We start from the raw sequence: 144,179 nt of genomic DNA, 5'->3' as shown, positions 1-144,179 counted from the left end.
ATTTCCTAATTTCAAAATCACATGGCCCTACTGCAGCCACATGACATCATATGTTATTCATAACTAGCAATAGAACACAAATTGTCTACTGTTGCCTTTTCAGCAGACCTGAGTGTTGGGGTAAAATTTCAAATAATAATGGTTGGTCTGGTGTCGAAATGTTGAATGTGATCAAAGTAGAGAGAGAGAGAGTAATGTGGAAATCATCTGCCCCACAGGTAGGGGGAGGGTGTGGGATGGGGGCATACTGGGGTTGTTGGTGGTGGAGGATGGGCACTGGTGAAGGTACGCGTGTTTCATTGTATGACCGAGACTTAGACCTGAAAGCTTTATAACTGCTCTCATGGTGATTCAATAAATAAAATTATAAAAAAAAAGAATGAAAAAAAGAATACCCTGCTCTTTTGCAAGTACTTAATAAATAATAGCTATTTTTATTGTTGAGAACTCAATACCTAATAGTTACTTGTTTTCGAGCCACTATTCATTTCATGTCTCAATCGCATATTAAACCTGAGTGAGGCATTGCAAATCATAATAATATTAAATTGACCATGAACAGATTAATTTTTTTTTAAAAAACAGATTTTTGTCATGAGTAATCTTTTTTCATCTTATTTTATTGGGATTTATGATTTTCTTACACAAATAATAAAAGCATGCACAGTTATCTGAAATGGGAATAAGACATATGTGAGGAATTAAATTCCCATTGGCTACAGAATACAGAGACTATTTCAGAAACTCCTCACAGGTCAGTGTTTTGACTCTGTCAAGAACCACTTATCGATTTCAGGTTCCAAATATTAAAGTCTCAGGTATGGCGATTTCATATCATGCAAAAAGAATATTGAATCTACAATTCACTCTTGGCCATATTAGAAACACATATATGAGCAAAATCAAGAAACTAGTTTCCTCTCCTGAGGTTTCTACTTGTCTAAGATATATTGTATGCCCATGGAAAGTCAAGTGAGCATAAAAAACAATCTGCCCATAACATGTTTTGTCCTGGTCAACTTCTCTAGCTTTGCCACCTGTTTAGATCAGTCCTATTCTCAACTACACCTGCACATATTATATACCATGGGGTACTTCTCATTCCTGTGAATTCAACCCCCCCATCACTCATATAGTTTTAATAATATGCATATTGTCTGGGCTCTGTGCTCTATATTACCACCCAAATACACTAGAAAAGTCACTGTCCTGGGGAAAAGTCCTTTGAGGAAATTCTAGCACAGAATTTTTAGTGGGTCACAGATTTTTAAAAAATGACAGAACTTTTTACTGGGTCACAGTTTTTAAAAAGAATAACAGAACTGAGTCCCATGGTAGGAAACAAGAGGGCAAGCCTGGAAACAAAGAGAACTCAGGAAGGAAACACAGTTGGAGGGAACCACAGCTTGTAGGGGGAAGGTTGAGAAACACTAAATAGTGCATTCAGAGACATCTAAAATTTCCACCCTTTTGGTGTTTGGAGGACTTGCTCGGGATGCAAGATGCACGCTGAAAGTAGACTATAGACCGAACACAGTGGTCACTCAATACCTTTATTGCAAGCCACAACACCCTAAAGGAAAGAGAGAGCAAAAGGGAATGCTCTGCCATAGAGGTGGGGGGGGGGGGGTAATGGGGGGGGTAGGGCAACTGGGTTCATTAGTGGTGGATAATGGGCACTGGTGGAGGGATGGGTACTTGATCACTGTATAACTGGAATCCCAAACACAAAAATATGTAAGTCTACAACTGTACCTCATGGTGTTTCAGTAATAAAAAGAAATTCCACCCTTTGAAGGGGAGGTGGGGGGGAACAAGTGCAATCATCATGATTTGAACTTGCTTCTTCCATGTCCCGTGCTCCAGCCATATTGAATTTCTTTTGCTTCCTGTGGACCTATAGGTCTTACTCTTGACTTCATGCCCCATACATCTATCCCTTCATCTCTGTGTATGTAGAGCACATTTGTTTTTCAAGACTCAGGTCAAATGTCTTCCCCTAGACCTTCTGTATGAGAAATATCATATAACTCTTTTGATTCTGCTTAGTTAGGAATGCATGATAGTATTCATCACTCTGGGTTTTTTTTAAAAAAACAAAAGTTATTGAATCACCATGAGATAAACAGTTACAAAGTTGTTTATGATTGGGTTTCAATCATACAATATTCTAACACCTGGTACCTTCACCAGTGTCCCCAGTTCCCTGCCACCATCAGCCCCCTTGATTGCCTCTATGGCAGGCACTTTTCTCTCTCTCTTATTCTCTCTCTTTCTTTCTCTCTCTCTCACCCCCTTTCTTTCCTTCTGGGCATTATGGTTTTCAATACAGATACAGAAAGATTATCATCTGTATCTCTTTACCTACTTTCAGCGCTCATTTCTTGTTCAAAGGAATCATTTTCCAACTATTATTGTCATAATTCTTCTCTAAGTTAACTGCCCTCACCCACTTCAACCATTACTTGTGGCAAGCTTCCAACCATGGACCAGTCATTCTGGCCCTTGTTTCTATTGTCCTTAGGTATTTGTCTCATACTATTTTTTTAATATTCCACAAATGAGTGGAATCATTCTGTCTGTTTCTCTCCTGTTGACTCATTTCATTAGCATGTTAAACTCCATGTCCATCCATTTATAAGCAAATTTCAGAACTTCATTTTTCCTGGTGGCTGCATAGTATTCCGTTGTATAGATGTACCATAGTTTCTTTATCCAGTCATCTATTCTCAGGAACTAAGGATTTTTCCAGATTCTGACTATTCTGAGCTGATATATAGATCACCACATCTTAGGGTTAGTGTTACTAATAAATAAAACTGCCTATTTCCTCCACTTAATGAAAGAAGATGATTGAAATTATTCCATGACTGTGTCTTCATTATTTAAATTGACACCCCAATGGCATAAATTCTTAGACTCTTTTTCTAATATGATTTAACTGAATCTTATCTTTCTATTTTTATTAGTTTTGGCCTTTGATCCATGAAGCATTTAAAATACTCATTCCCCTAGCTCTCAGCCATTCATAAATATGTACTTTTAAATTTAGAGTTTTCCAAAGAAAAAACAAATTCTTGCTGGACTTTCTCTTACAAAGATGTGCAGCAATGATTATAACTTTTAAAAATATTACCCTTCTTCCCACTTCCATGCATATAAACATGAGAGTGCTTGGGAATAATTTAGCCCATCCCATCTTTTTTGCAAGATCTTGATAGATTTTCCATGTAATACGTGCAAGGGTGAGCTCTTCACATGTTTCTGAGGAAGGCGCTCTGGAATCTGTCATTTAGGCTGGGTGCCCCTCTGGGGGATATCTACATTTGTCAGAGTTTCTCAGCAATATGAAGAATGGAATGTTCATAGTGGTATCCCATCATCAACTTCCAGAAAACAGTCTGGGCCATGGGCTAGTAGAGATGGAATGGAAGGCAGTTTTTCCACCAAGGCTGCAAATTTGGGGAAGCACAGAGGAAGAGTGATACACATCCATAGGATCTAATTAAAATCAAATTCAAAGTGTAAAAATGTGGGAACCATAGTATGAGTTTATGTATGTTACTCCTGACATGTTCAAGAAGGCTATGATTAAGTGTCCTTGGACTCAGAAGATGACATTCTCTCTTTGGACCTTGGATCCAGTGTATTCTATGAATGTGTTAACTTTAGTGGGAATATCCCTAACTGGGTTGGAACCAGCACCTTCCATGCACTGCTTTTCTGATTTATCATTGTGAATCTATCCATTTCCGATTTTTTCCATTCCATTTCCATTCCCATGCCTCAAGATGATCATTAACAAACCACCCCCCTGGTTGATGATCACCGGTTCTTTGTATCATATATATTGTTGTTTTGTTTTTGCATCCCCAGTGGTAATGGGATAAACTGGTATTACTCACACAATGCCAAGAACCAAACACGGAGCCTCTTGCATGCCAGGCATATATTCTAGCCATTTTCATTATCTCTCCAGCTTCATTTGTGTGTTTATTTAACTGTTCTCTTGTCCTCAAACTCAAAATCTTTTGTAGGCTGTATAACAGATCCAATAATAAATTCAATTAAACTTTTCCTTTGTAATTCATTTTCTCTCCCTCCATCCAGGAGCATGACTCAGGTTTCATTCTTTATTTGACCAACTGCCAAATAGGGTGACTTCAGATTTAAATATCATCATATCAACTCAATAATCAGAGGATAAAAAAGAAGTTTCAAATCCTGATGCCTTCAAAACGTTTTTGTTGTTTTGGTTTGGGGACCACCCCCGGCAATCCTCAGGCTTACTTTTGTCTCTGCACTTAAGAATTACCCCTGGTAAGGCTCAGGGCGGGGGCATAAGGAATGCAAGGGATCAAACCTGGGTTGGCTGCATCAAGGCATGTACGCTACTGTCTGTAGTATCACTCTAGTCTTGCCTTCAAAGCTTTGAAATGCAGAAGAGAAGCCATGTAGGAAACAACATTTTAAGGGCAGGGAGTTATTGTGGCTCATGTTGACTGCAATGAAAGAATGATTAATAATTCCAAATAGTATTAAATGAGGCTTCAAGGAATCTTAAATTTAATGCATTCAAAACTGTTTTTTGATTTCCCTTCCAAACAATCTTCCCAAGATGGCCTGGTCTCTGTTTCCTAACTGGTTGTGTGAGACAGACAATGAGAAGATCTCATTATCACCACTGACTCCCTGTTTTTCCTTGATTGCTGAGACCTCTGAGTCCATGCACTTTTTTTGCTTCCTTCACCAAAGATACTGTGATCTGTGCAAACATATTCTTAGTCAAGTGGGTAGTACAGTGGGTAGGGCATTTGCCTTTGCCTTGCATGCAGTCAACCCAAGGTTCAATTCCCAGCATGCCACATGGTCTCCCAAGCACTGTAAGGAGTAATTCCTAAGTGGAGAGCCAGGAGTAATGCCTGAGCATTGCCTGGTGTGACCCCAAAAGACAAAAGATTTCCTTACTCTACCTACCTCAAATTTTCCCATGGCACATCCATTTTCCACCAAGCAAACATAATTTTATGTACTCATACTTAAGTTATTTTTTCATTCAGGTAACATTGGCTTATAAGCTTGCAAACTTGTGGGTTTGGGGCAAGATATTTCCTACCAGACACACCACCACAATATCCCACCACCACAGTCCATGGGATGCCCCCTACCAGTCTTCAACCTATAAGCGAAATCACTCAAGATTTTGTTCTTTGCTTTCTGGCTTATTCCTTTCTGTATGATCCCCTCCAAGACATCAATACCATTTTAAATGTAAGGCATTTCAAATGCAATAATAAAATTTTAACATAAGGCATTTTAAAATACATTTAAAAATACAGAGTTGCTCATTTAGAAAGGCTTCAAGAGCTTTGTCCAATAAAGATTGAATTCCTTTAACATCTAATACCCAGTGAAATGCTCCTCCGTCCCTGTTTCTTCTTCTGCATTGACTAATTCTCCCATTTACACTGCAGTTCTTTCAAGCCTGCATTCCCTGCCCCAGGCCTTTTGCACCTGCTGAATGCTGTAGTCATATCCATTCTTACTTTAGTTTAGGAAGTTTCTTTCTTCCTTGAGTTTTATATTAATCATCACTTTTCTTCTTGCAACCTTCTCTAATCGCCCAGACCTGTCAAAGTTAGTATAGTCTCTCCCTGTATACTGCTTATGCCTCTGGTCTCTCCACGAAGTTAAAACTTGCTATTTATTTTACTTCATTAAATGTCTACTTCCATGACTGAATTAAAACACTATTTTATTCCTCCGCCCCGACAAGACCCTGAGACGTCGCTTCCTACAGATGGCCCCTCCGCCTGCTTCCTAAGCTCCTTAACGGTCATGATCCCAGAGACACACAAACGAATCTTGAAACCCAGAGGCTTTTGGCAGAAATCTCTCCAGACTTAATTATTAAAATTTCAGAATTCCAAGATTGATAGCAGCTGTGTGACATCATATGCTATTCATAATCAGCAATAGAAAACTAATTGTCTAATCTTGCCTTTTTGGCAGGTCTAATTATTGGGGAGAAATTCCAAATAATAATGGTGGGACTAGTGTCAAAATATTGAATGTAATAAAAGGAGAGAGAGAGTAATATGGAAATTATCTGCCACACAGGTAGGGGGAGGGGGGAGGATGGGGGTATACTGGGGTTTTTGGTGGTGGAAAAAGTGCACTGGTGAACGGATGGGTGTTTGATCATTGTATGACCGAAACTTAAACCTGAAACCTTTGTAACTGTTCTCACGGTGATTCAAAAAACTCAGGAGTGACCCCTGAGTTCAGAGCCTGGTGTTAGCCCTGATCACTGCTGGGTGTGGTCCAAAACAACAGGTTTTTAATGGAATCCCTGAACTCATGATAGTGCAGACTAAGTTATGGCACCAGGAGATCCTAACATGCATTGACTTAAAGGAAAGGGAAGCTACTTTTACTGTTCTTGAATTGTCCCTTCTGTCAGCTGTTCAAGGCACAAAGGGGCCGCCCTGCTTCAGAAGGCCAGATCACTTCTCTTCCTGATTCCCAACAGAGGGGTCCTCGTAGTTATGATTAGAACACAGACTCAATCATATTCACTCCAAAGTGTGCAATTGATGCGTTTTCTAAGAGATGATGCAGAGTCTTGAACCCCTACAGTCACTCCCCACTCATGACCCAGAGCCATTTCCAATTTCAAACAATACTTTAGGTGAGAGACTTTGTGTCCTGATAAAGTGGAGAATTTCTCATTAAAGAAAAAAAATAACTTTCTTAGAGCAGATGCTTCTCACGTTAATGAAGTCCAGCTTGTCCATCCTTCCTTTCATCCATTCCTTCTTCTTCCTCAATTTTATTCCTATGAAATTCTATTATGTGGATAGATTTGTGTAACCACCATTCATTCTGGATGCAGAATTGTTTTTTTGTTTGTTTGGCTTTTGGTTTTTGTAGGCTTTCTTCCTTCCTTTCTTCCTTCCTTCCTTCCTTCCTTCCTTCCTTCCTTCCTTCCTTCCTTCCTTCCTTCCTTCCTTCTCTCTCTCTCTCTTTCTTTCTTTCTTTCTTTCTTTCTTTCTTTCTTTCTTTCTTTCTTTTGCTTTTTGGGTCACACCCAGTGATGCTCAGGGGTTACTCCTGGCTCTGCACTCATGAATTTCTCCTGGCGGTGCTCAGGGGACCATATGGGATACTGGTAATCAAACCCAGGTTGGCCAGTGGAAGGCAAACACCCTACTCACTGTACTATTGCTCCAGCCCCTGAATGCAGAATTGTTTATCACTTCCTCCTAAAGTAAAAGTTCCTCATACACAGATTTTATCCTCAAACTCAAATAATAGTTCTGGCAGAACTACACTCCCAGTGATCTGAAGTGGAATGTTGGTTTCCAATTCCAGTATCTTCTGCCTGTGGGCATCATTGCTGTGTGTTGAGTAAGTTCATCTCCCCCTCATTTCCTTCTTTGAGTCCAATTTGCTTCTAGTTAATTCTACAGACACAGTGCGATTGCAGTTAAGACCCACCTGGGTAATCCAGGCTAAGCTTCCCTTTTAAGAACCTTAATCACTCATTTGCAGACCCACTATTTGCAAATCATAAAACATGTACCAATTCCAAGCATCAGTCACTGATTCCATTCTGGGGTCTGATGCTGTGTCTGGTGAGAGACATTTGGGTAGCTTCCGGTTTGGTTTATTACAAAAAGAGCTGCTTGAAGAATAAACATGCAGATTTTCTATACACACAACAATTTTTATTGATCAGGGGTAAGAACCTAGGTCATTGCTGTATCGTATGTTGAAGATCTGGCATGCTTGATTTAAAAAAGACTACTTTTCCACAGTTGCTATCCCATTTCACCTTCTCACTAGCTCTTGGATCAGAGAGAACCCTCATTACTCGGTGCTCACCAGCATGAGGAATAGGCAGTTGCTATTTTAGCCCTTCCTGAAGGTCCAGAGAATTCCAACCTTAGTTTTAATTGGGATTTCCCTATTGGTGAATGACCCAGAGCTCTTTTTTCCTGTGTTCATTTACCACCCTTTTATCTTCTTTGATGAAATGTGTCTGCAATTTTACTGCTCACTTTCTGAAGAAACTGAGTTTCTACTATCGTGCTTAGACATTTATTCTGGAAACAAGCCATTTGTTGATATTGCCAATAGTGTTTCTCAGAAAGTGGATTATCATCTAATTCTCTTAAGAATGTCTTTCTTACAGTAAAATTTTTTGTGCGTTTTTAAAAAAATATGCTTCTAAAGACAATTTTTTGTTATACCTAAAAATCGATTACCCCCCCCCCCAATGTCACAAGTATTTCCCTTATGTTTTCTTCTTAAAATTTTTACCTTTAAGCTTTAAATTTTGACCTATGATGCACTCCACATAAATTTGTTGTGTTTGGTGTAAGGTTTGAATCAAAGCTACTGTTTTGGTCAAGGGCTTTTCATGTTCTTAAAAAATCATATGAGGGGCTGGAGCAATAGCACAGCGGGTAGGGCATTTGCCTTGCATGCGTCAATCGAACTCAGATTCGATTCTCAGCATCCCATATGGTCCCCTGAGCACCACCAGGGGTAATTCCTGAGTGCAGAACCAGGAGTAACCCCTGTTTGTTGCCAGATGTGACCGAAAAAGACCAAAAAATCATATGAAAAGATTACCTTTTCTACATTAATTATTATTTTGCAATTTTATAAATAAAATCAGAAGGTTGTTATTATGTAGATGAATTTCTAGCTCTATCAGTTTTTGCTCATTAATCTCCTTCTACTAATATTACTCCTACAAATACTACACTCTTGATTGCTGTAGATAACAGAAATTCTTAAAGATAGCAACTTGTTTTTAATCATTTTATAAATTATAATTTTTTATCTTTTTTTTTCTTTTTGGGTCATACCTGGAAATGCTCAGGTGTTACTCCTGCCACTGCACTCAGGAATTACTCCTGGCAATGCTCAGGGGACCAAATGGGATGCTGAGGATTGAACCTGAGTCACGTAAGTGTTCACCCTACCTGCTGTATTATTGCTCTGTAATATAATTCTTTTGTCTTTCTACTCCAACTTGAATGCCAGTAGACTCTGGGAAAGAGAAAGAAACTCAGAACATGAAAAGTAAAATCTTAAAAAATGTGAAGAAAAAAAACAAAAATTACTGATTCAAGAAGCCAAGTGAACTCCAAATAGTATAAATCCAGACGAATATATGTCCCAACATATTATAATCAAATTTAAGAAACCTGAAAACAAAGAAATGAACTTAAAGGCACATGGAGACAAACAAACATTACTGATAAAGGAAAACAAATTCAAACAACTGCTGACTTGTCATTAGAAAATAAGTTGATATCGTGAACTGAATTAAGACATCTAATGAGAGTACAAAGAGACAATTACTAAGAATAATATTTGTGGAGAAATTTTATGTTCATCCCAAAATGTAACCTCACAACCCCTCTACTAGAAAAGACAAGGAAACTAGAAAAAAACAAATTCAAGTCTCCTTGCCTAGGAGACTCTAAAAGTCAATACCAAGGAAATTCCTTTGGAAGAAGCCATAGCCCATGCTTTTCCTTGCTACTAAAATGTCTTCTTGAATGAGTTTTTAAGCCTAACAAAAAATAAAAAGGGATTCAGAAAAGAAAAAATCTGTGAATGGTAAAATGACCAAAAGGGTCATCTTGAAAAGCCAGCCAAGAACCTTAGAAACCAGGAGAGAAACAGAAACATTTCTATGAGGGATTCCTTGTGATGTGCAGAACTAGGGAGCATAATATTTATATGAAGAATTTGTGTGCACTTTAAATAGTTTGGTTTTCCCCTTCCCTGTTAAATATCACACATTGGCAGGAGACACAGACAAAAAAAAAAAACAAATAAAACACACACACACAATCATTGAATTTCTAGACATATATTTCATAGTATGGGCATTACCATATGTGTTTAATGAACTTCCTCCAGATATGCTGGGTTCAGCAGTAACCAAAACTCAAGTTTATGTTGGAGATATTGAGTGCAACAAAGACCACCATCTCAATCATCAGAGAGACAGAGAAAGAGAGGGAGAGAGTTTCATGGAGGACCCATTCATTGGAAAAGAATGCACCCAATAATGGAGCTGTGTAATACTCTAAGCTTCATAGGATTTTATAGTATATATGTTTAGTCATTTGAGAAGTATGCCCAGGGCTGATAAAACACACTTATCTCTCTCTCCTCCAATATCATCTTTTTGCAAATTAATCAGTAAGCAGAAAAGAAAATTACCAGCGTGCCTGAGTTAAAGATGAGAGCATTTTCTTGGTACGGGGTTAGTGGTCCTTGGAGTGGGTAGGCTGTTCTGGGTGACTGTGGGCTATCGATCTCTGTATTGTGCAATGCATCCCAGTGGAACGTGCCCCAGCCAGCCACACGGTGTTTTTTGTGTTGGCAGACCGCCTTTCTCTGTTCATGAGGAAACTGTTTAATTCATAAAGCTTTGATGCTTCAACTGCTTCTGACCTTCTGTGAGCACTTCAAAGAGGAAAATTAGCTGCCTGGAAAAATATAATGACCTAAATCCAGCAATTTGGAACACACATGCTAGAGTCTGTTGAACTCCTGTTGACTATTTATATAGTTTCTTTGGGAGAACAGGCTGTATTGGAGGCCTATAATTGGAGCAAGGTGCTAATTTGAAGAGTTTGGAAATGACTAGGTATTGATCCCTGATCTGTGCTGTTCCTCTGAGAGTCTTAGTTCCACAGTGAGTTGGCTGGAGTCACATTTAAAGATTGCTTCTTTCTCTTTGGACTGGGTTATTGGCATTTGTGTAGAGAAAGCAGTAAGTTAGACAAGCACTGGCGATTTTTTTTCTTGTTTTCCTCTTCTTTTTGAAGTTAACAAACTGTCTTTCATATCAGTTGGAGGTGCATGGTAAAATTAAGAAGATCAAGTTCCCATATGTCCCCTGTCCTCAAGTCATCTGCAACAGTCCCTGTTTAATGCTGCCGGAGAATATCTGCTCTTTCTATTAACACATCATCATTCAATGTGTCCATATACCCAGACTCTATAGTAGACAATGGAGCTTCTTCTAGGTGCTGTACAGTTGGAACGAATATACAATGATATGTGTTCATTATTATATCCCGATATCATACAGAGAGTTGTCCCTCTCCTAAATACTGTTGGTTCTTTCTATCCATTTCATTTCTAAACCTGGACAATCACTGAACTTCTATTGCTGCCACAGTTTTTTCCTAAGAATTCCCAGTATCTGGAAATCATGTAGTATGTGGCCTTTGCAGGTTTGCCCATTTCTCTTAGTAATTTGAGATTTCTCTGCATACTTTATGCTTTGAAAGTCATTTCATTTTAGTACTAAATAAAAGTGCATAGTATTTTTAAAATTTTTTTATTGAATCACTGTGAGATAGACCATTACAAAGCTATTAATGCTTGGGTTTCAGTCATACAGTGTCCGAACAACCATCCCTCCACCAGTGTACATCGCCCAGAACCAGTGTCTCCAGTTTCTCTCCGACCATCCCGTAACCCCCACCCTCTAGCCCTCACTCTGCAGTCTGCCTCTATGGCAGGCACTTTTGTGGCCTGGTCAGCCCAGCTTGCCTGAAGCATCCCATTCTCTGACCTTTGCATCAAACCACCTCCTGATTGGTGGAAAATATTCAGTAGGGCCCCTAGGCCTGGGTACTACTCTGGAGACATGCCCCTTTCCCATTTCCGCAACACACACACACATACAAGTATAAGGGGACAGAGTGATATTACAATGGGGAGGTCATTTATCTTGCACACAGCCAACCTGGCTTGGATCCCTAGCAAACCATATGGCCCCTGAGCCCGGCAGGAGTCAGGAGTGATCTCTGAATACAGAGCCATACAGAGCCAGGAGTAAGCCCTGAGCACAGCTGGATGTCTCCCCAAAACACATATGTAGCAAATGTGTGTGGGTGTGTTTGTGTGTGTGTGTGTATTATTGCAACAGTTACATAGATAAACCTTGAGAGCATTGTGCTAAATGAGATAAGTCAGACAGAGAAAAACAAGCACTGTATAATAACACTTCAAGTCTGAGAAATAAATGAACTCTGTGGACAAAGTTGGACAGTGGTTAGCATGGATTGGGGTATTTTGCTTAAGAGAGGTATGAAAAGTTGTAGAGAATAGCACTGAGATTGTAGCAAGAGAAATTTTTGTGCTTCAAAGATGCTGAGAGACTAGAGCTCAGAAAAAGAAATGTCCATCGTGTGCAATGATACAGGGGTTAAAGTTTCATGGTAATCATAATGCGAGATGTAAATTCATATTTTAAATTTAAAAATGAAGCAATAAATCCAGATTCTTGCTCATCCTTAAAATGGGGGGAAAGGGAACAGATTGTGGTCAGTAGTATCTCCAGAACATGAAATTCTCTCACTCCCTGGAAGCTAAGAACAATTCTTAAAAACTGGAATGTCAGCTAACTCCTTGATTGTCACCAGCTACAATTTTCACTTGCTTCTGTTAGGTAACAGATGCAACTTATTAAAAATTTAATGTGAGAGCACAGAACTACTGAAAAACACAGCAATCACACACCCCCTTAAGGTACATTCGACAGTGGGTATATATTTAGCTCAGTCTCCTGTCCCTAATCACAGAATCCTTAATATTTCTAACCAGAAAAGGGGCATATTCCTTTGCAAATGTCCATCTCTTGACCACTGCAGAAGGTGAGCTGGACAGAAAGGCATTACTCACTGGAAATGGACATGAGATGAGGCACCAGCTAGAAATTACTTAGAGACCGTCCTTTAGTGGTGATGATGAATAAAGAACTCATCTTCTACCCATCCCTCCTTTCCTCTGCTTTGCATTATTTCCTTCACAATGGAAAGGGCAGCTTTTTGAGATAGAAAACAATTGAGATAGAAAACAATTGGTCAGTGAAAATGCTTTGCTCTTTTGCCTACGATGCTTATGGTGATAAAGCAGAGAAGGCAGTTTGGAACCACAGGTGGTTAAAACAAGATGGCATTTTGGACGACTCTTCCTGAAACTGAAGATTCAATTAAACGAACTTACTTTGACTGATTGAGTTTTTACAGTAAGAACAGTGATAATAGAGTCCTGGCCTTGAATTTCCATAGCTCCTTTTCTTTTCAGAATAAAAAATGCTGTTGCCAGTATAATCCTGCTTGCTTCTGATGACTTGAGAGATCTTTCTTTCTTTTTTTAAAAAGAACGACTTTTTTTTTTATAGTTGGTTCGGATCTCTACTGACTCTTAAAATTAAGATAACTGATAGAAATGCATTGAGAACCATTCAGGCTTATGTTTAGCAGCAACCTTCATCTTAATGCATTTAATTTATTGGGTATTCTAAATATAGCATTGCTTTACCAGATATTTTTTAGAAAGGAATTACATAAACCCCACAATAAGCATCATTTCCATCACCGTGGTTTAAATATCAAAAACTGCCTCGATGCAAAAGTTAGTTCTAAATTCTTTAGGTAGAACACAATATTTAGAGATCAAAATGTTGTATTTATTCAGAGTAACCATGTTTATTGCGATAAAGATGGAGATAGGTTTTTTTTTAAACCCTTGCTAATTCTTCAGCCCCACTTTTTCTGACTAGGGAAGAATATTTAATTACTTTAATTCATCATAATTTTATGCTTATGAATAAATAATAAATCTACTTTTCTCCAGAGAATGTAACTTATCTTTCAAGTCTTTCCAAGAAGAAGGTTCATATCCTCTCCCATAGCTGAAGACATGAACCCATTGACGAAGATAGAAGATCTTGGTGTAACAAGCCCATTGTGTTCCAGGATTTGCTCAGTCAGTTGAACAATTCTTCACATTCATCAAGCAGAAACAAATGCACTACAAATTTGGCCCATCACAGGATCTGGACACCAGCAAACCTGACTTCAGTGATGCCTTTTAAGGGTGTTACAGCATTTCTGCTTTACTCCAATTTAATTATACTACTGTAGTTTGAAGGTCAAATCCTAAGTCAATTAAATTACTTTCGCAAAGTCACAGAAAGTGTAAGAATTTTTTCTCAAGATTCAAAAGAGTGTTGGCTATTGAGTAGCTAGATGAAAAACAAATTACATTGACAATTTTTTTAAAAGTAGAGTTGGATTCAGCAACTTAGATCTGAAAGCGAATAAATCAGACATTCAAGCAGTGGTTGAAAATAAAACAGGATGGCTATTTTACATTCTCATTCTATTTTATTGCTATCATTAAATATTTTTATTACATTGAAATAAGTGCCACATAAAAAGCAAGTATATGAATGTAAGCATATGACATGTTTGGAATAAAATTGAATGAGTTCCCAGCAGATATTTTCTTATATCAAATGCTAAGGCTTTATAAGTGTATCTAAATGGAGAAGAGTTTTTGTTTAAACTCTTCAAGTTGTAATTTCAGAATTCTTTGATGAAGTGTCTGCTAAAATGTTGAATCTGAGCTCACTCTTGGCAGATCAGCTGGAATATGACTTGGAAATGTCCTTGAGGGTAAAAATTGTGAATGATCTTATAGTTTCTGGGAGTTGGAGATCTATTTTCTAAGAGTTATTGTCTCTAATGACAGTATTTCAGAATATGGCAAGCCCATGACTATTCTAGCTTTGGGAAATAAAAAGACCTGGAAGTTGTCAAAAAATACTGGTCAAGATCAATTTCAGGGTCAACTAGTTCAAATTACCACTTGTGTTAATCATGTAAAAAGAAAGAGGAGGAGAGAGAAGAAAAGGAAACAGAAGAATAAAGCTAAAAACACTAAGATAGATATAACTGCTCATAAATGCACTTTATTTCTCAGAGTCACATTGCTGATTTCCTGAAACATTGAACACTAATAATGAATAAAGATAATTCATCTCTTTGCGGTATTGTTTCACAGCCCAAATTTATAGCCCCAATTTAAGTTTATTTTTATTCCTTAAACCAAAGGATTTATGTATAGTTTGAAGGTTGAAAAATATCTCTTTGCTGACTTTACCCTCCCCATTCGACTCCCCTTCCTCTCACACCTCCTCTTCATCTTTCTTTTCCTCCTCATCATTATAGTCATTTTGAAATGATGAGGTAAGGCTTTATACATAAAGGGATCTCTTGATACTTTCTGCTCCACCTAAATAGCTATTGCTCATGAATAACACAGATCTTAGCTACACAGATCCATTTACACGTTGACTTTTTTGTTGTTGTTCATTTACAAATTCTGCGAACCATGATTCATTCCAAATTGGTTGAATCCATAGATGGGATATGGAAATCAAGTATGTAAGGAAGCCAACTCTAAGTTATATGGAATTTTTTTAACTGCACTGAAGTTCTGACATTGGCCCCTCCTAGACCCTGTGTTGTACTGTATTTAATAAATGTGATATATGTATGAATTGTTACTGTGTCTGGCATATCGAATACTCTCGGTAGCTTGCCGGGCTCATAGGAGTTAATATTCTTCTGAAGACATCCAACATTGCTCAGTAGTCCATTACAAACAAGTGCTATATAAAGCAGCATAATGTCATCAGACTTGATCATAGTTTGGATTGGTCCCTGCTCTCAACTAGCACATTAGAAAATCCTAATATCTTGGTTATCAATGTCTCAAAAATATCTCTCTTCTTTATCCTCAACTTTAAAACAATAATTATATATATTATATTTTTATGATTTTATGTTTGTATTTACTTATATATAGGAACACAGATGTATGTCAGTATCATGAGAAATAGAATATATTTGAAGGTTTGTATATCCACAATGAATAATGTATAAAAGATGAAAAGGTGTATTTGCTGGAATCAAGTCTTTGTTACCTAAGCACCTGATCATTGTCAGTGATTCAGATTCAAGCACTGTAAAAACTTTATTTCTAGTTTTTCAAGAAGATTTTGAAGCATTTTCAAGTAGAAATTGTATGTGGGTTTCTGTGTATATGTATACATTTTTAATGCTAGGGAAGATTGAAGTTTTAAATATGTCCCTTGTATTTGTTTGTTTGTTTTTTTTTTAGATTTTCTTTCTTTTTTTTAAATTTTTATTAGTGGAACACCATGAGGCACAGTTGTAGACTTACAAATTTTTGTGCTTGGGTTTCAGTTATACAATGATCCATCGCTCCACCAGTGCTCATTCCCCATCATTTACATTTGTTTTTTTTTAAATTTTTGTTAGTGAAACACCATGAGGTACAGTTGTAGATTTACAAATTTTTGTGCTTGGGTTTCAATTGTACAATGATCAAACACCCATCCCCCCACCAGTGTATTTGTTTAACCACACAAATGTTGTTTTGTAGATTGTCTTATAAGACAATTTGTCTTGGTGTATCCAAATTTGGCAAGGCATTTTATGACCATTTCAAGTTGGTCTTTTTGTTTTCAAGTACTACTCTTGCCCTGTTTTCAAGCGTTCATGGTCACAGTCACGGTCCTCCCATTGTTCATCGATTTGCTCTAGCGGGCCCAGTAATGTCTGCATCGTGAGACTTGTTGTTACTGTGTTTGGCATATCGAATATGCCACAGGTAGCTTGCCTCGCTTTGCCATGCAGGTGAAATACTCTTGGAAGCTTGTCGGGCTCTCCAAAAGGAGCAGAGGAATCGAACTCGGGTCGGCCATGTTGGCTGTGTGCAAGGCAAAGGCCCTAGCGCTGTGCTATCGCTCTAGTCCTTCAAGCATTCATAAATTAATATTATATTTATTTTACCTGTTCTTTCATTTTTACAAGACATCACAACAAAATAATTATCAGATTGTACTCTTAACTCCATTTTACTGAGTTATGGTGCTCAGTTTGTTGAACATATTGTTATCTACCAATGAACATCCTTTCTTCTTCCTTTTTTTTTTTTGGTTTGTTTGGTTTTTTTTTTTTTTTTTTTTGGCTCTTTGGGTAACACCCAGCGATGTGCGTGGGTTACTTCTCGCTCTGCACTCAGGAATTACTCCTGGCGGTGCTCAGGGTACTATATGGGATGCCAGGGATTAAACCCAGACCAGATACATATAAGGCAGACACCCTGCCCACTGAAATATCACTCCAACCCCTTTCTTATGTGTCAATGTTTTATGATATACGTGGAAAATTCTAGTTACCTACACCAGGCAAAGGTATTTGTTTTATAGCCAGTACCAGGAAGTGAGTGAGTGTGAGTTTTATGCAGGATTTTCTTGAAGAAAGAAGGTGTGCTATGTATGGGGGCATGAATAGGGACCTGTTGGTCTTCTTCTTTTGGAACATGAGTGGAGCATGAGGAGGAAGTACTAGGTGCTACCCTGAGTGCTTGGTGTGATAAGATTATGGACAAAAAGTCTAGGGTAGATTTGAAACAAGTGGAAAATCACGTATATCACAGTCCCACATAAAATCCATTTATCTTTGAATTTCTTGCTATATATGAAAAATCGTCTTTACCTTGACATCACTTTCAGTTAAGTAATTTACCATTAGTTGTCAAGGACATTCAGAGACTTCAATATATTGGTAGTCACTGGGCATACAAGAGAAAGCCAGTTTGTCTCCATAGAAGACAGTTGCCCTATCTTTCTGTATCTATTATCAAGTTCTTTTGTTATTAACTAACCCACATTGTTACTGTAATTTGTGCCAAAAATTATTCAATTTTGTCCTACTGGCAAGCAGAAGTCATTTGTAGACTGTGATAAAGTAGAAATCATAGCCATTAGCAGTACTATAAATGACTGTTTAATAATGGATTTGAAGATTGCAAGTATGTTTCCGGATGGGAATAAACTGTATGTACCAAAAGTTTAATTTTTATTTAATCTTCAGTTCTTGGCCATAAAAATGATTTCATTCATAAAATAAAGGTAATAAAAAGAGGTTGTCATAGAATTTTAATTGTTCTGTGGAATTAATGTATTCATAAATGCCATTTGGACATATGTATGGATTTTTCCTAATTGTTAAGAGAAACATTCATGGGAGGTCATAACATCAGAATGAATATATACTGCGTGATTGTTTTGGTTAGAAAGAGAATAAAAGGTAAAGGTAAAGGCCCTCCCGTTGATCGTCGATTTGCTCGAGCGGGCCCAGTAACGTCTCCATTGGAGACTTTTGTTGTTACTGTGTCTGGCATATCGAATACTCTCGGTAACTTGCCGGGCTCTCCAAGAGGGGCGGAGGAATCGAACTCGGGTCGGCCATGTTGGCCGCGTGTAAGGCAAACGCCCTACCCGTGGAGTGATAGCACAGCGGGTAGGGCGTTCGTCTTACAAGCGGCCAATATGGCCGACCCGAGTTCGATTCCTCCGCCCCTCTCAGAGAGCCCAGCAAGCTACCGAGAGTATTCCATATGCCAGACACAGTAACAACAAAGTCTCCAATGGAGATGTTACTGGGCCCGCTCAAGCAAATCGACGATCAACGGGAGGGCCTTTACCTTTACCTTAGAAAGAGAATGAGGTAACAAAATAGTTATTGTTGTAAATGTTTGTCTAAGTCCCATCTTGTAGACAACGAGAGGTTATGGGTGGCATACCTGGAAGCAATCTCTGGAATATATCTCTTACTATAGAGTTATAGAGCAGAAGATAGGACAACAAGTTCTAACCTGGTACTGTCCAGCAAAAAATATAAAGCAAGAGGAGCTGACCAAGGAAATCCTAACAAAGTGTTTGTGAGGGAGAAGGAAACAAGACTTAGCCCCAGAAATCAGCAAAGAACACAAATCCCAGGTGTTTTCTGAATTTCTCCAAGGGAAAGCAGCCAGCATGAAGCATGATTGAAAGGGATACAGGTCAACAATGAGAGCGGGTTTGCAGGGAGAGCCTGGTACTGACTGTAAATGATTTTTATCCCTATCTTCAAATAAATGACAAATTAATGCACAAAACAACTGTGCTACCACTTCAGAGTATGAGCAGAGAGGAATTCTGCACTCAGAAATTGCCACAAGAAAATGAAAGACATTTTATTTATAATTCTTCAGACCATGATTTTAGTCTCTCCAGTGGTTCAACTACTTAATGAAATAACATTAACTCAAGCAGAAAGACTTGGTACCACATCATATAACCGAAGGGAAACTGAATAGAGTTTTATCCAAACCATTCCATTTAAGGGAAAAGTTGGGGTTAGAGGGATGGGGAAGGGGATACATAAATTAGAAGAGTTGTTGGATTAAAGTGTCACTGAAAATTTTCTAAAAGAAATTTGATAGTCATAAAGCTACAAAGTCCATCAGGAGGGAGAAAATGAGTTATTATGGGGCAGTACAATTAAAATAACTGTAAAGTTTCAGAATGGTAAATAGCTTGACTGCTAGAATCAGTAGTGCAAAAAACAAACGGTTTCTTTTCTTCCCTGGAATTCTTCAAAGTCAATCTGCATAATTTTGTTTCATAACGCATCCCTAATGGTATCCTCACCACTCTTCTACTATACAAATCGAGCGAGATCCTTTTTTCCTTCTTTCATTCGCAGTACATTTTTCTGGTGGTGGCTGGATACATGTTTTCATGGAGGATAATTTGGTTGCCCTCCAGCCCTCAAACGTCTGAGATGGCACAATCAGGGGATCAGTGTCACATTAAGTCAATTCTTATAATATAATCAAAGTTCTCGTGTTGTACTCTCCTCCAGATGAAACAAACTAATGAAATGTATTGACCTCCTCACGCACTTCTGAAGCAAAATGACTAAGCAGTATTGAGACGACATGAAATACATTGATTCTGAAGTCAGTGCTTCCCAGTCACATTGGTGGCTGATTAAAGTGTCACATTGACAATATAGCCCCTTTTGAACAGGAAATTAATACCAGCTTGGTGGCAAAGAGAACCTTCTTCCACAAGGAAACACGCATCATCTTTAATCCTTCTTAGAAAAATGAGGTTACATCTTTTGAACTAGAGCAGCCTGGAATTTGTCACTATGAAAGAATTATCAGAAGTGTCATCACTGTAATTATTTTAAAAAAATAGGACATCTATGGCATTTCATGCTTATTTGGGTTCTTAATAACTCAAAAACAAAGAGACCATAAATAAAGAGCAGAAAATTTTTGAACCTTTCATAAGCCATTTGAACGGACATTTTAAACTGTTTAAACACTCAGCAATGAAAATATTACTAATTCTAAATCAATGTTTAACATTGCTATTTTCCCATATAGGAAGAAAGAGAAATGATATAATTCTGAGATTTTAACTGTTATATGGTATACCCAAACACTTGATTGCATTGTAAGTGGTCAGTGGTAGAAGTTATTTTTCTGTGCCACTTGGTAGAAGTTATCCTGTGCCAGTTGGTAGAAGTTACCCATGACACTCTTCTTGGATGCAAACATGGAAAATAATCTATAAACAAAAGGATCAGAAAGCAGACACGGTTGATTTGCCAATCTCCTTGGCTTCCTATCCTACATTTGTCATGCACAAATGAAATTGTTACTTTGGGTTTCAGATTTTTCATTGCTTCATTAATTTCCCTTTTAATCTCACTGAATAATTCACTCAATGGATAATCCAAAGTTGGCATTCCTTCGTTAATTCCGGAATAATTACTGCTTCTGTAGGAAGTTATTATATAGTTTTATTCCAACAGAAGAGATGGTAGAAAAGAGCTAGATATAAAGAGGTAGGATAAGAGAATCCAGCCTTCTAAAAGTCCAACCTTAGTAGGATGAAGAGATACAGACCCGAACGTTCCTTGCTGAATGAAAATCCCAAATTTAGTCTTGTTCTAACTTACATTGCCACTTGCCTTGCCATCCCCCAAAGTCAAACAGTATTTTATTTGCAGCTGTTCTCCTTGTTTCTGCTCTCCTGCTTTGGGTGACAAGTTGATGATTTTCAGTCATCCCATGTCGTCATGAAAAGAACACGTGTTCAGAAATTTCATCCTCATATACACACACCAGTTTAAATGGCTCAGTGTCCAAAGTAGCTTTTGCTTTGTCCTGTTTGCATGTCTTCAACTTCTACTCACAAAAGTTCACTAGCTAATGGCCATGCCTGCTCTATTTCTAAACGTGCTCATAAAAGCACAGAGAGCTGCTTCCCTCATCTGCTCATTTTAACACAAGAAAAGAAATCCACGAAGAAAAAAAAACAATTCACACAAAGGACATGAAGTTTCTTCCTCAGATCACGTCATCCATACTTTTTGTCTTCAAAGTTCAAAGTCCCTGAATTTTCACACAGGGGTTCAGGCTTCCTAGCAGACATTGGTGAAAAGGGGTGTTTCTAAAATGTCTGAGGGGTTTCAATGTATAGGACTGTAGGTGTAATTGATCATTTACAGAGGTAAAGCATTTTGATGGAGGCAATTCTCTCGGGGGATTAACTCAAGGAGACACTCTGTCTCTCAGGGATATCTATATCGCTTTTCTCCTTCCCTAGACACCAGTAAATATTAAACAATTAAGTTTACTTCTTATTAATACTTTCAGGTATTTGGATAAACACAGTAAGAGATATGGATTCCAAAAGTTAGTTCTCAGGACTCTGAGGGCAAGCCCACTGAGGTTTACCATAAATCCCAGCTAAGTCCTCAGGCTGGTTCATCCTGTCCTTTCCAATGGAGATCCTGTCTATTAAGTCATAAAGGTTTGCATCAAGACCATGCTTTATGCTTTCTAGACTGTCCCATTTCAATGTCAAGGTACCTTCGCCACTTGCCCCAGGTCTATAAGTCCCACGATGAGGTCCTCCCTTTTGGGGGCGTTAGGAACTACATAAACCAAAACCTGAGTGAACTAATGGATGCCCAGTAGATATATTTCAAACTCAATCAACTTCCAAGTATTAGGAGCACATGTATTTAAGCAAAGAACATTACTATATTCATATGGTAAAAAATATGAAAAGGTTATGAGAGAAATAGGAAAACAAGTAATTTACTACAAAAACAAAGGTCATAGTTACTAGAAAGTTTGACTTGTAAGTAACCATGACTGATTCGGGGAATAGTGATAATGAGAGATAAAGCACAAAAGTAAGGTTAAAGATAAAATCAGGGGATTAGAGGTAATTGTAAGAGCACTGTGAGCTTCTCTGGTGGGGGGGAGAATGGGGAAATACACTGATGAAGCCTAAAACACTTAGGGTTAATATCCAACAAAAATGTAAGCATTAATATTCATGTTTTGGGTGAAGAGTTAAGGCCCATCCAAAGAGCTTAAGGCGCTCCACCACTGCCCTAATATCACCTGTGCCCTCCTCTTCCTGTTCTGCTAGGTTCATCCTAATTCTGCTTGGTAACCCCAGTGCTTTGGTCCAAGTCTGAAGGTTTATTATCATTGGACACTACCCCTTGTCAATTTGTTTCACTACAGACAACATATGAGAGAGATCCTCTGGAACTTGCCTTCTCCCTCTAACTTATTTTCTGTAACATAATGTCCTCAGACCCCATCTATATTCGAGAAGAAAAGGGAAGATTTCTCTCTTCAGAAGGAGGATTTTTTTTTCATTGTTTTATATGCACTGTCCTTCCATTGTTCATTGATTTGCTCAAGCGGGCACCAGTAACATCTCACAACAAATTGTCAGACTTTTTGTTACTGTTTTTGGCATATCAAATACACCACGGGGAGCTCGCCAGGCTTTGCCATGAGGGTGAGATACTCTAGGTAGCTTGCCGGGCTCTCTGAGAGGGGCGGAGGAATCGAACTCAGGTCAGCCATGTTGGCTGCGTGCAAGGCAGACGCCCTACCTGCTGTGCTATCGCTCCAGCCCAATTTATCTTTTTAACACTGTCCAGAACACTGTCCTCCTGTTGTTCATCGATTTGCTCGAGCGGGCCCAGTAACATCTCCATTTTTTGAGACTTGTTGTTACTGTGTTTGGATATCAAATACGTCACGGGTAGCTTGCCAGGCTTTGCCATGCAGGCGAGATACTCCCAGTAGCTTTCCAGGCTCTCCGAGAGGGGCTAAGAAATCGAACTTGGGTCAGCCATGTTGGCTGCGTGCAAGGCAAATGCCCTGCCACTGTGCTATCACTCCAGCCCATCATTTTCTATAAAATAGTATAATAGGCTTAAAGGACACTGAGAATACAACAAGTGTGTAAGGAACTGCAGAAATGGTGCCCGTTTGTCCTCTGCTAGTGAGAGTGAAGTCAAAGAATTATTCTTAACAGTATCACGGTATCACAGTCCTCCCATTGTTCATCGATTTGCTCGGGCGGGCCCAGTAACATCTCCGTCATGAGACTTGTTGTTACTGTGTTTTGCATATCAAATACGTCACGGGTAGCTTTCCAGGCTCTGCCGTGCAGGCAAGATACTCTCGGTAGCTTGCCGGGCTCTCCGAGAGGGGCGGAGGAATCGAACTCCGGTTGGCCATGTTGGCCGCTTGTAAGGCAAATGCCCTACCGCTGTGCTATCGCTCCAGCCCCATTCTTTTTTTTTTTTTTAGTCCAAAGAGAAGATTTTATTCTTAAAAGTCAAATATTAACCTTTACAAAAAATAAAAGAAGTAATTCCCTTTTTCTAAAAGAGGATGGGCACTTGACCAGCCCCATTCTTAACAACTGTTTTTATAATTAAATCTTCAGGAACTTCATGAAGTGTCTTTTTTTTTATTTTTGGGTCACACCCAGCGATGCTCAGGGTTACTCCTGGCTCTGCACTCAGGAATTACTCCTGGCAGTGCTCAGGGGACCATATTGGATGCTGGGAATCAAACCCGGGTTGGCTGTGTGTAAGGCAAATGCCCTACCCTCTGTGCTATTGTTCCAGCCTCCAGGAAGTATTTTTTACTGGAAGGGGTTATGGATAGGAGACTCATAGTTTCCTAGATGAATTTTTTTATTGGGCAATTAAAAATTAGTTTAAACAAGTAGTGACTGCCCTCCCCAAAGAGTCAGATAATAAAATGTTCAAATGCAGTATTTATTTATTTATTTATTTATTTGGGCTGGAGCAATAGCACAGCAGGTAAGGCGTCTGCCTTGCACACGGCTGACATGGCCGACCCAGGTTCGATTCCTCCGCCCCTCCGGAGAGCCCATCAAGATACCTAGAGTATCTCACCCACATGGCAAAGCCTTGCAAGCTACCTATGTCATATTCAATATGCCAAAAACAGAAACAAGTCTCACAATTTGTTGTGAGATGTTACTGGTGCCCGCTCGAGCAAATCCATGAACAATGGGAGGACAGTGCTACAGTGCTATTTATTTATTTATCTATTTATTTATTTATTTATTTTGAAACATCATGAGATACAAAGTGGTAAGATTGGGTTTCAGTCATGTAATATTCCAACACCCTTTCCTTCACCACTGCGTATTTTTACTACCAATATCCCCAGTTCTCACCCCACATCACCCCAGTCTGCCCCTATGACAGGCAGTGAGGCAGTATTGTCTTCTCTCTCTCTCTCTCTCTCTCCCCCCACCCCCTTTTGGAGCATTATGGTTTGTAGTACAGTTACTTATCATGCTTATCCCTTTATCCCTTTACCTACTTCCAGCACTGTTCTTGTCCAGAGCGATCATTTCCAGCTATCACTGTCATAGTGGACTTCTATATCCTAACTGCACTCCTCCCTCCACCACTTGTAACAAGTTCCTAACTGTGGGTCAGGCCTCTTGGTCCTTGTTTCTACTGCCCTTGGGTATTAGTCTCCTATTATATGTTTTTTTTATATTCCACAAATGAGAACAATCATTCTATGTCTCTCCCTTTCCTTCTGATTTATTTCACTCAACATGACACTCTCCATATTCATCCATTTATAAGCAAAAGGCCATGTTTTTAAAATATTCTCTTTAGTACATAATGTCAAACCCTACAACTGGTGGTCCAGTTCTAGATATAGGTAACTGAATGTGGCCACGTGGCTTCTTGCTATTTATAACATCCCCCCAAAGGAGGCTATTTCATCCAAATGAGTCTTCAATTATTACAGTATCCAAGTTTTGTGGAAGGGGCCTGCTAACATTACCTGAGAGCTCTTGTAAGCAAAGCTCCAATGCACGGGTCTTTTGTAGTCTCGTTAATGGAGTCTGGATGATGAATTTACATCTATATATCAGAAACATTGTCTTCTGGCCTACATTACTAATGTCAGAAAATTGCTTCTATATAATTCATCAAAGTACTTCTATAGACTCGCTGCTTTATTATCTTTTCTCTTGCAAACCGTATAATTCCCCCTTTATTCCACGTCAGGGGAGACCTTTAATCTTGTCTCCCTGCTTTCTGTGGGGCTTTTTACATTAAAGGGCTTGAGCAGGTGCCACTGCAGGCAATAAGAATGATCACAAACAGCCCAGGAGAACCATCCGAGGCAGGGACTTTAAAATGGCTACACAGAAATCCCCCCAAAGATCACAGCCTTAGAAATGTGGCTTTAAATGACTGCAGACAACAATTAAGATACTTCACCTATTGACATGGCCCTTTATTTTTCCTTCAGAAAGCTCATGCTATCTGCCTGGCCTCAGCCCTGGTACACTGATATTCATTCTTTGTCCCCTATTACAACAGGAGTGAAAACAGGATTGATGGTCCCCCCAGCAGAGTCAGAGTGTCTCTCTCCCAGTGTTAGGATGGGCCACTTGGAAATGACTGTTAACTTCTAAGTGTACAGTTCTAAGCCATTGATGTCTGGAGGATCATTCCATTCTTTTCTTCAAGTGTTTTTCAGAGCTGGATGGTGGGGAGGTAGAACTGAAATCAATTCTTCCCTCAAGGGTCAGAATGACTTAGACATATGCATGGAGAACTACAACATGGCCGAGAACCATGTTGCAAGGATAAAAATCAATGATTGTTTTAGATAAAACAGAAGCTAATATTTTAAAGACGAGTTTAAATTCTCTTGCTGAGCCCCCCACTCATGGGTTAGCCACACCCCAGGAAGTGTCACTCCTTGGTCTGTTCAAGGCACCGTGCATGAGAAGGAAAGGTCATTAGGTTATTTATGTCCTCAAACCAGAAGCATGAGCCACCGCGGGAATAAAGATTTTCTGACAATGGCCCAGCAAATCTGCCTTCAGCGTTGAAGAAAATTAAAATAAATTGCCCAAAGAATAATTGAGAAAAATACAGGAACTGCAACTGAGATGAACGCGCCCTGGCCTTTGCTTTCCCGAGTGCTCATCAAAGCACCTACCGCAGGAGCTGTTCAATATATGGTTGGCGCAGAAAGAGCAGGCATGTGTGAGTCCTTGGCTTTCTCTGATTTTTTAAGTGTCTCATCTATAAACTGTGAGGAATGCTCTTAACTACCCTTGTCTTTAAAATGCAAGCAAATTGGTCTTGGAGAATGGATGGAGCTTAGATAGCTTAGTACATGTTTGCGTGCACCCAGTCCATGTTCAATCTCCGGGTAACTACTATTCCCTGAGAACTAGTCAGAAATGACTTTGGAGACCTCAGCATCATTGCTTAGATGCCTGGTGATTCCTAGTAACCTGGGCCCCGATTATTACTGTCTTCTCAAGCCCTAGCACTGAACTACTGGCTGGATTGATGAAGTATTGCTGGAGTGACTCTCAGGTTCCCTGCACACCCAGTGAGAGATCTTCAAAAAAAATAGAATAGAATAGAATAGAATAGAATAGAATAGAATAGAATAGAATAGAATAGAACAGAGTAGAATAATAATGGCAGGAGAAGAGCTTTGTTGGTATGAACTTGGGTTAGAGAGATTTCTGGACAAGATTTAGAAAGTAGATGTGAAGGACCAGCTAATGTACCAGCTAATTCTGGTTCTCAGGGTCTGAAACTGGATGTCACATTTTCCTGAAGTTTCCAGTGGCATCAAGTCTACAACTAGATGCAAAGATGAACATCTTTTTTTACTGCTGGAGTAATACTACAGCAGGGAGAGCCTTACACACAGTCAGTTGGGTTTGATCCACAGCATCCCATATGGTTCACTAAGCACCGCCTGGAGTAACTTCATAGTGCAGAGCCAGGAGCAACCCCTAAACATTACCAAGTATGACCCAAAAAGCCAAAAAAGTCTTCTTTAGTTCCCTTTACCAGCCCATTCTCATGGTTTTTGTAAGTTATTTTTTATTCTCTTTCCCTCCATCTTCTTTCAGTATTTAAATTCCCCATAGTTGTATGCCAGAGTCTCGTTCGTTATCGGAATTAACCAGACAAATCGCTCCACCAACTAAGAATGGCCATGCACCACCACCCACGGAATCGAGAAAGAGCTATCAATCTGTCAATCCTGTCTGTGTCCAGGCCGGGTGAGGTTTCCCGTGTTGAGTCAAATTAAGCCGCAGGCTCCACTCCTGGAGTGATGGGCTAGAGCGATAGCACAGAGGTAGGGCGTTTGCCTTGCACGCAGCCAACATTGCCGACCCGAGTTTGATTACTCCACCCCTCTCAGAGAGCCCAGCAAGCTACCAAGAGTATCTTGCCTGCAGGGCAGAACCTTGGCAAGCCGTCCGTGATGTATTCGATATGCCAAACACAGTAACAACAAAATCTCCAATGGAGACGTTACTGGGCCCGCTCAAGCAAATCGGTGAACAACGAGAGGGCCTTTACCTTTACCTTTATAATTGTATAAATACTAATCTCTATTAAAAATATGATTCTCCAAACAACTCATTGTGATTCCTTGGTACACCCTAACTGATATGGGTTTTGGTACCCTCAAAAAGTTGCTGTGTACGTTCTCTAAATTGGTTCTGCAACTTGGAATTAGACCTCTGATTTTGGTTGAATGTGAGGAATTAATGCCCATCTTTCAAATGGTGAAAGAGATACTTATTTTCAAGTGAACCAGTAGCAAGTATCTTAAATATTTGTTTGAAGGACACGTCTGCTTCTGGTCAGACTTACTTCGGTCTCTACACTCAGGGATTACTTCTGGCGGGGCTCAGGGAACATATGGAATGCTATAGATTCAACCCTGGTTTGCTGTGTGCAAGACAAGTGTCTTTCCTGTTGTACTATCACTTCAGGCCCAGTTTTTTTTTCTTTTTAAATTTTTATTTATTTTTTGTATTTTTAATTGAATCACAGTGAAATATACAGTTACAAGGATGTTCAGTATCAGTCATATAATGCTCCTACACCTGTCCCTTCACCAGTGTACATTTCCTACCACTAATGTCCCAGCTTCCCTCCCCCCCAACTGTGTGGCAAACACTTTTCTTCTTCCTCTTCCTCTTCCTCTTCCTCTTCCTCTTCCTCTTCCTCTTCCTCTTCTCTTCCTCTTCTCTTCCTCTTCTTCTTCTTCTTCTTCTTCTTCTTCTTCTTCTTCTTCTTCTTCTTCTTCTTCTTCTTCTATTACTCTTTCTCCTCCTCCTCCTCCATTTTCTCCTCCTTCTCCTCCTCCTTCTCATGGTGTACAGTACAGATACTGAAAGATACATATATCCTTTTACCTACTTTCTACACTCAGTTCTTATTTCTTAAATAACTTTGCACACCTAAAAATCAAATAACCCTGGAATTTTCTAACTAAGGTATTAAGTAACGTTGCCAATGTACATTTCTCTTTAAATAAGGAAATGAAACTATAATGGAGCCATCTCTCCCTTAGAAGAACATTCAAAGATCCACTTGGCCAGCATGATTGAAAAAATAACCCAAAGGGTCTTTCTACAGATTCCTGAATTACCTTTCAGATAGAACTAGACCTATATTGACTGGTGGGCACAAGGTAAAAAATAAATTTTCCCTGGGCCCCACTTTCAGTGTGACTGCAAATAAAGATTTCTGATTAAGTTTTCTGTCCTCTTACCTTAAGAAAAAGTTAAGTGAGACACTGTTGACATTTCAGCCATCTCTAACCAGAAAGGTTTCCAGGGTTCTAATATTGATTGCAGGTCCTAATTTCTTTGGGTTGGTTTCAACCCCACAGAGATTATAGGCCTGAGTTCATTGATCAGTGCTTTGTAAATTAACTAGATGTGCATTTACTTCTTGTCTTAAGTGGAAAATCTCTAGGTCTGGTGAAAAATATAAATGATTCATTTTCCTGGAGAGACAGAAGCTCCAGACAAAACCCAGAAGGAGCTAGTACTAGTCCCAAAGTCCTTCTGTAATACTTGACTTGTGTGACTCAATACTTAGACACAGCAGTACTTGGGGGTTAATGGTGGTGAGGACAGAGGCATTGTAGAAAGGTCATATTTGCAAAAGTAAAGGTCTGGGAAGAGAAGAGCTAGTCCGTTACCAAAACTGTATTATAATTCTTTTTCCTTTCCCAAGTTGATTTGCATCTACTTATTATAAGCCAGTTCAGAACTTGGGATTTCTTGGTCAACATTTGTTGCTGGGGACTTACCAAGGAAGGACAGATGGAGGTCTTCATTTAGTATTATTCGGCCTTTTTTCCCTTAATGGGTTTCTTGGTGGTTTCTGGCCTTAGCATCTGTCCTGGTTTGCCGACACCCAGTGTTGGGGGTAGAGGCAAAAACTCCTTTTCAGACCAGAACGGATGTTGTAATCTTTGTTTTTAATTGAGTCACCATGAGATACAGAGTTCCAAAGCTGTTCATATTATAGTTTGAATCATACAATGCTCTATCACCCATCCTTCCACCAGTGTGCATTTCCCACCATCCATCAATCTATCAATGACCCCAATTTTCCTTCTACCACCCCCACCTCAACTCTCTCTTGCTCGCTCGCTCGCTCTCGTTCTCTCTCCCCCTCCCCCACTTTTGGGCATTATGGTTTGCAGTACAGGTACTGAAAGATTATCCTGCATGATAACCTTTAAGTGTTTGTATCGCAAGAATGATGCCCAAAAGGGGTGAGAGCGAGTGAGAGAGAGAAAAGTGCTGCAGAAGCAGGAGGTTGGGGATGGGGGTGGGGGACAGATCGGGTAGCTGGGGACATCTATAGTGGGAAATGTGCACTGATGAAGGGATGGGTGGTGAATATTGTAAGATTGAAACCCAATCATGAGCAACTTTGTAACTGTGTATCTCACAGTGGTTCAATTAAAAAATTAATTAACTGCAGCACTGTAGCTCTGTCCTCCCATTGTTCATCGAGTTGCTGGAGTGGGCACCAGTAACATCTCCATTGTGAGACTTGTTGTTACTGTTTTTGGCAAATCGGATATGCCACAGGGAGCTTGCCAAGACTCTGCCATGCGGGTGAGATACTCTTGGTAGCTTGCCGGGCTCTCCGAGAAGGACGGAGGAATCGAACCCAGGTGGGCCACTTGCAAGGCAAATGCCCTACCTGCTGTGCTATTGCTCCAGCCAAAAAAAATTAATTAACAAAAAAAGAAAAGAAAAGAAAAAAAGATAGAGAACAAAAACTGGAAAACAAATCACTATAGATGCAAATGCTTAACACCGTTAAAGGTGACAGGAATTATCTTCAGTGGGATACTTGGACTTGTGGTCTATGACATTTTGACATTGGTTGTACCGTTCAGTTTACAATAAAGGCCCAGTTCTCTGTTCAAATGCCCTGCCCTCCAGTGCTTTAGTGTGAGGGAATGCTATATCTTCATTTTGCCTTTAGGAAAATAAGATTTTTCTTCTTGCAACAAACTTTATAGACTTTATTCTCTTTTATTATTTGCTTGACTTACTCAACATTCATATTTCTGAGCCACGGAGCTAGTTGGCCATTTAAAAAAAAACAGCTGGTAAGAAAACATGGGCTCCCAGCTCATGCACAGAAGAGTCTAAAGTGAAAAATAAAATTAAAAAGGATAAGAGCTTTTCAATCAATTTGATATAAAAAAATTAAGTTAATTAAAAGAAGACTCTTTTTTTCCCTAGAAGGCAACACTGATCTTTATGATTAATGCATAGCTGTGTTCCATCGCTGTGCATAATGATGGCTTGTAATATTCGGAGCAGTTTCATTCAGTGTCTAGTTTGTTACTAAGTCTTTTCTGGTATTCTTAAAATGTGATCTCTTGCTCCTTCTTCCTCCTGTTGGGCTAGCCCTGAACTTTGAGAGAATACCTCTCTTGTACTCTCAGGTGAATTAGTTCTCAGGTGAATTAATTTGCCAGACTGTGTTTCACTTTCAAGTAGGTTCCCAACCTCCTCCCGAATTATTTATGGGATTTTCACTTTGCTTTCTTTTGATTCCTTTTTGTGCTAATAATAGAAACTATTGCCAAAACATCATTCACGTGCAATCTCCCCTCAACTAGAGCAGCCTCATGGATAAAGCAGAGAGACCCGTAGTTAAATGGTGTTATATTTTTATTCAAATATTGGCGGTGTTGAAGAAGATTAAAATTGTCTCCAAATTGAGTGACACATTTAACTGAGCTTTGCATTTCTGCATTTATTCATTTGACTAAACATATACTGAATACTTTCTCCATGCTGTGCACCGTGTTCAATAAAGAGAAGATAAAGATGTTTAAGGTAAGTTTCTGCTGGAGCAATAGCACAGCGGGTAGGGCGTTCGCCTTACAAGCGGCCAACATGGCCGACCCGAGTTTGATTCCTCCGCCCCTCTCGGAGAGCCCGGCAAGCTACCGAGAGTATTCGATATGCCAGACACAGTAACAACAAAGTCTCCAATGGAGACGTTACTGGGCCCGCTCGAGCAAATCGACGATCAACGGGAGGGCCTTTACCTTTACCTTTAAGGTAAGTTTCTGCATGGCAAGGGACTATAAATATGTTTAAAAACATAGTTGGGGCCAGAGCGATAGTACAGTGAGGAGGGTATTTGAATTGCAATACAGCTGACCTGGGTTCATCCCCAGTATTCCATCATGGTTCCCAGAGCCAGGAGTAACCCCTGAGCATTGCCAGGTTTGTGGCCCCAAAATAAAACAAAACTAATAAAATTTTAAAAACATAGTAATCCTGCTCTGGATACTACAGGATAAAAGGAAAATTAAGCTTCAGTCTCTAGTTTCAAAAGATTATTATTGTATCACGCAAACTTCCAATATATAGTACTGTGTGGGATATTGCCCTGGCACATGTAGGTGCCCAAAAAAAAGTGAAATATGAAAGATCACATAGCTACAGGATTTGAGTAAATCTCTGTAAGAGATGTACTATTTTGGCATTTATATACATATATCTATATATGTATATATGTGTGTGTGTGTGTGTATATATATATGGGTGGTGGATTCCAAGCATCACTCAAGCAAATGTAGGTCCCACTCCCTGTAATACTTGCCTTGTATGACTCAATGCTTAGACCCAGCAGTACTAGAGCTGGCACCAGTAGAGTTAGAGGGCTGGAGGTCATGAGCATATGATACTGAACGGGGTGCGGGTGGGGGCAAATCTGATCCCCTAAGCTACTAACCAGGTTCCTAGAGTACTTGAAAGGAATTAAGAAGACTGGACTGAAATAATGGTAACATCAGTACCACAAAATATTGTGCAGTTAGTTAAAACAATGTTTTCTTGTTTGGGGCAAAGGTCACAGCCAGTGATGCTGGAGATCAAACCTAGATGAAGCTCATCTCTGTTTTAATTCTCTCAGCTAAGCTCTTCTGTCGTTTCCACCAGTTTAATACTGCTTATCCTCACATGCTGTGAACAGCCTGGCTTCTCAGTGGATCACAATCTTATCACAGATGGTGGGGGGGGGGGGGGTCAGGAAAAGCAACTTTTCCTGACCCCCCCCCCCGCCAAGGTTGCCAAGCACACAGCATGACCCAAAAATTAATTCAAAAGCAAATAACTTCAGGAATCCAAGATGTTTCTGGCAGTGATCACCTGTGTTGTATTTCTCAGGTGAAAGGGCTTGTGAGTGGAAAAATTTTAAGAAGACCCATGAGATCATCCTCCATGGTAATCTTATTTATGACTTCTTTTTTTTCCCCTCCTCTTGAGAGAACTACAGAAACTATGCTGGAAGTTAATGCATTTCCTTTGTCTTGTGGTATCCAGCCCACTGCTTGAATGCCTACATGCTTAGTAATTTAATGCTCTTAACTTCCTTTTACCTGATTCATCATTCATCATAGCATTTATTGAACTTATCAGTTACTTATTGCCGAAGCAACTGATCACGTTTAAAGCCAGACATGTTTAAAGTCTATCCCCAGGGGGAAACTAGGCCTTAGAATAACTTATAAAGCAGTTGGTGTTTTCATGTGTTGAAATAGTTCTTTTGCCACCTTCTCAGGCTAATCTGAATCATCAGCTTTTAAGGACAAATCATCAGAATTCCGTGATGATGCGTCATTGTTAACTAGTTTATTTAGTCCCCTGTATCATGAAGGTTTTGAAATGCTTTCATGGTAGCTTTCATGTTCTTTCTACTCCAGAGTAAATCAGGAGAATCTGAAGGTCATACTTGTGATTTTTGCCCATTTGCATTCATCAATTTATCTACTCTCCCATCTGCCAGACAAAAATGGCTTCAGCAGTTAGTGGTGTAATGGGAGCTATTCATGTCAAATAAACTGGTTCAAATCCAAGAGAGACCTAGCAAACAGTTTTTGATACTTGAAACCATAAGTCTTTGCTTAGAATTTACTGCATATGCATTAGTGTCCTTCTCTTAAGCATGTACACACGTGCGTGCGCGCACATACGTAGTTGTTAGATAAAAGCTAGGTAGTCACTGTGACCCATCCTGTGGGATTCTATCTCCTGAACCATAAATTAAAGTGCTGGAAAAGGTTTCTTTGCCACTGCTGTGTGTAAAAGGGTGTATGGGAAGCCTTGATTACATAACTAAATGTCAGAGTTGCAGAAGAGCATGGTGACTAATAGAACTAAGTGATAACAAGAATCAGAACTGACCTAAAAAAAAAAAAAACTCAAAAGAGACCCTGGAGATGAATAATTACAAAGTTGAGATGGTGAGCTCTATGATGTGCACCATTAGACTTTGAATTTCTTGATAGGAATATCTGTTTCTTATTTTGAGTACAGCATTGCACATTGCACCTTCCCAGAAGCACACGGGCAAGGAATGACATTCAGCAGTCTGTTCTGGTATGGCCAAAACAATGGTCTGGGTGGTCTACCTGTCATCTGTTTTGTTTGTCAGTATCCATGCCATATAAGTTCCTCAATATTTTAAGGATATTCTGTGTGTGTGTGTGTGTGTGTGTATCTTACACACACAGACACGCACAGGTGAGTAATTTAGAGCACTAATTTTCCACTTCAGATAATGCAAAGCACTGAAAAAGTGACCTCAGACCACACATATGAGCTCCAAAGCTCACCATATTTTGCAATAATGTAGCATATAATGTGCATATGTATGCATGTATTAATGTCACATATGTGCACGCATATATTCTACAGCAGTATTTCTCAGCTGAAGGTCACATTCCTGGGGGAATAAAGAAATTCCTAGGAAGGAAATAAGGTTAGAAGGAAGTGAGCCATGGATGGGAAAAGATTGAAAAATACTCTAGAACATATATGTACAGCATATGTGGCATATAGGTACAGTATTTTCACACTAATGTGTGTATATTAGTATACATCATATGTAATTTCCACATACTACATAGTAAATTTATACTGAAATTATTTACAAAAATATATGCTCTTACCTCTCTTCTATAGCATCTACTATTCCTGCTAGGGAAAATCTGTTCTCTTAACATGAAAGGCTTATCTTTGTTGTATGAATATGTGCATCTATGGCAACCACATAAAACTGGAAGCCCATCAGCCTTGAAAATATAGTTATATACAATTTGTATATCTTGTGCCAATTAGCACAATTGTGACTCAGTGCAGCAGGAGTCCATGGCACTTTTCCAGGAGAGTGGATGGCATACTGAGAAGAGGGAAGGGACAAAAAGGATGGGCCCTCAGTAGTGAATGGCAGGAGATGGATGTCAAAGGAAACAAGAGCAGCTTTCAAATGCCAGCGTCCCTGCCCTTGAGAGAACCATCAGGTGCAGGAAGAGAAGCAGGCATCAGCATTAGAATCAGAGTTGCATTCAGACAGTTTTTTCCCCCTAGTAAGCTTACTTTTCTCCTCTTGGCTAGAGAGGGATGGTATAAAAAAGTTTCCCATTCATGCCTAGCTCTCAGTGCTGTATTCTATACTTATAGTTGCATTCTATACATTGAAAAAAAATTCAAATGCTTAGTGATAGGTCTGAAATCTAGCCCGGCACAGAGAGAGGGACAAAGATAAGTAAAGGGAAGAAATAGGAGTTTGGGAGGTTGTGTGCCAGGGAGAACTCCACCAACTTCTGATGAGGCTTTAAGTTGTCTTCAGTGGGAAAGGAGTGGTATGATTGCTAAGCATGGAATTTTGGGATGGGCTATATGTCCAGTCTTCTGTGTCATGGGGGGCAGGGTGATCTTTGATTTCTAGAATCTCATCAGCTAACTGCCAGTAGTGTCTTGAGTGTCCTTGTTCTGAAGCCTTCTTGTTTGGGCAGATCTCGTTGTTACCATCCAGTGGGAGCAGGGGTCCCCTGGTGTGTTCAGGATTGATGACCATCCTCCAAGCTGATAGACAAAGGAACAGGGTCATGGGCTGGTTGGTAATCAGTGGATGGTATTCAGTGGCCATTTATTCAAAATTTTCAGCATTATTATAGACAAATTGCCAAGGGTTGGGGGACAGCAATTACTCATAATTGTGGCTGAACACTAACATAAACAATGAACAGGTAAAGTCCCTCCTTCAAAGGAAATTGTTCTGTGAGATACACTCAAGGACAGATTTTCATCTAGAGAGTTTCATCACTCTAGATTCCTGCTAGGAGATCTGTCCAAGAGCAGAATTCCATCTAAGGGCATATTGATTTCTCCTTTCCTTTTAAACAATTGTATTAGATTTACTTCTTAATAATATGTTTAGTCATGAAATTTGCTTATAAATGCTTAGATATGGAGAGTATCTTGCTAAGTGAAATGAGTCAGAAAGAGGGACAGACATAGAAGGATTGCACTCATTTGTGGAGTATAAAACAACATAATATAAGGCTGACACCTAAGAATAGTAGATACACGGGACAGGAGGATTGTGCCATAGCTGGAAGCCTGCCTCATGAGCAAAGGGGAGAAGGCAGCTAGAATGGAGAAGGGATCACTAAGAAAATGATGGTTAGAAGAACCGGTCAGGATGGGAGATGTGTGCTGAAAGTAGATAAAGGACCAAACATGATAACCTCTCAGTGTCTGTATTGCAAACCATAATGCCCAAAAGTAGAGAGAGTATAGAGAATATTGTCTGCCATGGAGGCAGAGGGAGAGTGGGAAAGGGGAGGTATACCAGGGAAAGGCGAGGGTATAGTGGGAATATCGGTGGTGGGGAATGTGCACTATATATATATATATATATATATATATATATATATATATATATCCCACACTACAGTACTCAGGCTAGGTTAGTTTTTCCTAAACTCAACAGAGTCCTTATTCAGTTATTTCTTTTTGGTTCATGACAGAGTTTGTTCCATGACCATACTTTTAATTTATCATACTTCTTATGGCACTTAGGTCGTCCCTTCTTTAAGCCAGGGTAGCTTACAGCTTGGGTAAGTTGGGTCCCTCCAAGTCCTTCAGCAGAACTCCCCTTTTGGGGTGTTGGAAATAAAGGTCAAACTAAGGGAAACTGAGGCTTAAGTCAAGTAAATATGATGGATGCCCAGGAGCAAATGTTTCAGAGTCCATTAAAAAAGAATAACATTAACTGTTTTCCTGTGTCTATACAAAAAGACATTGCTCTAGAATAAAATATGCAAAGGAAAGAGAAAAGCAATATTTCACTAACATGTACCAAATCCAGAGCCCTCAGAAGGTTTGATTTTACAAGTCACCGTGTCTGATTTGGAGATATTTGTGACTGATAGGGGAAGAAGAGCACAAAGAAGTTAAAGATAAACTCAGAGAATTGGGAGTCCCTGGATGGAATTGGATTTGCCTTGGGAGCACTGTGGTGGGTGTAACTCAATAAACCTAAGCTCCCTGGGGAGGAGAAAGGACAACCCAGTGTTAAACCTAAAATGCTTGGAACTGTAATCCAACACTTGAGCAAGCCTTACACTTAAATGAGTTCTTCCTCAAAACCTGCAGGTCTTACTTGTCCATCTTTCTGGCTTTGTTCTATTGTGAACATTTGTCCTCATAGACTCCAATTCCTGCCTCCTAATGTCTTCTAAGGAGACACCCTAAAATATTAGCATGATTTTTCTATCCAGTAAACTTACAGCACTAACAAGTTGGTGATCATTGTTTTGCACCTGCATCTTTGGACCCTGAATTCATGTCAAAATTAAACTTAATACTTTTTTCATATACTTTAGGCATTTCAAATTTATCATTATCAAATACTTAGTTTCTCTCTGAATGTATAGTCTTCTCTTGGGTTTCCCCATCTTATTAATTTATGGAATACTCCAGCGGGCCCAGTAACGTCTCCATCGTGAGACTCGTTGTTACTGTGTTTGGCATCTCGAATACATCACGGGGAGCTTGCCAGGCTCTGCCATGTGGGCGAGATACTCTCAGGCTCTCCGAGAGGGGTGGAGGAATCGAACCTGGCTCAGCCGGGCGACTGTGTGCAAGGCAAATGCCCTACCGCTGTGCTATCGCTCCAACAAAAGTCTCCAATGGAGACGTTACTGGGCCCGCTCGAGCAAATCGACGATCAATGGGAGGACCTTTACTTACTTACTTTACTTATTAATTTATAGACCTATTGTTCAGTCAATATTTAGAGTTATTTGTGAATGTGGCTTCTTTGGAAACCACATCCTTTTAGTTGTGTGGTTACCAGAAGCCCCCCAAACTCATATTGGTTTATCTTCTCATTGGCAAGAGATGCTAAACCAGATTTTTCTAGTGGCAAAAAAGAAAAAAAAATGTAAATACACATAAAAAATAAAAGAATGTTCCACATTATTTTAAATTTTATTATGTGATGTGTGCATAAACACATGAAAGGTACAGGTATTGTCTATTGCCCATCACGATCACGATCAGCCTGTCGTTCATCGATTGCCTTGAGCAGGCCCCAGTAATGTCTCCTTCGTGCTAGCCCTGCACTTTTAAAAAGTGCCATATTCAAGGCTCTTTCAGGGTTAGGAGAATAAGACCCATCATTGTTACTGGTATTTGGCATATTGGGTACGCCACGGGGAGTTTGCCAGACTCTGCTGTGAGGACAGGTTACATTTGGTAGCCTGCCAGGTTGTCCAAAGTAATAATGAGATAGTAGGATGTCACGCGGCAGCAAATGAGGCCATGCGCTTCCGGGAGCTGGGTTTTATAGTCTCTGGGTCTTGGCTGTTGATGGGATTACACGGCGCCGGGGGCCAGTTGGTTGGTGTGACCCCAGCCAACTGGAAGATGGAGGATATGGGTGAAGGATGCTCAGCCCCGATTCGAGCAGGCTTGGAAATCTCAGCCCCGGGACCCTCATGCCTTTGTTCCCCTGCTGGTACCTACAAGCATGTGGAGAGTGGTCTCAGTATGATTGTGACTGGTTCTGGAGGTCTTCGGCTGCCGGAGCTCTGCTTGGGGTGGGGAGGGAAACTCAACCCGCCCCTCTCCAGGGGGCCCCGGCAAGGAAGGCCAGGTGCGGGGGCAGGAGACTCTGCTATTGCCCATGAAGCATTATAAATTGTTTTTGTTTGGGGTCCATACCTGGCAATGCTCAGGGCTTAGTCCTGCCTCTTCTCTCAGGGATCACTCCTGGCAGACTCAGGGAACCATACAAGGTTCCAGGGATCAAACCCAGGTCAGCCTCATGCAAGGCAAATGCCCTACCATCTATACTATTGCTCCAGCCCCAATAAATAAAATATTAAAAAAAAAATTAAAAAAGAACAGCACAGAGTCTCCTGCCCCCGCACCTCGCTGTCCTCACCGGGGCCCCTTGGAGGGGGCGGGTTGAGTTTCCCCCTTCACCCCGAGCAGAGCCCTGGCAGCCAAAGACTTCCAGAACCAGCCAAAGCCATGCTGAGACCACTCTTCACACGTCCAGACAAACCTCATGCATGAAGGAACTGGCAGAGGAACCCAGGCATGCGGGAACTGGGGCTGAGATCTCCAAGCCTGCTCTGATAGGGGCTGAGCATCTTCCACCCAGATCCCCCATCTTCCAGTAGGCAGGCGTCACACCCACCAACTGCCCCCGGCTCCAGGTAATCCCATCAATGGCCAAAACCAGAGACTATAAAACCCATCTCCTGGAAGCATGTGGCCGCGTGACATCTTATTATCTTGTTCTTACTTTGGACAACCTGGCAGGCTACCGCATATATCCTGCCCGCACGGCAGAGTCTGCCAAATTCCCCATGGTGTACTCAATATGCCAAATACCAGTAACAATGATGGGTCTCATTCTCCTAACCCTGAAAGAGCATTTCTCAGGGCTAGGACGGCTAGGACGAAGGAGACATTACTGGTGCCTGCTCGAGGCAATCGACAAAAACAGGATGATCGTGATCGTGATCATGATTTAAAAAATAGCTTCTCACCCCTGTTCTTCAAAAAATAATACTTTTTTCTCCCTAAAAGTTTAGCTCCATTATGAAACTGTATTTGACCTTCCTCTGCACTCCTTCAAACTTTTCTTTAACCATACCTCATGGTGTTTCACTAATTAAAAAAAAAATAAAAAATTTTTAAAAAATTAAAAAAAGAAAAAAGAAAAGAAAGAGAGGGACAGACATACAAGGACTGCACTCATTTGTGGAATATAAAATAACATGATATGAGACTGACACCAAGGACCGTAGACACTAAGGCCAAGAATATTGCCCCATAGTTGGAAGCCTGCTTCATGAGCTGGGAGAGAAGGCAACTGGAATAGAGAACAGGTCACTATATCAATGATGATTGTAGGAATCATTCATGATGGGAAATGTGTGCTGAAAGTATATAAAGAACCAAGTGTGATACCTCTCAGTATCTATATTGCAAACCATATGCAATATATAGTAGTATATATAGTATACGTAATGCAACAATAGTAGAGAAAGTATGGGGGAAATTGTCTACCATATAGGCTGGAAGAGGGTTGGAAAGGGGGAGGGGTATACTGGGGGCATTGGTGGTGGAGAATGTGCACTGGTGGAGGGATGTGTGTTCGATCATTTTATGACTGAAACTCAAACATGAAAGTTTTGTATCTCACGGTGATTCAATATAAAAGTAAAATTAAATTAGATTAAAAAATAGATAAATAAAATTGCTCCAGCGGGCCCAGTAACATCTCCATTGGAGATTTTTAAAATAAAATTAATATATTAATATTTAAGATACTATCTCACATGTAGTGGGATTAGCCATTTTACATACTCTTAGGCAATTTGTGGTATTTGGTGTTTTGTTTTATTTCGTAGGTGCAACCGTGTTATTGCTCCCTTTGATTTGAGTTGATTTTCATGTGTGAAAGTTTCTTATTCTGTGACACGCCACAACTTTTACCTATTCTCCTGCAACAGATAGGACAATGCTTTTAATTCAATGATTTAAAAAGCATCACACTCTAAATACTTTTGTTAGCCTCTTAGTACTACTGAAGTCCTTATTAGCTTGAGTTATCTGATATAACAGTCTAGAGAAAGAACTCCTTTGCTACATATCCTTCTTAACACTTGGTCATGTACTTCTCCACATCTTCCAAGCTGATGGAAAGCAAAATGTATTTCATTAACTCTAAATTTTAGTTCCTTGTAATTAAGAATATTTTTCACACTGTGAGCCCTTCTGTGTTTTTCTTCTCAGTGAACTTTTGTGCAAATCATTTGTCTGGCTTTATTAATATATTAATTGGTGGGGGGAAGTGGTACATCATGTATTTCTAGAAGGATCACATGGTTGGAGGTGGAAACTGGAGTTCCTGCAGGTAAGGTGATTGCTGTACAGAATTTTCTCTTTTTTTTCTGAAAAAATAAATTGAGGGGCCAGAGCAATGATACAGAGGGTAGGGCGTTTGTCTTGCACACTACTGGCCTGGGTTCAATCCCCTGCATTCCTTATGGTTTCCCTGAGCACCACCAGGAGTAATCCCTGAGTGCAGAGCCAGAAGTAACCCCTGGGCATCACTGGGTGTGACCCAAAAAGCAAAAAAATAAAATTTTAATTAAAAGTAATTTGCAAAACTCTTCCACAAGGACCCTATCATGTGAGGTTGACCTTATTCACTTAGATTGGATTGATTCTTTGAAAAGATAAAGACAAAAATGATTAATCAAGACTTTGTCACTGCACAGTGCTAGTACTTATTGGATATTGGGAAAGTTTTCTCTTCCCAGAGTAACAGTACTCGTGGCTGGATCCTTGCCTTGGCTATAGCAGTCTTCTAGTCTCAATAAGAATCTAATTGAGCAGCAGCGATTTCCCGGTTCAGGAAAAGTGCTTGAATGTTGCCCTTACTTTCTTTGAATTAGCCCACTGAATCTAGGATGGGGCTACATACAGACTAAACTGAATCATTCCAGCAGTTGTGCACAGATGGTCTACAATCTTGAGTACTCCTCCATAAATAAGGTTTATTAGGGGATTAAGTGATCACTTGTCAGTCTTAAAAGGAGTAGCATGGACCTCTGCATCATTTGAAGATCTGTGAAGATCTAAGCGATGCCCATAGCATCATCTTGTGCTGGGAAGCTTTCTATCCTCCATCCATCTGTGTCTCTTTACTCTAGAGAGTTGACTTTTTTTAATGCACAGCCCAGAGCAATGCAATACATGTAATGTATTAGATTATAGAGGGCATAATAAAGCATTCATGTCTCCCTCCCTCAACAGATAGAAAACAGATGTGTTTCTAAAGCAGCTCAGAAAGTGAGAGGAGATGAGGGAGAGGTAGGGGCAGGAATCATATTTTGCAGCCAAGAAACATGAAATAACTATGCTTTCAGGCTGGGGTCATGGTGGTATGCCTATGGATTCACCTCCACACCTGCATAAGGCCATTTGTTAAGGCAAAAAAGATGGAAAGGTGAGTTATCCACCACTGTGAGTCATCTGGATCAGAATTCACGTGGAGATCTCCACGAAAGCTCATAATAAGGAGAAGGGAAGAAAGCGCTGTAGCTGATAGATTGATGCTCAATCTTGAGTATGGGTGAGGTGATTGTGTTCTTGTTTATAGATCTTACAGATCATCTGGCAGCAGAGAAAAGAATGAATTGATTGGACTTTCGTTTTCCCAGTATGTAGTATGAGGACCTTGCCACATCAAGCACATCTTAGTAGGAAAAAATCGCAAGCTGATACCATCACTGAACATCAATAGAAAAAATGACAGAGACACAGGGAGTTTTCCCATGTCCTAGAGCCCCCAAACGATGTCAGGTTCAACCTAAACCCTAGCCTGCTATTAGTACTTCTACGAATATGCCTTGCTTCTCCTCTTGGTATGGGGAAATTTGATGACATGAGACCAAGCAAAGCAAGAGCATGAAAATATTTCTGCAACACAAAGGCTGGAGTGAGAAGAGACTTGCTTCAATTAAGAAAGAGAGATAGCATGTCTTCTGATTCAGTCTTTGGTAATCCACTAAAAAGAAACTGTGCTGAGGTTTGAGAGATAGTACAAAAGGTAAAACTGGCCCTGGTTTCATCTCTAGTGTAACATAGGCCCCCAAATACCAACTGGTGGGTTCCAACTCCCTCTCCAAGCGCTGCAAAAGAAAGAAAAAGTGCTGAAGTATTTTCATCTCCATCTGATATTCACTCCTCCTATGGCAGGTTAGGACTCCAAGTTCAGGGTGCTGGGAAGAAAATTCTCATCAGTATTTTGTTTTTTTTTTTTAATTTTTGGACCATAGTAAGTGATGCTCAGGGCTTACTTCTGACTCTGCACTCAGTAATCACCCCTGGCAGGCTTCAACACACATCTGGGGTTCTGGGGATCAAACCCAGGTCAGCCACATGCAAGACTCTACCCATGATACTATTGCTCTATATTCCCCTCCCATTAGAGCCTTGCCTGGTTGTGGTACAGGAGGTGATGTGATCCAATCAGAGCCTTCCTCCCTTTCCTTTTTGGTAATTTCAAGAACTATGATTTGCAAAGTTATTCATAGTGGAGTTTTAGGCATACATTATTCCAATCCCAATCCCACCATCAATGTCAGCTTTCCTTCAAGAATGTCTCCATGCTCCCTCCTGCCCCTCTTCCCTCAATCACCCTCCTCCCACAAGTCCCCTTCTTGGAGAATTCAAAATTTACCCAACAGTGAAGAAAAAGTTGAACCATGTCTCAAGTGAGGGTAATTGGAATCTGTTTGGTTTGCCTGAGTGGGCAAAGTCTCAAAGGACAAGATGATGCCAACAGCTCCACTGGGATCCTGGCTGTCAGAGAAGGGGTAGCAGACAGTAGCTCTGCTTGCAAGACTGCAGACAAGCCATTGGGCATCCCCCTGTACTCCTAAACACAGCCCAAAGGAGCTTGCATTATCCCGAAGAGCTGCCAAAATATTCTCACAGGAATATGCAATGTGTAGCCCTTGGGAAGGTGATCATAGATTCTGTTTCTGAAAATATGGTCCCTTGCTGGAAAAATCTCCACGGGGGCCTTGAAAGAAGTAGAGATGGGCCGAGGAAGAAACGGGTCAATCAGCATCACAGGATGGTTGGAGATCCCACAAACCCACTGGGAAACAGAGAAGGGGAAAGTGGGTAGTTGCCTCTCTCCCCACACTTTTTCTCTCTGGTGTGTGGATGTGTGTGTGTGTGTGTGTGTGTTACAAAAGAAGGGGAGGATCACTCACATACTATTCAATGATGGTTTTGAAAAATAATTTATTGATTCAAGAAAGAAAAAGCAAATGGAATTAAGTTGTCAATGTGAAACCATCACTGGTTGTCACTGGTATCGGAATGTGGAAAGATTCCGGGGCAAGGAGAGACTTTAGGCCTGTGATTTGCAGGATGCTGTGCTCAGACCTTTCGCATATGGACTTGAGCAGTGCTTGTGATTTCAATGCATTTCCTGTGTCCCAGCAGACTGGGCCTAATTGATCTCATTATAGTCCAGTACATTTTGCCTTGGCCTTGGAAATGTCGATGTTACCAAGAAAGCGGCTTTTGATTTCTTTTTCTTTTCTTCTACATTCTGCTTTTCTTTCTTCCTTTCTCAAGTTCTGCTCAAAGGTCAAAGCTGTGAAGGTTGAAAAACTCACAATCCAACCATAGAGTTGGAACATTCTGGCTTGAAGATCTGTTTCTAAAGTCGGGATATCTAACGAGACACCCTTGGCATGTCGAACAGGTAGTGAGGGAATCTTTTCTACACAAAGGAACTGATCTATGTGTAAGATGCACTGAAACATTTCACTCACTTCTCAGATGTTTCTTGTTCCCATCGGCAGAAACATTTCCTCTTGCTCCCTCTGCAGCAAAATCTGCAAGATCTCTAAATGATCTTAGACAACTTTTCTGTCTTGCAGTTCAAATTTTTCTGTGTTCCCTTAGTTCTGTTAAAAGTTTTCATCCTCAACCTTAAGCTGACAATGAAACTTTGACAGTAATGGACTCTTGTAAAAAAAAAAAAGTCTTCAGAGTTGACTTTTTTCATTTCAGCTAAAACAATGTCATAAATATACTCATCTGGATTGCGGTCTAGATTTTCTGTCAGCCAAGAAGATCGATTCTGCAAGTCATAAACCAGAGATCATGAGTTGATACTGGCTGTCACCAATTTCAAGTATACCATCCAGTAGTATATATTTAATTAATTAGTGTACTACCAATCCGACTACACTAAAATATAAAGTGCATCTTTTATTTGGTGATTTGTGCAAACCATGCCATTCATGGACTTACACTTCAGACTGTTTTGGTACTTGAATACAGGATTAATTACATAACAATTTTATGAGCACTGCTGAATTGATGTTCAAAACTATAAAATAAAGTATGCAGAGAACCCCTCAGTTATAGACCAGGAATCAAATAATAGTTTGTTTATGCCTATAGTTTATCTAAATGGTTGCAAGAGAACAAAGATTAATATTCATGCTCTTTACTTTCTGGCTCAGGACTCTGCCTATTAACAATAACTGTCTATTTCTAGGATTGCACCAAATTCATCATTGTGATTTGCTAAGTTTTCTTAGTTTGATTATCAGGCCAACTACCTCGGTCCCAAATTGTAAATCATTTCCTTAATCCTACTTAATATGTCCAGTTTTATTTCTTCTTTTTCATGCTGTCTTTCCTGACCTTCCTCTTTTATTTCCTAGAATATTCTTCCTAGAATGTGAGAAGTTGCACTATGAGAGATTAACAAAGCACAAGTCCAATGCATCAGTAGTCTAAACTGTAGGTTATCTTGATGACTTCACAATTCTAATATAGTTTATGATGCTCCAAGAGGCAGACTATAAAGAGTTTGTTCCATTAAAGGATCATGGAAGGCAAGTAATTCAACCAAACTCATTTGGCCTACAAGGAACCCAGAGTCTGTATCTAGCTGGGAATTGAGAGTGGAAAGCCAAGGGTGTAAAATAGATCATCAGTGTTGTAGCAACCTCAGAGGCAATGTATTGTATTTAGTGTCCCCCAATCCAGTAGCCACTGATAGTTCTATGACATGTGGATCCTTCTATAAACTTTACCACTGAGGAGATGAAAATAAAGAAAGATACATAAGGCACAGTACAGTGTTTGAGTTACTCTTAGGAGAAAGAATTCTTTGATGACACACAACTCAGAGAATAGGAGTATCTCCAAAATCATAATATAGCCGCTGATAGTTGAATTTTGGAGAAAGAAAAGACATGGGTGGGAATATGAAACAGCCAGAGATTTGGGGGAGAGAAATCTGCCTGCAAAATTGATATTCTAGACTCCAGTGAGTTTGTGGGGTCACGGAGTCATTTTTAAAATATTTTTAATTTAATTTTGTATAAAACAGCCTTGCATGGTCATCCACATCTTTCAGAAAAGCCAGCTCTGTTTGAAAGTCGTGGCCTAGGGCTCAGGCTGGATTCCAGCCCCTTCTAGCCATTGAGTTTCTCTGCACAGCTGCACAGGGAGCCTGACTTCCGATTCCTACCCCCATCCATCCCACTCTGATGTGTGAGGCAAGGTCGGAGTAACCCAGTGCTGTTGGGATCATTATCACCTAATCTGTTTTGCTCAGGCAATGAGTGTTCTTTTATCCACTTCCCTGGTGAGCAAGGATCACAAAACTATAAATTATCCCCAGAGCTTTCAGTGTCTTTGCTCTGAGGCAAGATCCTCTTGGCACCCCATCCATCCCCTTCTCTTCGTGATTCATCAGGATTCCTTTTTCCCTATCTGTCTTTTGGTCACTGACCTATGCCCCTCACAACCATGCACACATGCCAAGTACAAAGAGATCTGTCCACAAAGGACAGATCCCAGGGGCAGAATCGAATTACCACAGGCTGATTCCCACCATCCCTCTCTCCTGCTCGCATCCTGCCTTTCAAGAGCAAAGAAATTTGATGTTGTGGTAGGGAAAGTCAGATGAGGTGGGGTGGGGGGGTGGAGGTGCTATTTGCAGAGAGATTAAGATCTCTCTGTTTTTTTTTTGGGGGGGGGGGAGCGGGAGGGGGTGGGGAGGCAAGGATCAGGAAGGGGCCAAAGTGCAAAGTAATGTCTCTGCTAAGTCAGTGGGGCATGCCTTAGTATTTGCTTTAAAAAGTATTGCTGGTGCCAGAGAGATAGTACAGGGTTTATAGTACTTGCCTTACTTGAGGATAACCCCAGTTCTATTCCCAACACTGCATACAGTCCCCCAAGTACAGCCAGGAATGATTTTTGAGCCCAGATCCAGGAATAAGTTGCCAGAAACAAAAAAAAGTTCTATGGAGAGGTTAGGAGATAGTACAGGGGTTAGGATACAAACCTCGTTTGTACCAGACCCAGATTCAATCCCTAGTATTACAGGGCTCCCTCAGCACCACCAAATGTCACTCTTGAGATGCTTATCTTCCAGCACCTCAAGGATGACTCTTGAGGTATCCATCACTGCAGGGCCTGAGTTGCTGCCCCAGACCCATCTTTCAACCTTGTCCAGGCATCTTTGGGTGGGACTCCAGGTTCTCTAAATACCACTAGGGAGCACCCCTCCCACTGAGAAGTGCTGCTGAGCTTGAATCCAAAACTCAAAGCAGATTTCCATTCTTTGGGAAGCCTGGTTGAAACCAAGTTTTGGTGTGGATGCCATGCCATGTGTGAGCAGGAAATGGAATTGTGACCCAGTTTTCTCACCTACAGACTGAAACCGGTGTATGTGTGTGGGGGGAGGAAGGGGGAGGCACCTCCTGCCAGCTTACATGTCCTCCATCTTACAAGAGGCAAAAAATGCCTTCTGTCCAGCCATGTCTCTACCCACCTCTCTTCTTTCTTTCTCTCACCCTTCCCCTTCCTCTCTATGATGCCAGCTTCTCTTCACCCCCTTCTGAAGAGAAAGTTCCAGTCTCCCTCCTCTGGTTCCTGCTGCCAGGCAAGAGAACGTGAGCGCTCTTTCCCTCCTGTGAATACAGCCATTCTGGATCAAGACAAGACTCACCCTGAGATGGAAGAAAAGGTCACCTTGCTTGCTGAGCATGTACTGGGCCCCCAACAAAGAGACCACCCTTCTTGGGGAAGAAGCACTGAACCAAAAAGAATGTTGCTATTCACCAGACCAGCTTACAAACTTGAACAAGGGGAAGTTCAAAGATCATCTCCTGAAATCGAGAAACAGGAAATTTTACATATTTAGCTTCACTGTACACCAGAACAGTGAACTATTCCTGGGGAGAAAAAAAAAAGGTCTTTTATGCCATTTCAAGAGAAATATCCTACAACTTATTAAGGACTTGACCCAGTCAGAGATCCTGGAGACAAATCTTTTTTTTATTTTGGGGGGGGGGGGTAGGGCATGCTTTCCCCCAGAGATTATGGGCTCTATATCAGTACAAAACCATTTGTGTCTAATTGCTTTATTTTGATTAACAGAAAGTAGGCTGCCAGATTTCCACCCCGATCTCCATCCGAAATCCTTGGGGACCAATACAAAGCTTTGCAATTTATGTGCCCACTTGGGTCTTTGAATTGACTATCTGAATATTATCCTAAAGCTCTGTAAGAGGAATGATATTGTGTGGTGGGGAAGTGAAGGGACAGTTCTCATCTCCAAGCCTAAGTTTCTCAGATTCTCTTTTCTTTCTGCCCAAGACTCTACCTCTTTCTCAGCACCACCAGACATGCTGAATTGTGACATTCAACTCTAAGTATAAAGCTGCTGTAAAACACAAGCAAGCCTTTCCATGAAGCACTTCTCTCCCATGACTTCCTAAGTCACTGCAGTTAAACTGTTAAATCCCAACGGCTTTACTCAAAAGCCATTTATTCCCATGTATTTATAAAGCAAACACCAAAACCGCCCACTGTCAGCTGCTCACACATATGTACCCTTAGACACCTCAACGTCTTCTGCAGACCCGCCAGGAGGCACGGCTGCTATATTGTACACTACTCGAAATGTAATAATTAGCGTCCGTTAAAGGAGGGGAAAGAAAGATATCATTATCTTGTAGCAAATGACTGGAATCAGTATGTCCAATTTTCTAAGATTCACGTTGAGGCCTGGCTCTAGCATAACAGAATGTGGCTGTCACCATTCCCCCAGCTAGCAACAAACGGTTTCTCGGTCTTCAGTAACAGTCCTTGGACAACATTCATTGTATGGAAGTGAGCAGAGAGGTATGTCTCTCAGGTTTGAGTCCTTTCATTGATATGGCTTAAGGTTTGCATTTCCTTTTCTGGTTGGATTTCGTGTTTGGTTGACTTATTGGTTTCATTTTTGGTTTTTTTTTTAATTGGATTTTTGAGCCACACCTAGTGGTGCTCAGGGATTACTCCTGGCTCTACACTCAGAGATCACTCCTGGTGGGGACCATATGAATTGCCAGGAATCAAACTCAGGATGGCCACATGCAAGTGAAACATTCTACCCACTAAACTATTGCTCCAGCTCCAAGCTTCCTTGTTTTTATTATTTCTTTCATAATTTATTATTGAATCACCATAAGATAGACCATCGCAAAGCTTTTCATGATTGGGTTTCAGTCATGCAATGTTCCAATACCAATCCCTATACCAGTATATATTTCCCAGCAGCAATGTCCCCAGCTTCCCTCCCACCACCACCACCCTCCCACACATCTGCCTGCCTTTATGGTCTTTCTTCATTCTCTCTCTCTCTCTCTCTCTCTCTCTCTCTCTCTCTCTCTCTCTCTCTCTCTCTTCATTTCTGCATTATGGTTTGCAATACAGGAACTAAGAGTAAGAGGTCATCCTGTTTGCTCAGGATGTTTAGTGCTTTTATTGTGAAGGTACAGCTAGAGTAGCTTTTTGTTTTAACTGGGTGATGTTTTTGGGATGTGGGTGTGACTGCCAGGGCTTTCAGAAGTACAGGGAGGTGGGGAGCAGTAGCCCATCCCGACTCTGAGAAACTTGCTCGTTTTTAAATGTATGGTCAGCACGAAGTCGTCTCCTTTCTCCTTTCTTTCAGTCTTCCTCTCAGCCCATCGTTTTTGGACTCTGCGGGCTTATTTTCTACTGTAGTCACTGTGATGTACAGGCATATCATTCTCTTCTCTTTCACTTGAAGAAACAGCAATCTATGTGTCTGACATTTTCATACACAGAAAGGCTTATTGGAGGCCTGGATAGTACAGTGGTTAGGGTTTTTGTCTTGTATGCTGGTGACCTGAGTTTGATCCCCGGCACCACATATGGCACCCTGAACCCCACCAGTAGTGACCCCTAAGTTCAGAGTCAGGACTGAAGACTGAGTACCACCCAGTGTTGTCCCAAAACAAAAGTAAACCAGAAAAATTAATGATTTAATGGAAAGATCAGGCTTTCCACCTAAGCCTTTCCCTCAAATCCTCCCTTTGGGCTAATATGTGGGTTTTATAAAAATAAAGATATCAAACTAAGATACTCTTGGCAGACAGTGATCTCAAGACTAGAGTTCTAACAGCACGATTTAAATTGACAGCAGTGGGAATTCCTGAGACACAAGAGTCAATTAAATTTATGAAATTGGACCCAGGGTAGGTGGAGGGGCATTAACATGCAGAACCACTTTGACATTTGTGATAGAAACAGGCCAGACCCTTCCTATAGGACCCCTCTGGGTTCATGATTTCCACTCGCCTCTCTTTCCTCCTAATCTCAAAATAAGGAGCTCAATGTCTTTGCTTCATTTTGCAGGGCTGATTAGCCAGCTAATGGACCATCTAGCTATGGTTTCAGTTTTCTCATATTTCATTAAATTCACGTGATTTTTGTATTACCAGTTAGTCTCCAGAGAACACTAGTTCCTCCGATTTTTCTTCAGAAGCGCAAATGCATGTGTCTCTCTTCTCTGTTTTCCAAGAGTTGCTTGACACATTTGGTCTCCCTATCATGGACAAAAGAGTCCTTCGAAACCAGCACGGCATTTTACTTCCCATCCCTCCTGAATCTTCTGCAGGATCCTAGCTCAGGAGCACAGGAAAACCAAATGTATGCCTCAAATATCTCTCTGGTCCCCAGGAACTGTTTCTTCTGTCTTGTGACATGGTTGAAGACCACCCAAACCTTCTCTCTGTTTCTGCACGTCCCGTTGGAAGTTCAGAAGTGCAGTTACATCTCCCTGTTGACAATCCTATTGCTACTTGTCTTCATTATTTTGATTTCCTACATTGAGAGTTAAGAAGTATTAAGAACACAGGAGACAGGCTGTGTGTTTGTGTGTAAGAGCGGGGGAGGGAGAGAGGGAGGGAGAGAGAGAAGGAGGGAGGGAGGGAGGCCTCAGCAGTTACTTCTTGAGTAGAGCTGATATGGGTCAGGCATGTTGATAAACATCATATAAAGACTGTGACCCATAAGCACTAGCAATTTTTCAAATTGGTATAAAGTTGTTTGTAGCATCCTCTTAAATTTTGTATTTTATTTTTCATTGAGGTATATCATTGGCATATGATAACTACGTACATTTCAGCTTCATCATCACAAATGTCTATACCACACCACACCAACTATCAAAGGTCTAGTAACCCACAACTGTCATCCATCACCCTCTCTACCTGGTCTGTCCACGTCTCAGTCCCCTGGCTGTTGGGGAGCCATTATGCTGACTCTTTGTGTTGTTATTATCTCACTTTGTCTGTTTGCTTTGTTTCTTTATATCCCACATAGAGTGAAAGCATCCAATGTCTTTCTTTTTGTGACTGATCTCTCTTGCCGTAATTCTCTCAAGATCCATCTATGGTGTTGCATGTGGCAAACTTTGATCTTTTATGGGGAGGGGGCTCCCAAGTGGAGTTCAGACAGTGGGAATCACTCCTGGCAATACTAGGCCTGGTGATTTAATGGAAAAACCTGGGCAGACAGTCCTGTTTGCTATTTCCATACTTTGTGGTCTCCAGGAATGCACCCTAAATGCTCAGGAGAATGCTTGGAATCAGCCTGGGTCTGACTCATGCTAAGGCATGTATGTGTCCTACTATTGCATCTCCTGATTGATTTCTCTTTTTTACCTTCTTTCTTTCTTTCTTTCTTTCTTTCTTTCTTTCTTTTCTCTCTCTTTTTTGACACACCCAGCTGTGCTCAGGGATTACTCCTGACTTGATGCTCAGTGGTCACTATTGGTGGGTTCAGAGCACCATGCTATACCACGCACCAAACCCAAGTCAACTATGTGCAAGGCAAGCGCCCTACCCACCATACTATTGCTCTGGCCCCTTTCTTTCTCCTCTTCTTTCTCTTTCTCTTTCATTTTTACTTTTGCTTTTTGAAAAATTGAATCACAATGAGATTAACAGTTACAAAGTTGTTCATGATTGAGTTTCAGTTGTACAATGTGGAGCACCTATCCCTTCATCATTATCCACTACCCTCCACCACTGTCCCCAGCTTCCCTCTTGTCCCTCAGCCTTCATTATCTTCCATTGTATGCACTGCAGTTTGCAATACTATTACCAAACATATATCATGCATTTCTTCTGTTTTCAGAAGAGCAGAGTACACAATTTTAATTTAAAATATTACATAACAATTTTACATAATTTGAACTTTAAACATCTTCTACAACTAGACGTAACAATAAGGACATTGGTGGTGAATGTTGGGCTTTTGGAATTGGTTGGAGGAAGTAACTGTAAACATAACATTAACATTAACATTAACATAAACATCAACACTATTGTGAAAATATGGTCTTAACTAAAACAACATAATAGAAAGAAAGAATCTTAGGGCCAGAGCGATAGTATAGCAGGTAGTGTGTTTGCCTTGCACATGTCCTACCCAGGTTCAATCCCCGGGTTGAAGATCCCCCGGGTTGATGATTCCCCAAGGACTGCCAGGAGTTATTCCTGAGTACAAAGCCAGTAGTAACCCCTGAGAATTGCCGTTCTGACCCCAAAAACAAGACAGAAAGATAGATAGATAGATAGATAGATAGATAGATAGATAGATAGATAGATAGATAGAATTGAAAGAATCTTAATCCCATGGCAACAATTTGTTTTTCTGGTTAACAGTCCATGCAGCCTAGAAGACCCACAATTAGAAAAACTAATTTCACCAGTGAGAATTTGTTTTAAATGTGTGAATCCTTCTTCAAAATTTTTTAATTTAATTTTGTTAGGGCTGGAGCAATAGCACAACGGGTAGGGCATGTGCCTTGCACATTGCTGACCCAGCCGACCTGGGTTCGATTCCTCCACCCCTCTTGGAGAGCCCAGCAAACTACTGAGAGTATCTCGCCCACATGGCAAAGCCTGGCAAGCTACCCGGGATGTATTTGATATCCCAAACTCAGTAACAACAAGTCTCACAATGGAGACGTTACTGGGCCTGCTTGAGCAAATTGATGAACAATGGGAGGACAGTGCTACGGAGCAATATTTTACACAGTGAATCCTCAGCTGCTCAAAGCATGTAGCAATTGACTCAGGATTAGAAAATGGGATGAAAGAACCAAAACTGGAGTCCTCTTAATGATATCAAAGGAGTGAAAAGGTCCTCGAGTTAGAGGATTATTCTATTCCTTCCTGACAGTGGGTGCATATATTCCTGTAAGTACTGCACAGATATTTATGGATATGTTACAGTGATGAGTTATGTGTAATCATAAAAGAAATAGCACTTATATAATTAGATAAAGTAGATAATTACAGACTCAGTTATAATTAGTAGAACTTTCAAAAGCTAAAAATCCTAGGAAGAAAACTACAAAATCATTTCATCTTCGCTCGACATTTTGATAAACAAACAAAGCAAATGGCCCTCGAAACTAGTAGCTAATAGCTAGGCTGTCATGTTCCCCTCAGCACATAAACATTTCACAGAATGTCAATAATAATTACACAAGGTCACTGGGAGACAGTGAAATGTGAGGAAATATGTCAGAAGCATGCTGTAAGCATGCCTGAATCTGCAGGCAGAGATAAGGACATCCCAACACCCAATTCCCCAGTGCTCCCAAACCCCAGGTTCCAGAACTTAACATCAGCCCCTCATCCCCTTCCCCAAACCATACAGACAAACCCTGGACCAAACCCTGGACCCCGTATCAACCCCGTGTACTTCTTGATCTTGAATCTAGGTGAGAGAAACATGTTTCTATTGTTTTGAATGGCATAATCTTTGATACTTTATTACAGAAGCTCTAGGAAACAAATACACTCAATTAACTCCATTATGATCATTTCTTTTTCTTATGATCATTGCAAGGAAAAACTCTGAAAAGTCGAAATATCAACGACTCTGTGTTATGTTCTTATATACAGTGACTAAATCGAATTCGGAGTATTCTATCCTTGTCACCACGTGCTCCCCCAAATTTGATACTATATAATACTTTATTTTGATATATCTTTAAAAGCCACTATTGAATTTAGATAAGCTACATTTTCATATTCTTGGGTGTCTCTGAGGGATTTGGAAGTTACTGGGAAATCAATGGAAACATATGTCTATATATTTAGAGGGATGACTCACAGAGAAATAGGGTTTACCAACTCTAATTCTAGCTTGAACACCATGAATTGAACACTTTATTTAAAGACAGTTGAAGAAGTCAGTTGATATTTCTACACTGGGAGAGTGAAGACTGCGGCCCTTTGCAGACTCTAGAACCTATCTGAATAGATATCTGTACTTCCCAATTGTAGCCATGAGAACTTGGCCAAGTCAGTTAACCTTAGGCTCCAGTAAGAATTAGATGACTGAAAAAAAAATAGAATTAGATGACTAAATACCAATAAAGCACTTAAAAACAGTGCCCAGCATGGGTTAAACTCTGAACAAATGTTTACTGTTATTAGATTGACCATGCAATTTATCTTGTACATCTGGAGAATTATGCGAGTCAGTGGAGCTCTATTATAATTAGCCTAGTTAAAAGTGTCGTTGAAAAGTGTCTGGGCAGCCTGAAGCATGCAAAAAGCAAAGATTTAATACTTCTATGGACTGAAAAGGGTTGTTTTAAGGATTAGACTATAATTTTGGATTAAATTTTATTCACTTCTTTAGGAAGAGAAAAACAAATCTCCAAATCCACAATTTTCCTCTAATTCTGAAATCCAGGACCCTCTAAGAATTTTTTTATTTGTTCTCTTTTGCTACAAAAAATTATTAGAATATGTATTTACCTGGGGGAAATTTTGGTCCTTTATTTATTCCAGATACAAAACATTATTTTGTCCCAAAACCTAAAATAGCAATTAGCAGCAAGGTGCATTATATCCTTCTAAAATCAGAAATATGACTATTTCAAAAGACACCTTGCTCTAAATTTTTTCTTTTAAAGTAATGTGGTCTCAGCATGGTGAGCAACCACCATGCTGAGACCACTCTCCACATGCATGAAGGTACCAGCAGAGGAACAAAGGCATGCGGGTCCCAGGTCTGAGATCTCCAAGCCTGCCTGCTCGGATCAGGGCTGAGTATCCTCCACCCAGATCCTCCATATTCCAGTAGGCAGGGGTCACACCCACCAACTGGCCCCCTGGTGCTGTGTAATCCCATCAATGGCCAAGACCCAGAGACTATAAAACCCAGCTCCTGGAAGCGACATCTTATTATCTCATTCTTACTTTGGACAAACTGGCAGGCTACTGAATGTAATCTGCCCACATGGCAGAGTCTGGCAAATTCCCCCGTGGCATACCCAATATGCCAAAAACCAGTAACAATGATGGGTCTCATTCTCCTAACCCTGAAAGAGCCTTGAATATGGCACTTTTTAAAAAAATCTCAGGGCTAGGACTAAGGAGACATTACTGGGGCCTGCTCGAGGCAATCAACGAACAACAGGATGATCGTGATCATGATCATGAAAGTAATGTGAACCCATTCTTTTGTTTGTTTCATCTCAACAAAAACTTGTGAAAACTCTATTCTGTAAATTGGCAAATTAACCAGGCATCAGTAATATCAATTAAAAGTGAAAAATGTGTCTCGAAAACAAACATTTAAATCACTGGAGGGTGTAGATGCATGGATTTTTGCCTATGGTAGGTACCATATCTTTGGAACATTGAACTGAAATATAAATACTGAGTTTTGAATACCATGTCTTATTCTAGATGGTTGAAAATGAGCAGGCATTTGACCACACACCTAAAAGATGACTAGCATTTTATTAATAAGGAGAAGGAGGAGCTGGAGGGGAGGCAGAGATGAAGAAAAAAATGGAGTTTGATCTTGGGACCAAAAAACATTTCTTATATACACAACCAAACAAGGTGTATGACTGAAGCAGAGAACAGTGACAGGAGGTAGTAAGATTTACAGGAAAAATTCAATTGCAATCCCCGAGAAGAAAAACTAATATCAATTCTTTGAGAATGTCATTATTTCCCATTATTGAAAGAAGAAGAAAAAATAACAGTTGACTTTTACTGTGCAGTGTTCTTTTCTAATAGAATGACATATTTTGGAGAAGGAAATGTGGTATTTCTGACTTGACCCTTTGGTGTTGCAGAAAAAGCACCAAGCAAAAGGAAACTTTATTCCTATGGGCCCTATTATTTCTTGGATGATATGGACAAAGAGTCATCAACTTCTCTATGTCTGTGGCCATAGCAAGCCAGGCTTCAAGGAACAGGAAGTGACTCTGGATTTCTGGAAATACTAAGGTATCTATCTAGTATGAAAGGATGATTTTACTATATTGCCAATGCAAGATGTAGGTGTGGATAGCTCAGAGAGTTTTACAAACATCATTGAAGTTGATCTTCATGTGCAGAAAGAAAAGACAGAAACAATTTCTCAATACATTTATTGAGATGTTTTGAAGTCAAGGATTTGAAAGCAGCTGGAAGCTAGCTCTAATCAAAGTAACTATTAAGACCACTGAATATTGAACAGAGAAATAAATGTCCCAGAAAACCACAAATATACATGCCTAATGGCCTCCCGAAGGGGTTGTCCCTAGAGAATGAACAAAGCCAGGCAATTTTGTCTTTGTCTTGCTTGCCTCTGAGCTGTTGGCATCAGCATACTCCTTTTGTATAGGCAAACAGGTCATCTCTGTTTCTTATAGTCCTCCCTCAGTGGAGAAAATGTACAATCTGTGCTGTCCAAGTTTTCCAGGCCTTAGCACCATCCTCAATTCCAATCTGGAGAACTCATACCCAAACTTATGTGGTCTTCAGTCTGGAATATTCAATCTGCATAGATTGGTCTATTCAGGGTGACCCTTGAACTAATGACCTAGAGCACAGAGAGCAACATCATTGTATGTAATTTTGGCTGTTGATTTCCACAGATATAAAAGATACAGAGAATGTGTTTTCAATGGCTAGAGTCCTGGAAAGACACCAATAATCTTCTTCAATTATATGTTATTTAGATGATACTAGGGTAATGGTACTAAAAATCGTTTCCCTCATATCAAAAACTCATTGTGTGTATAAATTCCTTTGTTGTGTAGTGTTGGTGGTGACCTCAGGTTCTGGTGGTCAGACAGATCTATATGTCAATAGATTCTCTTATTTTGAGCTGTGTATATTAACTAAATTCCTTAATTCTCTCTAGTCCCAGTTTTTTCTTCTACAAAATGAAGGAAATCCCACAATCCACACAGCATTTACCCAGGAAAAAAAGAAGAAACTGCAAATGCAACAATCGAAATAAGATGCTCAGTAATGTACTGCAAAAGTGGTGCTAAACAAATAGCGACAGTTAGAATATTGTTGAACTTGGCATGCACCATGATTACAGTGTTATTGCACCTAGTCAATGATTATCAACAGACTCACACTGAGTCACATTGAGTGACTGACCAGAGTCACCTTGGCAAGTAAGCACAGGTGTTACGCATATTTTCTGATTCAATTTTGTAAGCAAAATCAAAGTCAGAGGGTAAAAATGAAACTAAAGTCCAAATTCCCCCTATTGACTTGCTATGTTTTTCTCAAGAGCATGGAAAGGCCTCGAATGTAGGATGAACACAACCTACACAGGACCAAAAGCTTCTCAAAGAAGCATTTATTAAAGGTAAAACATTGTTTACCTGACTATGCTTGAGCAGAGGGGTAGGTAGAGGGAGAAGGGAAGGAGGAGAAGGTGGAGGAGGAACAGGAGCAGCAATGACTGCTATGTGTTTGGCTTCACTGGATATGATGATAGAAATAATTGCAGGTTTCAAGAATTTTCTAGTTACCATAGATGATGTATTTGGTTGGCATTGGTGATAGATTATTGGTATTCGTGATTTTGGGTGTTATTAATTGGGCTACTCTGTCTGGAGCAGAATGGTAATAGCAGTTTGAAAACTAAACGGAGATGATCCCAATAAAATCTAAAGGGGTGCCCTTGGAGAGAATATATAATACAAAAGATGGAGGGGTCTGAGTAGAAGCATCATTCCCCTGTAACATAGAGATAAAAACAAGAAGGGAAAGCTAAAGAAGAGCCCTTGCCCTCCAATTTGTTACTTGTTGGCTTTCTCAATGAGGAATAACACTGAGTTCCTTCCCTCTTCCTTCATAGGGTGTCCATGTTGGTGTGAACTTTCATGGATCAAAGAAGAAAACAAGGGGGTATGGTGCCGCCAGCAGGTCAATCTGTACCTGTGAGGCGAGTGCATCAGCAGCCTGGTGGCACCGTCAGACTTCCAGATACCCCAAAATTGCTGCTGTGCCTTTGGCCAGACCCCAAAAACTTGGGGCAAAGTTTACCAAGAAAGTAAACGGCCAAAAGTTAGGTATGTGGGAAACACACCCACAAACCACCTCCAGCTCAGCTATCTAATTGGAGGGATGGCCTCTCTGGTTTCTGATTGAACTGCTTAACGGCCATGATCCCAAAGACTCAGAAACAAATCTCGAAACCCAGCGGCTTTTGGCAGAAATGAGTCTAGACCACACAGTAGGTTACTGTCGCTGGCCACCCCAGGGATGAAAGGGTGTTGTCCCTCTGCCTGCTTCCCCCTGGCGGCCCGGTTGCCATCATCCTCCAGAGGCCATTGGACAGTCAAGTTTGGGCCCGCAGTGACGAGACATTTTGGGCCTCATAGGATGGGAATGGAGCCGGTCCTGTCCTCCCCACCCCAACGAGACCCCAAATCATCACCCACGAACGGCCTTTCTGGCTCCCCCGCCCATCCCGTAAGACCCTGCATATCTCATCACTGGGGGCCCAAACCTGACTGTCCAATATCTTCTGAAGGATGGCGGCCACTGGGCCGCCAGGGGGAACAGGCCAAGGCACGAAACTTATTTCCATCTGGAGTGGCCCAGCACTGTTAACCTACTGCAGGGATCAGACGCATTTCTGCCAAAAGCCGCTGGGTTTCCAGATTTGTTTCTGAGTCTCTGGGATCATGGCTGTTAAGCAGTTCAATCAGGAACCAGAGAGGCCATGCCTCCAATTATATAGCTGAGCCGGAGGTGGTTTGTGGGTGTGTTTCCCACATACCTAACTTTTGGCCGTTTACTTTCTTGGTAAACTTTGCCCCTAGTTTTTGGGGTCTGGCCAAAGGCACAGCAGCAATTTTGGGGTATCTGAAAGTCTGAAGGTGCCATCACAGGTACAGATTGACCTGCTGGCGGCACCATACCCCCCAAAATGCAACGTTTTAAATTAAAGACAACTGTACTTATGAGAGCCCAAATGAAGGATTGAAAACAAAGCTGCTCCTTGGCTAGTGAGCAGAGAATTGGAGCTGCAAGGCACCATGGTGGACCAATTTCACCCTCTAATCAACGTGAACTTTTCAATACTCTTTGAGAGATATCAATCGTACCCTAACACAATAACCTCTAAATGGTGGATTAGAACTAAAGCTTTAGTGACAATAGCATCATTCACAATGAAAGTCCATGCCTGGGGTTGGAGCAACAGAACAGGAGGTAAAGAGTTTGCCTTATACGTGGCCAACCCAAGTTTAGTACCCAGCACCTTATATATTCCTTTGAGTACAGAGCCAGAAGTAAGCCCTGAGATTCACCATGTGTAGCCCCAAAATAAAAACAAACAAAAAAGTTCATGCTAGTTACCTTTCCATTTGTCTATGCTGTTTCCTTTCCTTTTGACCTAAAGTGCTGGTTTCCAACTCGCAGCTTAGGGATTGGTGTGGGTCCACAAACATTTCCTGCTCATTTGAAAACACTTATGCTGCTTAACTGACGGTGGTTTTCACTGTTCTGCTGTGGTTGGAAGGTTTAAGAAGGTTAAAACCACTATTCTAGAGACTGACCCAGGAATGGAGCCGTGGGGAATCTGGAAAATTCCTGGCAGTGTCCGTTCCTTGGAAGGGAAGGACCACTGCTCTGATCTGGAGACAGCGCGAGGAAACCATATGTGTAGAATTCAGATGTTGTGAATGAACTTCGTGTGGTGCCCCAACTTCGAATCCATTGCAAGGGTGCAGAATGAGCATCACCCCTTAGTTTTTTCTCCACCTAGAAATCCTAATGGAGGTAGGATTTCTACACCACTGTTTTATGTGTCCTTGACATTCATAAGGCTGCTTAGAATTGTCTTCCAAAACAAGATCTTGGCTCTTAAATGGCTCAGTTGCCTCCGCCCCTCAGTAAGTATGGCCACAAGAATATCAATGTATGAAACAGTTGCCAAAACAGCACATAAAACTGAACTCCATTAACTATACTGAACATACCAAATGTGAGCTAAAACTGTTTATCTCTGTCCAGAAACTAAATAGTGAAAGTGGATAGATTTTTGTGTGTTGGAGGAGTGTGTGTGTATGTGAGTAGGGAAATAAGAGTGCTGCCAAGTAGTGCTAGAAGATCTGGGGGGCATGAATGCTGATTCTTCACCAACTGGGACAATGGTGTAATGTTGGAGTCCAAGGATGTGGTGCTGTCCTGACCCTAAAGGTGCCAGGTCTAGGCCCTCCAGAGCTGCAAGCCGAGATACTCAGGTAATGATGAGCATCTGAGGGCATCCAGGTAAGGGATTAAACCAGTGTCAGCTGGATTCAAGGCATGCAGTTTAACCCCTATACTATGTCTTTGGTGCCAAATCTTCCATTTTAAAAAATTGCTTATTTTAATTCATTTTTAAAATTGAATCACAGTGAGATTTTATAGTATACACCCATCCCGTCACGAGTGTACACTTCCCACCACCGATGCTGCCAGTTTATTTCCCCCACCCTGCCTCTATGTCAGGCACTTTCTCTCTCTCTCTCTCTCTCTCTCTCTCTCTCTCTCTCTCTCTCTCTCTCTCCCTCTTTCTCTCACTCTCTCACTCTCTTGCTCTCTATCTCTCTCTGCCTCTTTCCTTTTAGGCATTATGGTTTGCAACACAAATAATGAAAGGATATCAGGTATATCCCTTTACCGACTTTTAACACTCAATTCCTGTCCAAAGTGATTATTTCCAACTATTATTGTCTTGCTGGTCCCTTTTCTATCCTAAATGCCCTTTGGCCCTCACACACTTGTGACAAACTTCTAACCACTGACAGTCCTCCTGGCCTTATGTTTTTCCTGGCCTTTGATATCAGTCTCAACCCTGCTCCCCTTGCGACCTTGCTCCTTCCTGTATCTGACTTCTTCCCATCCAGTCTATTATTTTCCCTTCTAGACTCACACAGATGTCTCTAGATTGATGTAACTTTTACTGTGACCCCTTGAGATAGTCTTAGGCCCCCAGTGATCCATATGGCCCTAGATTGAGGGCTAACTCAGAGTATGGATTTTAAACACAAGCATCTTTAAAGAAACAATAGAAAGTAAAGCTAAGAAAAGAAGGGAAGTGGACCTTCCCAACCTGCCGAGACCACAAGTTGCCCCCCATGAGAGGCTCTCCATCACAGCCATGGCCCCAGAGGCACACGGACCTAATTCAGAACCCAGCAGCTTTTGGTAGAAATGTGAATGGATTATGCATTAAGCTACTGAGCCATGCACCCCAGGGAGGGAAAGGGTGTCTGTCTCTTCCACCACCCCACCCCCGCCCCAAGGCAAGGTGGTCGCTGCCTCAGAGCCTATTGGACAGCCAGGTATGAGCCCGCAGTGACGGGGCAACTGTAGCCTGATGGGATGGGGGGCAGAACCGGCTCGTCCTTCCCACCCCGCTGAGACCACGAGCGGCTCTCTGGCACTGCCATGGACCCAGAGGCACACAAACCAATCTTGGATCTATGTGGCTTTTGGCAGAAATCCCTCCAGACTTAATTAGTAAAATATCAGAAATCCAAAATCATATGGTCTTCATAACCAGCAATTGAAAACAAATTATTTCACGATGCCTTTTCAGCAGGTCTGATTGCTGGGGTAAAATTCCAAATAATAATGTGCATCTTTTGTCGAAATAAGAGGTAAGTGGAAATCATCTGCCTCACAGGCATGGGGAGGGGTGGGATGGGGGTATATTGGGGTCTTTGGTGGTGGAAAATATGCACTGGTGAAGGGATGGGTTTTGACAATTGTATGGCTGAGACTTAAACCTGAAAGCTTGCAACTGTTCTCACAGTGATTCAATAAATAAATTAAAATATATAAAAAGAGAAGAGAAGAGAAGAGAAGAGAAGAGAAGAGAAGAGAAGAGAAGAGAAGAGAAGAGAAGAGAAGAGAAGAGAAAGTTCTTCTGTGCAAGGAAATGGTTTGATGATCATTGTCAGGGCCAGTTTTACAAGGAGGTTAAAGGCATCTTTAGGTTAGAATTTGGGGTACTGCAGCCCAATAAGCACTGAAGCAGCTAGAATAGGTAAAGGGCCATTATTGGTTAAGGAACAACTGACTACGTAATCTGGAAAGCATTATCCACAGCACAGGCCATAGAGGCTTTTCAAGGAGAGGAATTGAGAGTTGGTTTCATGCTGGGTGGAGCTGGGTGACATCACATCCATCCATAGGACATCATTTCAGAAAACTCATGCATATTTATGAAGACGAATGGTGGGCAGGCACAGATAAGGAGTATGCAGTGGACAAGCACCCTCATTTACAGAAAATGACTGCGAGATATTCTCAAGGGCATGGTGGTTCAAAAAGTGACTGCAGGTGGAGAAGGATGTCAATGTGCAGTCCCTACTCTCGAGGCAGGGGATTGTGAACATTGGTGGTGGAGGGATGTGTACTTGATCATTATATGACTGAAACATAAGCATGAAAGTCTGTAAGTCTGTAACTGTATCTCACGATGATTCATTAAAAAATTAAAAATAAATAAAAATAAAATGTCCCTATGGTTCTGCTTTGGCCTAATCAAAATGGAAGGAATATACCAAGGCCATTTCTCCCAGAATGGATTCTTGTAGCTTTTAAACTGCAAACTTCAGGCCAGACTGGTTCTGCATTCTCAAATCCAGAGTCTAAGGTTCTGGGAGAAGAAAATATCTGAATTTTGAATATCTGCTTACAATTGAACTAAGCAGAAGATGGCAAGGCTATAAAAAGGTCTTAAAAATTCTTATTTTTCTTATATATTTACTTGAAAGCTAATTATATGCAATAATGAAGAAAACTTATATTCAATGTGTTTAATATAATCTTTAAAATGTAACCAAAAAATCTGTTTCCATCCAAAGACAGGGAAAAAGGGGGCCGCCCCAGGGGTTAATGGAAGAAGAAGAAGAAGAAGAAGAAGAAGAAGAAGAAGAAGAGAAGAAGAAGAAGAAGAAGAAGAAGAAGAAGAAGAAGAAGAAGAAGAAGAAGAGGAGGAGGAGGAGGAGGAGGAGGAGGAGGAGGAGGAGGAGGAGGAGGAGGAGGAGGAGGAGGAGGAGGAGGAGGAGGAGGAGGAGGAAGAGTGCCTGCCATAGAGATGGGGGTGGGTGGGAGGGAAGCTGGGACATTAGTGGTGGGAAATGTATACTAGTGAAGGGATGAGTGTTGGAACATTGTGTGACTGAAACTCAATCATGAACAACTTTGCAACTGTGTATCTCACTGTGATTAATTAAAAATAAATATATTTAAATTTTTAAAAACTTAATTTGTGAAGGGGTGCTGGAGCAATAACACAGCGGGTAGGGTGTTTGCCTTGCATGTGGCCCACCCTGGTTTGATTCCCAGCATCCCATATGGTCCCCCGAGCACCACCAGGAGTAATTCCTGAGTGCAGAGCCAGGAGTAACACCTATACATCGCCAGATGTGACCCCAAAAAGAAAAAAAGTAATTTTTATCATGAAACTTCACCTTGAGCAAAGAACCAAGAGAGGGCATCACCCCTTCCCAAGAATCTTGGCAAAGAGCTATTTAAAGTGGGAAGAAAAGTTGTTGCAGATGTCCACTGAAGAATTTGTGATTTTGGTTGTGGATTAATTCTTTAAAAAAATAAAATTTTAAATTCTTAGAGTAATTCTTAGGTGCATATGATAGCTTTATGTATCTAGGGATACTTAGTCACGTCACTAACCATCTCTTTTAGGCTAGAGGTCAAGAATGTCATAACTTAAATAAGCTAGAGGAAAGCATGGGGGGTGGGAAATATCTGATCTGTTCTTGGAGAAAATGCCTTTTTAATGATGCTAACCTTATAGGGCTCAAAAACAAAACCCACAAGTCAGACAAATCACAAACATCACAAAGCAGAATGTGAATTCTATAAATTCTGTATCATAGAGGTTATTCATAAAATCACTGAGCATCTTGTCTTTTGGATAACCTGCTTTCTGTAACAGAAATGAACATTTCCAATGTCTGTACAAATAAGAGTGTATCAAGTAATACACTTACAGTCTGAAGGCAAGAAGATATTAAATCATTCCTTAAAATGAACTTGGTGCCATTTTCCTTCACAGGTCAATGAAATTTAGATGAAGACTTGATGATTTCAATTAAATCAAGATCAGATACAATTACATTAACATTTGAATTAGATTCATATTGTAAAAATCTATTTATTTATTTTTAATTTGGGGTGTCTTGGGCCACACCCAGCAGTGCTCAGTGGATTTTTCCTGGCTCTACACTCAGGAATCACTCCTAGAGATTTTGGGGGACCCATATGGGATGTCAAGGATCAAACCCTGGTCAGTCACATGCAAAGCAAACACCTTGACCACTGTAGTAACCCCAGCCTCAAATTCATATTTTTTTGTTTGATGATCTCTCCTTCACCAGAAAAGTAATGATGTTTTTCTTTTCCTGTGATACCTTGAACCTAGACAAGAGCTTTAGCATCTAACAGATTATTATGTGATACTTAACCCAGCTCCTGGAAGAGAACAGAGCAGAGTCTCCTGACCCCGCGCCTGGCTGTCCTTACCAAGGCCCCTTGGAGAGGGGTGGGTTGAGTTTCCCTCAGAGCCCCAGCAGCTGAAGACCTCCAGAACCAGCCACAGCCATGCTTAAGACCACTCCACATGTTCAGATGAGCCTCATGCATGAAGGAACCGGCAGAGGAACCCAGGCAAGCGGGACCGGGACTGAGATCTCCAAGCCTGCTAGGATTGGGACTGGGCCTTCTCCACCCAGATTCCCCATCTTCCAGTAGGTAGGCATTACACTCACCATCTGCCCTCAGCGCCATGTTATCCCATCAAAGCCAAGACCCAGGGACTATAAAACCCAGCTCGTGGAAGCTCACTGCCGCATTCGTGGCTGCACGACCTTTTATTGTCTAGTTCTCACTCTTGGAGAACCCAGCAGGCTACAGAGTGTATCCTGCCCACACGGCAGAGTCTGTCAAGCTCCCTGTGACATACTCGATATGCCAAAAACCCAGTAACAATGATGGGTCTCATTCCCCTGACCCAGGAAGAGCCTCCAATGTGGCACTTGCTAAAATCTCAGGGCTAGGACCATTGGAGACATTACTGGTGCCTGCTCGAGGAAATCAATAAATAACAGAATGACAGTGATACAATGATACTTAATTCATCATCTTTATGCTAGTGTGGAGAAGTGGGGGAAATAGAAGCCAGCTCTCAGAATCATGGGAAAAGAAAATCCAGTCTCTAGCCTAGTCGATTCCCAGAAGCCTTTGCTTCTTGCTGGTTTCCAATTAGGAGCATTATGGAGTGTCAGTTTGCAAAGTGACTTGTAAATAGTCTCTGTATCCAGGCCATCTCAGATGTGAATAAATGACCAGTAGTGTGTCTGAGCCGCTGGAAAAAATCATCTCAAATTATCAACTAATGGCTGTTGTCCTTGCTGCTTCACTGCAATCCAAATGCAGATCTTGGCCCCTGCTCATGTGTACATATATGATAATCGTATGTCCCCACAAAAATGGCATCCAATTTCCAGTAGAAGCACTCAAAGGGGAGCTTTTGTCATTAGAGGAGAGAGCATCAGAAGAGAGTGGGAATGCAATGTCACCTCAGTGTAGTGGATGAGCCTTTGACCTAATGTCGTGTCATCACATGCTCTCCATTTCTCTCGAGTGCACGCTTACTTAAGCTGTCACTAGGGACCAAGACCAATTCACAGAGTGGTCCTAGCTTTGCAAGGGTTCTATGAGGAGTGATCAGTGCCCTATTCTCTTGGTCAGAGCATCAGTGTCATGATGGCATATGCACCACAGAGGGGCAGAGGGAAATGAAATGAGAGGGGGGCGGGAGCCAGAGATGCTGGATATAATTATGCTGATGGGAAAGTGGGTTCAATAAGCATATTGCTAAGGAGTGGCAGAGACCAGCTTTACATAAAAATGAAATTGGAATTGGGTTGGAAAAAATGAGGATAGGCGAGAGCTCTTTTTCCGAGTCAGGATGGCATGATGAGAGAGGTTGGGTTCCCCCCACCCCTCCATTGTGTCCTGCCATTTGTCAATCACTTAATTACAGTGCTTAGAGAAGGCCATGACTAAAGTTGATCATTGTACTGGAGTCCAGGAGGAACCTTATGTTTGCTTTATTTGTTTACTAGTCAAACTGATTTTAGGGAGAAGAGGAAGGAAAGAAGGAGAGAAGGGAAGGGGAGGAAACGGGAAGGGAAGGGAAGGGAAGGGAAGGGAAGGGAAGGGAAGGGAAGGGAAGGGAAGAGAAAGGGAAGGGAAGGGAAGGGAAGGGAAGGGAAGGGAAGGGAAGGGAAGGGAAGGGAAGGGAAGGGAAGGGAAGGGGAGGGGAGGGGAGGGGAGGGGAGGGGAGGGGAGAAGGGAGAAGGGAGAAGGGAGAAGAAAGAGAATAAAGAAGGAAAGAAAGAAAGAAAGGAAGGAAGGAAGGAAGGAAGGAAGGAAGGAAGGAAGGAAGGAAGGAAGGGAATGAAAGAGAAAGGAAGGAAGGAAGGAAGGAAGGAAGGAAGGAAGGAAGGAAGGAAGGAAGGAAGGCTCGCTCAGGAGGAGAGCAGCAGGAAGGGAGAGACAGAAACAAGAACCTCAGGCCCGTGAAGAATGTGCATCTGGCAGCCCTGGGCTTTGGGAACTCAGCCACTCCCCTTTACTCATTACAGAAAGAGACCTGACAAGATGAGAAATGACCACAGGAGGGGCTGGATATTAGGATTGATCGTCTCAACCCAGAGCAGTGGAGCAGGTATGTTAGGCAGCCGAGCTGGGGATAATGAGTGGTTCTCTCTGTCCCCTCTTGGGTGGGGGTGTGTGCTCAAAAGTAGATTTCAAGTAATGGTCTCAACACTTTCACCGCAACATAACAAATTTCAGAAACATGAGGACAAGATCATAGATTTTCCCTGCTTTGATGGTTTTTCATGAAAGGGACATCACTTGGAGCAATTTGCAAATTTTTTCTTTATTAGAGTTCCTTCCCTCTTTTCCTCGCCCTTACCCAAACGAAATTTTAAAACTTCAAACTTTGGGGAAATTGATGTTGCACACTGACCTCTTCCTTTACAAACACAGATTTCCTTACATTATTCTAACCAACTAGTTCATAAAATTACTCACTGACAAAGCAAAACTTTATTTATTTGAGGGTTTGGGAGTCACACCCGGCAGTGATCAGAAACTATACCTGGTTCGTATTCAGGCAGGGTCTACACCAGGCTCTGTACTCAGAAGTTACTCATGGTGGTGTTTGGTGAACCATATGCAGTGCAGGAAATTGAACCATGTTGTTCTATATAGAAGGCAAAAGTCTTAACCACTACACTATCTCTCAGGGTCCCACAAGTGGTACCGCATGGCTATTGATATTAATACTGAATGAAGTTGGGATGTCCTCATCCGTAAAATGTTGTTCAGCTGAAAATTGTTAGTTTGCCAAGAATACGATGCACCTCGGTCATGGAACAAACAAAAAAGGTTCAGGAGATCAATATATTTTGTTGAAGAATCTAGTTTTTTAGAATTCGTATAAAATTTTATGTAGTTAGGTGGATGTCCCCCCAAATTCCTTTGTTTCCTTATTTTTTCAATTTTTCTTGTCTAGAGTCAAGTGTAGTTAGGGCAATGATTAAGTCTGACTGTGTCCTCTCTCTCTTTTGCTCAAACTGTGGATAATGAGTATTTCAAGATCACATGTGCTTTCAAATTCTTTCATCTTCTCTTAAGTTGTTTGCAGAATTCATTTCCTCAAATTAATACATACTTATGATTCCTTCCTGGCCATCTAATATGAATTATCTTTTTTGATTGAAAGTTTCAATCATGAAAAACTTTGTAACTGTGTATCTCACTGTGATTCAATTAAAAACAAATAAATAATTTCTTAAAAGAAGAAATTATGTTATTTGGAGAAGGAGCGATAAACAGAAGGTAGGGTGCTTGTCTTACATCAAGTTGATGCAGATTCTATCTTCAGCATCCCGTATGATCCCCTGAGCACCACTAGGAGTAATTCTTGACTGCAGAGCCAGGAGTAAGCCCTGATGATTGCTGAGTATGTCGCAGAAGCCAAAAGGAAAAATTAAAGAAAAGAAAAGAAGAAAGGAAAGAAGTGAGGAAGGAAGCAAGAAAGGGAGGGAAGGAGGGGAGGGAGGGAGGGAGGGAGGGAGGGAGGGAGGGAGGGAGGAAGGAAGGAAGGAAGGAAGGAAGGAAGGAAGGAAGGAAGGAAGGAAGGAAGAATTATATTATTTGTTGATACAGTTCTGTATGTGTATATTCACACCCCTTTGTTGATTTATCACTGACTTGAGTCCTTAAAACAGAAGAACCATATTCTCTCTCCTTTCTGAGATCAGAAATAAAAAAGGGTTAACATCCCTACATGCTTCTGAAAACTCTGGGGAGAATCCCATTTCTTGACTTTTTCAACTATAGAGGTTGTTCTCATTCCTTATCTGTGGCACCTCAGACTCTTCATTTCCATCCAGATGTCTTCTGATTGAACCTCCTGCGACCTTCTATAAGTACCTTGAGAATTACTTTGGCCTCACCTAGACAATCCAAGATCATCTCCTGCCCCAAAGGTATAAAGCCACACCAGGTCTGCTATCCCACTTTTCCATGTAACAAGTGGAAGTCTTGGGCAGGGCGGATGACAATTCTGCTGAGAACACGACCACAACACTCCAAAAATACATGCATTTTATTTTATTAAAAGAGATTCTCCTTTCCTTTCAAGTGAACATCAAAGCATATTTTAGTTTCATTTAGTTGAGTTTCTAAAATATGTGGATGTCACTTTCTGAAGACCTAACTTCTTTTACATCAGAAGACCTTCATTCAGGGCCTCTGATGTACTCAGAGAAGCTCAGTATTGAGGCTAAGCTTGGTTTGCTCCCTAAGTGTCTTTGTGGATTCCTAGGCCTTTGAATTTTTTAGGCTTATTTTGGAACTTATTAATATTTAAATATATGTAAGGGAGAACACAGTTTTCTGTTACTCTAGGGGCTCTGTGTGGAATGGAATGTCTATTTCTTTTTTAATACACCCTCGGTCATAGAAGAATTTGTGAGCTGTGCCTTCATTAATGCAGTCAGGATTCAAAATTGGTGCCTTGTGTTAGTTTCCTTATGTTCACCAAAAGTTCCATTCTAATTGTTGGGTCAAGAGATAAATGATAAGACCTGGAAACTAACAGTGTCTTTGGGTGAGTTCCTGGTGGTATCAAATACTGGGGATAAAGAAACCCAGGCTTGGGGCCAGAGAGATAGCACAGTGGGTGGGACATTTGTCTTGTATGCAACAGACCCGGGTTTCATCCCCTGCATTCCATATGGTCCCCTGTGTACTGCCAGGAGTAATTCCTGAGTGCAGTACCAGAAGTAACCACTGAGCATCACCAGGTCTCTCTCTCTCTCTCTCTCTCTCTCTCTCTCTCTCTCTCTCTCTCTCTCTCTCTCTCTCTCTCTCCCCCCCCTCTCTCTCTCTCTCTCTCTCTCTCTCACACACACACACACACACACACACACACACACACACACAAAGCCCCAGACTTTACCATAAGGGAAGCTAAGGTAGTAACTGGGAACTCACAAGGAAGGAGCCATCAAAATTATGTTGAAAACCAAGCAAAACTGGGCACTAGTTTCAGAATTGAGATCATTCCTATCAGAAAAAGAAACTACATGGGGTTGGTGGACTCAGTCCTGGGAAGGAGAGGTCATTTCTTAGTGGAGCAGCAGGTGGAAAAGGATGCTCCACCCTGGCTAAAGGGACCAGAGTGCAAGGCAGAAAGAGTTCTCAGGTCAATAAAGTGTATGACTTTCCATCACTTGGAAAAGGAAAAGGTTAGTAATACCATTTGGGGGGGGGGGAATATTTGCGAGTCAAAACTAGAAATTTCCAAGACCCCCATGCCCTCGCTTCACTAGCAAAACTCAGATTTCAAATTAAATAAAATGAGGACCAGAGATATGGTGCAGGGGTTAAGATTCTTTCCTTGACTTAGATTTCATCCCCAGCACTGTGTAGGGACCCCCAGGCCTACCAGGAATGAACCCTGAGCACAAAGCCAGGAGCAAGCCCTGAGCACAACGGGCTGTGGCCCCAAAACAAGCAAAAGAAATGGGGTGATACGGAGCCATTCAGGTCAGCATGCTAGATGTTCGCATCTCCATCAATGAAGCGATGTCACTAAGACCCACGTGGTACAAGCCTTCAGCTCCCCCAAAACCTTTGTCCCCTCTTCACTTTTGCTCCGGTTCTGTGTCTTGATCTTCACTGAATTCACTGTTTCTTTAAACAATTGCCTCCTGGGCTCAGGCAGTTTCCACCAGGGAACAGAAGCCCCTTCTAATTCAGAGAAGTGCAACCCAGGCCCTGTCAAAACCAGGACAAGCTCCAACTGGATTCTTCATCAGTGCCTAACCCCAGCGATCTGGGTGCCCTGGGGTCCCCACTTTCCGGGAAATGTGGAAAATCACCCTTTCCCATAAATCCATGGCTTGAAATGTCTTCCCATTACTTATATTTTGTTTGACATGGGGCACGTGGCTTGTGTGTGGCTTTGTATTTAGAAATGTCTGTGGAACAATATTTTAAAGGGCTGTGACTGAAAATGCCTGTCAGTGAGCAAAGATGCTCTTAAGTTTTAGTTTTAATTCACATAAGATTACATATGTATGTTTTTGTTTGTAGTAAGGTGAAATGGTTTGACTAAGGGATGATTCTAAGTAGAATGTGGAAGAAAGAAAACAAAGGCAGAAAAATAAAGGGACTTTGTGTTGGGAAAAAAGAACCCAAATGTGGGCTGGAGAGGTAGTACAGTGGGTGGGCCAAATTAGCAACCTAGGAAATTTGAGAGTTCTTTTTCAACTTCTGTTTGCATTCTGGAAAACACGTCTCCATCTAATGCCTATTTGTTGTTGTAAGATAGCCTGAAAAACAGTAACAGTCTCCACAGACTCATTTGAATCTAAAAACACAAACTTGGGGCTAGAGCAATGGGTTGGGTGCCTGACTTGCATACAGCTGACTTGTGGTTGATCCCTGGTACCCTATATGGTCCCCTAAGCCCCATGAAGAGTGATCTCTGAGAACAGAGCAAGAAGTAAGCCCTGAGCACTGCTGGGTGTGGTCTCAAAACCAAAATAAATAACTAAAGAACACCAACTCTATTATTTAACAGGAACATTTTCTATTCAACAGGAGACTCTCCAGTTATTAGATAACTGAACCTTATATTGCAATTATCCCAATATTGTGACAATCCTGATATTCATACCATCCAAACACAAAACACAATTTCAGATTTATAAATCATATATATATGATTTTATGGTCACCCTAAATGGCACTTTAAAAATTGTCCAGTACTGAGAGATGCTACAGCAGTTAAGGTGCATCTCCATCAATGAAGCGATGTCACTAAGACCCACGTGGTACACGCAGCCAACATGACCGACACAGGTTCGATTCCCAGCACCCCATATGGTTCCCTGAGCACAGCCAGGAGCAATTCCTGAGTGCATTAGCCAGGAGTAACCCCTGAGCATCGCCGGGTGTGACCCAAAAAGAAAAAAAAAGTACTTAGTTCAGGGTGCAGAGTGATAGTACAGTGGGAGAGAATTTGCCTTTCTCACAACCAACCCAGGTTCAATTCCCTGCATCCCATATGGTTCCCTGAGCAGAGCCAAGAGTAACCCCTGAGTATCAACAGGTGTGAGTGCCCCCCTTCCCTGAAAATAGACCCAAAAAAGTAATGAGTTTAATCTCCCAACCACCACAAGATGTAGCCCCCAGGCCATCACTGGACTGAGAATTGCATGCCTCAGAGCACTGCTGGGAGTAATCTCTAAAATGGGGATGTGCATCAATGCTGAGAGCTTGTTCCATCTAACTTCTCTCAAAAATAAACCTTAGAAAAATGCTTAGTTGGTGGAGAAGGCAGTTAGGATAGCATTCAGTAAGACTCTTGACATGTAAAAGTCTTGGAGACTAACTATTTCGGTGACAGAGTCTCTGTGGTGGCCCACAATTTTCAGGTTCTTCAATATTTTTTGAAGGATCTAAGAAACAGTACAATAGAAGATCTCTATCTTGCATGCAGTTGACCCAGTTCAATCCCTGGTATCCCACATGGTCCCCCACACTCATGAGGAATAATTACAAAGTGCAGAATCAAGAGTTGAGCATTGCTCAACTTGAGCATTGCTGGGTGTGACCCAAAAAACAAACAAACAAAATAAGAATAAAAATACTGACTAATAAAGATTCTCAGACTCAAAGTTAGAAGGTTGAAAATTTTGTAGGAAGAGAAAGGAAAAGGAACTTCCAATGGGGAAGGAACTTAGTATAGGACAAAGTGAACTCTGGCTTGGTTTTGGGTGTGGAATATTAAAAAAAAAAAAAACTGGGCGTTTGTATTATAGAGAAAGCAGAGAATTTAAAGATCAGGGTTTTTTTCCTTTAAGCCCTTTTAAATGAAGATTGTCTCTTTTCATTTTTTCATTTATTTAATTTTTTTCATTTATTTTAATTTTTTTATTGAATCACCATGAGATACACAGTTACAAAGCTGTTCATGGGTGGGTTTCAGTCATACAATGTTCCAACACTGGTCCCTCCACAGATGCACATTTCCCACCACCAGTGTCTCCAGTTTCCCTCCGACCACCCTGCCCCCACTCCCAGCCTGCCTCTCTTGCAGACACTTTTCTTCTTTCTTTTTCTCTCCTTTTGGGCACTATGGTTTGCAATACAGGTGCTGAGAGGTTACCACGTTTGTCCTTTTACCTCCTTTCAGCACCCAGTTCTTATCCAGAGTGATCATTTCCAACTATCATTGTCATTGTGGTCCCTTCTCTATCCCAACTACCTTCTTCACCAGCACTTGAGGAAGGCTTCCAACGTGGACCAATTCTCCCCTTTTTTCTACTGTCTTTGGGTATTAATCTCAAACTATGTTTTTTATATCCCACAAATAAGTCTCTTTTCTTTTCTTATGGATTGACAAAAATGTTACAGAGAATCTGTCTATTTGCCTTAGGTATAACCCATTATCTTAGCTTCCAGGTGAGTTTATGATCTGGGACAGAATTTATGAAGTTGAACAAGTGCAAACTTCCTATTAATCATAGGATGGGGCAATCAAAAATGGGGCTGCACATACACAGCAGCTAGCCAGGGGAAATTGAGGTTTCCTTTGTTATCCTCAAAATTTTGGCACCACGTCAAGAGCCTTACATGATGCTTTCAGGTCTGTCTTGGAAGAAAGAGACACAACAACCTCTTGGCACTAGGAACCTTCCAGATTTCTCCTCCAGGGCCCCAGATACTTAAAACTAGTCTGAGATAAAACCTATTTGGGAAGGGATCATCTCTCTGTCTAATATTTTTCCTTTTAAAAATCAGTAACCATAAAACTGTTTCATTGTCCAGAGGTCTCACAGGAGGCATTCCGTTTCATTCACTCAAAAAGACAAGAGAAACATATCCCCAAGAAACGCCAACATTTGGAAAGGTTAGAAGCCTGGAGTGGGAAATTGTACCCTCCCCCACCTAATAAAAACCCCACTGTTGATATGGTTTAAGGTAAAACTAATTTAGTCTAGTTTAGACAATGGGGCTTAAAATATGCAACCAAGCAAGAACTGTCCTGCTTGGTGAGAGGTTACCATTAACTTCAGAGCTACACAGAAGAACTACTTGCTGATTATTTATCACCCTGAGGCCATAACTATGTCAATATTTCAATATTTGTTATTCATGTATATGTTAACTCCCAGGTGGAGGCAAGCAGAAGGAAGGCTGATCTAGATTTTAAAAGCCAACAATGAAAGTAGTAAAGCAACAAACATAAAACCTCTCAGTATCTGTATGGCAAACCATAATGCCCAAAAGGAGAGAGAGAAAGAAAAAAAGTGCCTGCCATAGATACAGGCTGGGGGTGGGGGAGTGGCAGGAGGGACACTGGGGACATTGGTGGTGGAAAATGTACTCTGGCGGAGGGGCGGATGTCGGACTGAGACCCAATCATTAACAGCTTTGTAATTGTGTATCTCACAGTGGTTCAATAAAAAATAGCTAGTTAGATAGTTAGCTAGCTAGCTAGATAGATAGATAGATAGATAGATAGATAGATAGATAAAAAGCCCGCAGACTCCTTGCTTAGGGTTGTTGAGAGGACCCACTGCCTTCAGCCTGTCTGTGTACTGTCACAGTTTTTGCTAGCAACTCTGCTGGATGGAGTTGCAGGCACCAGTTTGACTGTTAGGTAGAAGAGAAGGCAGCTGGAGACACTGGTATGTCAAAGCAGGTTGCCAACACATCCCTAAAGTATGGTGAAGGACTTCACCTTCTCCTCCTAACAAGTCTCTTATGAACAACAAGCAATATGCAAATGTTTAGGGACTAGAGAAACATCCGATCCCACGTGACTCAGAAGTCAAGGGAAGGAAGTTGGCACTCCACTTGCCAGTTTTGCCAATTTTCTCAGAAGGATGCTTGGAAATCTATAGTCATCATGAAAGGCAGATGCCCAGAAGGGTCCTTGGAGAAAGGTGACCAAAAGGAATCTCTGGGCTCTGGTGCCCTTTGTCTCACAGGAAGGTGATACGCGGCATCTGGAGATGCTGGAACGCATGATTAACATGACCTCAGAGAATGATTAATATCTTCTTAAAGCATCTACTTCCAGATTATCCATCATTTCATTAGAGTGAAAAAAAGTTCCCTGTGAAAAGGGGCTGGCCCTCTGAACCATGAATAACTCACCCACCCCTTGACATGTTTACTAATTGAGTAGCAGAGCGGGCTTAATACTTTAATATATTTATACTAAGCAAATTATGACTTTTTTTAATGCTCAGGGTGAGTTTGGGATTGTCGTGGAATAACAAAGTGCTTTTGTTTGGCAATTAAAGGTCATTTTTTGATTAATACTAAACTTAACCCTTATTCTTGACAGAAAGCATTAATTTTTTTGTCATAAACCATTGACCAGATTTCGTGTGAGGGATTTTTGCTATGCAATATTGGTTAATTTGCACTCTAGATGTGACATTTAAAAGATTCCTCATTAACCAGGGGTTTTTTGAAAGCCTCTAGTTTCACTGTGGGTTTTAAGTCCTTGAATTTATTTAGTGTTTTACTTAGATTGTGTGCTCAGGTGAGAGCAATGGATTGTCTTTAAACCTCTAAAGAATGAAATCTCTCTTTAACATAGGGATAATGCCTCCAAACCCTGAACCCTACCCAGAGTCTCAAAATTGTATAAAACAACCAAACAGTAAGTCATTTGAGTATCCGTGGCTTAAATAAGGAAATGATGCATAGAGGTCAAATGGCAGATCCCTTTGTATTAACTGCATTTATTTCTGTTTCAGTAACTTGGGTAACGGGCATCTTTTCTTGAACTATGCACAAATTCAATAGTGAGGTCAAGTTCTTTTTGTCTGCAGGAATCAGCTACAACCTGGACACGGCTGGAGATGGACAGGTTTAAGATTTTCCTTTCAACCAGTACTTTCAACAACAAGCTCAAACTTCAGGAGAAATGAGTGACAGAAAGTGTTCTATGGAGCAGCCACCTATCTGGTCCATTTTGTCTTCTCCTGATAGAATAAACTACCAAGGTTATGTACCAAGTAAGGGTTGAGGTCAATGTCATTTCACTTACAAGTGATGTGATTTTTGTTTAAATGTAGCAAAGGGGACATAACAAAATTGATCACCTTCATTATTGTTATTTGTTTAAATTGAATCACAGTGAGATACACGGTTACAAAGTTGTTCATGGTTGGGTTTCAGTCATATAATGTTCCAACACCCATCCCTTCAGCAGTGCACATTTCATTTCCCACTACCAATGGCCCCATTTCCCTCCCACATCCCCTGCCTCCAACCTCCATCGCAGACAATTCTCTCTGTCTCTGTCTCTGTCTCTGTCTCTGTCTCTCTCTCCCTTCCTCCCTCTCTCTTACACGCTCACACACACAAACAAACACACACTCCCCCCTCTCTCCTTTTGGGCATTATGGTTTGCAGTATAGATGCTGAAAAGTTATCAGGTATATCCCTTTACCTACCTTTAATACTCAGTTCTTATCCAGAGTGATCATTTCAAACTATTATTGTCATACTGGTCTCTTCTCTATCCTAATTGCCCTGCACCATCATTATTTTCAGTGTGCAATTTAGCAGCATTACGCATATTTACCTTGTTACACAATGTATATGTGCATATATACATATACACATAGTGTATATGTATATATACATATATAATACACTACATGCCACTATATTTATATTTTCTAGAAATGACTCATAATTATTGCCTAGAGTCTCCTAGCTATATAATCTAGTCTCATAACTTTGTTTATTTTAAAAGATGGACTGGAGCAATAGCACAGCGGTAGGGTGTTTGCCTTGCACGCAGCCAACATGGCCGACCTGAGTTTGATTCCTCTGCCCCTCTTGGAGAACCCAGCAAGCTACTGAGAGTATCTCGCCGGCAAGGCAAAGCCTGGCAAGCTCCCTGTGACGTATTCGATATGCCAAACACAGTAACAAGAAGTCCCACGATGGAGACGTTACTGGGCCCGCTCAAGCAAATCGATGAACAACGGGAGGACCGTGACCGTGATTTTAAAAGATACCTTTTTCTTATTTGACATTTTCCTTCCATTCCTCTCTTGAGGTCACTTCCTGTTTGTTCTTTGTATATTTGAGTTTGATTTTATTTTGTTGTCCATTTTATTTTTGTATTATCCATCTGTATGTGAAAACAGGTGGAACTTGTCTTTCTCTTTCTTACTTTTTTCACGTAATTCCATCCATGCTCCTGCAAATCAAGAGTTAATTCTTATTCAGGGGTAAGTAGTATTTCATCATGTGTAATTTAAGTTCTTTATACATGGATATACTCTTTATGTTAAGATGTTTTATGTTATAAATAATACTGCAGTGAAAGTTGGGGTGTGTATGTTATTTGAAATTTATGTTTTAACTTTCCTGGTATGAACAGACAGAGGTCATTCATAGTACAATTTTGTTTTAATATTTCAAGGAAACACCATACGTTTTTCATAGTGATTATATATGTTCACCTCAGGACATAAGGGATTTCTTTTCTCAACACTCTCCTAACACTTCTAATTTTCTGTTTTATCAGATAATCATTTTTATACCTGTCAGATAACTTATACCTGTCAGATCATGTGTTTTTGATTTTTGTTCCCCTGAAAATTCATGGAGTTGAGCACCTTTTTACATGCCTTTTGACCGTCTGTATGTCTTTGCAGATGTGTCCATGAAGATACCCTGCATCAAAATATTTTTTCTTACTGATTTTTATTAATTATTTACATATTACAGCTATTAACCTTCTACTAAAATAATATCAAATATAAAAATAATTTGCAAATATCATCTCCGATTTGACAGATTGCCTTTTGGCTTTGTGACTGATTTCCTTCTTGTGCATAGACTAAATTCTACATTTGATCTAGTCCTATTTGCTTCGTTTTCCTCTTACCTTTGGAATTGTATTCAATTTCAAAGCAAAAACAAAAATGAAATCCCAGTCCCACAAGACATTACTAAGACCAATGCCAAGGAGCTTGCCCACATGGCTTCCAGAAGTTTCAAGGTCTCAGGATCTGATTCTATTTGGAGATCGTTCTAGGGTTCACTGTGCAGCAGTGCCATGTGCTCCACTCTCTTCTGTGGCATTCTGACGCTGTTTATCAATGTCCACACCCCATTATTATGTGCTCCTGTCTCCTCTGAGTCCCTTGACATTGAACAGTTTTTATTTCTGCGTGAACATTGTAGTGACTTGACTACAAAGTAAATGAGAAAATCTGAAGAGGGAAATATGACAGTTTTATTTGTCCATGAGAGTTGGGACCCAGAAGGAAAAAAAGTATGGCAAAGGAGGGTCTTCCCACTGATACGCATGCATGAGTGTTCTAATGCAATGTGACTTCAATTGTAAATGTTTTTTCTTTTCCTTTCATTCCTATTTCTGCAAAGTCAACCTCGTTGGAAGGAAAGACAAGAGCTTTATGAGTCTCCACGTCTCATGTCTGAGCTGGGTGACTTGAAGCAAGTAACTTAACCTCTCTGAACCTCTATCTTCTTGTCACTTACATGTGGAGAATATTATAGGGGCAAAAGAAATGTGGGAGGCACGTGAGGATCCCACCCTAAATCCTACAATTCTCAGGATTTCTCACGGTTCCATGAGTGACAGACTTAGAACATAAAGCTGGAATATTTTTTGGTTTGGGGGAAGTATCTGGTTGTGTTCAGATCTTACTCCTGGCTCTAGCATCCTTGTGAGAACCATATGGGTTGTTGGGGATTGAACCTGAAATGGTAGTACACAAGGCAAGTGCCCTACCACTATGTTATCTCTCCTGGGGTCCCCAAAGTTGACACTTTTGTTGTTCTGTCCCCCTCCAAATGGAGACCTCTGGACGCAGGTGCATGTCTCCCGAAGCCTGTGAACTTTATTTAAACTGCAGGGTGTCAGGACCTCCCTGGAGTGTTGGGGGGGTCCTCAGAGCCCTCCCCAAGCGTCAGGCCTCAGCACCCCCAATCTGGGGACTCTCTTTGCCCTCTCTGCTCCGCTGCAGGCGTCCTGGATTTTCCCTCTATCCAGCTGCCGTCCGGGCCAGCTGCACCCACTACATCTTCAGCAGTGGACCGAGGAGGGGATTAATCATATTTTTGAGGAGGACACTCTGCTATTTATCTCCCTGACACGTCCAGTGATGGGGCGCCCACACCTGCCCACAGCCCATTGCCTGGTGAGATTACACATTGCCCTGCTCCATTGCCTTTCCCAACCCTCCCCATCGACGGCCGCCTGGTGCTTGTTCAATCAGATCGGGGGTTTTGTTGTTCTTCCTTCCCAGGAGCGTGTGTGTTCATTTGTTGTCCAAACGTGGCATTTTTTGTTTCCTTTCGGGGGTCCCCCTGCAAACCAAGACCCAAGATGCTCACACAACTTTCAGGGGTGCTCTCCCTCTGCCACCAGGGGATTAAGAGACACCAACATGTGGGTGTCCCCCAGCTGCTGTGGTCACTGAATGGGCCATCAGGCTTCAGAGTTTGGTTATAAATAGTCGACAGATGTGCATGTCTCCTTCCACCCTGGGAAGTTTCCTGCCGAGAAGTGCCTCATCCTTCACATCTTTTCCACAGACTCTGCTTTTGTATTTATGGATAAGATCCCCTGACCCATCCTTGGGGTTTGTTTGGATTCTGCCTCTTCTAGCTTACCAGGCACCTCTTACTTCCTTTTTCTTTTCTTGGTCTCGAACCCTTTCCTTTGACTTCAAAATACCAAGGAGCAGAGACACTCTCCATCTGTAAATAGCATGAAGAATGAAATTGATTGCTGATCGCTCAACTCAAAGAACTGGCTGCAATGGGACGTAAAGCTCTGCCCCGACTCCCCCACCCCCACCCCACCATACCTTACCCCCATCAAAGTGGCTTCACTCAGAAACTGTTTCCCCTGGAATGCATGTCTGATGCCAGCAGTCTTCACTGCTGCAGGATCTGCCCCAATGTTATGTAGGCAACTTAGAGACAAGTTCAGGAGACATTCCACCAAGAGTTCTCTGGGGGGCTATGCATTTACATGGACAGCTATTATACTGTCCCTAGGTAGGCATGCCAAAGACTAACTGAGCAGCTAAACTTTTATCTTTATCTTATGCTGGGGGGGGGGGGTGTTGGGTAGGGGGAGTGCCAAAGACTGACTGAGCAGCGGTGGGCAGGGAGAGGAGGAGAAAGAGAAAACTATATCAGGTGTTGGGAATCAAACCTGGATTGGCTGCCAGCAAGGCTAAAGCCCAATCCATTGTACTATAGACCCAGCCTGGCACTATGTTTCTGCATCCAAAACTTCACACCTTCCACTCTCCTTATTACCTTTGGATGCTAGAGCTTAAAGAATAGAAAATTTTCCACTGGATTTATTCTCCCTCATATGGAAAACGGACGAAGAGTGAAAGAACACTGTTTGAGAATCAGAAGAGGGTTGAAAGCCTCTTGCTGACTAGGTTTGTACTTCCAAAGAGGTTCCTTCATCCAGATGAATTTCAATCTTATATACATATGGATATATGTAGATATGCAGAAGTTTGTGGATTGCAATGCAAATGAATATAAGCATTTAAGGAGTACAACATATAAAGAATTTCAACCTGTCAATTTGGTCTTTCTCCACCTTTTTATTTATTTTTTGATGGGCGAGCCACACCTGACAATGCTCAGGGGTAACTATGGCTCTGCTCTCAGGAATCATTCCTGGCAAGCTCAAGGGGCCATATGGGATGCCATGAAAGGAACCTGGGTTGGCTGTATGCAAGAAGCTGTACTATCTCTTCAGCCCCTCTTTCTCCATTTGCATCAGTGAATGGAAATAGATATCACTCACTTGATCACTTGGCATCCCGTTACTCATCGATTTGCTCGAGCAGGTGCCAGTAATGTCTCCATTCACCCCTGTCGCATGCTAATGTAGCCCAATGGCGTCTGTTCATTCTAGGAACACGAAGAGCTTCAAACCGATCATTCAGGGTCTTGACAAAGAAGTCTGACCATCTCATAGGTGGGCGGCCACGCGATCTTTTGATGTCCCGTGGAATCAAGTCGGTAATGGCTCTAGTCCAGCAGTTGTCTCCAAATCTCATTACATGACCAGCCCATCTGATTTTCGATGCCTTGGCAAATGAGACAGCGGCCCTGATTCTTGACAGTCAATGGAGGTCAGAACTCTGGATTCTTTCTCTCATTTGAGTAAAGCATGATACTCCAAGCATAGCTCTTTTGATTCCTCTTTGGAAGACCCGAATAGTGTTCTCATCCTGTTTTTGTAGGGCCCAGATCTCTGAGGTGTATGTTAATGCAGGGAGAACAGTGGAATCAAAGAGATGTGCCCAGAGCCAGAGGTTCTTCGTCCTCTTAGCTATTTCTTTGATGCTCTTGAAGGCGTTCCAAGCCACTCTCTTCCTCCTGTGCAACTCAGGTGCAAGGTCATTCGTCATGTTGACTTTACAACCTAGGTACATTTAACTGATGCATTCGGAGATGTTCGTCCCATTGAGAGTGAATGGAATGTCAGGAACAAGACCGTTTCTTATAAACATTGTCTTCGTGAGATTCAGCTTTAGTCCCACCTTTCCGCACTCATGATCAAAGTCGGCCAGCATTTGTGTCTCTTGGCTGGTGTTTGGTGTTATTAGAACGATGTCATCAGTGAAGCAGAGGTGGTGTAGTTGCCGACTGTCTATCTTCACTCCTATTTCTTCCTATTCCAGTCGTCGCATAACATTCTCGAGGGTGGCACTGAAGAGTTTTGGTGAAATGGTATCACCCTGCCGAACCCCTCTCTTGATATAAAGACGCATTTGATCATAGACTACCCAACATGTCCATTTTGTAGAAAAACTAGGGAAATATATCACATACAGTTTCAATTTCACTTTCACCTTTACTTTCAGACCTCTTAAATGTGTTGGTATCTTCTGATAATTCTTCCGTTCTGTGTCAGTATATTTTAAAAAATTGGACAGAGTACAGAGGGAGGGCCACTAGATTTGCACAGAACTGACTTAGGTTGGATCCTTCTTATCCCATATGATCCTCCACGCCCTTCCAGGAGTACAGTTAATTGTGGACCACAAGCAAAATTGGACAGAGGAGGAGTGGATATTGACAGAATGAGAGGAAAAAGGGAGGAGGGAGAAGATTGTGATGACTCCAATATAAGCCCAAAGAAGGAATCATTTTATCCAGAACACCAGCAAATCCACTGCCAATTAACTTTAGGAGATTTTTTTTTAGGCTTTGTGGTAGAACATTTCTCAGTTGACAAAGATAACATTGAAATAATGCAGTGAAGCCTTTTCCACTCTAATTGTAGTAGAACTTTAAACTCAACCCAAGAGCCTGACATAGGTGAGAAAAGGCTTTCACCAAGCATGTTATGGGGAATGATCATGCAGCCAAGGCAATCTCTTAAAGATTGGGGTGTCACTAGCACCCTCATTAGGGGAACTTCCTGTCCACACATTCTCGAAAGAGAGGCAGGGAGCTCAGAAGGGCACAGCTGAGAAGGAGAGAAGTTCCAAGATACTCGAACCAAAGGTTCTTATTGCACCAAAGGATCTCAAGGCTTGGAGATGATATGGTGGTTAGCACACATACCCAGCATGCATCAGGCCTGGGTTTCATCCTCAGCACAAACTCCTCCATGCAATGCTGGGTACAGTTCAGGAGATTCCCTACCCCAAGCACTTCTAAATATGTCTGAAGCCCTTAGCACCATCCCAGTAGCCTAGGTATCCCCACAACCTTAGATTTTGGGTCCTCACAATGGAACCAACAGTCTGGTTTGGCCAAGAATTACTGGTGAGGCAATCACTTCCTCCAATTCAGCTTGTGATCCCAAAGTCGCATGTTTTCTTTTTAAATTGTTTTGGGTTTGGGGCTACAACTAGTGGTGCTCAGGCTTCCTTCTGGCTCTGGACTCATAAATCACTCCTGATGGTACATGGGGACCACAGGCCATGGCAGGGCTGAAACTAGGGACAGCTGCATGCAAAGTAAGTGCCTTAACCCTGTGGTATCTCCCTGACCCCAAAGTTCTAAGTTCTTTACAGGTTGTGAGTTACCAGCAACAGTTCAAAAAGTAATATGTTAAGAAATACATTTCTCTCTTTTAGTGACATTCTCTCTTTTTGGTGGCTTTTAAGTCTCAAGACTTAATGATGGGAAACTTACAGACTAGAACCAAGATTTAAGGCTGAATTTTTCATCAAGAAAGGAAAAGCAAAGGGAAGAAGCATACTTTCATCAAACTGATGAGAAGCTTGTCTGATTAAATTCAATTCTATGAATAACTGGGTGCCGTTGAAATGTGTCGGTTCTGCGTGCATTTCCTTCCGCTGTTTCTCTTCAGCATTTGCTCATCAGGCCTCATTAAGACTGGGGATTTCTCCTCATCTGCTTGCAAATTTAGAGCCCAGAGATTGCCTGGCTCAGGTGTAAAATCAGTTGCAGATAAAGGGCATTAAAATGTTTCTGCTGTATGATTTTTTTATAAGATCTTTTCTCTAGGAAAGATTTCATCCCAGAATTATGCGCCCTGATTATAGGCCAACCATTCAGGTATTCAATTTCTAGACAAGGCCAGATAGGAAAATAGCACTGCATTGATACCTTTTTTCCTCTTTTATTTGACAGTGTCAGTATCTATGATTAAAATCTCATGATAGACCCACTACTTCTACTTATCCAGGGGCAAGAATTCCATGATAACAAGCAGATAGTAGAGAGATAGAGATATTGGAGCAGTTCTGATGCTTAATCCACTCAATCTGGAACACATGGAATTCCATGAGGAAGGAGTTAGGACACACCTAGTTTAACGATTATGTTTTCCCAGGAAAGACTTAACAGCATCAAGTGATCAGGCTATTCCAGTGGGTATAACTTCAAAAGCAGCAAGTGAGATCACATTTGAGAAAAAACAAACACAAACACAAAATTTATAATGGGGCCTAGCTCTCAACTTGGAGGGATTCAGTGCAAAACAAATAGGCAGAGCGTCCTGCCATGGACACAGGCTGCAGGGAGGGTGGCAGGAGGGAAACTGGGGACATTGGTGGTGGGAAATGTACACTAGTGGAGAGATGGGTATTGGAACATTGTATGACTAAAACCCAATCATGAACAGCTTTGTAATGATGTATCTCTTGGGGATTCAATAAAAAGAATTTCAAACAAAACACTCTCCTCCTGTTGTTCATCGATTTGCTAGAGCGGGCCCAGTAACGTCTCCATTGTGAGACTTGTTGTTACTGTGTTTGGCATATTGAATATATCACGGGTAGCTTGCAGGCTTTGCCACGCGGACGAGATACTTTCGGTAGCTTACCGTGCTCTCCGAGGGCTGGAGCGATAGCAGAACAGGTCGAGCATTTGCCTTGCACGCACCCCGACCAGAGTTCGATTCTTCCGCCCCTCTCAGAGAGCCTGGTAAGGTACCGAGAGTATCTTGCCCACAAGGCAAAGCCTGGCAAGCTACCCATGACATATTCAATATGCCAAACACAGTAACAACAAGTCTCACGATGGAGATGTTACTGGGCCCGCCCAAGCAAATCGATAATTTGAACCAAAAGAGAGAGAGAGAGAGAGAGAGAGAGAGAGAGAGAGAGAGATGATGATGATGATGATGATGATGATGATGATGATGATGATGATGATGAACAGAGCCATTTCTCATTTCTAAAGCATCTGCTACGATTGGTTGAGAGTGATAAATATAAACAGCTAGCAGAGTCTACTATTTTACTTTTAGAGATGACTACTGTAGTCTATTCTTCTACTGTCTCTAACCTACTATATCTATTGATGTACCATTGGCTTACAAGACTGGGTAGTATTTCAGGGGTATTGTGTCACAGGATAACAAATGTATGCACAACAATTTGCCCAACACCAAATTTCACTCACCGTTTACCACTCTCCACTCAACACCTTCACCCATTGCCCCATCTTCTCCTCTGATAACCACCTTATTGCGGTCAGAACTCAAGACTTTATGTTTTTTTTTTTTTGTCCAGTTGCTTTCTCTCTGGACTCTGGGCTTGAGAGACAGTACAGTGAACAGAGCACTGGCCTTGCATACTGTCCACTTGAGTTCAATCTCCAGCACTCCATATGGTCAACTGAACCCCACCAGGAGTGATCCCTGAGCACAGAGCCAGAAGTAAGTCCTGAGCACTTCCAGGTGTGGCCAAAAAAAAAAAAAAACACTTTTAGATTTAGAATCTCTTTAGAACCAATATACCACCCAGGATAATATCATCAAATAATTCTCCTGACTTATTTTTGCTTAGCATAATCCCCTTAAGTTCCAACCACATTGTTGCAAATGATTAGATTTAGCTTTTTGAAAAATAGCTTCTAGTTTATCTATGTAAACTGGACTGGAGCGATAGTACAGCGGTAGGGCATATGCCTTGCACTCAGCCAACACGGCCATCCCGAGTTCGATTCCTCCGCCCCTCTTGGAGAGCCCTGCAAGCTGAGAGTATCGCACCTGCACGGCAGAGCCTGGCAAGCTACCCGTGGCGTATTTGATATGCCAAACACAGTAACAACAAAGTCTCCAATGGGGACGTTACTGGGCCCGCTTGGGCAAATCGATGAACAACGGGAGGACAGTGACAGTGACAGTTTATCTACGTAAAAAAGTCTGTATCTACTAAATGACTAGACTCCACTTAACTGTTGTTTTATATACCTCCAAGCAAAAAGATTTTAGTTGTGTTGCAGGTATTGTTATGTGTGTATTCAATACACACCTTGTACTGAATATGTGTGTATTGAATACACACAACAATATGTGTGTATTTACATTTATTGTAAATAATGTAATTTTTTTTACAATACTGAGAGAACACAAGAGTTTGTGCTCTCTCCAGCCAAGGCAGAGGTGGCCCCAAGCTGCTTCCCCACCCCGGCCTGCAGCCGCTACCAATAGAGACTTGAAGGAGGGAATAGGGCTGCCCGGCTGGTTGGTGATCAGACATCGTTTATTCTAATCTCAGTCCCGCCATTTATTCCATTCTCCCTGTGCTCCTGTTCCAGTGTCACTGAGTGTCCCATTCCAGTCTCACATTGCTCCTCATTCCCGTCTTCTGTCCCTCAAACTACTCTCCTAGTGCCCAGTCTCACAGCCTTTGTTTGTCAAGAGCCCCACCTCCAAGGTTTGGGGTTAGCAACCACAGCTAGGTCAGATAGCACACTCAACATATGTAAAGCCCTTCCTTTCCTTCATGGAAGCTCTTCTAGAACGAAGACCTCATTCTGCTAAGAGATCTGCTCAAGGGCAGAATTTCATCTAAAGGCATACTTCTCCTTTCCTTAGTCCATAAACAATCATAGATTTACTTTTTAAGAATCTTTCTAGTCCTTTTGCATGACACAGTAAGAGATGTAAGCTTATAGGGTGGCTCTCCTGGGGAAATCTTGCTGTAGATCCGAGACTACAGTTCTCAGGCCAGAATTAGTTCTTCCTAATCCTAGCAGGGTCCTTGTCCAGTCACTTTTCTTTGGTTCATGACAGAATTGGTCCATGACCATTCTCTTATATTAGAAGTTTTAAGGCACTTGACCTGTCCTGTTTCCATGCCAGGGTAGCTTACAGCTTGTCCGGGTCCATCCAGTCCCATCATTGGGACCCTGCTTTTGGGATGCTAGGAACTAAGGGCAACTGAGGCTTAAGTAAATATATGACAGATGCCTAGAAGTAAATATTAGAGTCAATTAGACCCCAAGCTACAAAAGCATATCGTTAACTTCTTTCCTGTGTCTATGAAAAAGGACATTGCTCTAAAGAAAACTGTGCTAAGGACATAAGGGAAAGAGAAAAGCACTATTTCACTTATAAATACAAAATTCAGAGTCCTTAGAAGGATCTGACATTTACATGTTACAGGGTCTGATTACAGTATATAGGTGATTAACACATAGGGGAAACAGAGCACAGAGAAGTTAAAGATAAACACAGAGGAATGGGAGTGCCTATGGAGCACTGTGATAGGTGTAACCCAATAAACCAAAGTTCCAAGGACAAACCGATGTTATCCTATAGTTATGTATGCTTTCAGAATCAGACCAGGGCTATGGAAGAACAGGGAGGTAAAGTATCTCTGTCATTCCTTCCTATCAAGACTACTTTTATCAATAAAATTATAAAGTTGACATTGTTGTTTGGCTTGAATATTAGTTGCCATATTTCTTCATGGTAAAGTTATCTTTTTTTGTCTTTTGTAATTTAACCATTTAAGTGTTTAAGGCTGGAATGAGAGGACATTGTCTAGGGTGCTTGCCTTGTATGTGACAGATCCAGGTTCAATCCCTGGCATTCCATTTGGTGCACGGAGGACCATCAAGAGTAATTTCTGAATGTAGAACCAGGAATAATCCCTGAGCACCATCAGGTATGGCTCTAAAACAAAAAGCAAAAAAAAAAATTAAGTTAAGTGTTTAAACATTCAGAACTTAGAAGTTCCAGATTACAGATGAGCAGGTGCATGAAGCAAGTCCATTACAAGTCGATAAGGAGATAACTTTGGTTCATTTAAGAGGGAATCATTTTGGGTGGATCCATGATAGAGAAATAGCTTGAGAAGGTCACTACTTGGAAAAGTCTGAAGTTCATTTGACATAGTTATCATGTTAAGGTCACCATTTGCCTTAAAAGCTCTTGGAATGTATGTGATGCCAGGGATTCAAAATGGATCCTAATGGTCCTAACCCTGTCCTGTCTTTCTGATTCAAGACTCTAAATCTTACTCATATTAAGAGATTTCCTTTACTAGGATCGTATTCTCTGCTACAAAAAAAAATTATGTAAACTAAACTTATGAAAACTAAAACTTCTTTATGAAAACTAAAATTAATATTTGAGGAAGTGCTAATATTCCCTCTCCTAATAAATATGTAGACAATTGATCTCAAGTTTCCTCACTGAAGAACTGCTGCATAAAAACACGGTTTTAGGGTGAAAGTACAGTGAGTAGGGCATTTGCCTTGCACACGGACAACCTGGGTTTGATCCACTGCATCCCATATGGTCCCCTGAGTACCACCAGGAGTAATATCTGAATGCAGAGCCAAGAGTAACCTCTAAGCATTGCTAGGTGTGACCCAAAATACTAATTAATTAATTAATAAAAGACAAGGTTTCAACCTAGTTTTACAAGATCTGCTATAGTTCCTCTGTTAGGTAAAGGTGATTAGAATTTGTCAAAATTGGTATCAAATAAGCCTTAAAAAGGAAATTCCTACTAAAAACACTATTTGAAATTACAATTTTTGAGTCATAAACTAAGAAGCAATCAGTACTTTTCTTGTTCAAATTTGTCATTTGTAATAGACATTTTATTGTGGGCACATACCTTGCTTTACGGAAAATACTTCTAGACATATTTTAATGCCTTTGTCATATGTTTATATTTGTACATGATATTTTAGAAAAATAACAACTTTGATCATCAAATAATAGTCTTTTCTATGTGTTTTAGGTTAATTTATACATTAACTGTTTAAATAAGTTCTATAAATAAATTCTATAAACTAATGGTTAATTCTATAAATTAACTGTTTAACTTAACAGCTGCTTGCAAGGCAAATGCCCTACCCACTATGCTAATATTACATATCAATATTTGACGGGCTGGAGCGATAGCACAGCGGTACGGCGTTTGCCTTGCATGCAGCCAACATAACCGACCCGAGTTCTATTCTTCTGCCCCTCTTGGAGAGCCTGGCAAGCTACCGAGAGTATCTTGCCCCTACAGCAGAGCCTGGCAAGCTACCCGTGATGTATTCGATATGCCAAACACAGTAACAACAAAAAGTCTCCAGTGGAGACATTACTGGGCCCACTTGAGAAAATCGATGAACAACAGGAGGACAGTGACAGTGACAGTGACAATATTTGACATTGATTCAGTGATAAACTTTTAGTGATGTTTTCTCAATAGTATCTAACTCAGTAGAAATTAATGTTTGATGTCCTCTTTCTTTAACTTTCTAAGTCAATATAATTGTATAAAATCACTATCAGAAGCTACTTTTCTTTTACCAGCTTCTAAAACTCAGGTATAAATATTGATACTTACATAATCCATTTGAGGTATGAACTTGGCTTCAAATGTAAATTTAGGGTTATTATTTAAATACAAAAATGATTTGCATGAGCAATTTTTGATCCCTGAGGCTCTATAAGGTAAAGGTAAAGGCCCTCCCGTTGTTCGTCGATTTGCTCGAGTGGGCCCAGTAACGTCTTCATTGGAGACTTTGTTGTTACTGTGTTTGGCATATCGAATACTTCACGGGGAGCTTGCCAGGCTCTGCCATGCGGGCGAGATACTCTCGATAGCTTTCCAGGCTCTCCTAGAGGGGCGGAGGAATCGAACTCGGGTCAGCCATGTTGGCTGCGTGCAAGGCAAACGCCCTACCACTGTGCTATCGCTCCAGCCCTATAAGAACATCTTAATCTTAAGATTAATAGCACAGCGGTAGGGCGTTTGCCTTGCATGCAGCCAACATGGCCGACCCGAGTTCGATTCCTCCGCCCCTCTCGGAGAGCCCGGCAAGATACCGAGAGTATCTCGTCTGCACGGCAGAACCTGGCAAGCTCCTCGTGACGTATTCGATATGCCAGACACAGTAACAACAAAGTCTCCAATGGAGACGTTACTGGGCCCGCTCAAGCAAATCAATGATCAATGGGAGGGCCTTTACCTTTACCTTTACCTATATAATATAAAATTTATACAAATGTCTACTTTTCTTTACAATGGCATATATTTGTTAAATTATATATATATTTAATTTCTATTAACATAACTTGTTATGCAAATAGAGAGATTATGGCTTAATCAAATATTTTTCCTCACAGAGTTATTGTTTCTTGGTGAGGGATGTAACTGAGGTCTATTCTCTTAGCTTATTTCCGGTATCATTAAGAGTTATCATTACACTGGGTCAATAGACTATGGATCTTTTAATCAACATGTTCCTTCTTCTCTCCCCACCTCCTAAACCTGCATTTGTCTTCAAGTTTCATCCATTTCGTAATAGAAAGAATGGCATCCTTCTCTCTCAGGGTTAAATTAATGTTCATGAACATGAGACTACAGATATGTCTTTGAGATAATGGTTTGTTTGCATTGGTTATATACCCCAGAGTGAGATTTCTGGACCATCTGACAGTTCTTTTTTAACATTTGAGTACCATTATAATGCTTTGCATAATGAATATACAAATTTATGTTCTCACCAACAAATCAAAAGTGTCCCCTGTCTTTACATCCTTGCCAACACTTACCTTTTCTTTTTAAGGAAAGACATTATATTTTTCTGATGACTATTGGGAATGAGAATGAGACTCTTTTCACATGTTGTCTATTTACATCCCTTCTTGCCCTTTCCCTATATTTTAAATCTGTTCTGTCATTCATCTACTTGAATATTTTGTGTAATTTAGATATTAATACATTACCATATGCATGATTTCCAAGTATTTTTCCTATTCTGTACATTTCACACTGTTCATACTTTATAAATAATTTCTATGTGTTTTTCCCATTTTATAAATTATGTCTTCATAGTGCTCATTGCTTGTCCTGTTGTACAACCTTTGACTTTCCTGATCATACTTTTCAAATTTTTGCTTGTTTCTTGTGCTTTGAAGTAATATCCAATTTTAACATACTCAAAGCAAGCAATGTCATCGATTTTTTCTCTAATTTTTCTTATAATAGTTTCATGATTTCAGTCTTATGTTTAAATTTTTCATTTATCTTTAATTGTCTTTATGTGTGTGGTACAAATTTATTTAAAAAAATAGAAAAAAATCCCAATGAAACTAAGAGTTAACATTTTCAAAATACATGCAAAATTGACAAAACTTTGGCTAGACTTATGAAAAGAGAAAATTCAACCAAAAATTAAGTAAAAGTGGTACTATAACTTATAAAGAAGTACAAGCTCATAAGAGACCATTATACAGCAACAAATTTGATAGCTTATAAAATATGGATAAACTTCTAAAAACAACTTATTAAGACTAAATCATGAAGAAATGGAAAATCTAAGCAAACTATAATGGAATTGAATCAAAGTTTTATTTAATAAACTCTCTGAAGATTAAAGTATAATATTGATGACTTCATTGATGTGTTATCCCAACATTTTTTAAAAAATGAATGACCTTACTATTAAAAATAATCAACAAATTCATTAAATATTCATAATTCCAGTCATTTTTCATAGAAATATCAAAAATATTCTATAATTCTCAGGGAACTGAAAAATTTTGTGAAGAGTCAAATTTATGTTAAGCATAAAGAGCAAACCTGAATGTTTCATGCCACCCAATTAGAAATACATTATAAAACTATAGTAATCAAAACAGTATGACCCCAACATAAAAGTAGGTATACTGGCCAATGGAACAGAATACACAATCCTAAAAATAATTCCATGAATTTTTATTTATTAATAAATATCAGTGTCTTAATTGATCTTTGAACAGGTGCAACACCACACAATGGATGAAGGAAAATTTTCATTAAATGGTAGAAAAACTTTTCATGTACAAATATCTACCTTCCACTTGTATAGGTACATGAGTGATATAGAAATACCAGTATTCAAGGTGTTGAAGAGTTAGTAAAGTGAGTATAGCACTTGTCTTGCATGTGGCTACCTGGATTTTATCCCCAGTACCTTGTATGCTCCACCAAGAGTAAGCTCTAAGCACAGCCATGTTTGGTAAAAAAGAAAAAAAAAAGAAATACCACTATTCTATGTTCAACTGTTCCACAAAAATCCTCACGGAGAGAAAAACAATGCAAATTGGGTGACACAATCACTTCACTTTAGTAAAGTTTATATCCCAAAATTGTCACTAATAGTTTGCCATTACAAATTCTAAGATCAAGTTTAGTGGTCTCTTTCTACACAAGGTCCATTGTTTTCTTGCATTTGGTGAGCATTTAATGTTTTTTATTGAATAATTTAGCAGTAATGTTTTTGCAAATATAAGCCAACATTTAGAGCATTAACTGTAAAAGCAGCATATCTGGAGTAAAAAACATTTGGCCACTGATAACAAGTAATGCATGATGAGATAGAACATGACAGCAGATGGAGTGGTGTTTTCTCATTATGTCTGATCTAGGAAAGAATCATACTTTGATATCAACATTCCAACATGATACAATTATTTTGATATATTCTAAAAAATAGCTCTGGATATGGAAAGACCTAGACCAAATTCTCACCTCTGCTAGCCATGTTCTCCCAGACACATTGTCTGAAATTTCTTTTTCCTCGCCTATAACAAATTCTATGGATTATTAAGTATATTGTTGAGTAACTAAGGTAGCATAATCAGCCAAAACTAGTAGTAAGTTATTACCACATTGGCAAATTCACCAGGTTTACCAGTCGTGTAAGGCACGATGCTTCTGATCCAATGCATAATGGAATCATTGATTATTTCTCCAAAAAAAGCTGGAGTATCTTCCTAGTGTTTCCAATATCAGATGGTTTGACCTATAGAAAGTTAGTATGGTTGTTTAACCCAAATATAGCTGTGGCCACTTTTTTTGTAGCTTTTTTTTTCTGGTGACTCCCACCAGTGATTCAAATGATTCATATGTTCTTTGCATCATGCTTTCAAAATCCTGGGATCATGTAATTTCAACCATCTGTTGATGTTTCAGAAAGAAGTATTTTGATTGGAACATAAAAAATTAATCTAGGTTGCATTTTGCACATTCTGATTTTAGTTAAAAGTAATTTTGGTTAAAAGGTACTTTGACATATTCCACAATGTTAACAATTTAAACCATAAGAAGAAAGGAACTTGCAGATTGAATCAAACCCCACCAAAATACACACACACACACACACACACACACACACACATAGACATTTTATTTTCCTGGGACAAAGACTGGGACCCTGGGTTCTGAAAGTCTAGAAAATTCTACTCTCTGGAGGAGGAAACATCATTTCTTATGTAGTTCCCTTGGTCCCTAGAACATGGCGAAACTCAGCTTGAACACTATTTCAAGCCTTAGCCTGTTCAATGAAGATTATGCCGGATCTTATTAATATATGCACATTTTAATATTAGTAGAATATTGATCGTAACATTATTTAAAATTTTCTTAAATGTGTTTGGATAAAGAAAAGTAATGCATTTCTCCCAAACATACAGTGTATTGCTACATACGGGTGCTACTCTTACGGCTAATTATGCTTATGATATAGTGAAGCATATTTACGTAGTGTGTGTATGCAGTCACACGTTTCCTATATACCAGAGAATGTATGCATACATCTATAGAGTGTGTACACATATACATGGAATACAGTATGTTACTGTATTTTCAAACCCACATCATTCAATGTCTTGCCAAATAGCATTACAGGCAAAACGCCAGATCTTTTCTCTTCCTTACTGAAGTCACTTGGAACATATCTGAACGTGGCAAAATACATTTGCCAAGTTATGTGCATAAAAATATCCTTTGATCTTTCGGAGTCATAAATATGTAATAAGCTACATGATTGCCCCTACTGATCTGGACACCATCAATCTTAGCTTTCTTTTTTATGGGTTCATCAAAATAAGATATGATCAAGGTACAAAAGAGTTAAAGAAGCTATTCATTTTAATGTTTCCTAGGAGAGTCTGTTTGTTATCGTGAGTACAAATTATATATATAATATTTCATGAATGATGTTGAGGCATTAAAAATCACCTCTGCTCTCAAGTGAACACAAAACTCTGGCTTTCTGCCAATTCTCCCCTTGTCCCCTTATGGCCTACTACAAGATACAGTGTCATTGATGCAGAATGATACTGGTGTGCTTCTCAAAATTCTGTTTTTAAAACATAGACTAGATTTTTCACATGATTTTTTTTTACAATGTCCAGTAAATTACACTCTAAGTAGCTGTTGGCTTGAGTTAAACAGTGTGGATACAACTTAGGGATTTTCCACATTTAGCAAACATTAAAATAAATTTTATGGGGAAAAAAACAGAGGGCCAGGGAGATAGTAGAGTAGGTAAGGTGCTTGACTTGCATAGTCCTGACATGGGTTTGATTCCTGATGCCCTATATGGTCTCCCCAGTACTGCCAGGAGTGATTACTGAATGTAGAACTAGGAGTAAGCACTGAGCATTGCAGAGTGTGATTCTAAAACAAAACAAAACAAAGATTTTTAAGAAGAAAACAAAAGTAGAAAGAGAAGAAAAGGATGATCTTTTGCAAACATGAGCTATTTTGGCACTGTTCCTTATTTTCTTAATGAAAATCTTTAATATTGTCCCTTCATATTTTCAGTCTGATTTTTGTAAATTTAAATTTATTTTTTAATTGAATCACAGCGAGATGCACAGTTACAAAGTTGTTCATGATTGGGCTTCAGTCATACCATGTTCCAACACCCGTCCCTTCACCTATGTACGTTTCCCACCACCAATTTCCCTCCTGCACCGCCCCCATGCCTCTATGGCTCTATGACAGGCACTTTTCTCCACCCACCCCCTCCACCTCTCTCTTTGTTTTCCTCTTCTCTCTCTCTCTCTCTCTCTCTCTCTCTCTCTCTCTCTCTCTCTCTCTCTCTCTCTCCTCTTTCTCTCTGTCTAATGTTCTTTGATGTCTAAAGATGCACAGCACGAATTGTACACCCACTGTGCCTGTTGAACTTTTCTGATATTTTCTGATATCAAGTTGCCAACATATATTACACTGGTGGTATCATCTTCAAACAGACAGCTGTGAAGTATTGTAGGAAAGGAAAAGTATGTAAGTCATAAATTGAGTAGTAGAGTGGGTAGCAAAGTCTCCCTTTTCCAAATTGCGGCAAAGAAGTGTCTGAGTCTTGCAAGGATTAAATTTTGTCTCAGGAAGGATCTCAGAATAACTATCATTCAGATAGAATTAGGGTGATTAAAAAGGGGGACGCAGTTCTTTTGGGAAGAACTGCACACCTTCTTCATTGTGGCACAGTGTGGAATTGGTGTTCTTATAAGCTCTGTAGTCAAACAAGGGGTATCTCCAGTGGACACAATTATTTGATCAGAATAGGACTCTTCACTGAAGTTTCATAGTATGAAAGGAATCATAAATTTTAAATTCCCCATTCTTCGATGTATAATATGAATAGTAGCTTGTAGTACTGAAATCATACTGTTTTCTGATTTTAAACCTATGTCTAGGCTTATTAATGAATTCATACCAGAAAAAAAATATTGTTTTATTTTTAATGAAACAGAAACCATACCATGAGTTCTGTTTCATACAAATCTATGTTTTGCATGTTTGTTAGAGGTCTTCCCTATCTTTTAGTTTAAATGAGTAAAATACAAAGCAGGTCAGGGCCTGGAATGTGTCTCAGCATTGGAGCTCCTGCCTTCCAAGCAGAAGGCTGTGAGTTCGATCCCCTGCTGTGCTCCATGTCATACCAGCAACCTGCTAGGTGCCTAGTAAGAAAGGATGGTTTCTGGAGATGAAGGAGGAATGTTAGGTTGATTTTAGCACTCAGCCTAGATGAGGTCAGAAAGGCATGACGGGTAGTGAAATGATATCAGAAAACTGTTGAGATCTTTAAATAAAGTTGTGCTTTAAGATCTGTCTTTTAGGGGGTATGGTGCCACCAGCAGGTCAATCTGTACCTGTGAGGCAAGTGCATCAGCAGCCTGATGGCACCTTCAAACTTCCAGATACTCCAAAATTGCTGCTGTGAGTTTGGCCATACCCCAAAAACTTGGGGAAAAGTAAACCAAGAAAGTAAACGGCCAAAAGTTAGGTATGTGGGAGACACATCCATAAACCACCTCCAGCACAGCTATATAATTGGAGGCATGGTCTCTCTGGTTCCTGATCGAACTGCTTAATGGCCATGATCCCAGAGACTCAGAAACAAATCTCAAAAGCCAATGGCTTTTGGCAGAAATGTATCCAGTCCATGCAATAGGTTACTGGCGCTGGGCCACCCCAGGTGGGAATAGGTTTCGTGCCTTGACCTATTCCCTCTGGTGGCCCAGTGGCCACCATCCTCCAGAGGCCACTGGACAGTCAGTTTTGGGCCCACAGTGATGAGACACATGGGGCCTCACGGGATGGGGATGGAGCCAGCCCTTTCCTCCCCATTCCAAAGACACCCCAAGACATCACCCACGAACGGCCTCTCTGGCTCCTGATCAAGCTGCTTAATGGCCATGATCCCAGAGACTCAGATACAAATCTCGGAACCCAGTGGCTTTGGGCAGAAATGCATCCAGACCCCACAGTAGGATACTGTCGCTGGGCCACCCCAAAGGGGAAAGGGTGCAGTCCCTTCGCTGCTCACCCTTGGCGGCTCAGTGGCTGCCATCCGCCAGAGGCCATTGGACAGTCAGGTTTGGGCCCACAGTGACAGACACGAGGAGCCTCACGATATGGGGGTGGAGCCGGCCCTTTTCTTCCCACCCCAACGAGACCCTGATTCGCCGCCAATGAATGGCCTCTCTGGCTCCTGATCAACCCGTTTAATGGCATGATCACAGATACTCAGAAACAAATTGTGAAACCCAGCGGCTTTTGGCAGAAATGCATATAGTCCCTGCAGTAGGTTAACAGCACTGGGCCACCCCAGGTAGGAATAGGTTTTGTGCCTTGGCCTATTCCCTCTGGCGGCCTGGTGGCCACCATCCTCCAGAGGCCACTGGACAGTCAGGTTTGGGCCCACAGTGATGAGACACATAGGGCCTCACGAGATGGGAGTGGATCCGGCCCTTTCCTCCCCATCCCAACGAGACCCCGAGTCACTGCCCACAAATGGCCTTTCTGGCTCCTGATCAAGCTGCTTAGCGGCCATGATCCATAAACCTAAAAGCTTGTAACTGCTCTCACAGTGATTCAATAAATAAAATTATAAAAAATGAAAAAAAAGTAAGGTGGAGTTCATGCCCAATTCAATCAGCTAATCAGTGGCAGAATAAATAGCAGTACTCCTACATTTAAAAAAAATCTGTCTTTTAGCAATAGGATAATTCTCTTCTGAAAACAACTTCTTATCAGAACTTAGAGAGTCAATGAAACCTATTCTGGTCTGAGGATATTGGTCCAAGGACTGAAGCACAAGCTTTGCATGCAGGAGCTCTGTGCTCAGTCTCTGGCACCACACGGTCCCTAGCTTACTCCAGAAATGACCCTTGAGATGATCCCTGAGCACCAACATAAGAGTGGCCCCTGAACCACTGCTAGGCTTGGCTCTCACACCACTGCTTCCAAAAAACAAAACCTGCCCCTATAAAGTTGTAAGAGATGGTAAAGCAGCATTTTAAACCATTTTGAAACTCAACCAAGGTCATAAAATAAAATGGAAAAAATTTAACCACCTCCCCAAAAAGAATAATCATGGATAAAATCTTCAAAGAGGTGTGGTCTCTAGGATATTTTTATTCAGGGATGCTTTTTTTCTCCCATCCCATCCAACACACACCTTACCACTCACATTGCCAGTGCTAGAACTCAACAATAGACTGTGAAATATAAAGAGAAAGTATTTTTCCCTCTCATTCATTCCTCTGGTTCGGTTTTCATTTCCAGCCAAAGTATCCTTGTTTGTTTGATCAGCTATATTTTTTTCATTGACTTATTATTGGTATACAATTACTATGGACTTCAAGGGTTTAGCTTCACCCCTTCTACGGGTATAGATATCACCATGTCCACTACTAAAGTTCCAAGCCCATTCCGTCCTCCCCAGAGACTCCTCAGCATATTTCTCCCACCTTCTTCCTGCTTTCCCTCTTCTAACCCCCAAAGTTGTCACTACATATAAGAGAGAGTTTTGTGGTTTCTTACCTGTTTGTTTCAGTCATTTATAATATATACATGAACCCATATGATCAGAGACCTTTACTACCTTATTTAATTTGGCATAATCACCTCCATTTCCACCCATTTTTGCCCCAAAAGGCACAATTTACTATTTTATTAATAGTAATACTATTACTATTAATACAGAGTATAACTCCATTGAGTAAATACACCACAGCTTCTTTATCTTAGTTCATCTGTCAATGAACACGAGGTTGACCTCATGTTTTAGATATTATGAATAATGCTGTTCAGAACATAGGGCGCAAATGTCCTATCAGATCAGAGTTTTCATTTCCTGCGAATAAATACCCAGGAGTGGCATTGTTGTTTCATATGAAATTTCCCTATTATTTGTTTTTAAAGAGTTTCCATGCTCCTGGTAGAGGGCTCCATGGTCAGAAAGCACTTCATTTCATTTTCGTTTTCTCTAAAATTTTATTTTCATTTCATTTTCCTTAAAATCACTTCATTTCATTTTTTATTTTTTCCAGAAAGTGGAAAGTCTAGCAGGAAGCTCACAAAGCAGTGCTCAGAAGCTATTCCCGACTCTGCTCATAAACAATTTCTGGTGGTAATAAGGCAACAACCAGATAGTGCAAGGGATCAAACCAGAGTTGGTCACATTGCAAGGCAAGCTCCTTGCTTCCTGGACTATCTCTCCAGTCTGCATCAGTTTTAAAATGGACTGGCAGGCTGGAGAGATAGTACAATAGGGAGGGTGCTCTTCTTCCATGTGACAAACCCCAGCTCAAACCCCAGCATCCTATATGGTCCCCCAGGACCAGAAGTTAAGTCCTGACTGCAGCGGAGTCGGGAGTAACCCCTGAGTACAGCTGGGTATGGTCAAAAAACTGAAAATAAAATAAAATGAACAGAATCTCTTTAAGAAGCAGTCTAACAATAGGTACTTATATTTTTTTTCCATTTCCTGCCCATCAGTTTCATTTATCTATCCTGTGCTTTACTTATAAAATCATTCCATAGGTGTTATGAGTAAACAATGACAGACAAGTTACCAAATTTTCCTCACTTTGGTTAATATGAGGTATAACTTTAATTCTTCATATAAGTACTTTGTTTTCATACTCAGTAAATTGATTGATTTCATTTTTCCTCCTTAGGTACTGTACAAGTTTTTCCAACTTTTCTATTTAAAAAGATGCAAAAAAAAATGGGTCATCTTTAGATTTAGATAGAGGTTTAAACAAAGTGAAAGAACGCAAACCTACTTCATTGATTTCTATATCCCATTTCTTAGGAGGGTGAAATTACTTTTCAAATTGTATTTCTTGATAAATACTATTCCCTCCACCCATCTTGTTGTTCGTTCTATGTTTAGTGATTGTTCTATGTCAGATTCTCTGCCATGGAATTGTAAGGATGAAAGATCCACGTTTTTTGAAAGATACTGCTGCGAAAGGAAACTGCTTTGCAAAAGGTTGCTGTTACTTTGAAAGCTTCCTTGGAGTGAGTGCAAGTGTCAGACTTATTGTTCTGACTCTCTTTCCTCTTCCCTCTTAAAGCATTACTGTGCTTCAGATAAATGACAGCTTCTGGTTTTAATGTTCATGCTTTCAAAAGTATTTATTATATCCCTATCTCCCAGGCTTCGTGCAATCTACATTGACACTAGATATGAAGATACTCTGATCAGAAAGAGCCACGTCAAATGTGAAATTAGGAAACAGAGAGCATGAATGAGAGAATCTCTAAGTAAAACAGAAAGTTGAAGTTGTCAGTAATGGGATATAGACTGTATTCTCTTCACCATAAAGAGTTTAGAGAGTTTAGAGTACATCTTTTTTAGAGACTACAAACAACCCACTAACCCCCCAAATAAATTGAAGCCTCCCTCAGGTTCCTTTTTTATCTTGATTTTCTCTATTGACCCAAATGAATTTGTATACTTGAACAGGTAGCTGAAGTCATCTAGTACCTTGCAAGCTTTAATATCATGCTTATTCATTGTATTTTTTATGCCTTTGCTGTCTTGTGAGTCTTCTATTCTAACTGGAAGAAATTATGAACAAAAATATGTACTTCGAATGACTTGGTATATTAGATTCCTATGTCAATAGTATAGCCAACTGCCATATACCTAGAGACTTAGAGCAATGCCCACCACCATTTTTTTTAATCAGTCAGTAGGTTCAGTTTCTTGAGGGCAAAATCAAGGTGAATGTATGACTCTGTTGAAGACTGGAAAGAAGGAGAGATTCATTCCCTTGTCATTTTTTTGGTCCTTTCTAAGCTTTACTAATCCCTTCACTTCAAATCTCAGACTGTAAGAATCATCTTCTCTAACTTTTTGAAAGAGCCTGAGTTAGGTTGGACCCATCCAGACAATCCAGATAATCACCTTCTCATGGTACTTAACCTCTCACATCTGCAAAGACCCCTTTCAATTTAAACTAAGCATATTTTCAGGTTTTCAAGATGTCGTTGGGTGGGTGGAAGCGGTGTATTTATTTTTCTGCTTATATCACCTGTATTGGGGCTGGAGCGATAGCACAGCGGTAGGGAGTTTGCCTTGCACGCAGCCAGCCCCGGAGACCGAGGTTCGATTCCTCCGCCCCTCTCAGAGGGCCTGGCAAACTACCGAGAGTACCTCGCCCACTTGGCAAAGCCTGGCAAGCTACCCGTGGCATATTCGATATGCCAAACAGTACCAAGTCTCACGATGGAGATGTTACTGGGCTCGCTCGAGCAAATTGATGAATAACGGAAAGACAGTGACAGTGATCACCTGTATTTATTCTAAAATGCAAAGTTTTATAACAAAAAGTATTCAGGTTATAATGCATTCCAGTGAGTTCTTTCTACATACACTCACTGCATTTTGTTATGGCAAGTTATGCAGTCAAAATAGAGTCTTTCAATATCTGAACTGCTAACCATAATGTCCAAAAGGGGAGAGAGAGGGGTGGGGGGGGTGGCTGGAGAGAAGAAAACTGCCTCTCACAGAGGCAGGCAGGGAGGGGTAGTACAGGAGGGGAACTGGGGACATCGGTAGTAGGAAATATAAATAAGTAAAGGGACTCTTGTTGAAACATTATATGACTGAAAACCAACCATGAACAACTTTGTAACTGTGTACCTCAGTGATTCAATAAAAAAAAAATTAAAATAGATGAATACCAAAAAGCTACAGGATTTTTTTTTGTGATGGCCTTACAATAGTCCTTATTTTACCCTTTATTTAGTTATTAGTCTAATTTTTCTCATTTCAGACTAAGATTGTGCTTTAACAAGAACATAGGTTAATGAGAATAATGAAATCAGATTATTTTGTACATTAAAATATATGCTATGCATAATTGATCTTATTTCACAGCACAAAGAAGGTCTTACAAATGAGAAAAGTAAGTACAAGTGCTTAGTTCAAATCCAAAAATTACATGGTTAGGATTTGCTATGTACACAAGACATAGCAAATTCCCTACTTACTATAGAACTTTTTTTTTAAATTTATTTATTTATTTATTTATTTTTTAACAGTGAGGCACCATGAGGTACAGTTGTAGACTTACACATTTTTGTGCTTGGGTTTCGATTATACAATGATCAAACACCCATCCCTCCACCAGTGTGCATTTCCCACCACCTCGGATCCCAGCATCCCCCCCCCCAGCCCCTATCCCACCCTGCCTCTGTGGCAGGGCATTTCCCTCTCTCTCCTTTTGAGTGCCATGGTCAGCAAAAGAGGCATTGAGTGGCAATCATGCTTGGTCGACAGTCTACCCTCAGCATGCTCTCCCATCATGGGCGGATCCTCCCAACACCCTTTATTTGGTGTTCCCTTCTCTTTCTGAGCTCCCCCTTCCCCTAACATGTGTGGTTGTCCTCCGGGTCATTGAGTAAAATTCCTGGTGCTAATCTCTGCCATACTTGGGTGTTAGTTTCCTATTTTGTTACTTTATGTTCCCCAGATAAATGCAATCTTTCTATGTCTATCCCTTTCTTTCTGAGTCATTTCGCTTAACATGATACTTTCCATGTAGTACCACTTGTATGTAAACTTCATGACTTCGTCTTTCCTAACAGCTACATAGTACTCCATTGTGTAAATGTGCCAGAGTTTCTTCAACCAGTCATCTGTTCTCGGGCAGTCAGGTTTTTTCCAGATTCTGGCTATTGTAAAGAGTGCTGCAATAAACAGACAATTGCAGATGTCACTTCGGCTATACTTTTTTGCCTCTCTGGGATATATTCCCAGGAGTGGTATTGCTGGGTCAAATGGGAGCTCAATTTATAGTTTTTTGAGAATCATCCATACTGCTTTCCAGAAGGGCTGAACCAGTCGGCATTCCCACCAACACTGAAGGAGTGTCCCTTTCTCACCACATCCGCGCCAGCACCAGTTGCTTTTGTTCTTGTGGATATGGGCCAGTCTCTGTGGTGTGAGGTGATACCTCATTGTGGTTTTGATCTGCATCTCCCTGATGATTAATGATGTGGAACATTTTCTCATGTGTCTTTTAGCCATTCGGATTTCTTCTTTGTCAAAGTTTCTATTCATTTCATCTCCCCATTTTTTATGGGGTTGAATGTTTTCTTTTTGTGGAGTTGAACCAGTATTTTGTATATCCTTGAAATTAACCCCTTATCAGATGTGTAGTTGGCGAATATCCTTTCCCATTCAGTTGACTGTCTTTGTATTTTGGTCACTGTTTCTTTTGAGGTGCAGAAGCTTCTTAGTTTAAGATAGTCCCATTTATCTATCTCTGTTTTCACTTGCTTGGCCAGCGTTGTGACATCTTTGAAGACACTATTAGCTTCTATGTCATGAAGAGTTTTGCCAACATTTTCCTCAATGTATCTTATAGATTCCGGTCTGATGTTGAGGTCTTTAATCCACTTAGATCTTACTTTTGTACATGGAGTTAGGCAGAGATCTGAGCCCATTTTTTTGCATATAGCCGTCCAGTTTTGCCAGCATAATTTGTTAAAGAGGCTTTCCCTGCTCCACTTCACTTTTCTTGCCCCCTTATCGAAGATTAGATGCTCGTACACTTGGGGGGGGGACGTCAGTATATTCAACCCTGTTCCATTGGTCTACAGCTCTGCCTTTGTTCCAGTACCATGCTGTTTTAATTATTACTGCCTTGTAGTAGAGTTTGAAGTTAGGGAGGTTGATTCCTCCCATTTTCTTTTTCCCTAGAATTGCTTTAGCTATTCGTGGGGGCTTATTGTTCCATATGAATTTCAGGAGTGTTTGTTCCAATTCTTTAAAGAATGTCATGGGTATCCTAATAGGGATTGCGTTGAATTTATACAGTGCTTTGGGAAGTATTGCCATTTTGACAATGTTAATTCTCCCGATCCATGAACAGGGGATATTTTTCCATTTCCTCGTATCTTCTTTTATTTCCTGAAGTAGAGTTTTGTAGTTTTCTTTGTACAGGTCCTTTACTTCCTTAGTTAAGGTGATTCCTAGGTACTTGATTTTCTGGGGCACAATTGTGAATGGGATTGTTTTCTTCATGTCTTTTTCTTCTCTTTCACTATTTGCATATAGGAAAGCCATGGACTTTTGGGCATTGATTTTATAACCTGCCACTTTACTATACAAGCCGATTGTTTCTAGAAGTTTCTTGATAGAGGTTTTAGGGTTTTATAAGTATAGTATCATATCATCTGCGAATAGTGAGAGCTTGATTTCTTCCTTTCCTACCTGGATGCCCCTAATATCCTTTTCTTGCCTAATCGCTATTGCAAGTACTTCCAATACTATATTGAACAGCAGTGGAGAGAGTGGGCATCCTTGTCTCGTCCCTGATCTTAAAGGGAAGGCTCTCAGTTTTTCGCCATTGAGGACAATGCTTGCTGTAGGCTTGTGGTAGATGGCTTTAACTATATTGAGAAAAGTCCCCTCTATCTTTAGGATTTCTTTGGTTTCTGTTGTGATATCCCCCTTCTCATTTCTGATTCGGTTTATTAGGGTTCTCTCTCTCTGTTTCTTTGTGAGTGTTGCGAGTGGTTTATCTATCTTGTTTATTCTCTCGAAGAACCAGCTCTTGGTTTCATTGATCTTTCGGATTGTTTCTTTGGTTTCCATGTCATTGATTTCTGCTCTAAGTTTTATGATCTCTTTCCTTCTGCCTGATTTAGGTTCTTTCTGTTGATCCTTTTCTAAGGACTTGAGCTGTGAGGTCAAGTTGTTTATGTGCACCATTTCTACAGACCTAAGATATGCTTGCAGAGCTATAAATTTTCCCCTTAATACAGCTTTCACTGCATCCCATAGGTTCTGGTAGCTCGTGTCTTCATTCTCATTTGTTTCCAGGTATCTTTTGATTTCGTCCTTGACTTCGTTCCTGACCCATTCATTGTTCAGCATCGAGTTGTTTAATTTCCAGGTGTTTTATTTGGTTCTCCGTGTCTGTGTGTGATTCACTTCTATCCTCAGTGCACCATGGTCTGAAAAGATGGCTGATACTATTTCTATCTTCCTTATTTTGTTGAGGTATGTTTTGTGTCCTAGCACATGGTCTATTTTGGAAAATGTTCAGTGTGCACTGGAGAAGAATGTGTATTCTTTCTTTTTGGGGTGTAAAGCCCTGTATAAATCTATAAGCCCTCTATCTTCTATTTCTTCTTTCAAAGCCAATGATTCCTTGCTGGGTTTTGTTCTTGTTGATCTGTCCAGAGGTGATAGGGCAATGTTGAAGTCTCCAAGTACTATTGTGCTGCTTGCAATGTCCTCCTTAAAGTCTGTTAGCAGTTGTTTTAAATATTTGGCTGTTCCCTCATTAGGTGCGTATACATTTAAGAGTGTGATCTCTTCCTGTTGTACGTATCCCTTGATGAATAGAAAATGGCCTTCACTGTCCCTTCTAGCCTTTTTCAGGGTGAAATTAATGTTGTCAGATACTAGTATGGCCACCCCAGCTTTTTTACAGGAGCTGTTTGCTTGCAGGATTGTTTTCCATCCTTTGACTTTGAGTCTGTGTTTGCTCTGAGTGTTGAGATGAGTTTCTTGTAGGCAGCAGAATGTTGGGTTCTGTCTCTGTATCCATTTTGACACTCTGTGTCTCTTCAATGGTGAATTGAGACCGTTGACATTGAGAGAGAGTATGGTTATGGGGTTTTGTGTCATGTTTCTGTGCGGGTGTGTTGTGGTTGTAGGGTTTGTCTTGTCTTATAGTAGCCCCTTTAGTCCTTGTTTTAGGTTTGGTTTTGAGTCTATGAAGTTCCTGAGCTGCTGTTTATCTAGAAAATAGTGTAGCTTTCCATCTATTTGGAGTGAGAGTTTAGCCGGATAGAGTATTCTTGGTGAAGCATTCATTTCAGTGAGTTTTTTTGACTATATCTCGCCACTGTCTTCGGGCTTGTAGGGTTTCCTCTGAGAGGTCTGCTGTGAATCTCAGGGATACTCCTTTGTATGTGATTTCCTTTTTTGCCCTTGCTGCTTGCAGTATTGTGTCTCTATCGGCAGCATCGATCATTCTAACTATAATATGTCTTGGGGTGTTTCTGTTGGGGTCTCTTTCAGCTGGCACCCTTCGGGCTTCTTGAATCTGGATGGCTGTATCATGGAGCGCTGGGAATTTTTCGGCAATAATTTGTTTCAGCAGGTTTTTTTCATTGGGATTGTTTCCTTGAGCTTCTGGTAGTCCAATGATTCTAATGTTGTTTCTTCTGGAATCATCTCGTAGGACTCTGATTCGCTCTTGAGCTATTTTGAGGTCCCTTGCCATCGTTTGCTGTTGTCTGTTGGCTTGGTGCAGCTGATCTTCCAAGTCACTGATTCTTTCCTCAGCTGTGGTCGTTCTGTTGTTGAGGGCAGTGAGTGAGGTTTTGACTTCGTCTATGGAATCTGTGATGCGTGCCATTTCTGTGCGGAGCTTTCCAATTTCGGCTCTCATTTCTTGCTGTATTTTGTCAATTGTGCGATCGATTGTTTCTTTCATGTCCTCTTTCAGTTTAGCGGATATGTGTGTGACTGTTTCATCGAGTTGATTGAACATCTTGATGACTTCATATCTGAATTCCTTGTCAGAGAGGTCCCTAAGGTGGCTAGCTCCTACTGAGGCTTCTTGAGAGATTTCCTCATGGTCTCCCTGTGGTGGGGATTTGCGTTGTTTCCTCATGTTGTTGTGTATGTGGAGGGGTAATATTTGTTGGTTTGAGTGAATAACCTGCGGCCGTGTGATCGTTGTCCGCCGAAAATTAAGCCACGCCCACTTTTAAAGCCACGCCCACCTCTGAAGTGGCCACGCCTCCGCGGATACCAGCTTTTTGTCCAGGAAGTAAAGACTGGGTGGGGGACAAGGAAGCAGCTCTGATGGGCGGCCGGACCAAAGGGACAGGCAGAGAGGGAAGCAGATTCCCTTTTCCTCCGAGCGTGGGGGTGGGGGGCGCCTGCAGACACTTGCGTGGTGGGGTTCCAGTCCCAGGTCAGGGGGGAGGCACAAAGACCAACCTGGAGAATGGGGGACAAGGAAGCAGCTCTGATGGGCGGCCAGACCAAAGGGACAGGCAGTGAGGGACGCGGATCCCCTTTTCCTCCGAGCGTGGGGGTGGGGGGCGCCTGCAGACACTTGCGCGGTGGGGTTCCAGTCCCAGGTCAGGGGGGAGGCGCAAAGACCAACAGAGATGTAATACACCTGTTTGCTGTGGGTCCTAGTCAGAGAAGCTAAAATCTTCACAGCAGATCTTCCACAGATTACCGCCTTTATCTGAGCCACAAGGTTTAGAGAGAAGGAACCTCGTGGGGGCCAATCCACACAGAAGGAAGGTCATTCCCACGCCTCAATCCGGCATCTCTGGGGCAGGGTCCTCGGTGATCTCGGTGGGACCTCCAAATGTTGGGATCGGGAGTTCCCTAGCCCTGGGAGGCGCGGAGAGACCAGATAGACACAATTCCTGCAGGAGTAAAAACGGGGTTTATTTAGACCAGCATGCTGGGGCTCCGCAGCATACCCCAAAAATGGGCAGTGGCTGAGAGCCTTACTATAGAACTTTAATAATAAGATGGTATAATAGAAGTTACACTCTCCAAAAATCCAACTGAAGTCAAAAGCTTTCTTTTCTACTACCAATTATTTTCATTTATTGAAATGAATAAATGATTTGGTGATTTGTTTTTAACATTTCTGATATTTGGTAAGATGAGCATTTTAATACTTGTTACACTGGGATATTGTAAAAAACACTTGCTAAGATAATATATTTTTGTGTTGTATATAATGTGCCGTCAAAACTGTTAAATTCCTTTGCTCTACTCCTTAGCTTTGAACATTATTGTTTTCTATCTGCTAATATAGATTTGTCTTAATAGTAGCAGTTAAAAGATTTTAAAATATTTTATCTATAGGTTGAAAAAGAAAGTAAAGACAGTCACTTTTCCTTTTGACTGAGAAGTGCTTTTCTTCTGTACTGGGAAAAATCAATGTATCTAACCATTTGTTTGCAGGGTAGGGAAAATACAAGCTTTAATTTTATCTCTATGCAGTAGTTTTGATTTGGCTTGGGTTTTTGGTTTCTGGGCCATACCCAGTGATGCTCAGGGTTTACTCCTGACTCTGTATTCAGGGATCACTTATGATGGGGTCCAGGGGGCCATATGGAGTGCCAGGAATCAACCCCCGGTTGTCTGCATGTGAAGCAAAATTCCTAACAAGTTTATTATTGATCCAGCTGCTATCCAGTACCTTTGAAGCATTGTTTCATACACTGAATAAGTCATGGAATGTAAAGCATCTCTTTCATAGGAGTTGAATAATGAAAGGTTGGAGACATAGAGTAAAATGGAATCCTTTACTAATAAAAGATCATTATGGTGTTGGATTGATGTTCTATATAGAAGTTGCAACAGATTCCTCAACTTTTGAATATCATTAGAACCTTCCAAAGCAATAGAGAAATTCAATAGAAAAGATAATTTGATCATCAAACACCTTTCCTTCCACATCTTCAACAAATTTAGGTGGTGCTGAAAATCTAAAAGAACTTTCAGGCCACAACTGTGTAAACTGGACTGTGACATCCATATTAAAATCTTATCATATATGCCAGTTTTTATTTAGTTTATAATTAAAGAGAGCTGTCCTAGTATACATGTATATTATACAAATATACATATATTATATGATATGTATATTTGTATATAATACCTCATATACATATATATTATATATAATATGTAGCACTGTAGCACTGTCTTCCCATTGTTCATTGATTAGCTCAAGTCGGCACAGTTACATCTCACAACAAATTGTGAGATTTGTTGTTACTGTTTTTGGCATATTGGATATGTCACAGGTAGCTTACCAGGCTTTGCAATGCAGGCAAGATACTCTCGTTAGCTTGCTGAGCTCTCCGAGAGGGGCAGAGGAATCGAACCTGGGTCAGCCACATGCAAGGCAAACACCCTACCCGCTGTGCTATCACTCCGGCATCAAATATGTAAACATATTTTATATATATGTACTCAACACTTGCATCTTTTGTATAGAAGAATTGATTTTAAGACTATGTAGCTATCATTAAGGTTACAAGTAGTTTTTTAAAAAGTAAATCACCTAAACCCTAAGAATAATTCAGTAATTTGTGAATTTGATGGCAATAAACATTAAACAAAAATTAGACTAGCATACAGCCATAGTAACCTCATTCTAAATGTGGAAAGCAGGGGTGTTAAAGAAATGAAACAATGAATTAAAAATGAGTAACTGAAAAGAAATTAATGGAGACAAGTTTCAACTTTTCCAAACTTTCCTTTTGAGTTTTCAGCAGATGACTGAATGAATAGTTTTACCTCGTTCGAATGTGTTTTCTTATCATTTAAATGAACCATAATTGGGAATCAGTTGTTTATGTGTACTCAACACACTCAATTTTATTCCACCTCTTTTAGAATTTTGGATAAAGAGTATAAAGAAATAGAAATCATATGCTAAAATCAGGAAAGTCTCCTCTACCATCATCTGTTCTGAAAAATCCACAGGGTTTAATGTAGACCATCAAACCTTTGATTTCAAGACTTAGAGGATGAGTGTAACTGATTTTTCTCCCAAACCTTTGCCTGAAGTTCATTCATCTTTGTCTATTTGCATCTCCTTATGTAAGTTGAAGTTATTGTTATTGCAAGCCACTATGGCAGTTGGTTATCAAGATATGGTTAAGCAAAGTGTTTCACAGAATTGGAGGAAAAGTTTAACAATCTGACTTCAGTGCACTAAAGAGCCAGAATAACTCTGAGAAACTCAGTAACAGGTTCTCACAGGCATGTTCCCATTGTCTGCATTCCTGATACTTTTTAGCTTCTGACTGATGGACTCAGAGGAAGATAGAGAGATCCAGGTGTTGACCCTGAGTCAATTGAACAGCAGTCAAAATCATGACAGAGCAAAGGATTTCTAAAAGCTCTTTTTCTGTTGGAGGTCTTGAGGAACCACAGAAACTTATTTGGTCTTATTCGGAGTCCTAGAACTGTTTCCATAGCACCTAAGTTCTATATAAAAACTTGCTGGGGCTGGAGAGATAGTACAGAAGGTAGAGCATTTGCCTTACATGCGACTGATCCATATTCAATCCCTGGTATCCCATAGAGTACCCTGAGCAACACCAGGAGTGATCTCTGAGCACAGAGCCAGGAGTAACCCCTGAGCATTGTCGGGTATTGCCTTCTCCCCCAATAAAAGAACTTGCTGCCATATTTTCCACCTTTTGATCTATTCAGAGGATCATTGTCCCTGTGTTCTAATAAATTGTGTGATCATAATCATAACTGCAAAAGTAATGATTGATAGTTCAGCCCCCAGAAAATACTGAGGAAAAAGCATTATGGCTAAACAACCACGGAATAAAGAGAGAAACAGAGAAAGGGGAGAGACATTTCTTTGAAAATTGCAAAGCAAATCTAAAAAAAATTCAGATATTTCATTAGTTACTAGTTTCAATTAGATTGATTTCTGTATTAGTGGGACTAAAGTTTACAAAACTTACCATCCCTAATAGTCCTGGTATTTAGTTGCATGTAAAATTCTCCAATCTGATGAAGGTTTACATACATCCGGTATAAGGAAATTTAGGGTGTTCGCTCTAGTCCTTTGTTTTAAAGCAAGTGTGTTAATAAGTCTCATGCCAAAATCTGCATCCTGACTTCTGGACCTCCCACTCAACTGGAACATCCTAATTTATCAGAACCCACGGAGGCTGGAAGCGCTCCATGATGAAAAACAGGTCTGAAACTTTACAAAACTTCCGATTTGGAGTCCTTTGGGTTTCTTTTTTTCACAGTGAGCTCCAAACATCTTTATTAGAACAAAATCTCGACTCCCTTCCAGGATGGGCTTTGGTGCTCCATGCTGACTTAAAAGGAGGAATGGGGGAGGTTGTAATTGAGGGAGACAATGCTGTCAGCCAGGCATCCAGAGAACCCGCCAGCCCATGCGCAGAGCATTCATCACCATGATTCCACCCGACACTTGACTGAAAGCATTTTGCACTAATTTGCTCTGTGCCTGTCCAGGTCAGCTACAAAGAAAGGATGAGCGAACCATAGGTGTCCATTAAACAGAATAAACAGTCTCGGGCACGTGAATACATTTGACACACATATAGCTCTTAGAGCCGTGTTGAGATGGGGGAAGGGAAAAGAAACTAGAGGAGTGAAGGGTGAACATTCTTCTGTCTCCGGGGGGTGCCTCATCCTCACCACTCCTGTCTGGACATGGGCAGCTGTGATGCAGACGGGAATATGGCCAGGAATATTCCTTATTTGCAATGGTCTCTTTGGGAAGGGGTTTAAACCTACTTTCCACATTACTGATGGAATACATTTGACTCTTTCAGCAGATGATTTTTTCTTAATTAGCCATGCACAGATCTAATTGCTCTAGGGTAGTTAGAAGCCTCTGCTTGTAATTCCACTGAAAACAAAAAAGCCCCGAGCTTGTTGTCACAGTTGTCCAACTTTGCTGATAGTGAGCAAGCAAGAGAAGGTTATGGGATCCTGTCAGGGACTCCTGATTTGAGTAGTGAAGAGTTGGGAAGAAGGCGAAAGAGCAAGACGATTTCTAACAAGAAACACATGGTGCCTGGAAAGCTAAACACAGCTGAGGTCCCCAGTCACTCTTCCTAACTCTCCTAGCCCTGGGCCTCACCAGGACTGTATTATCTCTGTTAGTATTTGTGATTATCTGTGTGGATTATCATTAGGAACTGTGGCCATATTCAAAGGGGACCAGAGAGGAATTTCTAGGGCTGTGCTCCCTCAGAAAAGTCAATCTTTTTTTTTTTTTCCAAAGACCAAGACGATGGTTTGCACGCAGGATGCTCATTCCCTTTAAGGGTTCTAAGTCATGCTAGTTTCCATGTTATTTGCCTGCAGCCCTTTACTCATTTGCCTTTCTAAATAAAACTCTGTCGAGGATTCTTTTAAGTCTCTTGGGGAATGGGAAGAGCCTGACATCAATCATTTAATGACTGGTTTTCCTTTGCACAAGGAATACAGGGTTGGAGGAGCGCTATATTTCTGATCGTAAATAAGTTTCCTCGTTTACTCTGTTGGGTGTGGTTGCAACACAGGTGATTTCTGCAAAGTGTGACATAATTGAAGAATATTTCCTCTGATATTTCTTCCAAGACAAATATGCGTGGCACAAATCTAGAAGCATTTTTGTTCAAATGAATGCATAAACCGCCATATAGTAGTACTCGAGGAGGGATTCTTATGTTAATAGGTTTTCAAAAATAATTGGTTCCATCCCTGGACCCAAAGCATTATGAAAGGGTCAGAATGCCTGCAGAAGAGGTAGGATTTGTCATTATGTTGTAATTTTACTAAGTCAAATGAATCAAATGCCTTTTATTTTCCAATTGTTTTGCTTTCTCTGGCTCAGAATTCCATCTGAGAAGGGCATGATGGATCTTTCCAGATTTTTTAAATAGTTTCTCTAATATCAAAATATGATTGGGATTATGAATAAAGAATTTATTCCTATTTTTGTTTGAAGTGTGATTTGCTTTGTTGGTTTTTTTAAGCAAAAGTCCAAAAGACACTTTGAACAAAAGAAGGAAAATATGCCTACGCAGAAAATAGCCATTGTTGGCATGAGAAAAATGTTTGACAGCACATTTCAAACATGTGTTCACATCTAACTGTAACTAGCACATGAATATGAACCAAGAGATAAGAGAAGAAGAGAGGAAGTGGGAGAATGAGTAGGTATGTGTAGCTAAAGAATCATACCCAGTATCACCAATGACATTCATGTAATTGTTAAGTTTGATGGCGTCTGATTTTACTGAAGTTTTATTAGAGAATGAATAGAAATCATGATAAGATTAAAAGAATCTTTCAACTTAATGTAAATGATTTAGCACCTGAGTGACTCATTCCTACAAGATGATAAAGATTGCAGAAATAATCATAAAATCTCAATGCAGTCCAGACAGCTGCATAGTACTCCATTGTGTGGATGTGCCAAAGTTTCTTTAACCAATCATCTGTTTTTGGACACTCGGGTTTTTTCCAGATTTGGACTATTATGAATAATGCAGCAATGAACATAGAAGTGCAGATGTCATTTTGACTGTACTTTTTTTTGCCTCTCCGGGATATTTTCCCAGGAGTGGTACTGCTGGGTCAAATGGGAGTTCAATTTATAATTTTTTGAGAATTGTCCATACTGTTTTCCAAAAGAGCTGAACCAGTCAACATTCCCACCAGTTGTGAAGGAGGGTCCCTTTCTCACCACATCCACGCCAACACCAGTTGCTTTTGTTCTTTTGGATGTGGGCCAGTCTCAGTGGTGTGAGATAAAATCTCATTGTTGTTTTGATCTACATCTCCCTGATGATTAGTGATATAGAGCATTTTCTCATGAGCCTTTTAGCCATTCGGATTTCTTCTTTGGGAAAGTTTCTGTTCATTTCATCACCCCATTTTTTTATGGATTTAGATGTTTTCTTCTTGTAGAATTCAACCAGTGCATTGTATATCCTTGATATCAACCCCTTGTTGGATAGGTATAGGTAAATATCCTTTCCCATTCTGTAGATTGTCTTTGTATTTTGGTCACTGTATCTTTTGAGGTTCAGAAGCTTCTTAATTTAAGATAGTCCCATTTGTTTATCTCTGTTTCCACTTGGTTGGTCAGTGGAGTGTCGTCTTTGAAGATACCATTAGCCTCAATGTTGCGGAGGGTTTTGCCGACCTTGTCTTCAATGTATTTTATGGATTTTGGCCTGATGTTGAGATCTTTAATCCATTTTGATCTGACTTTTGTGGACTATAGACTGAACATGATTGCCACTCAATGCCACTCTTTTGCAAATCACAGCACACAAAAGGAGAGAGAAAACAAAAGAGAATGCCCTGCCACAGGGTTGGGGTGGGATGGGGAGAGATGGGGGGGTGGGAGGGATACTGGGATCATTGGAGGTAGAGAATGAGCACTGGTGGAGGGATGGGTACTCAATCATTGTATAACTGAAACTCAAGCACAAAAATTTGTATGCCTACAATTGTACCTCATGGTGTTTCACTAATAAAAAAAATTTTTTTTAAAAAGGGGAAAAAAAGAAAAGAAAAGAAATGCAGCCCAGAGTTGGGAGTGACTTAGGGGACAGGGGAGGGAAACTGGGGACATTGATGCTGGGATATGTACATTGGTGGTGGGGGGTGGAGGAATGGATATCAGAATACTGTATGACTGAAGCACAATAATGAACATCTTTGCAATGGTTGATCTCATGGTAATTCAATTAAAAAAAGTTAGTAAAGGCAGCACACTCATTCTGCTATTTTTTCTGAAATAAAATATTTCAACTTTAGTGAATATATGTTGACTTCTACACTATTAGAAAATCAATAATTACCTTAATCTTCTGTACATCCAGCCTAATTTTACTTTCAGAAAATTGATGTTTTAAATATTACTTTCTTACAATCCCTTTTCTTTTCAAGAATTGCTACAGGTGTTCTCATGAGGTAACTTTTCTTATGGTTAATGTATATCTGTTTGAAATTTTCATGATCTTTCCCCTGCTCCTTCTTGACTAAATGCTGCTCCAATTTTTGTTTCTTTATTTTTTATTTATTTTTATTTGATTGGGGGCACACTTGGCATTCCTAGGGGAAACTTCAACCCTCCAGTTCTGATTCCTTTGGCCATTTGTTGCTCCCTTCCTATGTTTATATCCCACATATAAAGTAATCTGCATCAATTCCTCTGCTTAAGGTTGACCTTATGCAGTATAATCTCTTTTTCTGTTTTTGGTTTTGGTTTTGGGCCACACCCAGTGATGTTCAGGGCTTACTCCTGACTTTGTACTCAGAGATCACTACTGGTGTGGCTTGAAGAGTCATATGGCATTCTGGGGATCCAACCCCATCGGGCATGTGCAAGGCTCACTGTATAATCTCTTACTGTACTATGTCTCTATTACTATCTCTCACTGTACTATCTCTCCAGCCAGTGCTACATGGTCCCTCATTTATCTGTCCCCCTCATAGGTGAAGGAAACTTTGATTTGGGTGTCCTTATTAATGCAGAATTCTTCACCTCCTTCATCCTAGTCAGTTAGCAGCCTGTTGTTTTCTGGCATGGAGACGGCTGTGTCAAATCCTCTTTTAATTATAAATGACTTGCTGGGTGCTTCAAGGTTGCCCAATAACGCCTATATTTTAGAAGTTTGATAACTTCACTAAGATGTTACTTGTGACTGTTTCTCATTTTCCAGATTAGACAGACATTCTGCTGATGATGTCTCTTCTTTCCTGGGGGTCAAGAAAATTTCTGTAGTGTGAATTTTTCCTCTTGGGAACATCAAATATTATATATATATATAATGATATATTACACAAAGATCTATTTGATGGTCTCCTAAATATATATATATATATATATATATATATATATTAGACCACCTTTGTATGTTTTCCAGATCCTATATGACTTTTGCCTATCTTATAAAGAAAGCCTAGAAATACTCAACAGATACCATCATTTACCATTGAGACTGGAAATATAGTGCATACCCTCAGTCACTATAAATATCTCATAAGTAAAAAAGTGGGTCTTCTATCAATGCTAGAACTATCCTTTGATTTTCCACCTAGGAATAATCACTCATTTTACTGGAATTGTCCCCCCACACTCTAGGATATTAAAGTGAGCTCTTGGAAAATCGTGTATCTTTAACTATACTTTGTAGGAAAGGGGATGTCTCTAGAAGGTTTTGCTAAAAATTTTGTTTTGCTGCTTTAGGTCTCACACTTTAGAAGTGTATTATCTTCATTTTGTGAGGAAAACATGTTATTTGTTTTATTACTTTGGGGGATGGAGTGTGCTCAGGCAGAAAGTTGGTTTTTCTCTGAAATTTTTTCCTAGAAGTGTTGATGTTTAGTTGATCACTCTCCTTATTTCCCATGGCCTTCCAGTCTCTTCTGGGGACCATCCACAAGTTTAGACCAGTAAACAATCTCCAGGTCTCCCATGCCTTACCATGCCTGACATCTTTATCATGCCTCCTACTATTGCCAACAAGATAGTCCCAAGATAAACAGAACTCTCTACCTTTCAACTGTTGTCACCTTCTCTCTGATAAGCAGATAAAAGGGACTCATGATGGTCAAGGAGAACTCTTACTCTTTTAACATGTCCACACTTCTTGCCAGAGAAGTACAAGGCCATGGGAAGATAGAGAAAGCCCACTGATATTCCCCTGAAAGTTCTGGAACAGTCCCAACTGTCAAATAAGGCAAGGTCCAGCTCATCCACCAGCACCAAAAGACCTTTGAGAAACTTGATGCCTCAGGCTTCAGTGCCAAACTCATAACTCGGAGAAGCAGTTGAATTTCTTCCTTTAAATATAATTAGTAGCTATGCATCAACTCCTGACATATCAACACTGAGTCTCCCTACCATCTTCAGAGAAAACCTTACCTACCACAAGGTAGAATCTTGTCTAGAGTAGTCCATAGTGGGTTGTGTAGGGTATACTGACAATAATTACAAGTAGAACATTCTATGTTCCTCTACAAATAATTCATCAGTAGAAGGTCGGATTACCCTGCACTATTCCGACCCATTTATTTTCTCAGTCTCCTCTGCAATAGCATCGAGTTCTGAAACTTCAGTCATAACTGCACAACCCTAACACACACTCCTCAACTCCATATTATTACTCTCAAAGTGGGTACAAAGTATGATGAAGGCTTAGAAGCCACATTGCCACCAGATACAACATGCAAAACATTAGGTCTGCAAGAAGATATTCCTAATTCATTAAGTTCTACGAAACTCTTTATTCTCTCCCAGGTGTAACTGTTCCCTTATAGTCCCGCTTCCTTCTCTGGGAGGGGAAGGTGATAGAAAATTTAAGGTATATTCGAGTGGGAATGCCAGAAAAATGCTTGAGGAGAGTTATGGGAAGTAATAGCTTCCTGCAATCAGCTGGTGTTCAATATAGAGCAAAGCATCTGATTAAACACATCTCTTCAACTTCCACATTTAAATCCACATATGCAAAGTGAAAATATCATCATCCTTTTCATACTTCTTGCAAGTCATAGGTGACCAGAGGCAAATAGAACTTGCCTCTGATTGTGTTCTAGTCTGACAAAGAGAATATAGATCCAGAACTATGGGGTTATCAGTGTGAGGGGAATATGACTTCATGTTTATGACTTCATATTTATGTTTCACTCAACTAAACTTACAAGTTTTTAGTCTCCCTTTCACTAAAGTCTATTTTTCTTCTTTTACTTTTTAAGAGGCATTAGATTTTACTATTCATCCTCTAGAGTGATTGGGATAACATTATAGTAATATATTTTCATCTCATTAGCATTTCTGCATAGAAATAATTATAGGAAGATATTCAGAATATTTGGAGCTTTTGTGGCTTTTGCCTGCATTGCATAGAACAGATGCATCCATGAGCCTGGCCTTTGAATTAAGTTGCATCGAGTTCTAATCCTCATTAATTGATGTGAGAAAAGGAAAAACCTAGGAATCGCCCTCACTGCTTACTAAGCAGAGAGCACAGCTACAGAGAGGCATAAGGACCAGATACATCAAAATTAGTTTTTATCTTTCAAGCATGGAAGCAGAGTAGCAAAGTCCTACATGAAAGGCTTTCCCTGCTCTCCACCATCCTACCAGAAAATGGAGCTGCAGTCGCTAATGCTGTTATTAAGAAGGTTGCAGCATCAAGAGGTGGGCAGAGAGGACTTCAAAAGCCAGAGCAGCTGTGGTCCTGGATGTGTTTGCAAGGAAACCTGGGCTCCAAAGTCTCATTTTCTTGCCTTTGAAGAGTCCTAATTGAGGAAGGAAAAAATCAAGCATTTTTGACAAGACCTCCGCCAAAGAAAATTATGGAAGGCAAAGATGAAAAGGAATGTGTGCTGATTGTCCTGTTATTTAAAAGCCTGAAAGAGCAGGAGCATCATTTTAATCACTGATCCTGAGTGGGTTCCTCAAGGATGACCCTGGCTAGGGACCCCCTGAACTTGGGGGCTGATGTGGAAGAAGTAAGGAGATCACAGATCAGGTACTTAACAAGATTCCACAGCAACTTTTTGTAAATGTTCAAAGAAGGGGGGCAGGGCGGGGGAAATTTGCTGTCAAACAACCTAAATAGATCCTTTGGGAATACCAGGAGATGAAATCAATAATCCTAGGCTTTATGAATTCATTGAAGTTTAACAAACTTAATGGGAATGCCTGGTCTTATTACTTTTTAATCATTTTAACACCTCAAACTTCACTTGCTTCGATTAGCTTACAACAAATGAGTCTAAGGCACAGAACAATCAGAAAATAGTGACTGACTCATAAAAGTTAAAACAATTCACACCTCTCACATAGCCTATGAATATAACCATTACTATATGAAACCATGATCTTACATAAAGCTTGAAAAGTACAACGTATTTTTTAAATGGTTCCCTGTATCACTTGTACAATTTCTTGGCTAAAAGCCATTTCATGGTAAATGTAATTTTTATTTTTATATTCTGTTGCAGCCGATAATGTCTTTGAAGAAGATATTGGATCATTGATAATTAAGGCCAGGGATAATTGAGTTGTTATCATAAATATATATTATATAATTACTATGTAATAATTATTATCAGCCATTGAACAAATGAGTCAGAGGTATGTGCCATTCCTATGTACAGCCAGAGGCCATAGGTTTCATTACTGCACTCTACAAAAGCAAACAAAAAGATGTGAAGAGAATCCTAAAGGAACATACATGTATTCCAAAGAAAAAACTTTGTCAAAAAAGAAAAAAAGTGAACTGCATCCAGAGTAACTTTTAAGAGTTCTATTATACTTTCTTTCTTGAAAACCAGCCAGAAATATCATACCCTATAAAAATATAACTTATTATTTTGTTTCATAGAGTTTGCTTGTTTGCCAAGAAGTATTTGGGAAAAACTTTGAGTTTTGACTAAAAATAACCAGAATCTGGAAACCAATTCAAGAATGAACAATTAAATGAAAGTATTTAGCTCAAACATACGTCTCTGAAAGTATACCCATTTTGTTAGGAACCCAGCTTTATTAGATAACAGTGTTGTGCTTGATGCTGAAGGTAACAATTGCCTGTCAGATATTCTATTCTGAAATACTGATCGGCAGTTGAGAAAAATGAGACTTTGGAAATCTTCTTCCTTCTGAGACATTCCAGCTCCCAACCTTTCTCTTCATATCTAGCAGACTTCCATGGTACTACCATGCGTGTTCTCAAGGTGAGAAAGTATCATACAGATAGGTCCTTCTGGTGGAGGAACAAATATGATTTTTATTTGTATGTTGTATGTGAATTGGGGAGGTAGGATAGGGTTTTCTACTCTAATGCAGAGTCCCCACCTGGCTTAAAGTGAATATCCTGAATAGTATCATACAGTATAGTTTTGTACTATAGTACGGTGTAGTATAGTATAGTACACTGTAGTATGAACCTTGTAGTATATCTCCTTTTGGTATGACTACTTCATGAGTTGGGGATACTCTTTAAAATTCAAAACCCCAGAATCTTTAGAACTATGAGAGAGTCAGTTTTAATTCTCTGTTTAACAAAGGAACTTTTTCTTTTTTTATCATATAACTTTTTTCATTAAATCTTTTTTCCACTTTCTTTTATTTTTAACTTTTTTATTGAATCACTGTGAGGCAGACCCTTACAAAGCTGTTCATGATTGTATTTCAGTCATACAGCATTCTAACATCCATTCCTCCACCAGTAAGAAACTTTTTTTAATCAATATTAGGCTTCTGTTTTTATCTAATTTCTATCTAATATTTAGTATCTAATTATCTGTATAATTATCAAATATATTATAATACCTAATCTAATATCTATCTTTTTCTTTAATCACTAATAGGCTTTTATTTTCTATCTAATTTCTATCTAATATCTATTATTTAATTTCTATCTAATCTATCTAGTATCTAATTATCTATCTAATTATCAAATATATTATAATATCTAATCTAATATATATCTAATATCTAATTTCTATTTTCTATCTAATCACTGTTTCCCTACACATAAAGAACTTTCCCTTCCCATAAAGGAACTTTTACTATGATCACTATTAGTCTTCATGGTTCATTATTACTTTTTGTTTTGCTTTTTGTGTGTTTGATTTGTTGTTTTGGGTGGAGGTAAGGGGTATTAGGCCACACTGGGCAATGTTCAGGTATGGCTCATGACTATACGCTCTGGGATCACTTCTGGCAGTGCTAAGGGGGGGACCGTATGAAATACCGGGAAATCAAACTAGGGTTGGTCACACGCAAGTCAAGCATCTTACCACTGTGCTGTCTATCTGGCCCCCTTTATTCTTATTGTACAACATGACAGCAGGAACCTCTTCCCCTCCAGTTGTCCTGAGTAACTCTGGCCAGTTTTTTCCAACAATCTTTTCTGACTGTTTTTCTTCACCCACACACCCAGCTGCCTCAATGTTGAAGTCTCAATTGTTGAGACTTCATAGGATGATCCAAATGTTCTTGGTCTGTGGAACTATTATTTATCATGGAGATCTTGAATAAAGTGCCATGTGCTCTAGAAATCTTACTTTAATCACTTGGGATTAGATTTTAAAAATCCCCATTATAGTTTAAGATCCCTCTGTATACTTCCCATGATAAAAATATGCCTCTCTTAACAGCTCTTAGATGTGTATTTATGCATCATCTTTACTCTCATAAAACTCTGACATAAAATCAGAATGGAAACTGCCCCTGACGCCATGTAATCTCATCAATGGGCACGGTCCAGAGACTCAGAAAGAAAGCTCCAGGAAGAGAGTAACATAGATTCTCCAGACCCTTCGTCAGGCTGTCTTCACTGGGATAACTCAGGGGGGGAGGGGGCAGGTTGAGTTTCCCTACCTGACCCAACAGAGCCCCAGCATCCAAAAACCTCCAGAACCCAACCACTGCCATGCTCACGGCTGCTCTCTACAGGCTTGGGTGAGCCTCACTCATGGGGGAACCTGCAGAGAAACCCAGGTACACGGGACCCATGACTGAAATCTTCAAGCTCTCTTGGAGCAGGAATGGCCTCCTCTCCCCATCTCCCAAATTTTCCAATAGCTTGGTAGTCATACCCACAAGACTGCTTGTGGTGCCAGATAATCTCATCAATGGCCATGATTCAGAGACTCTGAACTAAAACTCCTGAAAGAGAACGACATAGGCCTCATCCATGAGTGAATCTGCTATATAAACGCATTCTAAAATTTACAATTCCTGGAGCGCACAGCTGCAAACCACTGATGTACCAAGCTTTGGGGGCACAATTTGGGATTTAGGGTAGAAACATTCCAAATATGGTAGTGGGAAAGTGCAATGGTGGTGGTGGAATTGGTGTTTAAATATTAAATCTTATGAATTATTGTGAACAACTTTATATAAACAAATAAAATATCAGAATGGAAACAAGAAAGCAGCTCACAAGGGAAAAAGGTGGCATGTTGGTCTCAGTATTATGAACATCAAGAAGAAAGCATGTCCCTAAATAAAAAATAAGACCAAACCCTGATAATCATCCTATGATCATGTTAGCAACATTCTCTCCTAGCTTCCTTGCTGACAATTCTTATGTTTTTGTTCCAGGCAAAAATTTTTGGAACCATAATGACCTTTCCTTTTTACTCCTAACACAGAGTTAATTCTGTTAAGAAATCTGTTGGTTCTACCTTCCAAAAATAAACAATATCCAACGAGTCCTCCCAATTTCCATGGTGGTCTTTGCCATCATCATTTTTTGGAGACGGCGAAGAAATCTAGCATTTTCCTACAGGTCTCCCTCATAGGATATGTTTGCAAAGTGAATTATTTGAGATATACAATTTTATTTTATATGATATTCATTTATTTTTATTGTTTCATCTAATTGTATATCTTTACCTTAGGAGATAACTGCAGTCCTATATTCAAAACCTTTCACTGTTTTTCATCTTAACTTGGAAAAATGGGTTTATCTATTTATGTCTTAGGACTCTGGCTGGGTTCAAAGTCATATTATTATTGAGTATTTTATTATTGACCAGACGCCTAGCTTTATTTTAACATAGTGAGAGGATATCACAAGGGGTACTCAGAAAAAATATAATTATATATTATTCTATTTTATTATATATGTATTGTATTGTATTATATATTAAACATACAATTATATTATATTATATGATGAATAATTATATTTATTGTTTTATTATTATTAAATGGGCTGGAGAGATAGCAGAGCTGCAGGGCATTTGCCTTACACACAGCCAGCCAAGTCTAGTCGGGTTCAATTCCTCCACCCCTCTTGGAGAGCCCAGCAAGCTACCGAGAGTATCTCGCCCACACAGCAAAACCTGGCAAGCTACCCGTGACATATTCAATATGCCAAACACAGTAACAAGTCTCAAAAAAAAATGGAGATGTTACTGGGCCCGCTCGAGAAAATTGATGAACAACGGGAGGACAGTGTTTGTGTTTGTTTGTTTACTATTAAATCAATGATTTTATTATTTAGTAGAAGTACTACAGTATTGCTTCTTCTTTGACATTCATTAGTATTATTATTCCCAATAATGATTGTTGCTTTGCATTCGAAATAGAACACCCACACAGACATGCTGGCTTTTGGTCAAGATATCCTTCATGACTGGGGCCAAATCCTCGATGATGATGATGATGATGATGATGATGATGATGATGATGGATGATGATGATGATGATGATGATGATGATGATGATGATGATGATGATGAAATGAAGCGCTCCTCTTTTTACACTTCTTAGTGTTATTGCTCCTTATTGTTTTGTTCCATTCTCCATGGAACACCCACACAAACATGCTGGTTTCACATTTGGTTCATAACCGCAGCTGACCAGCCCCTCTGCACCAAGTGGCTGTCCTATCAGATCTGTAGCCCCAAAGAAAGGGTGTCTCCACCTTGTTTCTCTTGAGTTCAGGATGTGGACATGCAATACATGTGTTCAGTGGCCGAGAGCCACCTCCCCAGGCTTCCCCAGACACGGGACAGACTGATGGTCAAAATAGCCTGTTTAATAGCACATCTGAGGGGGGTTTGAAGTATAGGACTGCACATAGATGTGACGACCATTTAGGGAGGTAAAGAATTTCTATGGAGGCAATTCTCTTAGGGGGATTAACTCAAGGAGACACTCTGCCTCCCAGGGGCTATACAGAAAGATTCCCCCAGGGGTGACAGGCATTATATTGCTTTTCTCCTTCCCTAGCTACTAGTAAATATTAAACAATTAAGTTTACTTCTTATTAATACTTGCAGTAATTTGGGGTAAACACAATATGAGATATAGATTCCAAAACTTAGTTCTCTGAGCTCCTGAGGACAAAGCTGCTGGACTTCTACCAAAAATTCCATACTAGGTCCACAGTAGATTTATCTCTTCATTCCCCATGGGGGTCCTTTCATAAACGTTTACATTAAGACATGGTTTTAAGCTTTCTAGACTATCCCATTTCGATGCCGGTGTAGTTTTGCTGTTGCCCTGGGTCCATCCAGGTCCTGCAGTGAGAACCTCCTTTTTTGGGGGGTGTTAGGAACTACAGCAACTGAAACCTGAGTCAAGTAATTATGATAGATTTCCAGGAGTAGATGCATTTGAGAATCAATCATTTCCCAAATATTAGGAGCATATCATTAATGGTCTTTGTGTTTAAGCAAAGAACATTGTTTTATAGTGAACTATGAAAAGGTTATAGGGGAAATAGGAAAGCAAGTAATTCATTACAAACATAAAGTCCAGAGTTACCAGAAATTTTGACTTATAATTTTGACTTAAATTTTGACTTATAAACCAAGACTGGCTTGGGGAATTGAGAGGTAAAACACAAAGGAAAAGTTAAAGATAAAATCAGGGGATTAAGGTGCTGGTAAGAGCACTGTAAGTTTATCTGGAGGGAGGAAAAGGGGAAATTCACTGATGAAGCTTGAAGCACTTAGGGTTAAGATCCAACACTTTCTCCCAAGTGTCTCCTCAGCTGTTTGAGGGTTAATTTTCATTGGATTAAGGCTGAACAATGTCCGCTTCATTTGCCACTAGGACTAGATGAGGATTGACACTGCAAATCAAGGTGGGATGAGGGGAAAGAACACTGTCCTCTTGAGCCACCTCTTGGTCCTCTTGGACTCAGGATGTGGTTTCTCTTCAGTCAAAACAGAATGGCTCCAACTGGTGCCAAGTCACTCTTACAAACATCCCCATGTCCCTTGAACACCAAGGCCAAATTTCCTTTATTACATTCTCATGATCTCAGTAGCTCTTTCTGCTCATTCTTTGTAGCAAAGTTCTTCTAAGAATCCTATTTACATATGAATATATTTTCATTTCAAGGGTAGTGATGTATTTTAAATACAGATGACTTGAGTATCTAGGAGAGCAACCCATGAAAGGGTTGGGAGGAAGAATGTTTTATCTTTTGAATTATTCAATAGGTGGACTCAGTTTTGTGTCAGGGTGCCATGTTTTTAATTATATTTTCACAAACCTGAGTTACCTTTTGCAAAGCTCATCAATAAAGTTCTACTAAGCTCTCCTGGCTCCCCAAGTTCAAAGTAACACTCCAGGTCGATTTTATTTAAAGTCTACTGACAGTATGCAGCAGGGAAGCATTAAGTACCACTTAAATCTGTTACTGAATATACATCAGGGATATACTGGAAATATCTTCTAACTCTGACTTCATTGTGATCCATTACAAGCTCCCCTTTGGCCCTACTCTCATACAGGTGCCAAACTGTAACTTGGGGGTGAGATGTGGGGGGGGTGGAAATCCTTGGCTTTTAAGATGATGAACAACCATTCTCCTTTCTCATCTCCATCAATTAGCGTTCAAATCTAAAATCAGCAGAATATTAACTTTGGAGGGCCGTGGGACAAAGCTTTCTCTTCCCAGCTCACACTTGTGGAAGACAAGCTCCAGGAAATCTACTCCAACTTCTAGATGAGAACTGCATGATGCTATTATTCATCAGATCTTGTCCAGCATGATCATTCCTAGCTATTATTGTCATAACGGTCTCTTCTCTACCTTACCTACCCTCAGCCCCCCACACACTTGTGGTTAGTTCCAACCATTGACCAGTCCTCCTAACCCCTGGACAAGACCCGAGGGTTAAAAGTAGGTAAGGGATATTCTGGATAATCTTTCAGTATCTATACTGCAAACTACAATGCCTAAAAGCAGAGAGAGAGAGAGACAGAGAGAGAGATAGACAGAGAGAGAGAGAGACAGAGAGAGAGAGAGAGAGAAGAAAATGGCCTGCCAAAGAGACAGGCAAGGGGGGTTAGGGGGGTAATGGAAGGGAACCTGGGGAAACTGGCACTGGGAAATGTACGCTGGGGAAGGGATGGGTGTTGAAATACTGTATGACTGAAATTCAATCATGAATGGCTTTGCAATACTCTAAAAAATATTAAAAATTTTAAAAATTGTGAAATATTTTAAAAATTATTCACATAGCAGGATTAACATTTAGTAGGAGATCAGCTTAATCAAAGATCTCACGGCTTAAGCCAATAACTACTCTAGGTACATACAAAATGAAGATTCCAAAGAAAACTTCACAAAGAACATTTCATGATCACTGACAGATCTGGTCTGGATAATGCTCTAATATGTCTTCCCAGTAGAAGTTGAGTAAAAACTTCATCTCTAAGTTAGGAACTCGAGCTATGTTCATATAGATGCCTGGTTTCATTTTTAATTGAATAGGGGTGGGGGGGCGTGTTGAGCTCTCAAGTGTTGCTCAGAAAACTTAGTTTTCTGAGCAACTCCCTAGTTTTTTTACTCAGCCAACTGAGCCATTGGTTCAGTACTTGGGCCCTGTGGTGCTGGGGACCATCACGACCAACCCAGAGTACTCAAGAGACCTCCAAAGTCAAACCACGCATGCCCATTGTGTTGCAGGATATCAAACCTGGTTTGGATAGATGCCATACCTCCTTCCTGTACAATCTCTGGGTCCAGGTTTTCAATTCCAGCTGAACCAGGGTACCAGCATTTGCTCTCTATTCCCCACTATGGCCAGCAGAATATAATTTAAATATTCCCATTTTAAAGGGTTATTACAACAATTGGATAGGGAAAGATAAAAAGAGCACTTATCATAAAGCCTGAGCTTGGGCCTATTCTCAAGAAATTAAAGTAATACTGAAGATAAAAGAGACAAAGCATGGACAAAGGTTGCCAGATGATAATACTTGAAATGTTTGTGGGTAGTTATATCTAAAATGTTTTTTCCTTAGCACCCTAGTTGACTATGTCTATTTGAGTATTTCACCTCTTGTTAAAAACGGTCTTACTGAAGTACAGCCCAGATCATCTCTCTTGAGTGTTTTTATTTATTTTATTTTACTTTTTCCTAAACTATTGAACTCTTCCAGAGCTTCTTCTATCTTGTTAAATATCATATTGAGTGAAGAGAGACTTAGAATATTTTGTTTTCAACATAACTAAATACTCTTATGATTTAAGCATATAATTTTTTCTCTGTATAAAAACAAGACATTGTCTTGTTGGGGTGAGGGATGCATTGTCAGATGCTCTCCTAAAAGTTGGATCATAAAGAATTGTTTTCTATGATGACATGTGTGTTGTAGAAGTACTGATTAACTGAGGTCAATCTTGTAATCCACATGCAAGACTGAAACTTGGCAGAGAGTTACAGTATATAAAGAATATTTTTTAAAGTACTATATATATTCAGTTAAAGAAGAAATGTATTTATAGTGTGCTTTTTGCTGGTGTTTTCGTTTAAAAAATAAGTCAAAATGGAATCAATAGAAGTTATAGGAGACTTTTCAGGCTGGAAATATGTATTTGCTCAATAAGCTTTAGATTTATTGATCCAATTAATTTCTAGAAGATAATCAAGGAGATTAAAGGTATTTCTCAACATATAACACTTTTTTGTTTGTTTGTTTTGGGGGGGCCATACCTAGTGGTGCTGAAGGGTTACTCCTGGATCTGTGCTCAGGAATTATGGGATGTGGGTCGGCGCTGTGCAAGGCAAACACCATACCCACTGTACTATCACTCCAGCCCCAATACATGGTATTTTCTTTACTAATTCTTTATCTTGATTAGTGGAATCAGCCCATTTATCAAATATCCATCTTTTTAGAGACCATTTATAGACATGTAACACCAAAACTGATAATGCTTTAAAGAAATTGGATGGTGATCATAAACTCAAGAGCTTGTACCTATTGGGTTTCTTCTAAGGAGTCCCATTGTTATTATGAGAAAAGAAAAATACCCACAGTGAGCATATCTTACTAAGTTACTAAGCATTGATGATTCTTTGGCAACTTCTGCATTTCCATAACCTGAGATGAAACAGATGAAAAACTAATGTCTAGTATATGCCAACATTCCACAGCCCAAGGACATACATACACAGACAAACAATCCATATGAAATTGTTTTACAAGTGTGGCAATCCCGTGAGCTACAGCCATCGACGCTCATAGTAACACAGAAGGAATAACAGCACCCCAACCCCAAGCATCTGCCCCAGACTTACACTGTGACGCTAGCTCTAATTGTTTGGAAGATATCCTTGATGCGTGGGTCTATTCCTTCGATGATGGAAACTCAACTGGAAGCTAACCTTTGAAAGCCGTGACATGGTTTTGGCCCAGACCCAAGCCCTCTCGTGCATCAATAGGCAGAATTGATTCACATGAATTTTCCACATCCAAGCAGAGGTGAGAAAATACAGCAAGGCCAGAGAGTGGGATGAAAGAAAGCTCGTGGCAGAGAATGCTTTCATAATGATAATCGCTTGTGTTAATCACTGTGATTATTTAATATCTTCCAAACAAAGAGCGATCAGGATAATAATTGTCTTATCAGTCACCATCTCTTTGTTCTAACCAGAGCTCATTTGGGATTTTGCATTGGGCTGTTCTAGTTTCTATACTTCTCCCTCATATCAAGTGGCCTTAATTATGTGGGCAGTCAGACACTCCAGAGACAAAAATGAGAAGGAGTGAACATCAGGTAGAAAGCACAGTTTGCTCCATCCTTCTTTGTTTCTGCTCAATCCCCTGTAGCTAAAACTGCACAAGGAGCCTTCTCTATCTTCGAGACACTTTAAATGTGAAATGAGTAATTTAGCTGAAAATTTTCAGGTTTTTTTTTTTGCATGCTTCATATGCTGGGTTAAAACCATTAGCATATAACAAAAATCTGAGCAGGTGCAATGCAACAGTTTCCTTAAGGGAATCCATATTTTTACATATTTTGTAATAAGGAAACTGTCACTCCCAGATGGTATCGAGCTAATACTGGTGGTTTGCTTGCTGATAACATACTAAAAAATAAAATTAATTGTATTCTATTTGATGACAATGAAGTCATTATCATATATACTGCGCTCTGAAAATGGATCCAAAAGATCAGCTTTCTGAATGGTTAAGTTTATTTTAGTTTCTTGGCCTGGCCAGAAAACAAAAATCTGATTGGGCTCTAAGACTTGGAATTCCCTATAGCTGGCACTAGAATGCACTGTGGTTTATAAATTTGGTGAAGTAAGGGGAGGAGCATTCTACACTAAACATCTAACATATTAGGAAACAAAAACTGCTGTAGTGTAACACAATGCAGCAGATCCATTTTGTATAATTTATTTATTTTTTAATTGAATCAGTGAGATACACAGTTTCAAAGATATTCATGGTTGGGTTTCAGTTATATAATGTTCCAACTGTCCCTTCACGAGTGTACATTTCCCACCATCAATGTCCCCAGTTTCCCTTTTGTCCCCACCCCCTTTTCTATGCTCTATGGCAGGCATTTTCTCTCTCTCTCTCTCTCTCTCTCTCTCTCTCTCTCTCTCTCTCTCTCTCCTCATGCACGTGCATGCACACACTCCCTCTTGCTCTCTCTTACACTCTCTCTCTCCTTTTTGGGCATTATGGTTTGCAATACAGATACTGAAAGGTTAAGAGCTATAGAATCTTTATCAGGTATATAACCCTGATTGTTGGAAGCTTGCCTCAGTTGTGAGGGATATGCGAGGTCAGTTAGGGTAAAGAAGAGACCAGTATGACAATAATCATTGGAAATGATCACACTGGACAGGAATTGGAAGCAAAGGGGTACACTTCCATTTCTAACTCCTCAAGAAGTGTGTGAGTTATTGAGAAGACCCTGCGAATTCATGATGAAGCCACCTTCTACTCTTTGAATCTTGTTGGATCACCTTCACCAATTATTGCAATTTTTACTATCCAGGAAATACGTCTACTATGTCTTATGATGAAAACCTAATATTGGCACATGTTTTGGTGTATTTGCAGTTTCTTTTCACAGGAAAGCAGTGCATCTTCTTGGTGTGTGTTTTTCCACATAATCAAATTGGGGCAATTTAATTCACATATACTTTTTATATAGAATTTACAATAACAATGCCATAAATTGTACCTCTATAGTCTTGGAAATTATTCCTATAAACAAGTTCTTAACTTGTAGTATAGGTTAAATTCTTTAATATACAAGCAAGAGAAACAAAGATAGAGAAAATCTATATAACTATGTACACTAATATTTTTCATCTATTTTTTTCTATATCTGTCACTCCGGATCTATTAATTTTCTCTCCTTTGCTATCCATTAATCTACCTATTTCCACCCCCATCTCTGAAGGAAGCAGCAGCTAACTAGCTTATGACAAACAAAAACTTTTTGATGCCAAAAATCAATCTATTATGTTGGGATATTTTTGTTGTTTTTGTTTGTGGTGAGCTGAAATGACATACCACTTGTCATGAAGTATAAGTTATGTTATTATATTTTAATGTAGAATATCATTATACATTAGAATTTATTTTTTGAATAATTGCATAAAGAATGTGTTCACAGGTCAAAAAGATAGCTCAGTGACACTTTGCATGCAGAGAGCTGAGATTTATAGCTAGTGTTACTTGGTCCTTAACCAGGAGCAACCCCTGAGCATTGAGCTTGGAGTAACCCTAAATACTGCCAGGTGTGACCCAGAAACAAAAACTAAGAAGAGTGTGTTACCTCTATTGAACTCAATTGTAGCAAAATATATATAATTAGTTATAGTAAATATGTAAGACAATTCATATTTCTTAAAAGATCATGAGCAAAAAATTTTTTCTAAAAATATAGAATTTTTGGAATTCTATATTTTTATGAAATATAGGGGCCAGAGTGATAGCATACTGAGCAAGGTACTTGCTTTGCATGTAGCCGACCTGGGTTCAATATCTGACAACCCAATCTAAGCACTGCTAGGTGTGATCCCTCAGCACAGCTAAAGGAAATTTCTGAGCACAGCCAGATGTGTCCCCAAAACAAACAAAAAAAATACGAGTAGTATGACACATATAACTAATAGATTATTGCATATTTAATTTATATATCATAAATATTTTACATAAGTTTAATGTTTAACCTTTATCAATACTTATATTACTATCCACAGGTTATTTAGTTAACAACCAGTTATTTGGCCTATCACTAGCTAAATTGTAAGGAAAGATAATATCTGGATAGACATCTATATGCTTATAAGGTCAGAATTTACTGGGAAGGAATTTTAGTTATCCAAATAGAGATGATAAAGTTCTTTCTGATAACATGGGTTTTAGGTGCTATATCCTAAAAAAAAAAATTTCTGAATAACTGAGAGTCCTTTGACATGGCAACACAAAAATCATATAAACTTTGGAAAACTATAAAATAGTTCATCATGGGCCATAGTGATAATATAGCTTGTAGGGTGCTTGTCTTGCATGCAGCCAACCTTGGTTAGATGCCCAGCACATGCCCAGCACTCCATATGGCCCCCAAGCCCACCAGTAGTGATCGCTGGGTGCAGAACCAGGAGTAAGCACTGGACCCTGTTGGGTGTGGCCCAAGCATCCACCCACACCCCGTACTCCTCCATCCCCCAAAGAAAAAGTTCATCTTGGACATTCTATGGAGCAGAACACCTTGTCAAATGTTAGTCTCTGCCAAGAAAAGATTAGAGAGAACTCAGGGACCATCACCCAAAACTTTTCTTTTGAGACAAGAAGCTGAAGACAGAGTTTCATCAGGATAATAGAACAGGGCAATAATGGGTTGAAGGTTTTATTAAAACTCTCAGAATTAGGGTTGGAGACATAGTATAGCAGGTAAAGCACTTACTTTGCACATAGTCAACCTGGGTTCGGTCCCCAGCACCTCATAGGTGCCCCTGAGCCCACCAAAAGTGATCCCTGAGCACTGCTAGGTGTGATCCCTACAAAATAAATAAAAATATTATGAAAAATTGTGGAAGAAGAGATAATACAAGGTATTAAATTCTTGCCTTGCATGCAGCCAACCCTGGTTTGATTCACGGAACAGTTAAGGGTTATCCCTGAGTGCAAAGCAAGCGCACACACTGAAAAATATTGGGTGTAACCCTCCCTCAATTGGTCCCAAAAATAAATAGATAAAGGCATTAAAATTTATAAATATAATTTTAAATATATTATAAATGCCTGATTAGCTGTGAATTATGCAGCAACAAATTGGCAAACAGATCAAACTGGATTTCATATTTCACTTGCATCTGGTCTTAGTTATCACAAGGATCTTTTAGGAGAAATGATTATTTAAGGTAATTTCTCCCAATTTCAGGGCAATGGAAGATTGGGAGGTTTTATTTGGTCAAAATCACCCACAGATAGATGTGGCAAAAAGGAAACTTACTAGAAATCTAATCATTGTGGTCATCACTGATATCACAATTACTAATTCAATTTATAAGAAAATTGATATGTGGAGCCAGAGGAATAGTACAGCAGGTAGGGCATTTGCCTTGCCAGTGGCCAACCCAAGTTCAATTCCCAGTATCCCATATGGTCTCTGAGTCCATCAGGAGTGATCCCTAAGAACCAGTGGGCACAGCCTCCAAATAAAAATCCAATCAGTAACAGCTCTGGTCCAACGGTCGTCTTTAAATCTCATTACGTGACCAGCCCATCTGATTTTTGACACCTTGGCAAATGAGACAGCGTCCCTGATTCTTGATCGTCGATGGATGTCGGAACTCCGGATTCGTTCTCTCATTTGAGTGAAACGTGATATTCCAAGCATAGCTCTTTCAATTCCTCTTTGAGAGACCTGAAAAGCATTCTCATCCTGTTTGCATAGGGCCCAGGTCTCTGAGGCATATGTTAATGCAGAAAGAACAGTGGAATCAAAGAGATGTGCCTGGAGCCGGATTACCCATCATGATAATATAAATTAAGGTTTCAAACAAATTAGGTTTTACCTATGGAATGATAGTAAGGCTACAAGCTTATTTTCTGCATTTGGTTTGCATGAACATTCCAGAAACATACCTATCATTCGGGCTGGAGCGATAGAACAGCGATGAGTGTTTGCCTTGCATGCGGCCAGCCCGGCTGAGCCAGGTTCGATTCCTCCGCCCCTCTCGGAGAATCTGGCAAGCTACCAGGAGTAGCACACCCACACGCAAAGCCTGGCAAGCTATCCGTGACATATTCCATATGCCAAAAACAATAACAACAAGTCTCACAATGGAGATGTTATTGGGCCCGCTTAAGCAAATCGATGAACAACGGGAGGACAGTGACAGTGACAGTGACCTATCATTCATTACTCTTTCCAGAATCTTCCCCAGCTCTCAGATTTGAGGAACTTTTCTAATCTTGAGTACTTTTCATGGGTCAGAATATATGATCTTTTAGGTGCCATATATTATCTTTAAGGCCCTTCCATGTCATGATTAATTTGAAGAAATATGGCAGATATAGTTGTCACCTTAGTATAAATCCTTTTCAGAGATAGAATTACTATTGCTAGGATAAGAGAAAACTCAGTGGGTTGGAATTCATTTGTGCTTAGAATGCTGAGACCTGGATTCGATTCCAGCACTTTGAGGTTCCCTGTTCATTTACAGGTGGCCCAAACTCTAAAAATTTAGAATTTACTTCTTAGTCATTTCTATTCCTATACAAATTCCCCAATCTACTCTGTAAAACTTAGTAGGGGTTTAATATTTAATGTATTCTGATAATATTCTATCCCTATTAGTCCCTGATTTGGTGAGCCCTGGAGGAACTCAGGAAGAATTCTCGTTGTTTTTCAAGTCATTATTTGATTAGTTTCATGCACACTGAGTTCCAAACTTACCCTGCCTTTCAATCCACTTTGCCCTTTGTAAAATCTGAACTTCTTGTGCAAAAGGAATTTTCAGTGACAGTATACTGAAGAAAAAATTATAAGGGAACGCTTCCATTCTAAATCTGCTATTACCAAGCTTGAGAATGGCCCACTGCGCTATGGCTTGGCCGGAAGCTTCAGCTGAGTGACTCAGAATGAGTACACCCCACACCACACACACACACACACACACACACCCCTCCCACCTCACTCACAGTATACAGGAATTTCAGGGGAAAAGAAGGAATAAAAATACTGCATTCATGGTGACAAAGCAAGAGACTCTTAAATTATTAATATTCCTATCTATGTCCTTATGCTTACCAATGTCCTTACCCTACATCCTTTATCCTTATAAACAGAATTTTCAAATTCCAAATCAGTAGGTGATACTTGTGACAGCGTTTCTGTGAGAGGAGGCATTTAATACCCTTTACAAAATCAGTGGAGTGTTTTAGAGACTTAAAAGTACAAATTTCATCCTAAGAAAAGTTAATTTGGAAAGAATATTTTCTTGTCCATGCCAGTGAATTATGCAATTTGTCTAAGAAAAAGAGTCTTAGGAATGTTTGGTTCAACAAATTTGAGTTGGCATTAAAGTGGTTCCATGAGAATTTGCCAAGCCTCCATAAAAATAAGACTTAAACATGGAATGTTTTATATAACCACAATCCTTGGGGTACATTTCCCTTTAAATAGAAACACACAGCTGGAGTTCAAAAGAAACTGTATCTTAAGAGGATTCTTGCTATACCAAGTTTTTTAAAAAATTAAGTAACTGTTTCCTTTAATACATATTTTCTCTAATGCTTACATTTCTGTGGGCAAAACAAAATGAGTTCAAAGACCACATTTCAATAGAGAAAGAACTGCAGAAAAAAGCTCATAGATCCCAAATAAATCAACCTGTTACTCTATCCCAGGTTCAAATCATTTGATATGTTTTATCAAGCAATATCATTTCACCTGTAACTATTTTTGTAATCTCTTATACAATGGCTTAAAGGGTTTATGGTGAGATACAATTATTACTAATATTCTTCTAAGGAAACATTTTTGTTCAATTCTGTTACCAAATTACTGATAATCAATATAAAATAAATTTTTGAGGGTCTTCTTTGCAGGCAGGCATAAGGGGTAGCTGGGAAAAATGGAGACAATGGTGGAGGGAAGGTAAAATGGTGGTGGAATTGGTGTTGGGGTATTGAATGGCTGTAACAAATTCTCATAAACACTTTGTAAACCACAGTTTATACATAAACTATAAAGAGAAAATTTACATATGTAGACCTTACCTGTTCCATGTAAACTCCAAAACATATTAGCACAGAATTACCTTCACCGTGTTATTAATAACAAGTGAGACATGATTATTACCATAACAACATCCAAGTAAAAACTAAAATTTAATATAATATACTTTATATTCCAGAGTTGAAAACACATATGTAAAGGAGAACAGGTATTATTTTATTTTTAATTTTCTATTAGTGAATCACTGTGAGGTACAGTTACAGACTTACAAACTTTCGTGCTTGTGTTTCAGTCATACAATGCTCGAGTACCCATCCTTCCACCAGTGCCCATTCTCCACCACCAATGTTCCCAGTAACCCTCCCACACCCCCATCACATTCCCCCCAACCCACCCCGTCTCTGTGGCAGGGCATTCTCTTTTGAGAACAGGCATTTTTATATTGTATTAAATTGTTTTAATTTTCTTATTTACATAGACCAAAATCATATTGTAATCACTAATTGGTCCTTATTGATTTATTTTCTTAACATTATATTTCCCAGTTCTTAAAGTTTTGTGGGTTTGGGGGGGGACCGGGAATTGAACACAAGTCAACCGCATGCAAGTCAAGCACCTTCCCCGCTGTACTATTGTTCTGGCCCACAGTTCTTAGTTTTGGTGAAATAAGCAATGTAAAGTAATTTTGTTATGTAGGTTGGGATTGGGAGGGAAACTGGGGATATTGGTGGAGGGAAGGTAGCGTTGAAACTCTAACTGCCTGAAACAACTGTATAATAAACAATTTGACAAACCACAGTGTTCTTAATAAAAATCAATTCTTTAGGACGCTGGGATGACAGCATCCCTGAACCTCTTCCTCTTTGTCCCCAATGCTGTGCCGGTCTTCTTCCCATCCCAGGTCAGTTAATCCACCAGTATTTGAACCTGGGACTTGGCTTTCTCCGCAAAAGCGCCCCAGGCATCCTCTATGACCCTGGGACGACAGCATCCCTGGGGCTCTTCCTCTTCGTCCCCAAGGCTGTGCCAGTCTTCTTCCACTCCCAGGTCAGTTAATTCACAAGTATTCGAACCCAGGACTTGGCTTTCTCCGCGCAAGCGCCCCAGGTGTCCTCTAGGACCCCGGAATGACAGCATCCCTGAGCTTCTTCCTCTCTGTCCCCAACGCTGTGCCAGTCTTCTTCCCCTAACAGCTAGTACCCCCCCCACACACCAGGTACCCGTGGGGGCATGGCCTTTTCAGAAGTGGGTGTGGCTTCAGTAGAAGTGGGCATGGCCTTATTTTAAGCAGGCGGATGCTCAGGTGGATGCAGGTAGTTTAGTCACACCAAGAAATCTAGAGTAACATCTCAGTCCCCATACCTCCACATCAACATGAAGAAACAACGCAAATCCCCACCACGTGGGTGGGGGTGGGGGGAATGATGAAAAGAGTCCAGAAGCCTCAGTAGGTGCTACTCACCTAAATGACCTCTCTGAGAAATAATTCAGATATGAAGTAATGAAGATGTTCAATGAACTCAATGAAACAGCGAGACAGATATCCAGTAACATGAGAGAAACAACTGAGAAATTACGGGAAGAAATGAGAGCAGAAATTGGAAAGCTAAGCAGAGAAATGTCACAAATTAAAGATTCACAGAAGAAATAAAAAACTCAGTCTATGCCCTCAACAGTAGAATGACCACAGCTGAAGACAGAATCAGTGAGCTGGAAGATCAGCTGCACCGAGCCAGCAGGCAACAACAAACAATGGCCAAAGCACTCGAAATATCTTGAGAGTGAATCAGAGTGTAGGAGATAATTCCAAGAGGAACAGCATTAGAATCAGTGGAGTACCAGAAGGTCAGGGAAACAATCCCAATGAAAAAGCCATGGTTAAACAAATCATTGCTGAAAAATTTCCAGAGCTGGACAATGCAGCCATTCAGATTCAAGGAGCATGAAGAGTGTCAGCTAAAAGAGACCCTAACAAAAACACTTTGAGACATATCACAGTTAGAATGATCGTTGCCATGGATAGAGACATAATACTGCAAGCAGCAAGGTCAAAAAAGGAAATCACATACAAAGGAGCACCCCTTAGATTCACAGCATACCTGTCAGAGGAAACCCTCCAAGCTCGAAGGCAATGGTGGGATATAGTGAACAAACTCACTGAAATGAACGCTTCACCAAGAATACTCTATCCGGATAAACTCTCACTCAAACTTGAAGGAACGGTACACTATTTTCTAGATAAACAGCAGCTCAGAAACTTCATAGACTCAAAACCAAACCTAAAAGAAGGGCTAAAGGGACTACTATAAGACAAGACAAACCCTATAAGCACAACAGACCCTTACAGAAAGATAAGACAAAACCCCACAACAATAATCTCTCTCAACATCAATGGTCTAAATTCATCAATTAAGAGACAGAGAGTGGCAAAATGAATTCAGAGACAGAACCCAACATTCTGCTACCTACAAGAAACTTATCTGAACAGTCAGAGCAAACACGACTCAAAGTTAAAGAATGGAAAACAATCCTGCAAGCAAACAGCTCCCTCAAAAAAGCTGGGGTGGCCATACTAATATCTGACAACATAGATTTCAGGTTGAAAAAGATTAGAAGGGAAAGTGAAGGCTATTTTCTGTTCATCAAGGGATACGCACAACAGGAAAAAAATCACACTCTTAAATGTATGTGCACCTAATGAGGGAACAGCTAAATATTTAAAACTACTGCAAACGGGACTGGAGCGATAGCACAGTGGGTAGGGCATTTGCTTTGCACGCAGCCTGACCCGAGTTTGATTCCCAGCATCCCATATAGTCCCCCGAGTACCGCCAGGAGTAATTCCTGAGTGAAGAGCCAGGAGTAACCCCTGTGCATCGCTGGGTGTGACCCATAAAGCAAATAAATAAATAAATAAAAATAAAACTATTGCTAACAGATTTTAAGGAGGACATTGCTAGCAACACAATAGTAGCCAGAGACTTGTACATCACCTTATCACCTCTGGATAGATCAACGAGAACAAAACTCAGCAAGGAAACATTGGTTTTGAAAGAAGAAATAGAATAGAGAGGGCTTATAGACCTATACAGGGCTTTACATCCCCCAAAAGAAAGAATACACATTCTTCTCCAGTATACACAGAACATTTTCCAAAATAGACCATGTGCTAGGACACAAAACATACCTCAATAGAATCAGGAACATAGAAATAGTATCAACAGCTTATGATGCACTGAAAATAGAAGTGAATCACACACAGACACGTAGAACCAAATCAAACACCTGGAAATTAAATAATTCAATGTTGAACAACGAGTGGGTCAGGAAGGAAGTCAAGAACGAAATCAAAAGATACCTGGAAGCAAATGAGAATGAAAACACAAGCTATCAGAACCTATGGGATGCAGCTAAAGTTGTGTTAAGGGGAAAATATATAGCTCTGCAAGCGTTTCTCAGGAAGGACGAAAGGGCCCACATAAACGACTTGCTTCACATCTCAAAATCTTAGAAAAGGATCAACAAAAGGAGCCCAAATCAGGCAGAAGGAAAGATATCATAAAACTTAGAGCAGAAATCAACGACATGGAAACCAAAAAAAAAAAAATCTGAAAGATCAATGAAACTAAGAGCTGGTTCTTTAAGAAAATAAACAAGATAGATAAACCACTAGCAAGATTCACAAAGAAAGAGAGAGAGAGAACCCTAACAAAACGAATCAGAAATGAGAAGGGGGATATCACAACAGAAACCAAAGAAATTCAAAAGATTATCAGAGACTACTTTGAAAGTCTGTATGCCACAAAACAAGAGAACCTATAAGAAATGGATAAATTCCAGTATTCCTATATCTCTCAAGGCCGAATCAAGAAGATCTAGAGTACCTGAATAGACCTATTAACATCAAGGAAATTGAAACTGTAATCAAAAGTCTTCCCAAAAACAAAAATCCAGATCCAGATGGGTTCACTAGCAAATTTTTCCAAACATTTAAAGAGGACCTATTGCCAGTTCTTCTCAAGCTTTTCCAGGAAATTGAAGAAACATAAAATCTTCCAAACAGTTTCTATGAAGTCCATATCTCTCTAATACAAAAATGAAACAGACACCACAAGAAAAGAAAATTACAGGCCGATATCCCTGATGAATATGGATGTGAAGATTCTCAACAAAATACTAGCAAATAGAATTCAACAACTCATCAAGGAGATCATACACCATGACCAAGTGAGATTCATCACGGGAATGAAAAGATAGTTTAACATTAGGAAATCAATCAACATAATCCATCATATCAACAAAAGAAAAGATAAAAACCATATTTCATATCAACAGATGCAGAGAAAGCATTTGACAAAATCCAGCACCCATTTATGATGAAAATCCTCACCAAAATGGGTATAGAAGGGACTTTCTTCAATATAGTTAAAGCCATCTACCAAAAGCCTACAGCAAGCATCATCCTCAATGGGGAAAAACTGAGAGCCTTCCCCCTAAGATCAGGAACTAGACAAGGATGCCCACTCTCTCCACTAGAGTTCAATATAGTACTGAAAGTACTTGCAATAGCGATTAGGCAAGAAAAAGATATTAAGGGCATCCAGGTAGGAAAGGAAGAAATCAAGTTCTCACCATTCGCAGATGATATGATACTATACTTAGAGAACCCTAAAACCTCTACCAAGAAACTCCTAGAAACGATAGACTTGTACAGTAAAGTTGCAGGTTATGAAATCAATACCCAAAGGTGCATGGCTTTCCTATACGCAAATAATGAAAGAGAAGAAAGTGACATGAAGAAAACAATCCCGTTCACAATTGTGCCCCAGAAAATCAAGTACCTAGGAATAAGTTTAACTAAGGAAGTAAAGGACCTGTACAAAGAAAACTACAAAACGCCGCTTGAGGAAATAAAAGAGGGCACGAGGAAAAGGAAAAAATATCCCCTGTTCATGGATGGGGAGAATTAACATTGTCAAAATGGCAATATTTCCCAAAGCACTGTACAAATTCAACGTGATCCCTATTAGGATACCCATGACATTCTTCAAAGAAATGGAGCAAACACTCCTCAAATTTATATGGAACAATAAGCCCCCACAAATAGCTAAAGCAATTCTTGGGAAAAAGGAAATGGGAGGAATCACCTCCCTGACTTCAAGCTCTACTACAAAGCAGTAATAATTAAAACAGCAAGGTACTGGAACAAAGGTAGAGCTGTAGACCAATGGAACAGGGTTGAATATACTGACATCTCCCCCCAAGCATACGAGCATCTAACCTTTATAAGTGGGCAAGAAAAGTGAAGTGGAGCAGGGAAAGCCTCTTTAACAAATTGTGCTGGCAAAACTGGATGGTGACATGAAAAAAAGTGGGCTCATATCTCTGCCTAACTCCATGTACAAAAGTAAGATCAAAATGGATTAAAGACCTCAACATCAGACTGGAATCCATAAGGTTCATTGAAGACAAAGTTGGCAAAAGCCTCCATGACATTGAAGCTAATGGTATCTTCAAAGATGTCACACCACTGGCCAAGCAAGTGAAAACAGAGATAGACAAATGGGACTATCTTAAACTAAGTAGCTTCTGCACCACAAAAGAAACAGTGACCAAAATACAAAGACAGTCTACAGAATGGGAAAGGATATTCGCCGAATACACATCCAACAAGGGTTTGATATCAAGAATATACAAAGTACTGGTTGAACTCCACAAGAAGAAAACATCCAACCCCATCAAAAAAATGGGGCAACGAAATGAACAGAAACTTTCTCAAAGAAGAAATCTGAATGGCTAAAATAACATGAGAAAAGGCTCTACATCATTAATCATCAGGGAGATGCAGATCAAAACAACAATAAGATATCATCTCACACCACAGAGACTGGCCCACATCCAAAAGAACAAAAGCAATCGGTGTTGGCATTTATGTGGCAAGAAAGGGACCCTCCTTCACTGCTGGTGGGAATGCCAACTGGTTCAGCCCTTTTGGAAAACAATCTGGACGATTCTCAAAAAATTAGAAATTGAGCTCCCATTTGACCCAGCAACACTACTCCTGGGAATATATCCCGGAGAGGCAAAAAAAAGTATAGTAGAAATCACACCTGCACTTGTTGTTCATTGCAGCACTCTTTACAATAGCTAGAATCTGGGAAAAACCTGAGTGCCTGAGAACAGATGACTGGTTAAAGAAACTTTGGTACATCTACACAATGGAGTATTATATAGCTGTTAGAAAAGATGAAGTCATTAAATTTACATACAAGTGGTACTAAATGGAAAGCGTCATGCTAAGCAAAATGAGTCATAATGAGAGGGACAGACATAGAAAGATTGCTTTCATCTGGGAAACATAAAGCAACAAAATAGGAGGCTAACACCCAAGAATAGCCGAGATAAGTACCAAGAGATTTACTCCATGGCTTGGAGGCCAGCTGTACATGCTATGGAAAAAGGCAGCACAGATAGAGAAGGGAGCACCAAATAAAGGGTGTCAGGAGGATCCTCCCAGGATGGGAGATGCATGCTGAAAGTGAACTATAAACCAAACATGATTCCTACTCAATGCATCTTTTGCAAACCACAGCACCCAGAAGGAGAGAACAAAAGGGAATGACCTGCACAGAGGCGGGGGGGCGGGGATAGGAGGGGAGGGATACTGGGATCAGTGATGGTGGAGAATGGGCACTGGTGGAGGGATGGATATCAATCATTGTATAACTGAAACCCAAGCACAAAAATTTGTAAATCTACAACTGTACTTCATGGTGTTTCACTAATAAAAAATTAAAAAGAAAAAAAAAGAGGGAAAGGTCAAATGGGAAAAAAAATAAAAGTCAATTTTTTTAAAATCAATATGGTTTCAAGTCAGGTATCACCTTATTATCACCTTAGATAATAAGTCAAGGTAAGTCGATAAACTGGTGCTTGTTTCTGATCACTTTATCACTTGACTTCCCATTAATTGTCGATTTGCTTGAGCTGGCACCAGGAACATCTCCATTTGTCCCTGTCGCGTGCAAATGTAGCCCAATGGCGTCTGTTCATTCTAGGAACATGAAGAGCCTCAAACCGATCATTCATGATCTTGATGAAGAAGACTGACCATCTGGTAGGTGGGCGGCCACACGGTCTTTTGACCTCCCGTGGAATCCAGTGGTAACGGCTCTAGTCCAGTGGTCGTCTCTAAATCTCATTATGTGTCCAGCCCATCTGATTTTTGATTCCTTGGCAAAGGAGACAGCACCTCTGATTCTTGATCATCGACGGAGCTCCGGACTCCGGATTCTTTCTCTCATTTGGGTGAAACGTGATACTCCAAGCATAGCTCTTTCAATTCCTCTTTGGGAGACCGGAATAGCGTTCTCATCCTGTTTGCGTAGGGCCCTGGTCTCTGAGGCATATGGTAATGCAGGAAGAACAGTGGAATGAAAGAGATGTGCCTAGAGCCGTAGGTTCTTCGTCCTCTTAGCTATTTCTTCAACGCTCTTGAAGGCGTTCCAAGCCACTCTCTTCCTCCTGTGCAACTCAGGTGCCAGGTCATTTATCATGTTGACTTGTCAACCTAGGTACACATAAATGTTGCATTCGGAGATGGTCATTCCGTTGAGAGCAAATGGAGCAACAGGAACGAGGCTGTTTCTCATAAACATTGTCTTCATAAGATTCAGCTGTAGTTCACCCTTTCCACACTCATGGTCGAAGTCGACCAGCATTTGTACCGCTTGGCTAATGTTTGGTGTTATTAGAACAATGTCATCAGCAAAGCGGAGGTGGTATAGTTGCCAACCATCTATCTTCACTCCCATTCCTTCCCATTCCAGTCGTCGTATGATGTTCTCGAGGGTGGCACTGAAGAGTTTCGGTGAAATGGTATCACCCTACTGAACCCCTCTGTTGACATCAATGATTACTTATTTGTAGAATGGTGAGATCCTGGTAGTGAATCCGTAATACAGCTCATGGAGGATCCTGATGTATTGAGTTTGAATGCCCTGATTGGCTAGGGCTTCAATGACCACTTCCGTCTCAACAGAATCAAAGGCCTTCTTTAAATCAATGAACGTTAGACAAAGTGGCATCTTGAACTCCCAAGAAACTTCAATGAGCTTGGCTATCATGTGGATCTGGTTGATGGTGCTGAATCCTTTGCAGAACCCGGCTTGCTCGCATGGTTGTCCTTCATCTAGTGTTCTGCCATCCAATTCAGGATGACTTGAGTTAAAAGCTTGTAGATGACAGACAATATGCAGATTGGGTGATAGTTGCCAATGTCCTGGATGTCTCCCTTCTTGTATAGTAGTACAGTCCTGCTGGTTTTCCATTGGGATGGAACCTTGCATTCAAACAGGTAGTGTGTGAAGAGCCGAGCCAGTGTATTGATGAGTACTGATGGCAGGTTCTTCAGGTGTTCAGGTCTGACCTTGTCGGGGCCGGGTGCTATTCGTTTCTTTACCAATGAAATGGCATGTCGGATTTCAGAAGGGAGAACATTGGGAACAACATATCCATCCTGTAGAATTTGGTATGTGGGCAGGTGGACATGGCTATCAAAGATATCTGAGTAGAAGTCATGGATAATCTTCTCCATTGCCCTTCTGGAAGATGTGATAGATCCATCAGGACGTTGGAGGGCAGTCATCTTGATCTTGTAGTTGGCAAAGGACAGGCGGGCATTACGAATGTTTTTCCCAGCTTCTGCCACATCTACCAGCACTTCTGCTCTTCTTTCTTTGAGGTCTTCCTTGATCGCATCTCTGCACTGCTTTGCGAGCTCGGACATTCACTTGCGGTTGCCTGAGGCATGCACCAAACCATGTTGGCGAATAAGCTCAAGAGATTTCGAAGACAGACTTTTTTTGTGGCTATCTCTCTCTTGGCGTTCCTTGCACAATCATGGAGGCGCTGAACCAGTCAATCATATCCCTCGTCAATGTTGTCAACAATGGCATCTTCCCATGTTGCAGCAATAATGCTAAAGAGCTCCCAGTTGGTGGTCGTTCTGGGAGTTCTCTTCTTAAACTTTGCAGCCCTTTCTCCCCGCTCTGTGAAGTAGAATTTTGCACAAAGGAGATGGTGGTCCAATCCCATTTGGAATTTTGGGACAACAGCGACATCGGTCAGGCAAAACCATCGATTGAACATGATGTGGTCCATTTCATTGTGGAATCATCCACCGTTTTGATTCTGCCTTCTGGAACTTTGAGTTACCATGGATGGTCTTGGTGGACATGATGAACTCAGACGCTCTCTCACCCTGTTCGTTCCATTCTAGGCCATGGCTCCAGATGTGGAGTTCTTCAGCTGATCTTCTCGGTCCTATCTTGACATTAAAATTACCAACAATGATCTTGTAGAAGATGTGGTCTTCTTTATAGAACTTCTCCAGCTCCATGTAGAACTTCTCAATTTCTCCATCATAATCGGATATTGGTGTGTAGACAACAAAGATATAAACTGTCGGCAATGAGCCACATCTATTCAAATGTAAATGTCTGATTCGGGTTGTTAGGTGTTCGAATGAATCAATGCTCATGGCCAAGTTCGTGTTGACAAGGACACCAATGCCTCTGACATATTTTTTATCGCATGTTCCGAGGAACAATTCTTCTCCAGTGTCAAAAACAGTGTGATTGGTGCCTTCTCATCTCGGTCAGACCAATGATGTCGTACTTGATCTTTCGCGCTTGTACCATGAGGTCCTCGATGGATGCATTCGATGCTAGCATATGTGCATTGAAAGTACAAACGATCATTTTTGTCTTCCTTCATTTTGGCAGCTGAGTTTGGCCTTGAGATTTTATCAGCCTCTCCTTTCTCATCCTTCTCAACGCTGCCATATTGGTGATGCCTTCAGGCTCAGGGGAATGAGACCCATTGTAATTACTGGTTTTGGCATATTGAATACACAACAGATAGCTTGTGAGGCTCTGCCATGCGGGCGGAATTCTCTCGGTAGCTTGCCAGGCTCTCTGAGAGGGATAGAGGCTTTTGGGTCGGCCTCTAATCACCCTTGTAGGTGTTCCCATGGTTCAAACCACATTTGAACCTTATCAAATTTGTTTGTTTATTTCTGGTGACTTATAATATCTCTGCTTTATGAACATTGTGTTCATACTGGATACCAAGAGAACCATAGCATCAACTGCCCTGATGAATGGTGCTTTGGGCTGTGAAGACCTTTCTTATTAATATTTCCTGTGTTTTAAGCCTCCTTAAGAAACTGAAAACTATTTGTTTGTGGAGGTCCCTTTTGGGGTGCTGCCCAGCCTGACAAGTGGCGATGCTATAAAAAAACAAAAAGACTCTTATTGTGTTTTTATTTGAAAGATATCTGTAGCACTGTCCTCCCATTGTTCATCAATTTTCTCGAGCAGGCTCAGTAACGTCTCCATTGTGAGACTTGTTGTTACTCTGTTTGGCATATTGAATACGTCACAGGGAGATTGCCAGGCTTGTCACATGGAGCTTGCCAGGCTTTGCCGTGCAGGCGAGATACTCTTGGTAGCTTGCCGGGCTCTTCGAGAGGGGCAGAGGAATCAAACCTGTGTTGGCCGGGCAGGCTGCATGCAAGGCAAATGCCCTACCGCTGTGCTATCGCTCCAGTGAAAGATATCATTCCAGGTGACTTCAGAGATGGCAGGGGATTTCTTATTCTAGACCATACAGGGTGTGTGTGTGTGTGTGTGTGTGTGTGTGTGTGTGTGTGTGTGAGAGAGAGAGAGAGAGAGA

Source organism: Sorex fumeus, unplaced genomic scaffold, assembly GCF_029834395.1.
Source record: "Sorex fumeus unplaced genomic scaffold, SorFum_2.1 ptg000051l, whole genome shotgun sequence".
Lineage (NCBI taxonomy): Eukaryota > Metazoa > Chordata > Mammalia > Eulipotyphla > Soricidae > Sorex > Sorex fumeus.
The sequence above is the reverse complement of the archived record's forward strand: the minus strand, read 5'-3'. Positions refer to the sequence as shown.